Source organism: Phymastichus coffea, unplaced genomic scaffold (genome assembly GCF_024137745.1).
Source record: "Phymastichus coffea isolate CEN01 unplaced genomic scaffold, Cenicafe_Pcof_1.1 PCOF00101, whole genome shotgun sequence".
Classification (NCBI taxonomy): domain Eukaryota; kingdom Metazoa; phylum Arthropoda; class Insecta; order Hymenoptera; family Eulophidae; genus Phymastichus; species Phymastichus coffea.
Window position 1 is genome coordinate 296,346 of NW_026706912.1, and position 144,179 is coordinate 440,524.

Consider the following 144,179-nt stretch of genomic DNA (forward strand, 5'->3'; position numbering starts at 1 on the left):
ATAAAATAATAAAAATTTTACATAGAAAAATAACTTATCGCTTATAGACCATTTAAGAAATCCTTAAATGGTTTAATAATATTTGAATAATAATTAATTTACGTTTTTGGCCAAATCTTATAACGTAAATATAAAATCGGCTTATTAAAAATTATCAATTCTAAAAATTTTGTCAGTAAGTACAGAATTAATGCTTTCGATGAATATACTTTTTATTTTTTATTTTTTTGAAGGAAATGTTAATGGGGAACGCTTTTTACAATTTTTACAAAATTAACTTGTTAAATTAGTAGAAAAATATGATCTTGCTACAAGATTGAGAATATGCATGCAGTTATATGGAGCTCTTACATATTTCCACAAGAATGTCAGAGTTTACCTGAACAACAGATTCAATGGTAGGTGGATTGATCGTAGTGGACCATTTGCATAACCACCACGATACCCAACTTGTTTTCTGACTTTTACTTATGAAGATATTAAAAAAATGTCATTTATGAACAACCACTGATGAATCGAGAAAACATGATGAATAGGATCAGAATAATTTGTCAAAATAGATATTTTACTGTGGATAGTGGAACATTTTCATTATTGTTCGAATTATTATTCGAATACTAAATTTAGAATAATTTTGTAATATTTGTGATGAATCAATAAATCGAAAAAATAATTAAAATTCTTATAATTTATTGTTTACTTTATGATATCTATATAGTCAAGGGAGTATACTGACCCCATACACGATATTCTACTTTAACGTAAAATTTCTCTCTTTTTCCGAATCTGATATGAAAATTAAGGATTTTAACATATTTAAAAAACAATGCAGATTTTAGATTGATTTCAAAATTCACTTTCAAGCTTAAACTCATCCCAACGTCATAAAAATACGTCCCTCACAAAGTTTAGCTACTTTTGTCTCTGAAATATTTTTCGCTAAACTTCATTATTTTCAGATCATTTGGATCAAATATACATAATGAAATTAACCTCTACGCAATCGTGAAAGTTAATCAAATACCACTAATAATACGTCGTTTGAATGTAAAATTTTCCGCTTTTTCCGAATCCGGGGTCAAAAATACGTATTTCTGTTTAAAAAAACCAATATGACCTTCAATTGACTTAGAAAATGAATTTTAAGGTGTTTTTGCAGTTCACACACGTGAGAGCAAGATGGAAAAAGAGGTAAAGTAACGCGAAACTTTGGAAGGGGAACTAATCGATTTATTGAGTTAAACGGTTAAAATTGGACGGTACAATCAATTACACTGAGAGAATTATGCATTCGGAGAAGTACGTATTACAACATTTGGAACTGTTCTGTTCTGTTGGTATTCGTTGGCTCTGGTGTCGACTCACAGTATAGCGAGTCTGTGTCCCATACGGCCATCAACTGACTTGATGCGTTTGCGCGCATGATTCAAATTGGCATTTTATTTGGGTAGAACAAAGCGAAAGAAAAGAAAAGGCAAGTAAGTAAGTAAATAAATAAGTAAGTATTAAATATGTTGAGGAATGGTGAGAATAGATGAATTGATCATAGTAGAAGTAAATGTTATTAAATAGAACTGGACTGACTGCTTTGTTGATGGTGGCGTGGTCCGAAAGGTGGGGGCACTGTGGATCATCCCTACCACCGGGCCTGAGCTGTTAGCTGGCGCTAGAGGCAAGGAGAGCCGGAGAGGTGCACGAGAGGGAGCTTCGGAGACAGAACGATTTGTCCAAACAATATCAAATAATAGTTATAATAAATATAGCAGCGCAATAACAATAAAAAAAATTAGACTAGATCGTTACAAAAACATAACATGTTATAATTTTTTTCTTTTTCCATACTTTGCGATAAGGTCAACTAAAATAAATTCTGCCACAGTTACAACCGACATTAATTTACCTGATGTTTTGACTGTGTTAGAAATTCTGGAGGATTTGATTCACTAATATTCTCAAGCTCAGTTAGAGATTATTAATAATCAAAATTAATTTTTATAATCTGCCGCATTTGGCAACAGACTTTTAGTTTAAACTATTAAGTCACTAGACTAAAACCGAATCCAAAATATATCTAATTTTGAAATATATTTCACCACGTTTGCGTTCATTTCAGACATTACAGAATATAAAATATAAAAAATGAGATTGTAAATATTTTGTTATGAATAAGTAATTAAAAATGCTGAGCTCTGATAAAACTTGATTATATAAAGTTGTTTAAAATAAATAAAAAAATATGAATTTTTTATATCATAGAAACTGAAAAAGTTGTGCTACAATAAAAATATATTTTGACAAATATATATATCTGCTTATAGTTGAATATGGCTACGGAATGAAAAAATTTTCAATCATCGTATGCTAACCATGCACGACTATTCTTGAAAAGGATATATTTGTATCAAAACGTAATATGATCCTTAACACTCACTTCGATCACTGTCATCATTATATTATCCCGTGCTGTAAACAAGTTCTCTTTAAAAATAACAGGGCTTTTCTCGCTCAAGATACATAAAAAGCTAATTGCAAAGGCTTCAGTTTCGTAACTTTTCGACCATGGCGCTGTCCGAACTATCGCAAAATTAAAAAATGATATTTCTCCCTCTCAAGCGTCAGGTAAACGTTTGGTTGATTTCTTGCTAACAGTGTTTATTTAAATTACTTACTATTACGATTGTATTTCATTTTTTCATAGTTTATTAAATTTCTTCTTTTATTGAGTACAGTCGCGCAGAGTAATTCATAGTTATTTCTTTATTAGTATCAATATAGTCTTCATGGTTCATATTAACTAACGAGTGTATTTATGAGTGATTTTTTCTCGCCATAACTTCTATATACTCTGGTAATTATCTTCCAATATTTCTTGACTTTCCACAATTGTTCCTATTTCATTTTTCACTTCCTTCATAAGCCATTGCATGAAGTCTTCTTTGACATCTGTAGATTTAATGTGACTATGAAAAACATTTGTTAATTTGTTATAAAAGCTAATTGGCTACTGTTGTTTGAATTTAAATTTTCCTGATGTTCTATTGGGAATAAATAAAAATTGATATTAATAACGACTATCAGTTAAGTTGTAAACTATAAGCCAAGACTAGAAGGTACCGTACGAATACAACGGCATTTTAAGTAGAGCAAGTCAATATGCGTTATTTTATTCAAGAATAAAAAAATTCATATTCAAATGTATAAAAATTTGGAACATCAAACAATAAAGTTCAACAGATATGCACTTCCATCTTTGATATTAATAAACTAGGAAATGTGTAAAATTTGTTAATTTCTCTTGATCTGTTGATATACTCATCGCTGCTTAAAAGCTTTAGATTTAATGGTATATAACTCATTTTTATACACTTATTTGACACAATTGATATAATGTACTATAGCCTAACTCGCATATCAAATCTGTTTTTTGAAGGATATATATCTTTATACAGGAACATGATCATTTTTATAAACACAAATATTTTTTAATTTACAGCAGTAATGATTAATTTTTTATATACGAAGCAAATGGCTGATCTCTGCTCAGTCTATGAGTTTTAAATGTATATTTGTAAGATATTTATCGATTGAACATGCCTAACGAGATATAGGGATCAGTGATAAATTAACGAAAGATAGTAAAACTGATTAATAATTCAATAATTTGATTATCATTAATGATAACATATCAAAAATTGATAATCTCTATCTATTGAATATGTTATCTATCTTACGTTTGAATGTTATTTTTACAGAAATAAACGTGTGTAATCACTAGCAAAAATCACGCGCAATGTTTCTGCGCTATCACTTTCGTGATGAGGTACTTGAGTAATTTATAAATAATAGTTTTTTATCAACGTACATAAGAGTAAGCCATATAACTGTACAGTTTATACAATAGAACAAGTATTTAATTACCTAAAAGTATAAAATAGTTAATTATGTAAAGGACTATGTTTTTAGCGCGGAATTGTGTATACTCTTATATATTCTTATACAGGGTGTCCCATTTTAAAGGAACCACCCCGAAATTTTCTACGGTTGGGGTTCTACAAAAAATTTGATCAGACAAAAGTTGTTTGGGACAATGAGGGACGGTCAACCCCCTTTCTTATCCCACTGGGGTAAGTGTGAAGTTAATAATAATAATAGTAATAATAATAATAATAATAATAATTGGCGACAGCTCACTCGATCCTTCTATACGGCGCGAAAATATGGGCAGAGTCCCTGAAGACAAAGAAATACTGTAAGTCGATGATGATGGTACAGAAACAGGGCGCACTGCGAATCGCTTGCTCCTACCGGACAGTCTCTGCGCAGGCTGTTTTGGTGGTGGCTGACGTAATACCCGTGGATCTTCTGGCCTTTGAACGCAAAAGGATCTACGGGAGCAGCGCGGACATAGGACGAAAGAATGCGACAATCGCTGAGCGCGACAGGACAATTGACATTTGGTAAGGCCGATTGACAGAGGAACGAGGTGGTAACTGGACGAGATGATTGATACGGGACTTGAGGCTGTGGCTCGGAAGGAAATTTGGTGATGTAAATTTCTACGTCACCCAGCTCTTGACGGGCCACGGGTACTTCCGACGGTACCTTTACAATATGAACAGACTACGAACACCCGACTGTAAGTACTGTGGACACAAACGAGACGACGCGGAACACACGTTTTTCGCGTGTGACCGCTGGACAAGACTCAGACAGGAACTGGAAGAAACGGTCGGCAGCATCACCCCCGATAACATCGTGGCTCTGATGTTGCGTGAACCCGAATGGTGGCGCTTAGTCGCTATCTATACGGAAACTATACTGAGACGTAAGAACGCGGACGGCTGCTTGACAGATGACTGAGCAGACGAAGTGACGTGACGTAACGAGATACGGAGGAACGACACGAACGGACGAACACAGACAGAACCTCCAGTCAGAACTAATATTAATATAGGCCCTAGCTGGGGGGAAGGACACCAAGGAGATAGCGGTTTAGTAGCTAGGCCTATTTTTTTTCGGGGAGTCCCACATAACCCCTCAGTCAGAAAGACTAAGGGGAATCCGCAAAAAGGATTCCGCAACTCTTTGTAAAAAAAACAATAATAATAATAATAATAATAATAATAATAATGATAATAATAACCCAATACCCAAGATAAATAAAAGTTCTATTATCAAGGTCATTTTTTATTTAATCATTACGTGTGTTCGTGCCACAATCTAATCAATGTATGCAATCTAACCAATGTATGCAAAGAGGGAGAATCCAGTCTATCTAGGCAAGGTGAGAATGCTGAGTCGATCAAGATAAGACGTTGGCTACCCAGCCAATGAAGGCAAGGTATTAATTACCCAGCCAATTAAGGCAAGGTGGAAATGCCAAGCCAATGAAGACAAGACGATGACTACAGATAAAGTTATGATGAAGGTTGTAACACAAACATTTATCTCATAAAATGTTCAAAAATGCCGCCGTTCAAATTTATACAGTGTTGAATTCTACGTTCGAAGTTTTCAACTGTGGACAACAAAACGTTACGCGGGATAGCTCTACAAGCTTGTATGATGCGTTGCATCATATCTTGCCGTGTTGTTGGTTGCTGTGCATAAACAACACTTTTCGAATAGCCCCATAAAATGAAATCTGGACTTGTTAGATCTGGTGATCTTGGACACCACTCAGTAATGTCACTACCAATGCTTATTCGTCGTTTTCGATATCGTTGGTTCAAGAAGTGACGAACTATTAGAGAGCATTACAATTATTGATAATACGGTGCACCGTCCTGTTGAAGCCATAATTGTCGTCTTCTTTCCAAGTCCACATCTTCCAATAATTCTGGTAATTCATTTGGCAGGAAATTAAAATATGCTGCGCCATTGACATTCCCATCGAAAAAATAAGGTCCTATCAGATAACCATTTATTATACCGCACCAAACTACGAGGCTCCATCTATGCTGATTATTAACATGACGTACCCAATGAGGGTTTTGGATAGACCAATAATGACTATTATGGCGATTGAGTTTCCCATTACTATGAAATGTAGCTTCGTCCGAAAACATTACGTATCTGAAAAATTCAGGATCTTCACGAATCCTTGCTTGTGCCCAATTGTAGAATTCGAGTCTGCAGCGGAGATCATCTGGCATCAAAGCTTGAGTCAAAGTTATGTGATACGGATGAAATCTATGAAGCCGCAAAATTTTACCGGTTGTTGTTCCTGGGATTCCAGTACATCTCTGAATTTCACGCAAATGAAATTTGATATGATGATCCAAATAAACCATTGCCAAAACAACGAGAATTCGTGGATCATCGTTGTTCTGTTTCATAATACGACGACGTTTTCGGCGTATTCGTGGTCGACGTCTCTCTCTTCGTTCAATGATTCGGATTCTTAAGTGGATTGGTCACCGAAGTCTCCCTGCGCAATGTTGACGGTCAAAGCTGATATCGTGCTGCAGCAAGATATTACCGTCTAGTTATTGGGTTGGGGGAGCAAGATATCATCAGCAAGTTATTGGGTTATTACAATTAAACTTACCCTTGCCCGATCATCCCTGTGCATAGATGAAGAAAATAATAAATTTGACCTCTACATGACCTTAGGGGGGGCGGTTAACCGCACCCCACACATAATACCTTATCTGAACGTAGAATTTCTTGCTCTTTCCGAATCCGGGATCAAAATTATAGGTTTCTATTCAAAAAATGACTTAGACCTTCAAATGGCCTTGAAAATAAATCTCAAGGTCAAATCTGATTTCTGTGAAAGGTGTCCCTCATTGTCCCAAACAACTTTTCTCTGAACAATTTTTTTGTAGAACGCCAACCGTAGAAAATTTCGAGGTGGTACTTTTAAAATGGGACACCCTGTATATTCTTGCATTTTCGAATCAAAATTTACGTTCCATGCGTACGGGTACGCTCAGTTGAAATACGTTTGGAAGATGACTCATATACGAGTATAATGTTTCCCCTCTCCAACCTCCTCTAGCGTAATAGACATTATTACAGAGAAGAAGGTCCTCACGCGTATGAGACCCTCTTACCATTGAGCGTCCTCTGTATGGAAAAACCCGAATACGGCCATCCACAGTAGAAAAAACTAAAATCTAATAAATAGTAATTCTCTCATCTCAAATAAGTTACCATATAAGAATTACTTGGAAAAGTAACCTAATCTATCCTGATTAATCTATATTTATTACTGCAAAATATCTCTACGTAAAACCAACAAAGCTTTGTAGGTAAAAATAGAATCGGGTTACTATTTAGTAGGGTTGTAATAATTTTCTCAAGAGTAACCGACAATTAATAGGCTCATTCTCTTACGTCAATGAAAAATTATTATATATAAATTATAACGATAAATCAAATAGTTAAAACCGGAGTCATCCGTAAAATTATTGATGAGGTGGATATGATAGGCGTGAACGTTTCCACTAAATAATAAACTGGACGTGTATATTAATCGCGCGTGAAACTAAAGTTGAAATAAGGATCAGCGGCAGATAAAATTGAGTGACAGACGCTTAATTTTAACATACTTTATTAGTAAATGAAACATCTGTATATCTTAGTCTGCCCGGTCACGTCACTCTTGCGAGAATATCAACTTAAGAAAATGGTGAAGTACAGTGTAAAATGACCACAAAATGTGTTACTAGCAATCTGCTCAATAACCTCCCTTTTTGAACTTGACGAATGCAGCTGACCGTAATGCCTGACACGAGGGCTAAAAAACTGCTTGACCGCATACGCGTGAATATAATGCCCGAACATATAAGAAACAAGAGAGAGAGAGAGAGAGAGAGAGAGAGAGAGAGAGAGAGAGAGAGAGCGTGAAAGAGAGAAATATAGCATCGGCTGTCTGCGCCTTGGCAATCGTTTTTAGCTGTTGTCTCATCTGCTAGCGTTTGCCAATGATACTGCTGTTGTTGTTCTGCTGTTGACCATTGCTGTTACCGCTTGAACAGCCATATGTTCCGGCAACATGGATCCTTGTCAGATAATATGTCGTGGACAAATATGCTTCATGGTTTAGTTCAGAGCCTATGGGTTTCTCGTTCGTAAGCGTAATGCAATACATAGGCGCTACAAACGTAATAGGTGTATTGCGCTTTTAGATGTGTTTCTTTAGTTTAGCAATGAGACTGAAGAGCGTATGGAAAGCAAGCGTCATTTCACTTGAGACGATTGAGAACGTAATGGGCGCCATATTAACTATGAGTTACAATGATTGTGCTTATAAGTCTATTAATTACAATAACGTTCGTGCGATATCTTATTTCTTTTCATAAGTCGGTGGAGTAGACAGAATCCATCAGGGATTGATCGTAAAAGTTCTCCTTGTGATAAATACTAACTTGGTGGCCGTGTCTAATTTCTTTTTCTCCCTGAGTATCTCCCTGCTATCTAAAAATAAAAACATCTGATAGCCCTTAAAAAGTATAGCACACCATAGATCTCATCAAACTAGCAATCCAATGGCGCTGCTCTGCCTCGTGTTAAAAATATTTAAGAAGTTAGTCCAGACCAGATCATAGAGTATCTTCACAAGAACGATTTCCTTAACCTTCTCTAGATTAATTTCAGGAAACATCATAGTACACAAACAGCGCTGATTAAGCTAACTAATGACATTTACTTGGCCGTTGACACTAAGAAAATGACGTCACTGTTATTACATAGACCGATAAAGAACCTAGAAAACATATCCATTGTCCCTAAGTTTTCGATGAGCTGATTCCGAATTTGGCTTCAGAATCGACTCATTACTCTAGATTTTTGAGATATACAAGAGGAAATCTAAAAGTGCAAAAAATATACTTGTTATCACTTTTCAAGGTTATGTAACATAGTGAATACATTTTTTTCAAAAACTAAATGTATCACCTAAAAGTAGAAGTCTTATTCTTCAAAATCTTTCTTTCTAATTTAAAAAATATACATTTTTCTTCAAGTTATTGTTAATTGAAAATTATTATCTCAGTTGATTTCTTACAACATGATCTCATTGAACAAATGATTAGGAAGTACATCATACTATGATTCTGTTTATGAGGATGCTGAACGCATATAAACCGTTAATCTTTGACGAAGGCTGTTCATTGGTTGTCTTTTCTGACCTCAAAGTATACAAATTTTATCTATGCTAAGGTTCTTAGTTAATAGACCTCATAAGCTGTAGTATCTAATAAGCGATTAAGGTACGGATTATTCGTACATATAATAACAAAGTAACCACGCATGCCATATTTCAAGAACACTAAGGGCTGCTAACCTAATTCCTCAAGTAGCGGAACCCTGAAGTCTTAACTCCAATAATGCTAAGGATTGTGTGCCTTCAACCCCAGATAGGTGAAACCCAATAACGCTAAGGGCTGTGAGTCTTAAACCATAGATAGGTTTACCCTAATAATATTGAGGGATGTGAATCTTAAATCCCAGACAGGTTAATCTTCATAACACTGAAGGCTGTGACCCTTAAACCCCAGGCAGATTAATCCCTATAATTATAATGGCTGCGGCCTTTGAATCCTAGATTTTTAAAGATCAACTCTTTAATCTAAGTACATATAACCAATTAATAAAATAACGGTCATAATAATTCAATAACCTAATAACCCAATGAATCCTTAAGCCAACCCGATATCAAGCGTTCGGTTAACCTTGAGCATTAACTCCCAAGAGCCCATTTAATCCTGCGTCAGTTCGAGTAAGATTTAATTGAAGATCTTCTTTGTGATTTCTAATTTTTTGCATGTTGGGTTGATAAATAACTGTTATTGAAATGAATACTTTCCGTGTTAGAGATCGTGCTTGACCGTTGGACTAACGGATAAGTTTCCTTTCTGAAGTTTTATTTCGTTCTACACCAGTTGGAGCTGCAACGTGAGAAAGAACTGTCACCTTCTTATTAATGTATGATATCCGTATTAGAGATTGTGCTTGCGCGGTGGACTAACGCATAAATTTAGAAAAAAATATTAAGGATTCCATGTATAAATAAAATAGAGAGTTTTAGTTCTGTTTGTGGAAAGCTTGATGTTTCTCGGTGTCGACAAAAAATAAATGATAACATCAAAAAATTGTTTGTTGCTTGTTATAAGACACCAATAAAAAATTTTGAAAAACCATGGGCTCCTAAATTTGTATGTGATGTTTGTTGGAGAGCTTTAAATAACTGGCCAAGTATTAAGAATGAAGTAGTTTTTACACAAATAGTTTGACACGAGCCTGTAAATTGTATTGATGACTGTTACTTTTGTAAATGTTATCTGACAGGTTTTAACCATATCGATAGTCTCTGTGGTATATCCTAAAGTCTAAAGTGTAATGTCAGCCCAGTATGGAAAAATCAAAAGACTTGAAAATTCTGGTCCAGAAACTGAAAGACTTCAAACAGTAAAATCTGAGCAAGAAAGTGATAATGATGAAATAGAAGAAAATACTTATTTGAATGATAGCAAGTCTAAACTTTTTAATTAAAACGATTTAGATGACTTAATTCATGATTTAAATCTACCTAAAGACACAGCAGAGTAGCTTGCTTTACAATTTAGTGAGGGAAATCTTGTAGTATCTAGGACAAAAATGACTTTTTATAGAAATAGAGATGAGAAGTTTCAAAAGTGATCCATATGTATAACACAGAAGAAGATTATAAACCAGAAAACTAATGACTATTTAGATTTCTCATTACAATGTTTCATAATCGAAATAAATATGCGGTTATCCTTGTTCGAATGCTCATAAAAGATGATCCCGTCGATTACCTTCCCGAAATTATTGAAGCATATAGCGAAGAAATAGATGACAGATTGTTTTACTAAGGCATAAAACAGAAAGAAAAACATTATCAAGGTAGATGGGAAGAAAAAATAATGGCAGATTTATTGTTGGGTTTTACAAGGACATAATTTATTAACTAAAGATCAGCGCAAATTTCTTAAACAATTATATTTAAAGGAAAATGAAAACACAGTCGTAAGAAGACAAAAGCAAGGCTAAAAAATACTATGAGATTTCGGAACAGATAGATGAAAAATATCGTATTTTTAAGTTAATTGTAGATTATAGATTCAAGGTTCATCTATCTGGGATTAAAGAGTTGTAGACCTGAGCGTTATTGGAGTTAACCTATTTGGAGTTTAACACTCGCAACCCTTAGCGTTATTGGGGTTAACCTGTATGGGGTTTAAGACTCACAGTCCTTAGTGTTATGGGATTTGAGATTTCAGAGCTAAGCTGTTTGAGGATTTGAAGTTATCAATTCTTAATGTTTTTCGAGTGTGGTATGCATAGTTACTTTGTCATTATACGAGAAGTATTCAAAAAGTAAGGTGACTTTTCAAATTTCACGGGCAACGTACTTTCGATTATTGATTTTTTTGTTTTGTTATGTTGGTACACTCTTCCCGAACATCTTTACCAAGTATAGCATTTTTTGCTTGGTTGTGAGAGGCGTAAAGGTTATAAGTGTTTTGCGTGCTCGGCGATTTCTTGCCATCGAAAAATATGGATCAAAGGATTTGCATCAAATTTTGTGTAAAAAATAAAATAAAGTGCTCCGAAACACTTGAAATGTTGACGGTGGCATACAGTGAAACTGTTCTGAATAAAAAAAATGTTTACAAGTGGTACAAACTCTTCCAAGATAGCCGGGAAGATGCCAATGACGAGCCTCGCTCTGAACGCCCAAGCACGTTAACAACTGATGAAAACGTTCAAGCAGTGAAGAAAATTGTTCTGGAAAATCGTCGAATCACTATCAGAGAAGTTGCTGAGGATGTTAGTATATAGCTTGGCTCGTGCCATGAAATTTTTTCTAACGTTTTGGGCATGAGACGTGTGTCAGCGAAGTTTGTTCCGAAATTGCTAAATTTTGACCAAAAGAACCGTCGTATGAGCATCGCTCAAGAACTGTTGAATGACGTCAACGACGACCCAGATTTACTCAAAAGGGTCATAATTGGTGACGAATCATGGGTATATGGTTATGATATATAAACCAAAGTCCAATCGTCCCAATGAAAGAGCCCAGATGAGCCAAGACCGAAAAAAGCACGCCAAGTTCGATCAAATGTCAAAGTTTTGCTCACTGTTTTCTTCGATTACCATGGCGTGGTGTATCAGGAATTCTTACCATATGGACGTACGGTCAATAAACAGTATTATCTTGAAGTTATGCGCCGTTTGCGAGAAGCAATACGAAGAAAACGCCCAGAATTGTGGAAAAACAATTCATGGCTTTTGCATCACGATAATGCCTCTGCTCACTCATCTTTGCTTGTGAGAGATTTTTTGGCCAAAAACAACACCACAATCATGCCTCAGCCACCATATTCACCGGATTTGGCCCCATGTGACTTTTTCTTGTTCCCAAAACTAAAGAGACCTATGAAAGGACGGAGATTTGCAACGATTGGGTTATTAATTGCGAAAAACCGTTGGCATAAGTGTATTGTATCTGAGGGGGATTACTTTGAAGGGGACAACATAAATATTGATAAATAAATAAATATTTTTTCTTAAAAATACAAAGTCACCTTACTTTTTGAACACACCTCGTATATATATATATATATATATATATATATATATATATATATATATATATGAATAATCCATACTCAATATTACAGCTTATAAGGTACAATAACTGAAAATCTTGTATACTTTGAGGTTAGATAGGACGATTAATGGACGGCCTTCGCCAAAGATTGATGATTTATACGCGTTCAACATCCTCATAAATAGATTCATAGTATGGTGTACTGCCTAATCATTTGTTCAATGAGATCATGGTGTAAAAAATTGGTTAGGATAGCAATTTTCAATTAGCGATAACTTGAAGAAAAATGAATATTTTTGAAATCAGTGAGAAATATTTTGAAGGATAAGACTTCTACTTTTAGGTAATACATTCAGTTTTTGAAAAAAAAATTTTTCGCTATGCTACTGTGACAGCGGGCCATATTATCAAAATTTTCAAAATTTCAAAGGAATAATTTTTCCTAGTATTAAGACCAACGGCAGAGTTGAAACCATTTCCCATGAGCTGGGGGAACGGACTCAAGTGTCGCAGAAAAATTCTCCTTGATAATCTCCAAACGGCAATAAAGTCTATAGTCCAAATATATGTAAGCGTGCATTCCTTTTTTTATTACGCTCTTCCGCCCCTCGCGCCCTCGCACTTACATACGAAGTGCATACAGCCTCCGAACACGTGGGCACCGAGATGCCGATAAGAGAAGGGCCATAAAATCGCGTCTGCATCCTGTTCACATCATGACTAACGAATTTTTCCCTTTCCAACTAGAAATTAGGCATTAGAAATTATGTAATAATTTTTTTTTTAATTTGAATATTTTTACTTCAATAATATATCAGAAATAATTTTAGCCTCTCGAAACCTCTTATCGAGTTTTCGCTTTGGAGCTTAGTTTTAAGCAGAAAATAAGAAAATACAAAAAAATACGTTAATTTTAACGAATATAATGTTACTGAAAAAACTTTTATTATAAGAAATTAATCTACACAGCGTAACGTGCGAGATAATAAGCGTCGCTCTATTTTTATAAATTTTATTATTACATAATTATTGATAACTGTATTTTGTGGCGAATTGAATTATAATGTTGATTGTTAATATAAGTAGTGTATAAGCTATGTATTGGTCGATTATGTTTTCTCCGACTTCAGTTAATTAACAATTACGAAATTTTAAACTAATCTTGTCTGCGAATGATACTTGAAGAGCAATCTCACGAGCTAAGGCCTGTACCCTTGCGTCCGCGCTCCCGATTTTCTCCACGCCCCCGCTTCAATCAGGGCCCGAAAATCCAGCGAGGAAAATCAGAAGAAACAAACGGACCAATTAACACATCACTGCTTGCTCCACTCCTCCCGAAACCGAGAGGCTGAGAGTGAGACTCATCAACCATCATTCAACCATCTGATATAAAAAGGGCTGCATAAGACCCAAAGGGCAGTCGTCGTCGTAGTTGTTGTTGTCGGAGTTAGAGTTATTGCAGTTCAAGTTGTAAGAGAAATATTGAAGTGTAAGAAAAATATTGAATACCAGTGCTGAAGGAAACATAGGAATCAACACCAAGAAGTCAGATCCCAAACAAGAGTCAAGCAGCCAAGCAGACAAGAAGCGAATCAAAAAGCCAAGCAGCCAAGAAGTCCAAAAAGTGAAACGAATAAAATCGACTAATACAGAATTAGGAGCCGTAAGTTAAAAAGTGACAAGTTTCAATAAAAGAGTAAGCAAATAAAATTTTTAATTTTTTAGTAACCTATCTATCTCTCCTCTCTCTTATAAATAGCTCGCAATCCAAAAATTCTTCCCTTTACCGTATTTGGAGACTACTTTTGATAGGCTCCAAATACAATTTATTAGAAAAAACGGGTTCTACTATTGATAGGACTCAGGATACTTCGCGCTCTCGGATTACAACTATCGATTGGAATCCAAGAGCAGAAGTATAGGTTTAGTGACACTGTCCCCCTCGGTATTATTAATTTTCGATTAGTGATCCCGCTAGCTTATGCGAGAAATCGCAGGCTAGCCACAATAGAACCCTGAGAGTACGCCAAGCCTCAGGTGCACCTGAGACGTGTCGTTGCTACGACGTCACACTACATAACCTTCAAAAGTGCTTAAAAGTGTGTTTCTCACACTTTGAAGTTAGAATATTTTGGAAATCTAGGGTGATGGTTCAATTCTGAAGCCAGATTTGGAATCAGCGCATCGAAAACTTTCTGGAACATAGGGTTTGCTTTCTGGGATTTTCCATTTTTTAAATTTTGTTGGCCTGTCCAAATTATTATACAAGCTTTATTTTATGAGGTTTTTGAGGGCGGCATTCCTGTGGATTATATCATACTTGTAGAGTTGTACACCAAAAGGCACCAATAAGAATCGTGACTAAAATTAGTTGGAGACCGACCTGGGAATATCACAGTGCTGTGTTCTTGCCGTAAGCTTGGAGTAAAGATGGCACCCAAAAAAAGAGAGACTGAACAGCAAGCTTCTTTATTTCTATACTGCTTCGTCAGATGATCAAGCTTCCGACGGATACATACTTACTCTTCTCTGACCACTATTCTTTTGCTCGGATATACTACTGTTTCCACTTAGAAACAATCGCACCACACGATAATAATTAGATGGAGAGAGCAAGCGAACAAAAACCAAGGATAAGTTGAGCGAAAACACAGGCATTGTATTACCGGTCAAAGTTATGTTAATTGTCTTTTCATCGAGTGCTGCCCTTTCCTTCTACTTCACGTATGCTTACCTATTCTGAGTGCTTCCGAATTTTTCGTCAATTCTTTCTCTCACAGCCGCGCTTACTGTGCTCTATCGCAGTCGCTCTTTGATATATGCGTATGTATGCTTTGTGCTAGGTACTTAAATGATCCTTCTGATTTAGTAGCTGAATGGTTAGGTTTTCCTTACCTATAACACAGTTTCCTCTCAATATCATTTTTCGAACAATCTAATGTCATGTTTCCGTATATCAAATACGTGTAGCATCTTGTAGCTATTTTCTTTTCTCGTACACAAATGTTAGTCCATCCTACAGTGACCTCGTCCGGTTTTAGTAATTTTCGGGTGGTCATAGCTCTTGGCACATTTACGACTGCTATTCTTGTTTTCTTTGGTCCTGTTCTGAAATTTTTCACCCCCAGCTGCTCTAGTATAATATCTTCAAGGACTGTGATGATGGCTTGCTGCACTTTGTCTTTCATAATTTCGGCTTCGAGATATCTAATCTTAAGTGTGACCATTGGCACTAGAGCCTTTACAGGTAGTTGATTATCAACTATCGTTAATAGAGCACTGCAAACTTCCTTCAGTTTGGAGCTTTTCATCAGCTCGGGTAACAGATTTCAATTTCTGGTTTCTTGCATCTTCTCCGTCTTTTGTCTCAATAGTTTCAGTATTTCAGCGTAGCTTATGTCACTGTCATTGTCTTCTTTATGAAAATCGGTTTTGCTTTCGTCTTTAGAAGGTTTATTTATCCTGATGGCGTTCCCACCAGTGTTAATTCACGACATATCGATTGTCTTTTTGCGCCCCCTTCTCGTTTCCGGGCTACTTTGCAATACTTGATGTTTTGACAGAGCTTGGATTATTTATCTATCTATCCATCTATCTCATTTTATAACGTTAGAATCGACATGCTAGGCCAGATTTGTGTTATGGATTTCTGATTATTTTTCTGTCGAAGGATAAATAAGTCCTACGCTAATAAAACTTAGATATGTTCTCTGTTTCATGTGGCCACTTTTACTCGTTTTTCACATTTTATCTCTTTATTTTTTCATCAAACGGTATCTTTGCTTACTTAGTGCAAGTGTGCACTGTACATTTTTTCATGATTGTACTTTTGCACATCATTTCCAACTCGTTCTTGGAACTACATCTTGGCACACCAGCCGGCGTGTAATTACCGAGGCAACGATAAGATGCAGTTTTACGAGAAAGAATCTTGCACTGAAGGAGTCAGTGGAAGTGCGTTATTAAATATACAGGCACTCGAATTATCTATCTAGAATAATATAGCGCAATAATATATAACGCATCATCTACAATTCTTTTCTCACTAATTTTTTTGCTCTCTCTCTCTCTCTCTCAATTATATAATTTCTCTTTAATTCATTGTAAAAGTCAATCTTCTTTTTATTAGTAATATTTGTAATAAAAAAATATTCTTCACAAATTAAAAGTTTGACTGCCGATGTGAAATAGGATAAATTTTGTTGCAATATGGAATTTTATAATGTTCAAGTGATTTCCAGCCTTAAATTATAGTTTACATCTTATCTATCATTAAACAGTATTATTCCGTGTTTTTAGTATCTAATGATATTAGGGAGTTTAATTCAAAGCCATAAAATTAATTACCTGCTTTTATTTCATCAAGTAAGAAGCCAGAAATTTTTAGTCCTTCCAGAACTGTTGGAAGAAGCTCAGCAATGTAACCTGTTAGAAGAACAGCGGCTGCTATGCGCTCTTCAGTTTCCTGTCGCGTTTTTAGCGCTTTTCCGCATTGTCTCACTCTTCGGTTCTACAATTTTAATAAACTAATAAGTACATAAGTAAATAAATATTTCAATCGATTGGTTCGATGAAACAACAAGTTTAATATAAGTAAATTTATCTCACCTTTTCATCTCGAAGACGTCTGTCCTGTTCTTCGAGTCGCTCTTCCTCAGCTTTGTCTGATACCCGAAGATCCAGGAATTTTTTTTGTTGCTCTCGCAATAAAGCCATTTCTTCTTCTTCGAGTACTTCAATCAAAGCTTGTTCAATGGTTTTACCGACCAAAACCTCAAGAATAGGTTGCACTTCCACATCGTAGTCAAACAACTAATGGGATATAATGATTTTCAGCTTCAATAAATATCCACACTTCAATCCTTTTTTTGTATTTTTATCTTACCATTAACACAGGTCTGCATGGTTTCGTTATAGAATAGCTGAAAATCATTTCCATAGTAATTTTTAATGTAGAAATTGAATATCAACTCACAATTGCTCCATCACATCAAATTTTTGAGTAATTCTAACCTAAAAGTGTAACAAACGCGGTTTTTCAATTTACTTAAGCACCAATAAGTTCGTGAATTTTTATTTTTGAAATCTAATAAAATCAACAAAAAGGACCACTTTTATAGCTTTCTATTTAACTATTTACATTTAAGTTTTGAATTTTTCTAACCGCAATTATGGCTGATTGAAAAAAATTTGCAGGTTTCGTAATAATCAATGTATTGTAAAAAGAAAAAATAATAGGATCTGAAATTCGTTTTTACATTGTAATTTCTGATGAACGAAGAATTATATAGAATGATCAGTGATCATAGTTAGGGCATTGACAAATTTTGTTTCCTATCATTTTTTTCGTTCATATATCGGTTAATGCGAAAACTGCAATTTTTTTTTCAATCGATAACGCCAGTAAGAAAAATTCAAATCATAAATGTACGAGGTGTGTTCAAAAAGTAAGGTGACTTTTCAAATTTCACGGGCAACGTACTTTCGATTATCGATTTTTTGTTTTGTTATGTTGGTACACTCTTCCCGAACATCTGTACCAAGTTCCAAGTATATAGCATTTTTTGTTTGGTTGTGAGAGGCGTAAAGGTTATAAGTGTTTTGCGTGCTCGGCGATTTCTTGCCATCGAAAAATATGGATCAAAGGATTTGCATCAAATTTTGTGTAAAAAATAAAATAAAGTGCTCCGAAACACTTGAAATGTTGACGGTGGCATACGGTGAAACTGTTCTGAGTAAAGAAATGTTTACAAGTGGTACAAACTCTTCCAAGATAGCCGGGAAGATGCCGATGACGAGCCTCGCTCTGGACGCCCAAGCACGTTAACAACTGATGAAAACGTTCAAGCAGTGAAGAAAATTGTTCTGGAAAATCGTCGAATCACTATCAGAGAAGTTGCTGAGGATGTTAGTATATCGCTTGGCTCGTGCCATGAAATTTTTTCTAACGTTTTGGGCATGAGACGTGTGTCAGCAAAGTTTGTTCCGAAATTGCTAAATTTTGACCAAAAGAATCGTCGCATCATGAGCATCGCTCAAGAACTGTTGAATGACGTCAACGACGACCCAGATTTACTCAAAAGGGTCATAACTGGTGACGAATCATGGGTATATGGTTATGATATCGAAACCAAAGTCCAATCGTCCCAATGGAAGAGCCCAGATGAGCCAAGACCGAAAAAAGCACGCCAAGTTCGATCAAATGTCAAAGTTTTGCTCACTGTTTTCTTCGATTACCATGGCGTGGTGCATCAGGAGTTCTTACCATATGGACGTACGGTCAATAAACAGTATTATCTTGAAGTTATGCGCCGTTTGCGAGAAGCAATACGAAGAAAACGCCCAGAATTGTGGAAAAACAATTCATGGCTTTTGCATCACGATAATGCCTCTGCTCACTCATCTTTGCTTGTGAGAGATTTTTTGGCCAAAAACAACACCACAATCATGCCTCAGCCACCATATTCACCGGATTTGGCCCCATGTTACTTTTTATTGTTCCTAAAACTAAAGAGACCTATGAAAGGACGGAGATTTGCAACGATTGAAGAGATAAAGACTGCATCACTGGAAGAGCTCAAGGCTATACCGAAAAGTGCTTATGAGAAGTGCTTTGAGGATTGGAAAAACCGTTGGCATAAGTGTATTGTATCTAAGGGGGATTACTTTGAAGGGGCAACATAAATATTGATAAATAAATAAATATTTTTTCTTAAAAATACAAAGTCACCTTACTTTTTGAACACACCTCGTAAATACTTAAACGAAAAGTATAGTATTACATATTTTGGTAGTTTTATCATATTTGCAAATTATTAAAAATTTGTGGATTTATTAGTGCTCAAATAAAGTAAAACACTAGGATTTTCGCACCTTTCAGTTCGGATGACTTAAAACCTGACTTAATGGAGGAAGTCTGAGTCCAAATTTCATTTCTTATTGAAAATTTACTTCAGAAATAACTATCAATATTTCTATAAAAATTATAACCACATATTTTGCAGATCTGTGTAATTATTTTGATTATTATTTCAATTATTAATCATTACTCTATATAAAAATAGTTACATAAAAATAACTTTTTTAGGAAATTTTTTCATATTTTTATTTTTATTTTTATTCTTCATTTTTATTCGTAACTTACATCTCCGGGTTCTATTTGCGTGGTTGCATCTATTCCTTTTTTTGATTGACAAAAAGGTAGAGTCGCTGGTCTATCCAAAAAATAATCCGTCTGTGATCCGATTTCGATTTCATCAGGTTTTCTAAATAACTAAAATAAAATGATATAGATTCAAAAAGAAATATTTTATATTACGGCATTAAATACTAATAAACGATTATAAAGAGACAATAAAGGACCTCAATAAATGCAATATTAATGTTGATTGAATAAATATATTTCGTATTCACATGAGACATACTCTGTAAATCGATATATTTCAAGGTCAGCATGATTTCCTCAATATCATAAAATTTAACGCATTTTTGAATAACTAAAGCCTTATATGTATGTGTTACCGTGGCAGACTTCCATGCAAAATTTATTTTTATGTTTAATATTTAATTTTATTTTCAGATTTTACTTGTTAACCTCACATTCTAATCTTGAGAAATTTCTAATGACTGTTATAATTTAGAATTTTGCAATCCTATTTATGGTGTTTCAAAACATATTTAAAAAATTTTTGATTCAGAGAAAGGAATATTTTTTATGAATTCGAACAAAATGTAACATTTTTTAAAACAAAAAAGACAATTCAAACTTTTTATTATAAACTTAATTTACGAATATTGTTAAATAAAATATTAATTTCTGAATATTTCCATCTATGAAAAACGCAGAAGTAGCGGTTTTAAACCAGGATAATAGGAAAATAACATATATTAAACATACGATTTATAACGTAATCTTGATGTATATAATATGCAATTATTTCAATACGGTTTAATTAGTGAAACTAGAATTTTCATATTATTTTTTATAAACAATAAATTAATGTGGATTCTCCAAACAGCCTTCTATCTAATAATATACCTCTTCGAGGAGAAATTCCGTTTGTACTGGTTCGTGCTTTCTGTTCATTATTTGCGGTGGTGTACTAATACGCACCAGTGTGGTTTTTGTTTTCTGAACCTGACATCGCTTTTGTATTAACTGACGTTTCCGAGCTTCAGCCTGTCTTGATGTTTGATATCGATCACCGTTGACCTACAATTATCAACATAAATTTCATATTGATCATTAATGAACAGTATTTAGTTTTATCGATATTTTACACAATTTTTTTATACTTTTTCGCCAGTATTAAGTGGATACCATTAGTAAATAAAATCTACTGTAGAAACTGAATAAAAAATACGTACAAGTGGTGTGGATACCGCAAATATACTATCACGAGCGATTCGACGATCAAACATAAGATTTCCAAATGGAGAAGGTTGATCCCTGTTAGAATAATATAAGATTAATAACAGTTGCATAATTCATAAATTAATAAATTTAAAATTCCAATGATTTTTTATTTTATTTGGAACTGAAATAACATTTTAATACTTCTAGATTTACCAAATTTTCAAAATCAAAAAGCAAATGAGGAAAGATAAATGACCCTGAAACAATGGCTGCCCCTATCAAGGTTCACGGTTGGGACCTGTGGCATGAATACCGGAGGCGTAACCTGCGCGACACTACACAATGACTTTCGGCATTAAAATTTTAAACTAATTATATTCTATAAATACATATAATTTAAGAATGGTTCTCATTGCGTTTATTTTAGTAATTTTTATAATAAAATCGAAAAAAAATTATATTTTTTTTATTTAATTTATTTCATTTTGCTAGCGAACCTTCAGAGTGAGCAAAAACTTATTTTCTTTCACAATTTTTTACAAATGAAAGTATCTACTCTTTATCTCCCAAGATAAAAAATATCGATGTATAAAAGAAGAGAGGTAAGTGAAAAATTGAGCTAAAGGAACTCAGCGGGAAATCAACGAAAATCGACCGACAAAAATATAGAAAAACTGCACGTGGTTAACAAAGATAGCAAAAATTATTTATAACTCCACGCAATTTCATTTTTATTGATAATAAAATTATCAAAATTGATCACTGCAAGATCATCGATAATTGTATCTGCGTGGAGTTTTAATAGTTTTTAGAGAAATAAATCTTTTCAATCGTTAGCAAAAATCACACGCAGTTTTTCTCTCCAAACAAAATATTGTTATAACCATCCGTTAAAGAATAAATATTATTTCTTACTACAGTCACATATGTATGCACCTGAAAGATCAGTCGGTAACATAAATCTGTACACTTTTATTATTGTAAGGCACACTTTCAAACTGATAAGAGTTGTATTAATAGGAATGGGTTATTTTCTGAAATAACCGTCAATGTCAACTATTAATTAGAAGTGAATATTTTATGACACGTAAATATTGGAGTAGTTAAAATGATTGGTTATTGAAAAAATAAGCCATTCCTATCACTACAGCTTTTACACTGGTAGGATAAAAGATCTCAGCGAAAAATCAACAAAAATGAAATTGGAAAAATAAAGAAAAATTGCGCATGATTGGTAAAGAACGCAGAATTCATTGATAATTTTGCGCAAATAAGATTTCGTTAATAACAAAAATTCCGAAAGTTGAACACCTGCAGGATTTGCTGGACAGGTGGTTAGACTTGGCTAATTACTATACTGATGTTCAGTAATCTCTACTTTATTTTCACTATAATCTATGTGTGTAGCGGTCTCGACTCGAGCTCTGGATGGCAAGGCGTTCAGAGGTTAAATAGCGGCGGCGTCGCTACCGCTCCCTCAATTCTCTCGCGAATCTCTATCTCGCTCTGAAGTGCGCACATGCGTATGACGTTTAGTCGGGCAGGGTATCTACACACCCCTAGATCAATAGAAATTGAATTTGCGTAGTGTTTTTGAGCGGTTTTTATAAAAATGAACCCGTTGAATCGTTAGCAAAAATACCGCGCAATTTTTCTATCCAATCAAAATATCATTATAATTATCCGTTATGAAGAAATAAATATTTAAGATGACTTATTTAAGAACTTATTACTTAAGAAGACGTGTAGGCTCAAAAAGTAATACCTTTTGAAAAAGACTATACCTATAAGCAAGGGGTATTTTTCAAATATACAGCAATGTCAACTACTTTAACATAGACAATACCTTTCTAAGAATGCTAGTGTAAGAGCTGAGATGATAGGAATAGCTTATTTTTCCAATAACCATATTTGGAATAAAAAAATCCACTTCTAATTAATAGATTATAACGGGGATTTAGCCCGGTTTACCCCGTAAATAAAAAAAAAACAATAAATGAGGAATGTCCGAGCGAAGTCCGAAGCCTCCTGGATTGTCCGTCTTCTCTGGTCCGGTGCTCGACACACCGGTAATAGGACAGCTGGATCCGCACAGATTTGTAGTGTTGGCCAAAGAACGCAAAAGTCGAAGATTCAAGAGCGGGCGTCGGCACGAAAAAGCGGAATGTTCGAAGAAGGCGACGGGATACGATTAAATAAAATAAACTTACGGTGAACAGTATTTTTAATCGATAAAAGTTAACAAAAGCGGTCGGAAGGAGGGAGAGAGCACGCTGAGAGGGTGAATAGAGAGAGAGAGTAAACCAACAAGCCGGTACTTACAATGACGGTGCTCGTCCTCTAGGCACGCAAACGAGTCACACGGTTTGCGTTAACGCGCACGTACGAATTGTAGGGCACCACGTACACTATACGGCTCGGTTTCTTCTAACAAAGTCCTGCTCTACCAGCTACGACCCACGTGCGTAGATCCTCTACAGGGCCAGGCGACGTCGCAATTCTTCTCTGGATGAAAGCACACGCTCTAAGATCGAAGAAAAAGGGAAGCGTCAGGTCACAACTAAGATCCGAACAAGGAAAGTCGTCGAGACAAAGAACTCTGTCCGCTCGCTCGCGAGTCCACACAACAACAACTCTCTAGCGTGCCGGCGACTCGACTCTCGATTTCGTTCTAATGAGTCAATCAGTGCGCGCGGTCACTCGCTAAGGCACGACTATGTTTCTCTCTCTCTCTCCGCGCCCCGCTGTCGCGCACGGAGGTATCCCTGCGTACTCGCATTCTCTCTCACCTCACTTACCTTATATCCAAACAGAAGGGTAATTACATATGCAGATATAAATAATAAATGATTATAAACATAATAAATTCATAAATACATAGGATAAGTTCGGAGGAATATGTTACATTTACATATCGTTACTAGGGAGAGAGAGATATAACGAGTTTGCAATTTCACTCGTTATAAGATGACATTGACGGTTATTTCAAAAAGTAACCTATTCCTATTAATACAGCTCTTATAATTTTGATAGTGTGCGTTACATTAATAAAAGTGTTGAGATCTATAGTATGTTACCGACTGGTCTTTCAAGTGCATATATATATATATATGACTGTAGTGAATAAGAATATTTATTCTTTAACGGATGGTTAGATTATGATCCAATCAAAATATTATAATAATATTTTGATTGGATAGAAAAACTGCGTGTGACTTTTGCTATGATTGAATAGAATTATTTCTCTAAAAAGTTTATTAAAACTCCACGCAGATACAGTTATCGATGATCTGTAAGTTATCAACTTTGATAATTTTTTTATCAATGAAAATGAAATTGCGTGGAGTTATAAATAATTTTTGCTATCTTTCTTAACCACGCGAAGTTTTTCTATAATATTTTTCGGTCGATTTTCGTTGGTTTCCCGCTAAGTTCCTTTATCTAAAAAATCAAGATACATATTAACATTTTCTTCGATATCAATTTACACATTCTAGCTTTACTCATAGATGACGTCTGTTAGATCTGAAGGTCACCTTAACATCTAGATATTGTCTACGGTGTACACATAAAAAGTCATTCCAATTTTATGTGTAAATGCGTATTGTGACAGTCCTATCTATGAACTCCTATATTTTCTTATTCTCGCTGTATTACGGCAACCCGCTAAATTCGCAAATCTACGCCGATTAATTAGTATATAGAACGGCGCCACGTCACGTATTATATTGTATTAGAGCAAGAATTAAATTTCATGACCATGTAAGGAGCGTGACGTCACAAAATGAATTTATCAAAAGTGCAATGAAAAAAAGTGAAGTGAAAAAACGGCTCCATTTGGCGAAGAAAAAAGTGCTCTTCCACCATGACAACGCACCGGCTCACACCTCCGCCGTCGCCATGGCCAAATTGGTCGAATTAGGCTACGAACTGCTGCCCCATCCACCGTATTCTCCAGATTTAGCCCCGTGCGACTTCTTTTTGTTTCCAAACTTGAAAAAGTCACTCGCCGGGCAGAATTTTGAGTCGAATGAGGAGGTAATCGCTGCCACGGAAGCCTACTTTTCAGACCTCGAGGAAACGTATTTTTCAGACGGGTTAAAGAAGTTGGAGCATCGTTGGGCCAAGTGTATCGAACTAAAAGAAGACTATGTTGAAAAATAAAACGCCACTTTTCCAAAATTTTCGTTTTTCTTTTGTAAGCTAAGTACTTATCGGACCACCCTCGTATTTATCAATAATCTAAAAACAAGCATTTTACTAATAACACAAATTAAATGGCCATAGCCGACTTTCTATAGTGATTTTGGCCTCTGGCCGTTTGCAAAAAGTAATTACGGGATTTTTTTTTGATGGTTTAAAACTTCTTTACACCAATTGTCAATCCTTAAGATACATTAAAACCGGGGCAAATGCAAAAAAAACCGTTTTTCTGCACTTTCTTTGCGTGTTGGTCTATATCTCACAGGGAAAGCAATATTTTTTGACATACTTTTTTTTATTTCACTCAAGAGGACTTTTCTTAACTGCTATAGGTATTTTTTGAATTTTCCTAAAGAGAAAACGATTTTTCTTTGACTTGAAGAAATTTATTTTGAGCGAAAAAATCTGAAAACAATATATATTACACACTAATACATATTTCAGTTAACGTACTTCTGTATTTTTCTTAAACAGAATTTTTCGAAGGGGTAACCATCCTTTTACCACCTATTAGTACTAAATTTGGATCTTTTTAGGACGTAATAGCATACTTCAATAGTTTTTTGAAAAATGAGACACGTGTTTTCTTATCTGCGGATTGACGAATTTAAGGGATGAAACAGACCCTCAAAGTTACGAGTATCAAGGAATAGTTATTTTAAATAGAAAAACTTATGTTAATTACTTCACAAAATTTTATCTATTTTCAAGCATAAATAAAAAATTATTTTATAAAAATTTTATTTAAAAAATGAGTTTAAAAAGTTAATTTTGAAAAAAAAATCTTAAAAAAATATGTGATTCAAACATATACAGAGTGTCCCATTTTAAACGAACCACCCCGAAATTTTCTACGGTTGGCATTCTATAAAAAAATTGTTCAGACAAAATTTGTTTGGGACAATGACGGAAACCTTTGACAGAAATCGGATTTGACCTTGAGATTTATATTCAAAGTCTTTTGAAGGTCAAAGTAATTTTTTGAATAGAAACCTATAATTTTGATCCCGGATACGGAAAGAGCGAGAAATTCTACGTTTAGATAAGGTATTATGTGTGGGGTGTGGTTACCCCCCCCCCCCCCCCTCGCGTAGGTCATGTAGGGGTCAAATTTATTATTTTCTTCATCTATACACAGGGATGATTGGACAAGGGTAAGATTAATTGTAATAACCCAATAACTTGCTGGTAATATTTTGCCCTTCCCAACCCAATAACTAGACGGTAATATCTTGCTGTAGCTCGATATCGTCTTAACCGTCAAAATTACCCAGGGAGGTTTCGGTACCCAAATCAAGCGAGAATCCAAATCATTGAACGAAGAGAGAGACGTCTACCACAAACTTGGTTATTTGGTTATTGGGGTTATTGGGGTTGGTTTATTGGGTTATTTGAGTTTTTGGGTTATTAAAATTAATCTTACCCTTGTCCAATCATCCCTGTGTATAGATGAAGAAAATAATAAATTTGACCCCTACATGACCTACGCGAGGGGGGCGGTAACCGTATCCCACACATAATACCTTATCTGAACGTAGAATTTTTCGCTATTTCCGTATCCTGGATCAAAATTATAGGTTTCTATTCAAAAAATGACTTTGACTCAAAAGACCTTGAATATAAATCTCAAGGTCAAATCCGATTTCTGTCAAAGGTTTCCGTCATTGTCCCAAACAACTTTTGTCTGAACAATTTTTTTGTAGAATGCCAACCATGGAAAATTTCGGGGTGGTTCCTTTAAAATGGGATACACTATATATCTCATTGTCAGCTGACATGTATTTGCATTAAAAAAATATTGTCAAGAGATAAATTCAATCCGCTGATATCATAAAAGAAAAAAATACCACTAGTTTCATTTTAATTTGTACTATCAGAAAAATGCTTTTTTAGAATTTATACCCTCTCTAAAAATAGAGAAAAAAAAGATTTTCGTAGGGTAGATTAGCAATTCAAATTAACGTATTACTGCGCATGCGCGGCGGAAAATCTATCTTCCAACAGAAAAATATGCGATTTAAAAAAATATATATATGAATGCCTTCTTCTTAATTTGTACCATCTAAAAAATACATAAATATAATTTGTACTCCTGTAGAATTTGAATTATACAGCGTTTTTCATAGAAACACAGTAAAATGCAAAAAATTAATAAAAGTTGTGAACTTGGTAGAAAAATGGTGAATTTTCTTAAAAAATTTTAAGTAAATAGCTTTATGTCTATTTGGACTATTCAAAATTATCTAAATTTTCTTTTCTGTACCCCTCCAAATTCCAAATCCAAAATTATATTGAAGTTATAAGAGCTGCATTAATACCTATTAATACAGCTGTATTAATTAATAGGAATGGGTTATTTCAGAAAATAACCCATTCCTATTAATATATAAAATCGCGCAGAGTTATAAATAACTTTTGCTATCTTTGTTAACCACGCGCAGTTTTTCTGTAATTCCTTTATTAAATTTGTATTAATTAGTAGAAATGGGGTACTTCAGAAAATAACCCATTCCTATTAATGAGAGCAGTATTAATAGGAATGGGTTATTTTCTGAAATAACCCATTCTTTGATAGGAATGGGTTATTTTCCGAAATAACCCATTCCTATTAATACAGCTCATATAACTTCAATATAATTTTGGATTTGGAATTTGGGTTGGGGGGGGGGGGGGTACAGAAAAGAAAACTTAGATAATTTTTAATAGTCCAAATAGACATAAAGCTATTTACTTAAAATTTTTTAAGAAAATTCACCATTTTTCTGCCAGGTTTACAAATTTTATTAATTTCTTGCATTTTACTGTGTTTCTATGAAAAACGCTGTATAATTCAAATTCTACAGGGGTACAAATTATATTTTTAGATTTCGTAGATGGTACAAATTAAGAAGAAGACATTCATAATCTAATACATTAAAATTTCACGATTTTTCCGCCGAGAAAAGAGATTTTCCGCAGCGCGGAAGACACGAAATTAGAATCGTCGAATTAGACTACGAATTAATTTTTTTCTTAACATTTTCGAGGGGTTCAAATACCAAAATAACTATTTTTCAAATGGTACTGATTGAGGCAAGGCTGGTGGTGTATTTTGTTGTAGGAAATAAATATTTTTCCTATCAGAGCTTCCTACTTTATCATCCGAGTAATCAGCTGTTTTTGGATGTAGGAGTTTAAGAACACACGTTAACTTAGGACTTTGTATATTAACATGTCTAATTAAATTTTAGAGTGTAAAAATTACAATAAAACTATTTTAAGTGGGTAAAATTTAAGGTAAAGCTAGAAATATATTTTTTTCTTAAGAAATAAAAGATTTTCATGTAAAATTTATAACGGGGTTTCTACTCAGCTTCGCCTGGACAGGAACAGTTATATAATATATAAGTCGCGGGAAATAAATTAGGTTGCTCTACAGAGCAGCACGGTGCTCCTGCACCGGGTGTCCTGGGTCCAGCAGCTCAGTTGCCTCCTTTTCGGTCAGAAAGCTTGGCCCGCGGAGAGTGTCGTAGGCTACGCGTGAAGATGCGCGACGGCCAAAGAGAGAGATTCGCGCGTGTACAGTCGCATACACAATTGCAATTCAAGGAACAGGGAGTCGGCGGACAATAAGCACTCGAATATAATTAAAAGTAGAGGCGTATAAATTTTAATTAGCAACAAAGGAATACATAGTATCGAAACGCGTCGATATAAACAATGTTAATCGCAACGCAACAACTCGCAATAGTTTGACGGTGAAGCGAACGGAACTGCACACGCGCTACGCGGTTAAGGTCGCGCAAGCACTCGCTCTGTTGTGAGCTGTGCACAATGGCGGCAGCGAACCGGCGCGCACCGTTCGAACGAGGAAGCGACAGCGCTTAACCTCGTCGAAGCAAGTAACAGCGAAATCGCCTCGCAGGAGCCGGGTGTTCGCGAACGGCAAACCGCACTTATTCGTTTCAGGTACGACGAATATATAGAAGCGACAGCACGTTCGCGGAGAGAGAGAAATTGCCGGTACCAACCGTGGCCGCGGCGCAACGTGTACAAAGAAAAGGCGAGCGTAAATGCGCGGCTTAGTTAACGCAAAAAGGGAGAGAGCGGTATAGAGAGAGAAGCCAGGTACTAGAACTGGTACTTACAGTATAGCCGCTTGTACGCCTACTCTAACCCGCAAACCGAGGGCACACGACAGCGGGCTCGCTTCTGCTGCGTACTCGCTTCCGCTGGTCGGCTGACTCGCAATAGCGCCTCTCTTCTTTTTTATGCAGCGTACATAGGCGCGTGCAAGGCTGGACGTACGCGGTAGGCCTCGGCTCGCCAGAAGGAAGTCGAAGAATGCTCCTGACGACTCGCGCGAGGAACGTTAACTCGTCGATCGTCGAAAACGGACTATATCAATTTTCGAAACTCTCTCTCTCTCCTCGCAAGGAAGCATCTCTCCGCGAGGTCCGCGCCGCGAGTCGATATCGATTATCGTACGCAAGTCGCGTCGCTTACCAGTTCGCTGACGTCCGTAATGCTGTAACTATTCAAACAATATGGTAATTTATAATGATTATTAAATATATTAGTTACTGGCTTCTTGGGGAGAGAGAGACATAACGAATATACAAACGATTCGTTATAAATTTATCAGTATTACAGTCGCACAAAAAACGTACTGTGACGGTAAACGTCAAATTAGCGCTAATAATATGACCTAATTGCTGCCTGCGGGGGCAGCACCTACCGGGGGGGGGGGGGCGAAATGCATAACGAAGGAATTCGGCGCGCTAGCAGACGGAACGCGCGCGATTGAAACCGAAAGAGTGAAGCTTTGACCATCATTGTATTCGTCCGCTTTTCTTTCCGCTATCGCCGATCTTCATGCCGTCAACTCCAACGCGATAAGAGAACTTACAGATCAGTGCCAACTAGCTGTGACCGCTGTTGCCAAGGCGCCGCACATCTGCAGAAGGGAGAGACCCGAGCCGACGAAGGAGAGTGTGTGAGGTTTCGCCAGATCAGCGATATTTGAGAGTGCCAGATAGCCGTGACAGCTGCCACCGAGGTGCCAGACATCCAACAGCTCGAGACCAGGACGAGAGAGAGAGTGTGTGAGGTTTCGCCATCGAGGGCGAAACCGTGTGCGCGCGAATTCGCGACCGGCAAAAATAAACAGAACAGTTTTCTCGCTGTGCGACTCGTCTGTGTCACCTTCGTACGCCTGCGATATTAAGGTAAGCTGGCCAGCTTAATCTCGCGATCGCGGTTGCATATCTAATAATTTATTTCTGAAATCCGAAGCGTGCATGTAGCGGCTCCAATAACAAAGAGCGGCGAGCGTTCCGACATACGTGTTGTCGATGAGCGAGCGTCAATGTAAACAAACGCGCGGGCCGACCTTATGTAGCATTTAAGTGATAATAAAAGGTTCTGTTCGTGTTACTAACAAGTGTTTTTCGACTCGCTTACTACTTTTTGCTTCCACTCACTTTTTCCTAGATTAGATGACTTATTGGTTGACTGACGCCTGTTTCCGCATGCTCTCCGGACTACATTTTGAGCATAGATTAATACGTTCGCCCTTTCAACAAAGTCGCGCGAATAAAAATATAATTAAACGGTGATACCCCGTTACAGTACAAATTCTAAAAAAGCATTTTTCTGATGGTATAAATTAAAATGAAACTAGTGGTATTTTTTTCTTTTAAGATATCAATCATTTTTCTGCTAGGAGTATGAGTTTTCCGCAATATCGTTTTTTTCGCTTTTTTGTAATATTTTGGGGGGGGGGGGGGGGGGGGTACAAAAAATGAATTTTCGGGTAGTACAAATTAAGACGAAGCTAATGGTATATATATTTTTTTAAATCAATCATTTTTCTGCCAGGGTCGTTTCGATGTAGAAAACTCTAATAGGAAAAATATTTATTTCCTAAAAAAAAAATAAAAAAAAATCAATTGCCTTTAATGAATAAATAATTTCATATTCTATCAGTCTATATGTATTTATTTAAATAATATATAATGTGACGGTAAACGTCACATTAGCGCTGATTATTTAGCCTAATTGCTGTCTATGAGAGCAGCACCTGCCGGGGGGACGAAAATCGTAACTAGGGAATTCGGCACGCGAGCAGACGGAATGCGCGCGATAGAATTCGAACCAGTGAAGCTTAGACCATCATTGTGTCCGCCCGCTTTCGCTATTACCGCCGCCGATTCACGTGCCCTTGACGACTACACGCCAGATCAGCGATATTTGAGAGTGCCAGATAGCCGTGACAGCTGCCACCGAGGTGCCAGACATCCAACAGCTCGAGACCAGGACGAGAGAGAGAGTGTGTGAGGTTTCGCCATCGAGGGCGAAACCAGTGTGTGCGCGCATTCGCGACCCGCGAGCAAAACAATATAAAAACTGTTCCGTGCTGTGCGATTTGTCGCCGTGTTCCCCGATCGCCTGCAATTATAAGGTAAGCTGGCCAGCTTAATTTCGCGATCGCGATAGCGTGATTAATAATCAATTTCTAATATTCGATGCGTGCATGTAACGGCTCTAATAACAAAGAGCAGCGAGCGTACCGGCAAAGCGTGTTGTCGATGAGCGAGCGTCAACGTAAACAAACGCGCGGGCCGACCTTCTGTAGATTATAAGGAATAATAAAAGATCTAGTTCATTTTACTAACAAGTGTTTTCTTTTAATTCTCTTATATCTCATAGCTTCCACTCACTTTCCTTCGATAAGACGACTTACTGGTTGACTGGTGACTATCTTTACATGCTCTCCGATTCGCGTACTGAGCATAATTAACTGCGCGCGTCCTTTTAGAGTATTTACGCGCATAAAATAATTAAACGGTTTTACCCCGTTACATGGCGCCCAACGTTAAAGAACCTACGGTGTTTTTGATAGTGCAAAACACCGGTTCTCAGTAGTAAACTCGCGCCCAGTCAACCAGCGACCCAGGTGGCAATCAAGTGTTGTTGTGCACACTTGATACCGAAGGCCACGTTTGTAAACAAAGGCTGTTAGCTAGCTTGCGAAGGCCCGCCGCGGCGAAAAATTGTGAATAATAGCTGTAAACGCGTGCGAGTGCGACCGAAAGATTCTTGAACGTAAACACCAACGAATTTTGAAAGTTGCCGCAAATAATATTATACCCGTTGGCCCGGGGAAAACTAACACCGGCAATTTTCAAACAAAATTAATTCAACTGAATAATTTTATTTGATATAATATTGTCTTAACGTAAATGTTTTTTTTTAATATTATTAACTGCGGCTATTGGTGATTACGCGCAACGCTCGTTACAATATTTTAGATACTAACTCACACAGCCGTACTAACAAACAGTTAGTGCGTCTGATAGGCAGGATCATTTTATTGCGTACTAACGAGCGAAGAATCTTTCGGCAAATAATTCGTAAAACGCCGTTGATCAAGCCCAGTGTTGGCTAATAAAATTTTATTATTTTTTCATTCGGCGTACGAATTATAATACAACACTCGCACCCGTGTAACATAACTGTAAATCTTACAAAGAAGGCAAACGCAAGCGAACAAACAGCAATTATGGACCGCACTCAGACAGAAATAGAAAATTGGGTATGGACGCTCCAGGAGGAGGAAATCGAAGAATACCTCGACCAACTGGAGCTCAAAACTAGCGGGAGCAAGCTCTCGAGAGCTGCACGACTGCACAACTAGCTACTCGGCGACTATTTCGCAGCAGATTTCGCGGAAGCCGACCACCAACACAGCAGTCCAGCCAAAAGAGCCGCCCTACGCTCGGAGCTAATTGTGTCCCTATGCCAGGAACACAAAGCATCCGAGCAGGAAGGAGAACACCCGCTAGCCCAACTATTACAGCGTGCGGACGTAATATCGTGAGTTCAAAAAACCGCGATAAACATCGCGAATGCCCTGGACAGTGGAGAAAACACAAATAGTAAGAAGGAAATTACTATAACGGCTGACGATGGCAGCCAGCTTAAACTCCCGCCGGCATTCGCGGTGATGATTCAAGACCTCATCTTCCAGTCCAGAGAACATGAGAGAAAATGGGAGGTACAAGACTCACGAAATTCAAATGCGTCTAACCTAACCCAAATTGTAGAACAAATCGTCAGGACCAACATCAAGGTGCAGGAACAAATCGACAACCTGTCAACCAGGATGAAGGACCTAGAAAATGCCGTACACAGAGATATGCGGCAAGACGAGTCAAACAATTCCAGTAAGGAACCACAACGAGAAAACACGCGTAGGAGCGTCGTATTCCAAGATACATTCACGTGCCACTACGACGCCAGGCTACCCCAGAGCACTCCAGCCGGACCCGGACTGAGGCCCACGGGGGCCGCCGGCAGGACCCCCCGCCGGACGCCCCCTTTCGGAGAGGGTGGACAGCATTAACTCGGTGGAGTTAATGCTGAAGTGAACAACCACCCGCCGAGCATGTGGTCATCCCAACAGACGTCAAACCCGTTGTCGACAACAAGGGACGTCGGCCGCATCGTCCGGGGATGGAAACTCAGGTTCTCCGGAGAAGGCAACGCGAGCATCGACACCTTCTTATCAAGGTTAGACAACTCGAGGAGCAGCGCTGGACTTACGGAAGACGAGATGTTCACAGCTGTCTCCGAGCTACTCGCCGGTCCTGCCCTCGTATGGTTCGAAGCAATGCGGAACGAATGGTTCTTCTACGCGGATTTTGAGGCAGACGCCAGAGCATGGTTTGGGACCAGCAGGCAACAACAGCAGCGTCTAACCAAAGAGGTCCAAGGCCGATACCAGGGCCCAGACGAACCCGCGAATGTATACATCGCGAACATGATGGGCCTAATGAGTCGGCTAAACCCCAGAATGACGCACGAGAGCCAGCTGGACCTGCTACATGCCAACCTCCTGCCGGAAATCCAAAGCCAAATACGGAGATCAGAAGTGGACTCCGTACGGACCCTAAACGACCTGGCCACGACGGCCCAGAACAACTTGCATCAGCGGAGGATGGAGCGGACGATACCGGACCCTCAGTCGACTTTGTATCCTGAGTTGGCGTATCACCCCCGCACCGACGCGAGCAAGGGTCGTAAAGGGAAAGTGGCATCAATGTCCGGTGACAAACTGGAAGTCAGCGATAGATTGGACCGCATGGAAAAGGTACTCGAGAAGGTGACGCACCAGGTCGTCTACACACCGACGCCCCCGGGGGCGACACCTAATCCGAGTCTGGAATCCGTCGATGGCGAGAAAAAGGTTCTGCCCATCGACGTGTTTAACCAGTTGCTGTTGTCCATCAAGGAAATGACGGCGGAAATGAAGAATAACCGCGTCGACAAAAGCTTGACTTCCGAGGACCGAACTAAAAGGCCGGAGACTCCCCGCAAACGAGGAAGAGAGTTCTCAGGGCCGATCAAATGTGCCGAGTGCGGCCTACTGGGTTACTATAGGAAGTTCTGTTCCCAGTGCAATAAGGGAAACGAGCAAAGGAGTGGATAGGTGGGGTTGATCCCACTCCTCAATCCAGTAACCCAAACCCCGTCAAAGAGATCTCGCAGCCTCCGCCAACACAGCCCACGCCGTTAGTAGCGAGCGTGTTGGGCGTCGAGAACGAGAACTCCCTTGCTGACGCCAAAGATAAACGTGGCGGTAGAGTGCACTTGGAGAAGAAGGGTTACGACGCTAGTAAAGCCAGAGACCCTAGACCAGCCGAGGCGGTGACGTATGGATCGCACACGCCCTCGAGGGCACGGGCAAAGGCGGATAAATCGTCGAAGAATAACCCCAAGGAAACTCCGATCGTTCGAACCAAAGGGGCTCGGACGACAAGTAACGTCACTCGACCACGCAAGAGCACAATGGTTAGCGTTATGATGAGTAAAGAGCAAAGCTGTGGAGCCGTCGAAGCTGTTTCCTGATATTCCCCGGAACAGGAGACGCGTTGGTGGCTACCGGTGAAGGTAGGGGACTTCCAAATACGAGCCCTCTATGATCCGGGAGCTTCCACCACAGCCACGGGTAGTAATGCTCTACAAATAGCGTCTGTGCTGGGCGTCAGATTGGACACCACCCACGCGGGAACAGCAGGATTACCAGACGGTCGTAAGTTAACGATCGTCGGTCACGCCATGCTACCATTCACCGTGGGAGGGTTGACGATGCCGACGAGAGTAGCCATCCTCCCTACCCTCCTCGAAGAATGTATTTTAGGAGTGAACTTCATCAGGTTGTTCAGAGCGATACTTGATACAGACGATAACATGTTGCTGTTCAAGGGATCGCAGGCCAAAATGGAGCTAGAAGTAGCTAGCTTGGAGGCTGGTCCGAGATTAGCCACAATCGGACTAGCCGAGGTTACGGCTACACAACAGACCATGCTGCAGAAGACCATCGACGAGGCCCTATCTCGAGCCCCGACAGGCTTGGGATGTGCGGCATGCATCGAGCACGAGATTCAGGTCGGTGATACGAAGCCAATTAAACAGCGTTACTATCCGGTATCGCACAAGGTCGAGCAGGAAATGCATAGACTGGTAAGGGAAATGTTAACCCAAGGGGTAATCGAACCAGCTGACAGTGGCTGGTCGAGCCCAGTGGTTATGATACGCAAGAAGGACGGTTCGTACAGATTTTGTATCGACTTCAGAAAGGTCAACAAAGACACCGAGCCGAATGCGTATCCCTTGCCGTTTATGCAAGATATATTAAGGCGTTTGCGGAACGCACGCTATATATCGACGCTCGACCTCAGTAGCGCGTATCACCAGATCCCACTCAAAATCGAATCTCGGCCGATTACGGCCTTTACCGTACCCGGACTGGGACATTACCAGTTCGTACGAATGCCGTTCGGTCTCTCGTACGCCGGTGCCACCTTCCAGCGGTTGATCGATAGTGTGATCGGCCCCGAATTAGGCGAATTCGCCTTCGCCTATTTGGACGATATCATAGTGGTATCGTCCAGTTTCGAGGATCACCTACGGCATTTAAAAACCGTATTGGACAGGGTGTGCGAAGCTGGCCTCTCGATTAATCGAGAGAAAAGCGTCTTCTGCAAGTCTGAAGCCAAATACCTGGGCCTGTTGATCAACCGCGAGGGGATCAGGCCAGATCCTGAAAAGGTGCGCTCTATCATGGAGTACCCACGACCAGGAAACGTGCGACAGCTGCGCACCTTCCTGGGGGTTGCTTCATGGTACCGCAGATTCTTGACTGACTTCACCACACACGCTCAACCGTTAACGAGGTTAACAGGAAAAAAGAGCGAATATGTGTGGGGAGAGGAACAGGAACAAGCCTTCGCCAAAATTAAGGCACTCATGATGTCCGCACCATGCCTGGGATTACCGGAACCCGATGGGCAGTACGTGCTGGAGACAGATGCTAGCGCTACCGGAATCGGGGCCGTCCTGATACAAAAAGCAGGAGACGGCGACCGAATCATAGAGTACGCTAGCCAGAGTCCTTAATCCGGCTGAGCAAAACTACTCAGCTACGGAGCGCGAGTGCTTGGCGGTCGTGTGGGCCATCCAAAAATTTCGCCCATACATAGAAGCGTACCCGTTCAGGGTGGTAACTGATCACAATAGCCTGAAATAGCTATACAACCTTAAGAATCCAATTGGACGTCTCGCCCGATGGGCCTTACAACTTTAAGGCCATACTTTCGAGATCGAATTCCGAAAGGGGGCAGACAATGTGTTGCCCGACGCCTTATCACGCGCTTTCGAGCCCACGAAGGCAGAGGTTGGCGCAATGGACCAGCCGAAGCCAAGGGACAGCGCCTGGTACACGGATCAATTCCGACGCGTCGAGAGCCAACCAGAACAATACCCGAATTGGAAGGTTGTCGGCCGGCTGATGTATCACCGAAAGACGAATTACGATCATCAAGGAGGAGACGGATATGGCGACGGATATGGCGACGAATGGAAACTCGTCGTGCCCCCGGAAGAACGCAAAGCGGTTTTGTTCGAAAATCATGACCTAGAGACGGCAGGACACTTAGGACGCGAGAAGACCTTTGCCCGCGTCACTCAGTCCTATTACTGGCCGGGAATGTACACGGATGTGAAGGGATACGTCCGGAAGTGCCAGGTCTACCAACAGTGCAAGGTCGAACAGCGACCGCTGCGCGGGCTCATGCAGGACCGAACATGGTCTATGCCTTGGCAAGTGGTCGCGGGCGACATCGCCGGACCCTTTCCGAAGAGCCCACGAGGGCACGAATACGTCCTGGTATTCATCGACATATTCACACGATGGGTCGAATGTATACCCATACGTAGTGCTAACGGCAAGACGATAGTGAAGGAGCTTCGGGAACGAATAATCTTACGTTTCGGCACGCCAAAGATCTTCTTGTCCGACAACGGCACCGAGTTCCGTAATCAGTTGGTGGACGGGTACCTGAGAGATCAGGGGATAAAACGGACCTTCACCCCAACCTATACCCCGCAGGCTAACCCTACGGAAAGGGTCAACCGCACCTTGAAGACGTTGATAACGTCGTATCTGCAGGGAAATCATAGGGAATGGGACCGAGCGCTACCCGAACTCATGTTCGCGTTGAATACGGCCGTCCATAGTTCCACCGGGGTTAGTCCGGCCATGCTCAATTACGGCAGACAACCGGGAGCCCCGAATACTCTCCGGAAACGAATGGACGAGCTCGCCGCACAAGAGGAGAGTTTGCTTCGAATCGGGCAATGGAACGAGCACATGCAGAATCGCCGTTCCGCCATTCAGCAAGCTCACGAGAGCGCCTTGGATAAGTCCCTGAGGCAGTCCAAGTACTACAACGCCAAACACAGGGACCATAGGTTTAAAGAAGGTGATTGAGTGTGGAAAAAGAATCGCATACTGTCCTGCGCGGGGCAGGGCATTTCCGCGAAACTAGCACCCAAATTCATAGGCCCCTTTATCGTCACGAAGGTACTCGGTGCCAACTCATATCGCCTCGCCAACCAACAGGTGGAGGTCACGGAGCTAATACACGCTAAGAACCTCAAACCCTATTATGGACGAGGGGACGATACACCGGAAAATGGGACCCGAACACGAGATGACGACGAGACCTCTGCCACCGAGGGAACCGAGGCGATAAGCGTCCCGCCCAATGCGAGCGACACATCGATACACGAAAACGGGAGCGCCGACACTTCAGATAATACGCTCCGAAATGACGACGCGACAATTCCGAAATCACCTCGCCGTACTCGCCGTAATCCCCCCAGCCGAGTCCCACTAAATGTCCCTCCTACTAACCCGATGAAGCGCCCACGAGGAAGACCTCGTAAGTCCGCGCGAACTACACACACTACACAACACCGACAGATTACTCGAGCCCCTCCTCCCATCATCGGAAAGAGGAAGAGGGGCAGACAACAGAAAGCGACAACCGTGGATGCATGAAACACGGCGAATGAAGGACCTGGGAGACCGACGCCAAGGACCCCACCTTCGACTCCGGCGACGAAGGCCCTGGGCAGCCGAACAGGCGCCCACCTTCGATATCCAAAATTATTTCAGGATACTAACTCGCTGGACATTTACAGGATGCAGATTACGCTCGAACAATTCGAGCAAGCGGCAGCCGCACTCATCGGCTTGGACTTAGGTCCCGCCGTCGACGGCACCCGGCATCGCGCGCAACGACGCCGCGCCACCGTCGAGACCACCAGCGGGATCCATCCCCATGAAGGCCCCGACGACATCCGTGGGCACCCAGACAGAAGAGGGTGCCCCCGACGCGACCTGGCGCCCCAGGTTCCATAGCCAGACGCCCCCGTCTGGCAAACGGACCTGGGGGGAGATAGTTGAGGGGTTGAGGGAAGTCGAGCAAGGCTGGACAACCCTCAACGCCCTCCAACGGGCTGTGTACGCCGAATACGATGCGTACACAGCCGCGGGGCACCACCCAGAAGACCTAGATCATTGGGATAAAGTGGTGTCCCGCCGTCGTCAGTTCGCGTCGGCGCTTAGGGAAGTCCAGCAGCGCCACCGCCAGGCCATCGAGGGCCCGGCGAGTAGCGATCACAGGAGCCTCCCTCAGCCTCCGTTCGCCGGAGCCAGGACAAAGGCTCCGGAAGACAGGTCGGGGATCGCGTCGCACCAGGGCCCGCAAGCGTGCGGGGTAAACCTGGTGGTAAATGTGGACGGGAGCCAGGGCGGTCAAGCAACGGGGCCCATCCACATCAATGTTGTTTTAGGCCCCGCGGGTGCGGACCCCACGGTTGAAAGACCGCTGTGGTCCGCCCCGAACCGTAGAAACGGGTTGCCTCTGACTCCCAGAGAGCGAGGTCTCCCACGGGGCACCCTTTCCCGCGCTCAGTGGGAAGGGTGCAACGTGTGCCACTACCCCGGGGTGACCCGCACGGACCGCTGCCCACGCGTACGACAACACGCCGACCTGGTCCAAGAGAGGCTGGGGTGGGAGGCGCGCGGCCGCCCTCCGCTAGATGACCAGGGCCAGGAGATACCCGGAAGACCAGTCAGGTGATCCCCCCCTGCCCCCGTGGGCAGGGGCACCGTCATGTCATCCGGTAAATAAATTGTTAATTGACACCACATGGATTATAATCCTTTATTATCCTTCCTCTTCTCCTCCTCGGAAAGGGCAGCGCTAATGGAATTATCGTCGAGGACCCTGTAGGTCCAGACTGGAAGGGGGCTGTGACGGTAAACGTCACATTAGCGCTGATTATTTAGCCTAATTGCTGTCTATGAGGGCAGATCCTGCCGGGGGGACGAAATTCGTAACTAGGGAATTCGGCACGCGAGCAGACGGAATGCGCGCGATAGAATTCGAACCAGTGAAGCTTAGACCATCATTGTGTCCACCCGCTTTCGCTATTACCGCCGCCGATTCACGTGCCCTTGACGACTACACGCCAGATCAGCGATATTTGAGAGTGCCAGATAGCCGTGACAGCTGCCACCGAGGTGCCAGACATCCAACAGCTCGAGACCAGGACGAGAGAGAGAGTGTGTGAGGTTTCGCCATCGAGGGCGAAACCAGTGTGTGCGCGCATTCGCGACCCGCGAGCAAAACAATATAAAAACTGTTCCGTGCTGTGCGATTTGTCGCCGTGTTCCCCGATCGCCTGCAATTATAAGGTAAGCTGGCCAGCTTAATTTCGCGATCGCGATAGCGTGATTAATAATCAATTTCTAATATTCGATGCGTGCATGTAACGGCTCTAATAACAAAGAGCAGCGAGCGTACCGGCAAAGCGTGTTGTCGATGAGCGAGCGTCAACGTAAACAAACGCGCGGGCAGACCTTCTGTAGATTATAAGGAATAATAAAAGATCTAGTTCATTTTACTAACAAGTGTTTTCTTTTAATTCTCTTATATCTCATAGCTTCCACTCACTTTCCTTCGATAAGACGACTTACTGATTGACTGGCGACTATCTTTACATGCTCTCCGATTTGCGTACTGAGCATAATTAACTGCGCGCATCCTTTTAGAGTATTTACGCGCATAAAATAATTAAACGGTTTTACCCCGTTACAATAAATATAAAGTTAATTAAATAATTAATTAAATATAAATTATATTTAATGACTTATTTACTTAATATAACGTAATATAAAGTAATATAAGTAAAGTAATATAAGTAATATAAATGGACTATTGTTTTGTATAATCTGAAACAACATTGAATGAAACATTTGCTCTGTGCGTTTGATCGGGCGTGAGAATGACGTATATTCAACAATATATGGTAAAAAATAGGTTATAATAATTTACTTGAAAATAACTTATTAAGAGTATTATGGTGTAGGTCCGATAAAAAAACATTTTTAATGCGGCCGCTTCGTAAATATGGGCCGGTCTCAAGCCCGATCAAACGCAGAGAGCATATGTTTAATTTCAATATTATATCAGATTGTATAAAAAAAAGTTCATTTACATTATTTATTTAATCAATTAATTTATATATTATTTAAATAAATACATATAGACTGATAGAATATGAAATGATTTATTCATTAAAGGCAATTGCAGCAAGCAACGTTGGAACCGCACGAGTAGCGGACGTTCGAGCGGCCGAGCGGCTAGCGGGCGGTTCGTTTCATTTTAGTGCTGTCTTAATCCTAATAGTGGGCACTTGATTTTCTGAACGGTTTCCTATGTAAAAAATGACAAGGAACACTATGGTGCAAAAATAAAAAAGAAAATATCGTTTTTTGAAATCGTCGAGTTTTTGAAAAAATTGTTTATAACAATGACATAAATAAATGATTTGATGTTTTACTATTTACATTTTGAAAGAGAAACTCTTTCCGCGTCTTTTAAAAAAAGAATCATGTCCATATCTTTATTAGTCTCCGAGAAATCGAATTAATAAAAAAAAGTCCAATATTTTTTCAACAGTTGATAAGTTGGCCCCTTATCAATATTTTCATCTAAAACTCTGCACAGATGTCGACCTCTGTATAAATAACAAGTCTACCAAATTTGAACAAAATTGGTAATTTGATGTTTTAAACTATTTGAAATAGCCAAGAATTGCCCATTTTTTTTCTCTATCTTCAGAGAGGGTACAAAATCCAAAAAAGCATTTTTTTGATGGTACTAATTAAAATGAAACTAGTGGTATTTTTTTCTTTTAAGATATCCATCATTTTTCTGCCAGGAGTATGAGTTTTCCGAAATATGATTTATTCGCTTTTTTTAAAATTTGGGGGGGAGGGGGGTACAAATTCCAAAAAAGCAATTTTCGGGTTGTACAAATTAAGACAAAGCTAATGGTATACTTTATATTTAAATCAATCATGTTTCTGCCAGGGTCGTTTCGATAGATAACCACCTCTCGTATATTTTATCACGTGTTAGTAGAAGATAGGGATTTTTTTTCGAAATAATAGCATACTTTAACAGTTTTATTTATTTTGGCATACCGAAAATGTTTCGTACAATTTGTCAATCTTACACAAGTATTGATGGGGAGTACTAACTGCGGTTTACAGCCAAATTCAAGAGAAAAATATCGATAATATTCTTAAATACTATTATATTACGCAAAATCGCTGCAGAAAACATGATTTTCAACGAGAACTTTTATTTTAATAATGATCATTCAAGGGTTATTATTTATAATAATAAATAAAATTAAAATAATATCCGAAAATATATGTATCATGAAACTATTTTAAATAGAATTGATAAGTTATTCTCATATACTTTTTGTTAAACCAACATTCTAAAAAATTTTAAAAATAGGCTCATATTGACGTTGGAATTATGGTTGCAGTAGTAACATTTTTTTATTGTTATTATAATTTGTCATTCGAATAAATGCAAATACGTTGTAACGGGATATTTCATTCGGGGCGCGAATGGGAATCTTACCCGTTAAGGAAAAACTGTCCCCAGCGTCGCGAAGCTATCCGCCACCTCAATTCAGCTCGTTCAAACGGCGTCGATCTTCAGATCTTCCGCCCCAGAGCCCGTGAAAACTCGCGCGTGCAGGACACGTGTGGAGATCCGGGTTGCCCAGTGACTCAAGGTCGGGCAGGTTCTGTCGTGGGCGTCAAGAGGGAACAGCCAGTGGGGATTTGGAAGAAAGAACTCTCAGTCGGTTGTCGGAAGAATCAATATCTTTATTTACGTCTGTCGCTTCAATCTTACAATCGTAACACCGTGGCCGAGAGGTTTTGTCGAGTGTCCCGCGCACGCGGCGAGAGAGAGAAAGAAGACGCACTATCTAATCGCACTTTCCGTCCGCACGCATTTACATTTAAAGTCGGGGACTTACGCTGCGAGGACAAGTCGCTGAAGATCGAGTAGCTCTGGCGGTGTGTACGGATCGCGTTGGCTCCTGTCACTTCTCGGTGAGGGACCTCTCAGTCGGGGCCTTCGCTGCCCGAATCGGCAGTTGCCCGCGACCCTCGACTGTTGCCTCAGATCGCTCTGGGCAACTGATAGTGGGCAGCGAACGACCTTTGTCTGAGAGATGATTTCTTGGCGACCTCTGGGCCACTGGGTCTTCGTATGCTATCGGCCAGGTTGCCCCTCGAACTTCACTGACTTGATCACTTGACACTTGCGTTCTCCCTATCCGCAGGTCCGGACTTGTCTAACTCTACCCATTCCCTCCTCCGTTGTCGCGCGCACGCCGGCTGGCGGCCTGATCGCTCTCTTTCCCCTTCCTATTATTCCTAATGTCCCGCGGTACGCGCACCTGACTCGCGCTAGTCGGCGCCCTAATCTCTCTTCTCTCTCTCGCTCCTTCGCTCGTTCGTCTCGCGGGCGCTTCTCCTCCTCGGGTTTGTTTCTGCGGGCCGGCTTTTACGTAGCTCCACGCGATAGGGGCGCTTAGGTTACACCTTTAACGAGTGATACTCGTTACAACGTACACTAAAATTAATGGTTAAATTTTAAATGCATCAAATAACGTGAGTTAGGAAGAAAAGCTGACTGATAAATAGAGAACGAAACGCACAATATAAATTTTATGACATCGTTGTCACGCCTGCAAATAAATTGTGAGATGCTTGTTATTCTGACTATTATTGTTACTCATTTGTTTTTCACGTGAATTTGATATTGTTCGTATTCCTAAATATTTCGTTACTCATTGCCAATTTATATTTAGACTTGCCGAATGAATGATAGTTGATTCAACATGATCAAATAAAAACATTTTTTTCGTTTTCTTCCTGTTGTAATTTATTTTATATTATAAAAAAAATTAACTCCATCTTTGCAATTATTAAGGTAAGATAATTATAGTTTTTAAAGATTTTCAATATATTGTTTCTTTGAAGAAAAAGTTTTATTCTGATGAACATTTTTATGGATTGTTTTTCATTACACGTGAACCGGCAGTAAATTTTTTGTGGGATTCATCTACTCGTATGTACAAGTATGTGCGTATAATTCCACTTATGTCACATGATGATTTAAAATGATGAAAAAGTGTCAAATTTTTGTACAGATTAAACTATAACATTGCTGTCACGCTTCCGTTTATTTTCTAATCGTAAAAATTGAAAAAAATAGTCTATTTCTAATTGCGATTAAAAAAACTGAAAGAAAATTCTGACGCAGTTTTCAATTTTTATATTAAAAAGTACATCTAAAAACTGATATTATGCATAAAATTTTGTTTTACACTTACGTTTACCTTTGATCCAAGATCTAAGTATGTATTCACGCGGAGTTCGCTACAAACACCTGTTTTATTATGCTGGAAGGAAAAAATATGACTTCGCATGGAAATAATTTTATAATTCACCGTAAAAATACGTTGAAAATATGTATTGCAATGAATCAAACCCAACCTATGCAGAAATTTTGGCAGTTTTTTCTTTCGTTTTAGATCAGTGTGAATCGCTGTGTCATTTCTACTTGACGTATTCTTACAATTTTTATTAATTCAGACTATAACTCGTTAAGTTAAAATTGGAAAACATCAAAGAAAAAGAAAAAAAAACCTTTTATTGGAAATTTTTATGGTATATTTTGTTATTTGCAACGGTAGTCGATTCAATTAATCGATCCGTTCGCGATTCTGTTACTCGCGCGTTAGTTCGAACAATTAAGAGAGAGAGAGGGGGCGCGCGTGCATTTGAATTAGGCAGTTACGCCTCAGCTGTTTTCGCGACAATAGCACCGAATTAGTTTGCCCTGTGTTTCGCCGAATATAAAGTTTTGTTGGGACTATTTTACTTGCGAGAGTGCAACGGTATTACCGCGGCAAAAAAGCAGCAGCAGCAGATTTATAAGAGGAGCATCGGCAGTTGAGTCTTCGTCATCAACAATTACGGCTGATCACCGTAATTGCACCGCAGGGTAGCTGCACCTCCCATTATTATTGCGTGACAAAATACATCTGGAAGTATTTTGTCAACCGCGATATCGATTTTTTTTGTATTCGCGCCGAGCGTTAGTTTTGCGGTAATTTTCGAATTTTCTCTCTCTCTCTCACCGAATAATAATAGTTCATTGTAAATCCTATTCGCGTGCGTTAGTCTTTCGGCCTATAAAAGACTAGTTTTTTATTAATTAAAATTTAGTTAATTTTATTCGCCGATTGCGTCATTTCATTTCCTATTAGCTTAAGCGATTTATAAAGGCTTAGGTTTTAATCCGATTTTATCTAGGGGATTAAGCAGATTAGGCATAAAGCCACTCACACCTAAAATACATCGAGTGTCACAAGTCATGTGACTTAAGGTGAGTTCAACTCCGTTGGATAGAATACACTTAAGCGAAATCATCTAACGTAAAGGCGAATACATGTATACGTGTTTAACGGAGCGGCTGTTAGCTTTGCATCGTGGGAGTTTGTGATTAAATAAATTTTCCATTTTGATAGATAACCTCCCCGGCGCCCAACTAATATTAAAATTCGTTTCGTGCGAATAGGATTGTGCGTCGAAGGTAATCGACGCACAAGAGAGAGAGACGATTGCGCGAGAGCTTAGGAAGGTTTAAGCGGGTGGTAGCGCGAGATCGTGAGCGGTACGCCCTCTGCTGGGAAAAAAACCGAATATACTTCGACCTTTTTGCTTATAAATTGTTAAGTTGATTGTAAAAAGGGCCGAAGGCGATAATTATTAGTAAGTCGAAGTGATTTGAGATCGTTTTGAATAATCAGTGTTAACCTATTTGAGCCACAGACTGGTGGATAAAAGGTTGTTGGAAGCACCTGAACAACAATAAAAGCAGAGAGCGCGACCCAAGCGTGCAGTCCAGAAAATATTAGCCAGGCGGAGAAAGCAAACAGCAGGCTCCGACCTTAGGTAGGATATTTTTATAATATGTATTACTAAATAGTTTGCGGAGACTGCACGCGCTCATAATCTCGCGAGTTTGTGCCTTATAAAAAGGAGGCATTAAGGGTAGTTGCACTAAATAGTGCATACCCCGCTCATACCTTGGGTTGGGTAATAGGAAGCGGTAGTGCTCGATTAGGTCGATAATTTTAAACCTCGACCGCATCCTACATCCGTACGGAGGCAAGATGGCTCTGTTGTCAGCTCAAATCGACAATTGGACATTAGAGCTAACCTCCGCACAGCGCGAACGCTACTTGGCGGATCTAGAGCTGCGCAAGGATGGAAGTGTCATCTAGCAAGCGGCTTGGCTTGGTAGATGGTTGCTAGGAGAGTACACCGTCACAGATTTTGAAGAGACCACGCGCAGTAAAGAGGTGGTGCAGTAAAAAGACGCACCCTACAAGCGTGGCTCGATAGAGTCTGTAACGAGATGGAAAACCTCAGCGCAGATGAGAACAGCGACCATCCCCTGAGGCTCATCAACAGGGAAGGAATATCCTTGACAGATATGTCAAGGACATTCGTCAGCCCAGATGAGGACTCTGAGGGTGTAGCCAGCCGCCAAGAAGAGGATGAGCTCATCCAGAAGGCCCTCCGCACCCAGGAGCAGGAGGAGGGGGAGAGAAGAAGATGGAGCAATCCGGATCTCAGGTTACAGGAATCCTGCACCCGGAAGGAGCCTGAGGAAGAGTTATCCTTGAGCGAAGCCTTCCGGGAAATAGAGTACCAGAAGAAGGAAGTCGACCGCAACCGCAAGCTAGTAGGTCTATAACGAAAGCTCGTTCGTTAACTATTATTTAAAAGGTGGGCAAGTGAGGCGCACTCGCTTATAGTAATTGAGGTGGGAAGGGGGAAGAGGCAAAGAAATGAAGTAGTTAATAACTTTATACACATAAAACACATTCTCATTTAAACAAATATAATTTCAATCAATTCAAGGCCACATTACACTTTAATTTCGCAATTACCGCACATTAACACCGCATAATGATAAGCCGCATTACACACACTTTAATCGAATAAACACACGACGTTCTTAACAACTATTACAAAAAAAAACAAATTAACTAACTTATCGCATCTACTAATCTATAGAAAACACAACGCGACTCGCCTGGTAGATGACCGCCTTGACAACAAACCGACTTAAGCTATTTAGCTAAAAAAGAAAGTCACCTGGCGAGGGATCGCCTGGACGACTTCTCTTTGCGCGATTTATTGCCCGACCGTCATTAGGGCAGGTAGCCGGCGTGTGCACGCCTCGCTACCCACCTAATATTAAACTTACGCGCAGTGCCGTCGATGAACAGAGAGATAAAGAGAGAGAGAGAGAAAATAAATTGCAAACTTGAATTCTAGTTTTGTGCAGTAGCTGTGTCCTACGCACGGTGTAGCAGGTCGTCGCTGGGCAACTCCTGCCGGTTTCCTGGGTAGCGTCCCGGGCAGTTACAGGACCGAGTCGTCTTCTCTCGGTTTCTTCTCGGCCCTCTGTCCTCGGCTGAACTTCTGTCACCACTGACCGTCCACCGTCTTACTTCGATCGACTCAGAAAACCTTCTCAGTCTTCCCTCGACTTACTCTACCGTCTGTATCGTTCGTTTTTCCTCGCGACCTACAGCTTCTTCGTCGATCTTTTCTCTCCCCACTTGACCTACTCATTAGACGGCACGCGACCAATGCGCTGGTTCGAAACGCGCGCCTGCCTCATATTGCGTAGGGCACGCACGCTCCCGACTATTTCTCTCTCTCTCAAACATCTCTATACTCTCTTTGTCGTCAGCCTAGTCGCTTCAGGCCTGCTCGGCCCCGCTCGGCAATCTCCGTCAGCTGAAACAGAGACCATGCATTAGACGCATTCTTAAATGCGCCAACGCTGGTCACCGTGCCTTGCCGAGAGAGAGGGGAACTTGGGAAAATTCCGACGAGAACAAGCGCAACGCTTGCTCTCGTCACAGGTCGAATCCGAGAAACCCTTCAGACTCTGCAGAGAATACAGGTGTGTGCGGAGCGCGAGACACAGGACATGCACCAATGAATACGAGAGCTAGGAGACGGAATGCATGAAATGGCCAAAGGCTGTTGCAGGAAGCACAGAACCGATTCCAGGGTGAGGACGAATTAGTGCGAGACTACGTGTCCAACCTGGTGGCTCTTGTCAATAGACTGGAACCACCAATGCCCTTGGAGAGGTTATTAGACCTACTCCATGCAAACCTCCTTCCAAACATCCAAATTCAGCTGCGTCGGAGCGAGTTGACGTCGATACGCGAATTTAACACGAAGGCGACCGAAGTACAAAACACCTTATCTTACGATCGTCGTCCACGTGTATTCGCAGACTTCAACTCGACGATCTTCCCTCAGCACGCCACCAGCCGAGCAAAAGAACAGCTGGTAGTAAATCCCAAACCGCTGCAATGGCCAGCGAAGGGAAGATACGTGCGAAGAAGGAGGGAGACCCGCAGTGCCGACAGGGCGTGGAGAACCCTGCCAGAGTGCCTACCGAACAAGCGACGGTATCGGCTACGCAAGCTTCCACTTCTGATTAGAAGATGGAAGAGCGCCTGGAGGGCATTGGGCGGATTTTACGCAAATTGGCCAAAGATGGCAAGATAGCCCTCCAGAACAACGTAACAGCCAATGGCGTGGGGGAAGGAAAAATTCTCCTTTTCGCAGGTCTCCTGGCGAGTGGCGAGAAGGACAGAGGAGGAAGATCGACTTCACCAAGCTTCTCCAGTGTTCCGCTTGTGGAAAACTGGGATTTAGTCGTAAATTCTGCCCAGACTGTAACAAGGGAAGGAGAGCGAAGAGAAGAGGTCATCTTCGCGCCTCCAGTTACTTCGACCTCTCACTACGGGTCGTCGATGGGAAACAGCAAGTTGTCGACGACCCAGGGATCCAAACAGGTCCTAGTAGGGCATCAAGAGAGCCCAGGATCTAGCGGTACATTGGAGCAGGAGGCGATCGAGCCCGATGCCAGCCATCAGCAGAATAGGGGAGTGGTCATCCTGGAAGGATCAGGTGGCCATATACAGGTTGTGGAGGAGGACTCGATTGATGTGAGGATCGAGTAACCCGAAGACCTGAAAGGTTCAGGCCTCTCCACACAAAAAGCTCCTCTGCCGAAGGAATCCACGAGTAGAAACAAGCATATCGTCGTCGCAGCAGCGGAAGGAAAAAAGCCGCTGAAAAACACGACGAAAGGAGGAAAAGATGCGACTCGTGGATATAACCCAGAGGATGAGAGCAGGTGGTGGTTGAGGGTAAACATAGGTTATTTTAAAATTAGAGCACTCTATGATATCGGCGCTAAAGCCACGGTCATGGGTGAACTAGGGCTGAGATTGGCATCGGAGATGGTACTCGGATTGAATGTGACCAGGGCGGGCGATGCAAGCTCGCTGATCGGCGCCCATGCCCCATAATTGGTCACGTGATGTTCCCCTTTAAGGTAGGAGGAATCACGAAGGAAATCAGAGTCGCCATTACGCCACTGCTCACGGATGACTGCTATGTAGGCGCGAACTTTATAAGAGAATTCCGCGCAGATTTGGATCCCGATGAGGATGAATTATGGCTTAAGAACGCCCAGGTAAAAGTACCAATGGAAGTGGCTGGAATTGATGGTACGGCATTTCTCGCACCGGTAGGACTGTGGAAGGCCACGGAAACATAGCTGGAGGAAATAGAAGACATCGTTAGAAGATTGATTCCTGACGGAGGTCAGGCTTTAGGCTGTGCCGTGGGGGGTTGAGCACGAAATAGACGTTGGAAGTGCTCGACCTATCAAACAGAAGTACTACCTAGTTTCTGATAGAGTGCGAGAGGAAATGCACGCGCTGGTCAAAGATATGCTGAAAAAAGATGTAATGAACCAGCGACCAGCGGATGGTCAAGTCCAATAGTAATGGTGAAGAAGGCTGATGGAAAATATAGGTTTTGCATGAATTACCAAAAGGTAAATGCGATTACCAAACCAGATGCCTACCCTTTACCATATATAAACGACATCCTGAGACGGATAAGGGATGCAAAGTTCATATCTACGCTAGACTTGAGCAGTGCGTACCATCAGATTCCCCTAAAGGAAGAAACGCGTCCAATATCAGCGTTTACAGTACCTGGATTAGGGCACTTTCAATTCAAGAGAATGCCCTTCGGCCTGTCATACGTAGGAGCTACCTTCCAGAGGTTGATGGACAAGGTGATAGGCCCGGATATGGATCCATTCGCTTTTGCTTACCTCGACGACGTAATTGTGGTTTCGTCGTCCTTTGAGGAACATAAGCGGCACCTAGAAATGGTATTAAAGAGAATTCTAGGAGCGAGCTTAACCATCAATAAAGCCAAAAGTCACTTCTACAAGATGGAAGCATTTGGAAGTTCTTGTGAACCAGGACGGCGTAAGACCAGATCCAGAGAAAATACGACCGATATTGGAATATCCAACACCCCGGACTGTCAAACAGGTGAAGCGATTCATGGGAATGACCTCGTGGTATAGACGTTTTATACCCGACTTTGCCATGATCACTGAACCTATAAACCGCTTGACAAAGAAGAATGTACGTTTCTCTTGGGAGGAGGAGCAAGAGCGAGCTTTCACGAGGTTGCAGGAGGCGATGACTTCCGCCCCAATACTGCAATCTCCCGATCCTAACGGTCAATTTATACTGCAAACTGATGCCAGTGACAGTGGGATCGGGGCAGTCCTCACGCAAGATGTCGATGGAGAAGAGCGTGTGATAGAATACGCCAGCCGATCACTCAACAGCGTTGAGAGAAATTATACGGTCTCCGAAAAAGAGTGCTTGGCTATTGGAAAGTTCCGGCCATACTTTGAAGAGTATGGGCTATTGGAAAGTTCCGGCCATACTTTGAAGGGCATCACTTCATGGTCATCACTAATCATAGTTGACTGAAATGGCTCCACAATATGAGAAATCCCATGGGAAGACTAGCGCGATGGGCGCTAACATTGCAAGGTAATGTCTTCGATATTGAATATTGACGGGGGGATCTCTATGTGGTACGAGATGCATTGTCTAGGGTCTATGAGGAGGGGGGGAATTGAAGTGAGTGCCATAAATAGTCGGACGGAGACCACTGACGCCTGGTATTTGCAACAATACCAGGAAGTATGCCAAGACCCACACTCTCACCCTACTTGGAAGGTAGTGGGAGGGAGGCTGTATCATTATCAGCCTGATGAGGATGGTGATGGGTCCATCGACAACGATGAAGCGTGGAAGCTTGCGGCTCCTAGGGAGAAAAGGTACCAGGTGCTCCAGGAGATCCATGATGCTCCTACGGCAGAACATCAAGGACGAGAGCGTACGTTCTCCAGGGCTAACCGCTTGTACTACTGGCATAAGATGTATGATCAGGTCAGGAAGTACGTAAAGAGTTGTCCGGTATGTCAGCAGTGCAAGGTGGAACAAAGAGCACCTTGCGGACTGATGGGTCGTAGACAAGTGTCACGACCCTAGCAGGTGATGGCCGGTGATATCACTGGTCCGTTTCCTAAAAGCTCTCGAGATTTTGAGTACATCTTAGTCTTTGTAGACTTCTTTACTCGCTGGGTAGAGTGCGTTGCGATACGCAAAGCCAATGGGAGGACAATCGCAAGGGAATGCCACGAGAGGATTGTCACTAGGCTTGGCACGCCAGAGGTATTCTTGTCGGATAATGGAACCGAATTCAAGAATCAGGAAGTCGATTCATACCTCCAGATGAACGGTATCTAGCGCGCCTTGACTCCCGTGTATCATCCCCAAGCGATTCCCACAGAGCGAGTAAACAGGACTCTCAAAACCAAGATCACGTCTTACGTAAGCCGTGATCATAGGAGCTGGGACGAACACCTGTCAGAGTTCAACTTCGCGTTGAACTCGGCGATTCATAGCGCCACTGGATATAGTCCTGCGATGCTCATGTTTGGGCGTCAGCCGGTATCTCCTTTGACGTTCAGAAGAACCCAAGATCACCAGGCCCTTGAGTGTTCGAAGGGTCAAGCTGTAGTAGATTGGGCTGAACATATGGAGAAGCTCCCTAATTTATGGGAGAGGGACAACTCCAACTCAAAGGAGGAAGCTACGCGTCAGGCGACCTATTATGACTGGAAGAGACGGCATCCCGAGTTTAAGGTCGGAGATTGGGTTTAGAAGAGAAACAGGATTCTCTCTTCGGCTGCCTAAGCCATTTCAGCCAAATTGGCGCTGAAATATGTCGGTTTGTACGTGATTGAAGAGGTTTGTGATTCCAACACGTACAGACTAGGCAATCAGCTGGAGATCCTGCCCGAGCTCTTCTAGGCCAAAGATCTTAAGCCGTACTACGGTCCGGGTGATGAAGAGGAAAGCGAGGAGGTTATCGATCCTCGCGAGCCGCAAAAAGAACAGCTGTCGGAGGCAAACGAATCCGCGAACGCGTGCGAAGATCCGGGGGGGGGGGGGGGATTTATCGATCGAGTGGATCGAACTTGCAGCTCCCACGGCCGTAGATAATGATCCCACTGAGAGGTCGGATTTGCCGCTATCTGCCCTAACTAAGAGAGGTCGAGGTCGACCTCGAAAGGTCCCAGAGATAGTCACCGCTCAAGTAAGAGGCAATAACTCTCCCTTAAAGAATCTAGAGGGAGAGGTATGCCTCGAAAGACCGTGCACGTCGTGCAAAGGACGGTAGGGCCGATAAGCCCGAACGGTAACCGACGAGAACCAGGACGTTCCCGCAAGGAATAGCGAGAGAGCGCATAACTCGCTGAGATGCGGCGTTTAATAGGGTTTTTCTTTGCTCAGAGAGTTTCATCCGAGATTTTTTGTTTTGGATGTTTCAGATGAACCGGAGAATCGTCGTAGAAGAGGTGACCGTCGAGGTGGTCACGCAGATGTTATTAGATCTGCAGCTGGTCCCTGAGGCGACGTAGTTGATAGAAGATCTGCGGAGCTTCGCCAGGGTCCAGTTGGAGGGGAGCGCCACAACGCTTCGGTGGCGAACGTTCTCCGGGACGCATTGTGGATCGCCCCGAAGAAGGCTTCCAGGGACGCTTCGACTCAGACAGAAGACCAGGACAATATCGAGCGTCCCATTCCACCGTGGACCAGGGAGTGCAGATCCTCAAGCCCGGCGTACCCCAGACGTTGGACAGTGCGAGCCAGTGCCCAGGACCCAGGGAAACATGTGGGACATCGCACTGGGTCTACAACCGACCCCGTATCCCGGAGCAGCCCACTCTCCTCCTCGACTTCAGACACGTACGTCTGGGGATTAACGAGGTGGAGAGTGCCTGGCGGTTCACAAAGGATCTCCAGTCTCAGGTGCTCCTGTACCTGAGACGCTTCATGAACCGTCAGGGCGCAGAAGAACTGCTCGGGGAGTGGGTAGAGATGGCTCAGCGCCAGAGGACCTACGGAGAGACCCTGCTGTGGGTGGATAATGGACAGAAGTTCCCCGCAGCGCTCCTGGCGCCGGGTCAGGAGAAGAGAGCCCCGGGAACTACTGGTACTGGACCGATGCTCACGGTCCATGTGGACGGGCGTGTGGCTCCTGATACCACAATCGTGGTCAGGTCGCAGGATGGACGTACGACCGCCACGGTGGGAGACGTCAGTATCACCGCCTCTCTGGGAGTCAGCGCCTAGCAGTCTCCTTGGTCTGCTGAGCAGACCACTCAAGATCGGGATTCTGCTCAATCCCGATGGCAGCTGAGGTGCTGCTACATATGCGGGGAGCCCGGTGTTCTTGCTCCTCCTCCCAAAAGAAACGTACATTCTTTTTTGTCAGGCGGTTTATAGGTTCTGCGATCATGGCAAAGTCGGATATAAAACGTCTATACCACGAGGTCATTCCCATAAATCGCTTCACTTGTTTGACAGTCCGAGGTGTTGGATATTCTAATGCGGTGACCAACTCCCAGCGGTATCCGAAGAAGGCTACACACTGACGCTACCCGAAACATCGAGCGCCAGGTGTAGCCAAAAGATGATGTAGGCCCTGGAGGGCTAATAAAGTAGCTATAATAAATAAGGGCATTTCGATTTATTTGGTTCCTTTCCTTCTTTTCTTTTCAGGTTCTTGATAGCGGCGAATCGCGGGTATTTGTCCTGCCCGGGTCGTTAGGACTTGGAGGGGGCTGCAACGGTAGTCGATTCAATTAATCGATCCGTTCGCGATTCTGTTACTCGCGCGTTAGTTCGAACAATTAAGAGAGAGAGGGGGCGCGCGAGCATTTGAATTAGGCAGTTACGCCTCAACTGTTTTCGCCGAATTAGTTTGCACTGTGTTTCGCCGAATATAAAGTTTTGTTGGGACTATTTTACGTGCGAGAGTGCAACGGTATTACCGCGGCAAAAAAGCAGCAGTAGTGCAGGAGCAGCGAATTGTAGTTGAAAGGAGAGTGAGACAGCGCCGCAGATTTAGAAGAGAAGCATCGGCAGTTGATTCTTCGTCATCAACAATTACGGCTGATCATCGTAATTGCACCGCTGGGTATGTGTACCTCCCATTATTATTGCGTGACAAAATACATCTGGAAGTATTTTGTCAACCGCGATATCGATTTTTTTGTATTCGCGCCGAGTGTTAGTTTCGCGGTAATTTTCGAATCTTCTCTCTCTCTCTCTCTTTCACCGAATAATAATAGTTCATTGTAAATCCTATTCGCGTGCGTTAGTCTTTCGGCCCATAAAAGACTGCAGTTTTTTATTAATTAAAATTTAATTAATTTTATTCGCCGATTGCGTCATTTCATTTCCTATTAGCTTAAGCGATTTATAAAGGCTTAGGTTTTAATCCGATTTCATCTAGGGGATTAAGCAGATTAGGCATAAAGCCACTCACATCTAAAATACATCGAGTGTCACAAGTCAAGTGACTTAAGGTGAGTTCAACTCCATTGGAAAGACGACACTTAAACGAAATCATCTAACGTAAAGGCGAATACACGTATTCGTGTTTAACGGAGCGGTGGTTAGCTCTGCATCGTGGGAGTTTGTGCTTAAATAAATTTTCCATTTTGATAGATAACCTCTCCCGTTACATATTAAAAAATTAATCATTAATATTTTACGTTACCAATTTTCTCGTATTCTATTTCGGTTACTCTTCAAGAAAGCTCACCATCAAAGTATTTGATAGAGTTTTTTAATACCTTTTTCAATTACGCAAACACGGCCATAATATTTTTTGTAGCCTTAAAAATTTTTGTAACAATCATCATGAAAGTTATAACGGGATTTTGACCCAGCGCTGGTCACTCGTTATATAAATTACGAGGGGATTAAAACAGCTCGGTGTGGGCCTCGTAATAGGCTGCGCAAAGCCTAACCCAGCAGCAACAGGGACGTCGTGGTGCAGCGTCTGTTACCTTGGCCCGCGGAGAGCGGCGTGTAGTCCTATGGGCGCATTGGAGCGATCACGAAATTCAGGCGCGAAAGCCGGACGGAACGGGATTGCTTACGATAGGTAAAAAGGAAGCGCAAAAGAAGAAAACAGATATACGAATAACATCGAGTTTACTACGGAGAATAATACAAAATTAATACGCAGCGTAAGCGGGACAGAGAGCGGCGAAAAGCTAGCGAGAGAGACACGTATTCGAGATGGTACTTACAATAATGTCTCGGCGTTAGCCCTGCAGGCGATATCCTCAGCCTCGCACGTGGCTCGCGATGACGCGCAGCGTGCAGCTCGGGTGCAGTCAAGAGGCGGGCGGCCTTAAAGGCTCACACGCGTGGTCGCAGGAACTAGCCCACCAAAGGCACTAGGGGCAATCTCGGCACCGATACCTTACACCGAGTGGACACTCGCGTATTCGCAGGCAACCGAAATGTCAGTCACAAAAGGTAGTCGCGAAAAGTCGGACAGGAAAGGATCGCAAGCACGTGTATATCCGCTCGTCACACGTCCACGTGCTTCGAAGTCGCCGGTACAAGAGAGAGTCCTTATCGCGGGGCTTTTTCCTGCCCCACTCTCCTACTCGCGCCTCCCGAATTCTCTCTCTCTCTAGCTCGCCCTCTATTAGCGCTCTCTCTGATTTACCTTTGGCTGCCATACATGTGAAATAGTTATGTGACAAATATATATATATATATAAATAATTATAATTATGTGTGGGGAGAGAGAGACATAACGAGGGTCGGGCCGCTCGTTATATGCCCCTTCCCCAGAGCCGGGTAGCAGGTCGTACCAGGTCGAAAAACCTGTCTCTATCCACCAAGTAAGGAGAATTAATTGATAAAGAAGAATCAAGACATCGTAGTGGTAAAAAAATATGTTTTATTTATTTATTTCTTTCGACATCTTATACACTAGAAGCTCTGAGTGGGATGTAGCTTGCCGCGACTCTCTCTACTCGCGCGGATCGCAAATCTAATAATAACGCGTGTTAAAAGAAAACGAGAAGAGAAAAGAAAAAAAAACGTGGGCGTCAATGCCTGATTCTTGAGGGGACCTTCAAGAGCGAGGTCGCGAGGATGGTCGTAGCGTTTAGATCCGGGTCTGGTGTCTGGTCACGCCTCGTCTGTTACCGCCGTCCGCGGGGGCGGCCTACGGCTCTTCCTTGTCTCGGAGGAAGGCTTCCCTGCTTGACGCGTTTCGGCCGAGCTATAGGAATACGGCCGCTATCCACCGCTCCTCCAGAGCTCGTGCCTCGACCAATTCGGGCAGTCGGAGGTTCGAGGTACTCCCGTGAGGCCGCAAGTGGAGCAAGCCCGCTTGCCGAAGAGGTCGGGACGGGGGCCGGCCCAGCGATTACATGGCTCCTCTCCTGCGGCTCCTTGCAGGGCAAAGAAGCCTGGCGTGCGACGCGTTCGGTCATTTAGGATGGCCTGGCTGGACGCCCGATGGGAGTGGGACGTCGGTGGGTCGTCCAAGGCTGCGAGCTGCCGTTTCACCGTTTCGAGGTGCTCTTGGGCTCGGCGTTATTCCTCTCGTAAGCGTTGTCGCGTCTCCTCGCGCTGTTTGCGAGTCTCACGTTCCTTCCGCCATTCGGCGATCGCCTCCTGAGTGTAGGCCTTGAGCTCTATGGCCTCCTGCAGCCTGGTCGCGTAGGCTCCTGCGATAGCGAGACCGCGGGACCATGACGGTCGATGAAGGCGAGTCCGTCTCGGTAGGTCTTCTCCTCCTCCTTTTCCGCGGCTAGCCGCGCCTTTCTGCAGGCGGTAAAATGAGCCTGGAGGACCTTCCACTCCTCTTCGAGGGTAGGTGGCTCTTTCGTCGCAGGGGCCGGGTCTATCTGGGTCTTGAGGCTCGTAGCGACGTCGCGTTCCTCGGGGCCGTAGCCGCGCTGCCGCAGGATGGCCTCCAAGCGCTCTGCGGCCGCCAGGGCGGAACAGGGAGACGCGTTGGCGTGCTTCGGGCTGCGGTCCGGTGAATCCTCGCCTTTACGGCCTGCATTATCCTCTGGCCGTCTCGGCCTGCGTAGCATCCTATGGGGGAAATCTAAGGTAGTCTCCGCGGAACTTGCGCCGCTGTCATCATCTGACGAGGCCCGCGACTCGTTGGCGGGGTCATCCCCTACTGCATTGGAGTAGGCCAGGGCTGGAGCTGGAGAAGCTTCCCTGCGTGTCGACGGCGCAGCGTTTCGGCGCGATGCAATAACTACAGCCGCCGTGAGTGCTTCATGCAGCACTTCTTCCATCCACTTGGCGAGGGGAGCTATTACGGCGTTGGTCAGCATCCTCTATAGGGCGAAGCTTACGTAATGTTAGGCGAAAAAAAAACGAACTCAATTGTTGCATCAAGCGATAGCACCTACTAGGGAAGCAGGAAGCTTTGAGGCAGTAACAGAGTTTTATTAGCATAGAAGGTGAGATAAGCAGAAAGAAAATGAGGAAACAGACAAAGTCGTAGGGTGTTAGTTCCTGGAACGCAAGCGCCGAGGGGATACGTCGACAGGAGCATGCATTTTCTGCTTGCGAGGACGACCTCTTCTCCTTGGGGCGGTCGGTATTTTGCCTCGCGCAAGGTCCTGTCGTGGGCTTGCTGAGGCCTCTGGCCCTATAACTTTTGTGACCGAAACGTCGTCGTTCGAGGCATCGCGCTCGTCGCTTTCTTGCGTGCGATCGGGTGAGAAAATTCCTTTCAACGACATCGTCTCGTCGTTTTCGTTTCCTTCAAGGAGAGGACTGTCTGCTGCATCATCGGGGCACTGGGCTCACCGACGTTATATTTGACGTCGCGATGCTTAGCGTTATAGTACATCTCCTGTCTATCTTGGGCTTCCCGCGAGTGTTACAGAGCAACGGCTCGGAAGTCGTCAAGCTTGTTAATTCGAGCGTGCCAGTCGGTGACCGCGACCGTGTCGAGGTTCCGAGCCACGGCGCGTTCTTCCTCTCGTTTCTTCGAGTTTGGCAGCTCGGGATGACGTTCGTAATTTAGAAAGGCGGGGCTCGTGCGCACCGCTTCATGTATTGCCGTGTTTTAGGCAAACGCGACCTCTGTTATATGCGCATCCCACGTCGAGTGCTTTTCCTCGATAAACGCTCGAATCATGGTTTTGAGCGTGCGATTTACGCGTTCGGTCGGGTTGCTCTTAGGCGAGTACGGGGCGCATGTCGCGTGTATCACTCCGAACGAGTCCAAAAAGTCGTCGACAACTTTATTCTTGAACGGAGTACCGTTGTCAGACAAGAACTTTTTAGGGATCCCGAAACGCAGAAACACACGTTCTTTCAGTTGGCATCGGATGATTTTCCCAGTAATCTTACGGAGAGGGACACATTCGATCCAACGAGTAAAGAGATCGAGAAAGACAAGCAAGTGCTCGTAGCCCTGCGCGGATCGCGGGAAAGGGCCCATGGTATCGCCGGACACAATTTCCCACGGTCGCGTGACGAGATGTCGTCCCGTCAATCCTGCTTGAGTGACTTGTAAGGCTTTGACCTGCTGGCAGATTTGGCAATTCTTAACATAGTGTCCTACGTCGTGATGGATTTTCGGCCAATAATAGCGGAGGCTCGCGCGCTTGTGGGTTTTGTAGCGGTCAAGATGCCCTGCCGTCGGCTCTTCGTGGGATTCGGATAAGACTCGTGCCCGGTCTTCCTTTGGGATAACGAGCTTCCAAGCATCGTCATCGGTTCCGAAGAGGTCGTCGACGATGGGGTTAGGCTTATAAATATATAACCGGCCGCCTAAAACTTTCCAATAGGGGTTATCCGTGGGCCGCTTGAGGACCTCCTGCATCCTCTTGCGGTACCACGGGTCGTTTATGCTTTCGTCGAGTGTCAACGAAGCGGTAGCCGCGAGCTCATCTTCGTCGGCCTCAAACATGCGTGAAAACGCGTCAGGCACGACGTTGTCCTTACCCCTGCGATGTATAATATCGAAATCGTACGATTGCAACGCGAGGGACCAGCGACCAAGCTTACCGTTTGGGTGTTTCAGATTAGTGAGCCATTTAAGGCTCTGGTGGTCGGTTACAACTGTAAAGTGATACCCCTCCACGTAGGGTCGGAACTTTTCGGTCGACCATACGACAGCGAGGCACTCACGCTCGGTAACCGACAAGCGGCGTTCGCAAGCCGTCAGGGCGCGGCTCGCGAAGCACAGAACCCGATCTTCGCTGTCGATACGCTGTAGCAGAACGCTTCCAAGGCCAGTATCGCTCGCGTCACATTCGATGATGAACGGCGCAGTAAAATGGGGCCTGGCTAGGACAGGGGCCGTTGCCAAAAGGGCTTTGACTTGCTCGAAAGCCTGCCGTTGCGCCTCCTGCCATTCAAATCTGGCGTCCTTGCGGGTGAGCGCGTTAAGCGGCTCACAAATCGTAGCGTAATCGTTCAGAAATTTTCGATACCACAAGGCCATGCCCAAGAATCTGCGGAAAGCACGAAGATTTTTCGGGGCTGAGACTTGAGTATCGGTGCGACTCGTTCTGGATCGGGGCGCGTACCATCGCGGTTTACCAACACGCCGAGATAACACACCTCGGTCATGCAAATCCTAGACTTCTGGCGATTGATCGTAAGGCCAGCATCACGTATTCTTTTTAGAATATGCGTGAGCCACTGGACGTGCTCTGAGAACGTTTCAGTAGCGATGATCACGTCGTCAAGGTACGCGAAGACATAAGGCTCCATCTCGGGGGAGATGAGCCTGTCGGCCAACATCTGAAATGTTGCCGGGGCACCAGCCAATCCGAAGGGCATCCGAACAAATTCGAATAGCCCGAGTCCTGGGACGGTGAAAGCAGTTACCGGGATGGCCCTCTCCGAAAGAGGGACCTACCAAAATCCACTCGCGAGGTCAATTGCGCTCACGAATTTGGCGTGCTGGAGCTTTCGCAGTATCGCGTCCATAAAGGGCAGCGGATATGCGTTCACGCGAGTAACGCTATTCACCTTCCGGTAGTCCACACAAAATCGGTATTCGCCGTCGGGTTTCCGAATCATCACCACCGGGCTAGACCACTCGCTGCGGGACTTACGAATAATTCCCATCTGCAGCATTTTATGTACTTGCACGTGCATTTCCTCTTCGATCTTATGCGACACCGGATAGTATTTCTGTTTAATTGGGCGCGCGCTGCCAATGTCGATGTCGTGCTCGATCCATCCGGTACAGCCGAGCTGCTCGCAGGAAGGTTCGGGCAGGAGGTCATCTATCACTCAATCGATTTCTTGTCGCTGCTCCTTCGAGATCTCTTCGATACCCAAGGCCGCCAGCGACATCGCCTCCTCCGCACGAAGTGAGGAGACAGTGGTCGAGACTTCCTGATCGTAACCTTTAATCCTTATCGTGTTGGTCTCGGGATCCAAACACGCGGAAAATGCTCGAACGAAGTCGCTTCCGAGGGTGCAATCAGCATCAGCCTCGCTCAAAATGAGTACGTCGATCGAATGGGTAACACCACCTATCGTAAAGGGTAACTGTACATTACCGATGATAGGGAAATAATGACCATCGACTGCTTTCGCGCCGGGCCCGACATATATGTTGACGCGCTTGTTCATCGCGGCAGCAATCTGAAGGGCAATGGGGCTCAGAACGGTGCGCGAGGCTCCAGTGTCGTACAGAGCCCTGCAAGTAAATGGACCGATGCTAAGCGTCAGACACAATCTGGGGTACTTCTCTACCAACGCGCTCGTCGCAAAACTATCGGAACGCGTTGGCGCTTCTCCCGCGGGGGCATCTGCAGCGAAGGTCCGGGTCGCCATCGGAACGGTAGGGACCTCATCTACGCGTTCCTCTCCACGTTTTTTGGTGCCTCGATTTTTGAGCACTCGGAACAGGTGGCTTTGGTGTACCCAGGCCAGCTGCAGTCCCAACAGAGCAGTCTCTCAGCATCGGGGCCGGGGGGCTTGCTCTTGTTTTTGTCCAACTTGGGAGTGATGACTTGGGCTCGACCGTTTCTTGCCGGGCGGCCGCGGCCGCTTACCCCGCTCCGTCTTCCCTCGCGTTGACGCGGGTAGGCCGGAGGTTTGCCATCTTTCGGGGAGCCGACGGTGGTCGATTCCTGTACTGCGTCCTTAAGGGGGACGGGAAGCCCTTTCTTAGCCGCCGCAAGTTGCTGACACTTTTTATCGAAAAACTTTTGGAAAGATTTTTCGAAGTCGGCCTCAGAGTAGGAAGACTTTTCTACGACAGACGCGATGCTCGTTTCAATTATGCAAACACGGCCATAATATTTTTTGTAGCCTTAAAAATTTTTGTAATAATCATCATGAAAGTTATAACGGGATTTTGACCCAGCGCGGGTCACTCGTTATATAAATTACGAGGGGATTAAAACAGCTCGGTGTGGGCCTCGTAATAGGCTGCGCAAAGCCTAACTCAGCAGCAACAGGGACGTCGTGGTGCAGCGTCTGTTACCTTGGCCCGCGGCGAGCGTCGTGTAGTCCTATGGGCGCTTTGGAGCGATCACGAAATTCAGGCGCGAAAGCCGGACGGAACGGGATTGCTTACGATAGGTAAAAAGGAAGCGCAAAAGAAGAAAACAGATATACGAATAACATCGAGTTTACTACGGAGAATAATACAAAATTAATACGCAGCGTAAGCGGGAGAGAGAGCGGTGAAAAGCTAGCGAGAGAGACACGTATTCGAGATGGTACTTACAATAATGTCTCGGCGTTAGCCCTGCAGGCGATATCCTCAGCCTCGCACGTGGCTCGCGATGACGCGCAGTGTGCAGCTCGGGTGCAGTCAAGAGGCGGCGGCCTTAAAGGCTCGCACGCGTGGTCGCAGGAACTAGCCCACCAAAGGCACTAGGGGCAATCTCGGCACCGATACCTTACACCGATGGGTCGATGCCTGAGTGGTAGAGCGTGGCATCGACCCATACCTTGATGAGGTAAATGACCTTGAGATTAGGCTCAAGGTCATACCTCACTCATGATCTGAGTGCATGTTTGGACGTAAAATTTTCCGCTCTTTCGATTAGCAGTGTCGAAAATAGGGGTTTCCATTAAAAAAAAAAAGTTGACCTCCAAATGACCTTGACGTTGAGATTGAAGGTCAGATCCAAGGTCACTATCGAATTCCTCGTCGAAATTTAGTCCTAAAACAACCTTGAGCTTCGCAAAAGCTTTGTTACCTGGAAAGTTATTTCCTTGATTCCTTACTTTTTGGACACCCTGTATATGTTTAGGTAACCTATATTTTTTTCAGATTTTTTTAACAAATGAAACTTTTTAAACTAATTTTTTTTATCATTTTTTATAAATTATTTTTTTGTTTATGTTTGCGATTGCGGACGTCTTTTCTTTTTTTATGAGTTTTATGTATTTCAGAATTTTAAGATTTTGTTTATAAAGTAGGACAAATAGGCGATAAGTTGAGTGTCTCTCTTAAAGAAAACATCAAACAAGATGAGAACCGTGTGCCCAAAATTTTCCAGAATCCGAGTTGGAAAGAGAAATCGAAGGCCGCTAAGAAACCCTATATAAAAAAAAACAGGTCGATACGCTCACACGTGTGTTCGCCCTATTTGCAAGTCTTGTTGTCGCATTTTTACTTCAAAAACTCACTTTCTAAGTCTTTAAAATTTTAATATTAAAATAAAAAAATGGAAATGAATATTACAATACTCTGAATATTTTTATATCATTTTATAGGTCGGAACTATGTCGTTTGATTACCTTTTTCCGACTTTTTTATTCTAAGTTTAGTAAGCTAGGAAAATAGAAAAATACGAGCGTAATTTTTTAGTTTTATTTCATTTATATGCGATTTACGCTTAATATGATTATTCAACTTTTAAGTAATTGAAGTTATCTTTATGTTTAAATGTATAAAGTTAGTGAGGATATTATTCATTCTTCCTAAACTTTTGCGCTAATTATTTAATAATGATTTATATGTTCATATAATTTAGTATATTCACTGTTATCCTCATATTTCTTTCTCTAAAATTTCTATTGTAGAAATTAAGTTTCTAAATTAGTAACAGTAAACACTACGATATCAATGTTAATCAGTTTCAACAAAGAATATGGTAGAAAGTTCATATTAATTAAGAATTCTTTTTTCCTTATACGAAAGCTCACGAAAGCTTTGAAGAGCCCTTCTGCATTAGTGGCACTACTACATTTGATTCACACTTTACCAAAGTTAAAATCACGCGCGCCAAAACTTTCTCCACAATACACACGCTCATCCCGGTTTACATGCACGGGCGCAGACCTAAAAGAGTGTACCTATGAAGTCGATAATCGACGTCACATGCTTGAAAATAGATACAATTTTGTGAACTAATTGACATATCCTAGTATTATTTGTAATATGGATTTTCCAACCAGTTTGGTTATAATATAATATAAAGTTTTTCCATTTAAAATAACTATTCCTTCGCACCTGTTATTTTGAGGGGCTGTTCCATCCCTTAAAATCGTTAATCCGCAGGTAAAAAAACACGTGTCTCATTTTTTAAAAAGCTATTAAAGTATGCTATTATTTCGGAAAAAGATCTCAATTTATTACTGATACATGGTAAAATATTTGAAGGGTGTTTACTCTCTTGATAAATTCTATTTAGAAAAAATACAGCAATGCGTCAACTGACATATGTATTGGAGTGTAACATATATTTTTTCAAATTTTTTCGCTCAAAATTATCTTCTTAAGGGAGTTATGTACCCGGAAGAATTAACGAACAGAAAAATTCCAAACTTCAGAGAGCGTCAGTTAGTGATAAATTATTCACGTGAATCAATTTTCGTGGGTCACCGTTTGTTTTTACAGGAGATATTCCGATTTTTATTTTACATTGCTACGAACAAATTAACACATGGTCTAATGGAGAATCACGGAGTTGAACATAAATTATTATCGTTGATATCTTTTCAATTGACGAACAGATTATAATGAAATTAAATCGTCTTATAGATAACATATTCGGAAATACTTTTCAACTTTAAAAACATACAAAGGTTGGCTCTAGCAGTAATAAAAAAATAATAAAATTAGTAAACAGCTGTCTTTTGTGTCTATGGTTACACATGTGGCAACGACGCATACGTAGGCTATGTGCGCCAAATTTGATATGAATGAGTTCTACCTGTTCAATAGTTCGTACTGACTGATGATTAGAATTTATTTGACAAATTAAGTTTTATTAAATAAAGTGTAATATATAACGCTGTAATGTCTCCTTTCCAACAGAGTTGAACTCACCTTAAGTCACCTGATTTGTGACCCTTGCTTACTCTTAGGTGTACGGAGACTAATGTTTCTTTCCAATATTCCCTAGATGAAATCGGTTTAAAAAATAACCGGTGACGGATCCATTAAACTAAAGGGAAACGAAAAAATATAATGCGGCGAATAAAATCAAGACGTTTATAACAAAAGAAGAACAGTCTTTGTTGGGCCGAAAGACTTGCGCACACGTATAGGATTTACAATTATACGGGGAGACAGAGAAAGAGAGAATTCAAAATTCTGCCACGAAATCTAACGCTGGGCGCGAATGCCATAACGGTCGTGTATTATGAAATACTTTCGCAAGTATTTTCTCGCGTGGAAAAAGGGAGGTGCACCTATCCTGCAGTGCCATTACGGTGATCAGCCGTAATTGTTGTTGGCAAATAACTATTGTTCCCGAGTGATGCTGCAACGGAGCTGCCTTTCGCTCTCAGATCGGTTGTTGCTCTTCCGATTCCTCACTGCTTCTGGCTTAGCTGCTTTTTTCTCGCACTTCGTTATCACTCGCGCACGTCCCAAAACCAATAAATTTTCAATTATCTTTCTTCGGCAAACGGCAAGATACAAGATGAAAATTTTGGCGGTTTTCCGTACAACAGCTGAGGCTTAACTGAAAATTAAATTCTCGCGCGTCCTCTCTCTCTCTCTCTCTTAATCCTTCGCTCTAGAATCGCGAGTGCTATCGAATCGCGAACGTATCGATTGGTCGAATCATCTACCGTTGCAAAATATAAATATAAAAATATAAAAATATAAAAAAGGAAATAAAATAGACAGGAATAAATATAGTTATATAATGTAAAAGTGAATAGACGTACGATTACACACGAAAAATATGTTAAATGAGATGAAAATACAAATAGAGACGAAAATGTGAGGTGAAATATGAAGTGGCGTACAAGTTTCGCTATAAGATAGAGTGAGATGAAATAGGGTAATAGTAATATAAAGTAGAGGTAAAAATAAAATAGAAATAAGATTAGAAGATAACAATAAAAAGATCTAAAATAAGATAAAAAAAAGTAAAATAAGATAGGAATAAAAGTAGCGTGATGGCATCAAGGGTGGAATAAGCTAGGGATTTGGACACATGGTTTCGAGTGATCTTGTCATTTTAAAAACCATAGATCGATGGGAGTGTTTATGTAGGAGGTCGTACGCTCGGATGAGAATGCAATAGGATCGACTTTATATGGTATTTTAACATAATCAGTTGTCACCGGAGTAGGTATTAATTTCTTACGAATAGCTCTATTGATCCAGACCTGGACCTCGCGGTTCAAGATTAAATTGCGAGTCCAGTGCTTGAAACTCGAAACCTGATCGGGAGAGAAAGTGGTCACATTTAGGGCATTCAGCATTCTTTGAGTGAGAATAGTAAAGTACTGGTTCCGTGCGGGGAGCTTTATATTCAAATACTGATGGTAGCAAACGATTGGAGCGGCAAACAGCATTATCGCATAGAATGGACAAGTTTTTGACCAAGTAATGTGGAGATTTCCTCGATACAACAGCATAGGCCAATATAATAAGAGTCCTGTGTCGGCTAGTGATGAGCGACAACCAGCCTAAAGCCTATGGTGGATAATATGAGTGTTTAGGTGGTTTGTGGGAATATAAGAGATCCAGCCCACAAAGTATACACAGGCATTCTGGGCTATTTGTAACTTGACTATACGCTGTTTATTCAGCTGGTTATAGACTGCTGAGAGGTAATTGAAATAGGGAAAAATCAACTGCTCGACCAGTTGTTTTCTGAGCCCAACAGAGAGGGAATTTCGGTAGAAGCGAAGCGAGGCAAGCGACACGTATACCCTTCGCACCACTAGCCTGACGTGTTCTTTCCAATTTAGTGTAAGGCATCAGTATAACCCTCATGTTTCGGGCACTGGAGACATATTCAAGTGTAATATTATTTATTTTGAGGATGCTATTTAACCCATTAACGCTCACAGGACGGTTTTTCGAGACCTGAGTTTATACTATTCTCATGTCATGAATTCTCGTGGAAAAAATTCAGGAACCATTGTTTCTTATGTTTTCGAGTGTCTTCTTTCCAATGATGCTGGTTGAAATTGTCGCTGAAAAACTTTTACGGTCCAAAAAACAAAAATAAATAAAAAAAAACATGATTTCCTGATTTCATTTTTTTTAAATCGACTTTTCGTTCCCTAAGTATTTTTTTTAATGCCTAAAACCCTTATAGATTGCGGCCTTGAGGTTTTAACTACAAGTTAGTATGGTTCACCGGATATGAAAATTTTTCGTATAAACAAAATGGCGGCCGAAGTGAAAATTTTTTATCTAAAACTTTACAAATTTTTTTCTCTTTGTTTGTTTTTAAGACATTTCTATTCTCAGAAAAACTTTCGTAAAGTGCATGGTTTTTGAGAAAAAATTTCAAGTTTCAAACCGCAAGAAACCTTGATGTATTCTTGTATTTATATGATGCCAGTTAATGATTTCACGTATTATATATCAATAGCTTTTGGGAATACTTCTGAATAATAAAATTATTAAATTTGTCAATCACCTTTTTGTTTTGTGTTACACAATTTTTGTGCAACATACAAATTACTGTCTTATTTGTTAACCGTATGTAAAGGACCATCCCAGCGGACTTGCGCTCTCAATGCTTGTAAATACCGGTATATAGTGTATCGTATATTTTCTTGATTTTCAAAAAATTTGAATACCTAAGAAATATGCCTAGAAAAAGGAAAAGTGATCCTATTTGTGAGCCTTATCCTACGAAAAAACGCGCTATTGAATCAACGATAGTAACGCGTACGAAGAAAAAAAGAATAGAAGCCATAGAAAAGGACGATGTTGATGCTGTTTACATTCCGAATCCTGATGATTCTGAAGACTCGGATTTTCTCGAATCTGATGGATGTGATGAGTTTGAAGATGATAACTTTTCTGAGGCTAGTAACAGTGATTCGGAAGTTGACGGTTTTATGCATTATGAATCTTACGAAAAAGTATTGAGTAATTATTCTACAACACAGAAAAAGTTGGAGAATAATTATTAGTATAGATGGGAACCGGAGGAACACCCTTTCAACAAAACTTTGTTCAACGAAATACTGCTCTCTGAAAAAGATAAAACTAAATTGTCATCTTACTCGTTTATTGAACTGTTCGAGCTATTTTTTCATCAGAATTTAAAAAGTACATTATATCTTCTACTCTTGCTAACGGTTATAACCTCACTGAGGATAAATTGAACATATTCATTGGCATAATTATACACACCATTTACAATAGAAGGCTATCTCAAAGAGACTATTGATCTACTAATCCTATGTTGAAATCAGAAGTGGTAATATCAGCAATGTCGAGACATGAATTTGAAAAAATAAAATCGTCTATAAAATACTCAATGCCTGAAGATCAGGACGATAATGACAAAGTGTGGCGAGTAAGAAAGATGCTAAATATTTTTAGAAAAAACATCAGACAATTTGGATTTTTTTGACAGCTCTTTCTATCGATGAAATGATGGTGAAATATTTTGGAAGAAATTCCCTGAAACAGTTTATAAAATCTAAGCCTATTAGATTTGGGATAAAAATGTGGGCTTTATGCACTGCAGATGGCTACTTATTTGATTGCGATATATACTGCGGAAAGAAATTGAATGCATCCGATTTCTTGCCGAATTGTGCTCAGGGGAGTAGGGTCGTTCTTTTAATGCTACAATAATTACTTATCAGTACTCCACCTAGAAAGATATCTCTTTACCATATTTATTTTGATAACCTCTTCACAAGTCCAGATTTACTAGTTCATATGAAAAAAATTGGTCTTAGAGCAACTGGAATAGTTAGAAGTGACAGAGTTGCAGAAAAAAATAATATAGATAAAAAAAGCTCCTAAAGGTACTTATGTTTTGAAACATGAAAAAGGCAGTAAAATGAATTTCATAACAGTTGTTGATTCAAAGTCTGTATCAATTCTTTCTACACCTGCGGGTGTCACTCCACCAAAAACTTGTGAAACAAAGAAAAATTGTAATGAAGGAAAATGTGCAGTTAGAAGTAACAAGATTTGTGAGGACTGCAATTTATGTTTCTGTGTCCAATGTTTCAATAAAACTCATTTGTCATAATGGCTGATGATAAAAAAATTACATAAAAAATTTTAAAAAATAAAAAAAAATTACAAAATAAAAAAAAAAACAAAAAAAAAAACGAGATTCGCGATAACGTCTACCTCCTCGTGGTGAGAATTGGGCAACATTTAGATAATATAAATGGCTGAAGACGTTTTCATTTTTGGTAAACAAAATATTTGTTTAGCAAACTTTAACATTTTTTTTCTCGAAAAGTATACTCTTTAGGAACATTTTTCTGAGAATAGAAATGTCTTAAAAACAAACAAAGAACGCTCTCAAATTCTTTCGAATTTTCCGATATAATTTTTGAATTTTCAATTCAAAGACTTCCGAAATCCCAAAATTTTCTGGGATGATTCTGAAACAATTTAAAAGTATTTTATAACTAATTTTAAGACATTTTTGTTCTTTGAAAATTTTTATGAAAATCTATAGTATTCGAGAAAAAAATTTGTAAATTTTTAGATAAAAAATTTTCACTTCGGCCGCCATTTTTTTATACGAAAAATTTTTATATCCGGAGAACCGTACTAACTTGTAGTTAAAATCTCGAGGCCGCGATCTATAGAGGTTTTAGGCATTAAAAAAAATGCTTAGGGAACGAAAAGTTGATTTAGAAAAAAAATGAAATCAGAAAATCATGTTTTTAACACATGATTGAAAGGCGGAGGCTTGCAGCAGTCGAAGTCGCTTTCTGACAATATGAGTATTTTCACGCATGTGAACGATCATGCCAGAGACGACCAGTATCCTCCAATGAACCACGGAACTCCATGGGCAAGTCGAGAATCAAGAGTTCAGATCTGTCCTTGAGACTCACCAGGGACTTTAAGCTCTTTACCTCATCCGCAATATGGTCGACCTTGGCGAGTACAGAAGCCTGGCCAGCTCTAATCTCGTTTCGGAAGTTGGAGAACTCGCTACTGACGAAGTTAGAGAACCAAGCTGGGGGCAGACCACCCATGTCGGAGGAGGCAATGTCCAGCGAGGAAGCCCGATCAGCAAGAGGAACAGACACAGCCGGGAATGACACCAGTAAACCGCCAGGAACTGAGAAAGCGTTTGAGCGCTTTAATTTGGTCACCTTGGAAAGCGGCAACCGCTCAGGTGAAGCCGTCTCTCACAGTTTATAGCTCTTATGAGCAAAGGTGCGTTGACAAAAGTGAGAGAGGTTTTAGTGAGAGGGGATATTAAATTTCCGTCACTAGATTTGAAGGGATTTGAGGAGAGGGTAGACGCTGAAAAACAAGCACCGCAGATAAAAAATTCAAAGCCAACTTCGGCTGGGGTGAGGTTGACACAGTGCTAATGGAAAAGCTCAGTATAACGGACACACTGTACCAATCTGCTGTTTCGTCGACTCAAAATGCCACCACACTCAGGACATACAGTTTCCGCGATCCTTTCCCCTTCTAATACTCTTCGATCACCTGCTCCTTGACTTCTTACGTCGAGAGAGCAATTAATAGGGAAACAGCTACGTCGAACAGCTTCACCCAGATACGAAGCCGGCTGAGCCATCGAGCGAAGATTCAGTGTCTCCCCCATATGTGTGACCTTGCCACGAACACGGCGCACTTCGGGCACTAGCACACACTCTCGGTCACGTATGCTGCGACATCCCTTCACCCGAATATTCGCCTCGTTACAATACATTTGTATTTTTTATATGTGTAATTTTTATTCAAGTGAAGCAGTTTATGATAACGATTGTATATACTACAAATGAAGAGATTGCTTTGTTGCCTAGAAATTACAAGGATATATATAGAAATTGATTTTGATTATTTTATTCAATTAGTGATTGACTTTTTTTCAAATCAAATTTTAAAATATATTATTTATTAAGTCCATATCTTCAAATAGAAATGATTATAAATTGTAATTTTCTAAATAAATAATTAACCAATTTATGAATTCATATTGATAAAATTATTTACTGTGATATTTAAATACTAGAAGGTGCGGTTATTCTATTTTTTTCGAATATCAAAGAATAATCTAGAGAGGATGGAAAATTCAGAAAATGAGAAATATTCATCTAAGATAAAGCTCGATGATATCTATGGATCCTAGATATGCTTTAGATATTGAAAATAAATTCTTTTAATGTATTATGGGAATATTCAAAAATATCACAGGTCCACAAAATTTAATGAATTTTTAGTTACAAAAACTAGAGCGTACTTTCCCGAAGCATTTTGGGGTGCTGAATCCGAATCTGGCCACAGAATTGCTCCATCACTTCTGGTTTTCGAGATATTCTAACCTAAAAGTGTGAAAAAAGCGGTTTTTGTCTATTTTTGAGGTTATGTAGCATCTTGAAAAAATTTTTCAGCCAAAAACCGTTCAGACCTTTTTAAAGTATAGGTCTCCATCTTTCAAATCGTGTTGAGTTTGTTCAGATATCTTTTTTTTGCTAAGATATCGCATTATAAAGTTTCATAGTTTTCAAAAAGCCTACAAACCATATGCTTGTATAATATAACAAAGAATCCGAATTCATTGTGTTGTGAGATGTAATTATTATTATAACAAAAGCTATTTTATTCGCTACTCCTAGATTTAGGTAAATTTGACTGCTTGTGGATTAAAAGAGGTGGGATTAGTAGGAGTGGGATGAGTTTGGGGTGTGTAGGATTTAGTCTGTAGGGTTTAGGGTTATTGGATTTAGGGTTGCTAAGTTTGGATTGTCAGGTTTGAGGTTATTGAATTGAAGTTTAATTATTTGGAATTCGTGAATTCGGATTCTCTGTTATACTAAATAAGCATATGGTTTGTAGGCTATTTGAAAACTATGAAACTTTATAATACGATATCTCAGTAAAAGAAAAGATATCTGAACAAACTCAACACGATTTGAAAAGTAGAGACCTATACTTTAAAATGGTCTGAACGGTTTTTGACTGAAAAACTTTTTCACGATGCTACATAACCTCAAAAATGGACAAAAACCACTTTTTTCACACTTTTAGGTTAGAATATCTCGAAAACTAGACGTGATGGAGCAATACTGCGGCGAAATTCGGATTCAGCACACCAAAATGCTTTGGAAAAGTATACTCTAGTTTTTGTAACTTTACCCTTCTCGGCCTGTGTATTTAATGTATATTCAAGAATACTAATATAAGAATTTTACCAAATGAAATTGAATTTTCAAATTTTCTGTTAAATATCGAAAATGGTTGCTACGAAATTCTTATAATATCAAATTGTATGTCAACGAGAGAGAGAGAAAGATGTTAGGATAGGAAAAAAGTAGAGTACTCAATAAAAATTATGCAATTACACAGGTCGACAAAAAATTTTACCAAGAACCCGAGTATAGTTTTCCGAAGGTTTTTTGCGCGCTGAATCCGAATCCGAGGTCAGAATTACTCTGGTGGCTCCGGTTTTCGAAATATCCTAACCTTAAAGTGCAAAAAACGCGATTTTTGCCTATATTTGAGGTTATGTAGCAAAGAAAAGAAATTTTTTTTCAAAAAACTGTATACATCAAATTAAAGTATGAGTTTTCTTCTTTCAAATGCCGTTGAGTATGCTCGGATATCTTTTTTTTTCACGAAGTTACACAAATTTGAAAATTTCAAATTTTATGAATTTAAAAAGCACCACACCATTCAGCCCAAGCTATCTAACAAGTAACCATATTAAAGAGCCACTCACCAATTTAAACCAAACTTGGAAATATGACAAAACACTAAAAAATATTGTGAGCATCGTGCTTCTATTTACAAAATGCTCTCTTACGGGTAGAAATCACCCCTGCCAACCCCTAAACAGGCTCACCCATATAACCCTGGGTAGAGCAAGTTTAATTAACTGCTTTTTGATAAAAAAACTCATTTTCTAATCACAGGTATGCGTACTAATCTCGACCTAGATAAGCCTCATCCCCAAATACCTGCTGAACCCTTTAAAACCAGCCCTCCCAACCGCGTACAAAAAATAAGCTGCGTATGTCTATCTGTGATTAATTCCTTCATCGAATTTCACATGATTAAAATAGCTTACCCAGGGTTCTATGGTTAGCCTGCCCAAGGGTTTTTAAGGGTTGTACATGTATACATGTGTACATGTCTATTTGTGATTAAAAAATTAATTTTTTCATCAAAAAGGATTTAATTAAACTTGGTGTAACTAGGGTTACGTATATAAGCCTGCAAGGGGTAGATAGGGGTGGCTTTTAACCCTTTTCGGCATACATTTTTCTATTGACTATTCTGGCTTAAAATTTCTTACTCGGGGGTTTTCGGGGTCGCTGAATACGAATCTACAGTCAGAATTTTCATTTTTGAAAATCCAAGATGGCAGATTCAAGATGGTGGATGAAAATCATAGAATCAGCATATTTTTGGTTGGAAATTAGTACTCGGGGGTTTTCGAGGTCGCTGAGTTCGAATATACTACCAAAATTTCGTTTTTTCAAATCCAAGATGGCGAACGCCAGATAGCGAATTCAAAATGGTGGAGGATATTTTTTTGAAATCAATACTTCGCTCGAAAAATAGTAACTTGAAGGGTTTCCAAAACCCCCGAGAATGAGTTTTTTTTACCGAAAAGCAGTTGATTAATCTTGCTCTACCCAGGGTCATGTGGGTGTGCCTGCTTAGGGGTTGGTAGGGGTGGTTTTAAAGGGTTCAGCAGGTATTTGGGGATGAGGCTTATCTAGGTCGAGATTAGTACGCATACCTGTGATTAGAAAATGAGTTTTTTTATCAAAAAGCAGTTAATTAAACTTGCTCTACCCAGGGTTATATGGGTGAGCCTGTTTAGGGGTTGGCAGGGGTGGTTTCTACCCGTAAGAGAGCATTTTGTAAATAGAAGCACGATGCTCACAATATTTTTTAGTGTTTTGTCATATTTCCAAGTTTGGTTTAAATTGGTGAGTGGCTCTTTAATATGGTTACTTGTTAGATAGCTTGGGCTGAATGGTGTGGTGCTTTTTAAATTCATAAAATTTGAAATTTTCAAATTTGTGTAACTTCGTGAAAAAAAAAGATATCCGAGCATACTCAACGGCATTTGAAAGAAGAAAACTCATACTTTAATTTGATGTATACAGTTTTTTGAAAAAAACTTTCTTTTCTTTGCTACATAACCTCAAATATAGGCAAAAATCGCGTTTTTTGCACTTTAAGGTTAGGATATCTCGAAAACCGGAGCCACCAGAGTAATTCTGACCTCGGATTCGGATTCAGCGCGCAAAAAACCTTCGGAAAACTATACTCGGGTTCTTGGTAAAATATTTTTGTCAAATTCTGTCGACCTGTGTTATATAAGTATATTCATATATGCTAAGGAACGAGGTAACTAAAGGGAAAGTGTGAATGAAAAAAAAGCAAGGAACAAGATACTTACATTTGGCGCGAATGATTGGAGACGCAAAGATTAACCAACGCGGATGCAGGCCTCAAGGCGTAACGCGGTTGAGAATGCAAACGGCTCTGAGTAACGAGCTGCTGGCGAAACCGCGCCTGTGCATGAGGATCGTAGAGATCCGCGTTCGAGTCTGAAGCATGAGTGATTGCCTCAGGCAGATGTAAATCCATCAGATGCGCCATCTCAGGTGACGGGGAAAGAAACTCGCCACTTTTCACTGTGCTGATAAAGGGTCGAGGATGATGTGCGCAGCTTGTCTTGGCTACCAACTGGCGCTGAACGTTGCGAAGCTTGGCGCTCAGTAGCTTGTTGAATTTCTCCGTCGATAGATGCAGTTGCTGACTCGTGCTTGTAGCATGTTGCTTACCTCGATCGTGTAAATTACTCTGACTCTTATTCTGCTCGTGACTGCAAGCCCACAGCCGGTTAAGGAAGTTGTGTTCCAACTTTTCGCCTGAGCGACTTAGCTCCCGGACATTTGGCTCCGTCTCAACCGCGAACAGACCGACATTGATCGCAGTAATCCTTGAGTCAGATGAGCCCCTCTCCTCGTCCTCGTCTGCGTTTCTGTGTCCGCGCCGATCAATTCTGATTTTGATTCGGTCATTGATATAAGGAGGCGGCAGATTCAAGTCGGAAACGTCTGTCTACAGGATGGAGAAGGCTATAGTATTACAGAATTACCGGAAAAAAAGCCTCGGGACCAAGACTATTGCTGATATCATGACTATGGCTAACCTTGCCAGGCCAGTCGTTACCGCCTACGAGAAATTGATATCTTGCGACGATTCTCATTGATAATGGCCCAGAATTCATAGCTGTGGTTTATAGTTATCCTACGGTGAACCTTCATGTTGGACCGATTCTCGGGATCGATCTCCCTGCATTTTTAATATAGTATGACTGTCCTTGTTATAGGTCTAAAGGTCCTCGCCTGCAGCCAGCTTACGCCACTCGTCTCGAAAACTCCTAAGAAGATTGAGTATTTAGTACGTTGATAATATTATTCCGATGAAATACAATCAAGCTCTCCACTTTCCTTAACTTTTCTTTCTTTTACAAAATATTTTATCACAAATTCGAAGTTGTTTTCTTAATTCGCATTATCTTCTACCTCGATTAAATCATTTAAATTTTAAGAACCTCAAATTTGTCAAAGCAATAACAACTCCTCAATAACAACTCCTACTTGTGCTCACTTTACAATTGTTCCAATGTGTTTCCGGCAAGCTTACGCATACAGAAAAAGTTATATACCTTGAGAAGAAATATTTTTATATTCTGAGTTATCCATGATATGTATATATAAATGTACTTCCTCATCTGTTCTTACAAAGAAACACCTCTAACCTGAACTTACCGACTTCAATATTGTTTTGATATTATTATAGATCATAGAAAAACAAGAAGACGTGTTTTTTTCATTTCCAGGAAAACTATTTGAGGGGGTAAAATTGTTCCTCAAAAATAAATTTGGCAATGCATTTCAAATTCTGATTGATATTTTACAAATTTCATTTCACTTTTTATGTAAATGCGGAGTTAGTGCATGAAGTTTCGATCATAAGGGATGCAATCCTTATTTTTTCTATTTAAAATCATACCTTTTTCATACTTATTTTTACGAAATCAAATTCAAAATTACCCCAAAAAATGAGCGATGTTTTGTACAGAAAAGTTAAATTATGTAGGAAAATATTAATTCAGATAAGAAACCTAATTTTGATGATAATGTTAATTATAAGTGAACAAATTATAGGATTCGCAACTATAATCCATGTATACGAGTATACAGTGGCAGCCAATTAGCCAATGGCTTTCGCTTACCTAAAACGGAATTATTCAAAACTTAGAAGTTTTATATGTAGGTCAACAATGAATGTACAGAGACCAGTGGCAGTGCATTTGAAAGCTCTTGAAATCGTTATTTTACTAAATAAGTTGTTTTTAATATTAGTCTTAAACATATGTAAATTTGTTTATCAATTATATTAACTGTGTATAATAAATAGTTCTAACATAATAATAATATCATTATTAATAAATAACATTGAAATAATGATTGTGTTTTGGAAAACTATTGTTCTATGGTGACTATATAGATATAAAAACTTTATCAACAATACAATGTTGCTTTTATGTATATTAAATGTGACAAAGGGTCAATGCCACTTGAAACAATAAATTTATACAAATATTAAATATTTGTCATTGATCATAGTACCATTCATATGTAATATAATTACACCAGCATGCAAAAAAAGTGGTCTGTTCAAGAAACCACACCTATCTATCCTTACGTATTTTGACGCGCTAAATCCGAATCCGAGATTGGTTTTGCCCAAACACCCCTCAAAACTTTTTTTAAATGGCGAAAAACCGTGAAAAATCGAGGAAAATTGTGAAACTTTGCATTTAAGAGCAATTTTAGTTACAATATATTTTTTGTGAGTATCTTATATATGATTTATCTCAATTTTAGACGTCTAAAATAAGATCTAGTGAGTATTAACTTTTATATCCCTACAATATTGAAAAATGTCAAAATCTTGTAAAACCGCTTAAAAAATAATAATATTGTGAGAAAGGAAAAAACATTTGTCTGCAAATAGAACACGAATTTGAAAACCATCAAACATACCTTCTTTTAATTCAGCGTCACTTATTGCGGAAAACTTTTCTCCTAAATACTTGAAACAATCCCCATCTTTATTGAGAGCTTTTACATACTGTTTCACAAGACCAAGTTTGATATGAAGTAGAGGAAGCAGATACTTTGATAGATCAATCAATGGTGGGCGTATAATGTTCTTCGACCCTGGTTTAAAATCTGCCGTAGTTAACCATATTTTTTAAACATAGTGACTCTGCCTGTCTCTGCTATCACACAAATATAAGAAGCAGGGATTTTTTAGTAAAACCTGATTATTGTATTAATATTATGGTTGCAATTTTCAAATCGTCACAAACTTTTCATTGATATTCAGAGTATTTAATTTTTTGCAATACTATCTCTAAATTTTCATAAGTTTCCTTTAGTTTAGTTGAGTGAGCTATAAGAATAAATGCAAACTTATTTCCGTTCTGAAGTAAAACAGCTTTGAGACTTCGTTTCGATGAATCAATAAAAGTAAAAAATGGACTGTGTTCATGGTAGATAATGGATTAGCCATGAACCTAATCAAATGCAGCGCACTAAGTTGGACCACGAGATTTGATCCTAAGGAAGTCAATACCTTAAGTGGTACGAGTATAACGGCACATACCATTCCAACCATAGGTACAGCGAGACTAACCATAAATGGAAAGGTTGCAAGATTTCACATAGTATAGAATAATTTTCCTATTGAGGAGGACGGAATGTTAGGCAGAGACTACCTAATGGATACCAACGCTGTAATTTCGTATCATCATAGTAGCCTAATGATGAATAACGACGTAATTAATGCGGTACCATTTTTACGGAATAATATGCCTATCCACCGATTACAAGACGATCTAATACAAACTATGAGTATCAATGTTTGTGAAGACGATGTATCGGATGCTGATACTGCAGCGGATATAGATAAAAAAATAGAACTTGCTTCTGAAGAAAATGGGAGCAGTGAAACTAGAAATAGTGAGAAAGGACTGCCGGTCGGTATAGTAAGATACACCTTAGCGCCGAGGACCCAACAAGTTATACAGATTAACTTGGTAAAGAGTACACTCTTGGAAGGGTATCTACCTAGGATAGACGTGGGTGATAATAAAGTCTTTCTTGGGAAGGGCGTAGTTATCAATGACCATGAGAGCTGTGAAATTATGGCTATAAACACCCATGACGAGGGAGAAACAACGATAGAAGTGGATCCGAAGGAAATTATTCTATTTGACTACTATAAATTTTCCAGCGACATCAACTGGGACCGGAAAAGTAGCATCCACGGATCTGCACAAGCTATTGATAAATTTAAGAAATGACGTAATAAGTTGTTGCAATTGATAAGGACAGGATATCTTTGCCTGAGCGAATTCCAAAGTGTGAAAAGCTTGTTAAAATTTTTAAAAGTAAAAAAGCTTGTTAAAATTACTTTCCGGAGGACCTCTTCCGTGTACTAACTTGATAGAACACGAAATTATTATTATTATTATTATTAACCAGAGTGACATACATTAATAACATACATCCATCTTACATAGTATGTAATCCAGCAGAGGAATTTCTTCCTGTTCGCTGGTCCGGCATAAAAATACATAATATAAACAAAAACTAACTTAAAACTAAAAATTTGGATACAATGTAATACTATTTATTTTATTTTATTTTATTCTGCTTACGCTACATTAGCTTTGAGCTGACGTAACAAGCAGAAATTGCACATATATAATTTTTGTCACTAAATTACCAGTCTTTATTTGACATTTGTTTGGCTGTTTTGTAGTATCCTGTAGTCGCATTTTTATTTTTTCAATATATGACACGTTCAAAATTGTTTCTTGCTGGACATGTTAGTCTAATTGCACAAGTTTCTCTATAGTGTGGAAAAATTTCTTTATGTTGAATGATAGTAGTACATTGGCATGATGATGTGAAAACAATATCATCAACAAGAACTATATCTAGATATTTTGGTTCTAATTGTAATGATAAAGTGAAATTCTTGAATGTTTGTATTACTTGTGTTCCTCTATCGAAATACAATAACGCTTTGTTGTTTTCAAGGTAGTTGATCTCCCCGTACGTCATCCTGATACAGTTTTATTGCTGTATAGGTTTTCCCGGAGCTGATGGTGATTTATGTGTCAATGCTATAATTTTATTTGTTTCAGATATTTTGTCTATTTCGTCAAATATTTGTTCAATAGGCATATTTTTATCTGGATTTGGTTTTGACTCTTGTTGCGTGGCTTTGGAAAATTTAATTAGTTTTTGGGACGCAGAAAATCGCGTTTCTAATATTATTTAGTTAAGAAAAGATTTTGCTTATTTTTGTATTTTGTTCAGTTCTACCATGGTTTTAATCTGCATTTTTTTATAGTTGAATTGTGTTATTCTCCTATGTGATCTTTTATAGTATAAACTGCATAATTTGTTAGCACAAATATATATTCGTACATCTAACAGTAGATTGTTGTGGTATTCGGTTTCCTCGTGAACTTCCGATGTAGAATTCGAATTACCAATAAAGTTAAGTAATTGTCCGGATTTATTTTTGCAATTTATTTTGTTGTGCATATCTGATGTTTCATTATCCATTTTCGTAGGTCTTTTTTTCTGGTAAAGGTTTTGATAATAATTTTAAGGTTATTTGGTAATTTATTAAAAAGCATAATTGCTCTTATGTAGCTATTTTTTATGCTGACTGTACGGGATCTTTTCGGATATTGTAATGTAGCAAATCTATTTCTTTTACCGCTTTGAGTATATTCTTTGCTAAATGTATCATAATGGAATAATAAGCATTCTAGTGAAAAACATTTGTCAAGATTTAGAGGGTATTTGTCTAAAACAAAATAATTTTTGTGTATAATTTTTAGTATTCTATTTTGGAGATTTTGGATAACCTTAATTCTACCTGAATAGGCTCCTCCCCATGCAATAATTCCATATGACATAATACTGTGAAAAAGTGCATAATAAATAATGTTCAGTGTTTCCTTATTCATTATTTGGGATAATTGATATAGAAGATATGTTAAATACTTCGTTTTTTTATAAATATTTTGAAGGTGTAGGTCCCATTTCATATTACTATCAAATGTGACGCCTAGGTATTTAATGTTTTCTACTCGATGAATTAAATTGCCATTAATTTCTATTTTTAGATTCTTTGATGTACTGTTACAGTTTTATACCGGGTGTCCACAACCACCCGTCCACCCCTTTTATTTCTTTAGCAACACGTTTTTAGGAAATATGATATATACGAAAGTTTTAGCAAATCAATCAAGGATTTTAGCGGTGTCCTTTAGTTTGACCTTGAAGTTGATTTTTAAGGTCATTTCAAGGTCAAATTTCGTTTTTTAAATAGGAACCCCTATTTTTTATACTGGATTCTGAAAGAACACGAAATTTTGAGTAAAAAGTGTTTCCAGTATTTTTTTTATTAGACGCATATTTAGCGAGAAAAAAATTCAGAAAGAATCTTGCCATTGGTTTATTTTTATTTTTATTTTATTTTTATAATTTATTTTATAAAAAATTTTTATTTTTATAACAAATCAAATAAATAAACTGTAATCTGAATAAACATAATAAACTAGCTTTTTTATGAAAACATAAATAATGTCCATTCTTGTTTCCCTAAATAAACTTTTTTTTTATTGGGTTATTTATTTTAGTGTTCGAAATGCGCTCCGCCTTGCAAAATGCATGCCTGCACTCTAGCTTCAAAATTATCAACAGCTCTTCTAATTTCTGCTACTTCAAGCGAGCGGATTGCTTCTGTGATTCTGCGAATCATGTTAGCCCGCGTAGTTGGACGCTCACGGTAAACTAAATCTTTTACTCTTCCCCATAAATAATAATCTAATACTGAAAGGTCCGGGGATCGAGGTGGATAATTGACAGGACCGTACTTTCCAATCCACTTATTCGGAAATAAACGATTCAAAGCTCTTCGAATGATAAGCGCAGTGTGCGAAGGACATGCATCTTGCTGGAACCACATGTCACGACGTATCTCAAGATTAACATTTTCTAATAAAGGGGCTAATTCTCTTTCTACAAGATGGAGATATCTAAAGCTATTAAGGTTTCCTTCGAAAAAAATTGGGCCTATGATTTGGTTATCGATAATGCTGCACCATACATTAACTTTCCAAACCCGTTGGTGGTCTTCCATTCTCAGCCAGTGCGGATTTTGCGCTGCCCAATAACGAAAATTCTGCGTAATAACTTCACCATCACTTTTGAAAGTACATTCATCCGAAAAGAGTACGATTCGATGAAAATTTTCTCTTTGGCCACTCGCCCAGTTGCAGAATGCAAGACGTTGTTCAATATCAACATTATTCAGATCTTGATGTAATTCCATTTTGTAGGGATGAAATTTATTGCTCCGAAGAATAACACTGATAGTGGATTTGCTTATACCAGAATCACGTTCCCGGCGCCTTACAGAATCATTTGGCTCAATGATTGCTGATGCGACGATATCCACAGACCGTTCATCTCTAATTCGTCGGCGAATTTTCCTTCCCTTATTGTGATGAGGTTGGACAAGTCCTTCATTCTTGATTCTTCTAGATAGACGCGAAAATACTTTACGAGAATGAGGAAATCTGTTGGGGTAACGCTCTTGCCACAACCTTTCAGCAGCAAGGAATGACCCAGCTTCAAATAAAACTTGCAACATGTCGTGCGCTTCTTCTTTGGAATACACCATAGGTACCTATTTGAAAAGAAAATAAATCTAATTTGTCATTTAGTAAGAGAAACGCAATAAAATGGTTCAAATTCTTTCCGAGTTAAAACTTACCTCTGAAAATGATGAATTTATAATTTATTTCTTTAATGATAGATAATTTCCAACGTCGGGTTTAATTACGAAATCACCTCTGACAAAGTAAACTTAATTTTGCATAGTATTCGTACCGAACATTGCATTTTGACTACTCGAATTTAAAAAGAAAATTTTCATTTTCTTTTATTTATAATTACTACTAGGTGGTACATTTTTACAATAAAGATTTTTAAACAAAAGTTTCATACCTAGATATTTTTTTATGTGGAATCGATGTAAAATCAAAATCCACGATAAAAAAGTACTACACCATTTAAAAAAAACTGACTTCCTGTCCCAGTAGGCTACTTTCGGCCGGAAGTGAATGTTAAAAGCATCACCAATCTATAGGCACAATGCACTTACTAGCACAAGACTTCGAATTTTACTATTCGCTGAATAGGTATTCTACCTAGATTTTAGAAGAATTAGACGGATGGTATGGACACCGGTATCACTGAATTTTTTTCTCGCTAAATATGCGTCTAATAAAAAAAATACTAAAAACACTTTTTACTCAAAATTTCGTGTTCTTTCAGAATCCAGTATAAAAAATAGGGGTTCCTATTTAAAAAACGAAATTTGACCTTGAAATGACCTTGAAAATCAACTTCAAGGTCAAACTAAAGGACACCGCTAAAATCCTTGATTGATTTGCTAAAACTTTCGTATATATCATATTTCCTAAAAACGTGTTGCTAAAGAAATAAAAGGGGTGGACGGGTGATTGTGGACACCCGGTATATGCTGTTTTATCTATGTTCAATGATAGTTTATTTAATTCTAGCCAGGGTTCTACTATTTTGAGGTATTTATTCATTTTAATTTCAGTTTCTTTCCAATTCTTCCCATTTGCTATGATTGCTGTGTCATCTGCGAAAGAGACGATTGAGTCTTCTGATATTGCACACAATAAATCGTTAATATACATTAGAAATAGTAATGGCCCTAGAATTGTTCCTTGTGGAACACCTATTTTTATTTTTAATTTGCTGCTGGTTGTATTGTTTACTTTGACACATTGTTTACGGATGTCTAAGTAACTTTTGATGAGATTGTAGGCACTGCCTCTTAGGCCATAGTTGTACAATTTTCTTAATAAAATCTTGTGGTCAACAGTGTCAAAGGCTTTGACCAAATCTAGAAAATTAATTGCTATGGGTTCACTAGAGTCAAGTTGTTTATGTATAATATTTGATATGAAGTTTAAGGCATGATCGTGCTTCTGTTTTTACGGAAACCAAACTGGTACGTGGAAATTAAGTTACAGCTGTCTATGAAATGTGATAGTCTATTGTATATTATTTTTTCAAATATCTTTGCTATATTCGAGATGAAAGATATTGATCTGTAATTGTTTATTAAAAATTTTTCTTTAGATTTGTGTAGAGGTATGATTTCAGCTTCTTTCAAGACATCTGGCCATATCTCTTTAACAATGCATTTATTTATGATGTCGGCTATAGGTATTGAAATACATTCCTGTAATGTTTTTATTACTCTTGTATTTATACCGTCAACTCCTCCATTTTTATTGTGAATTTTGTTTATTATTTGTTTGATTTCTAGTCCTTTGGTAAGATTTAGAAATATGCATTTCGGGTTCATATCTGGCAAGTTAATAGCTTGGTTTTGAGGTGTAATTATATTTACTAAGATTTGTTCCTATATTAGAGAAAACTTCATTCATTTTATTTGCAATTACTTCAAGATCGGTTATTTTAATATTGCTATCCATTATGTAATCAACGTTGTTGCCTTTTTTCACATTTCTACCAATTTTATTGTCAATGATTGTCCATAATTTTTTTGGATTTTGTTGTGCCTCTTGTATAATATTTTTATCATATATTTCTTTCGCATTTTTGATTAAGGTATTAAGAGTCTTGATATAAGTTTTATAATTTTTTTTTTTCAATGTCTGTGTGATCATTTTTCCAGATTTTATATAGTTTTTCCTTGGTTTTGCATGAAGTTAATATACCTTTAGTAATCCAACTTTTTCTTGGTATTGAATTTTCATAGTTTTTGTTATCTGGTTGTTTTTTTTCTGCATTATCTATCCAGTGTTTTATTTTAAGTATTAAGTTGTCAGTTGCTTGATTTGGATCTTCTATTTCGTGTATTGAATTCCAGTTTATTTCTTTTGCATTACTTTGGAATGTCGATAATTAATTTGCTTGGATGGAAGGTTTTTGGTTTTAGTTATCGTGCCAAAAGTCATGATTAACGGATAATGATCATTGAATGGAAAGTTGAGATTAATTGTTTTATAATCGATATTATCAAGTTTTATGAAAAAATTGTCAATGTATGTACCTTTGTAATTATTATCTAGTGATGGCCTTGTTATTCTGAAGCCTGGGTGGTATCCATTTTCCATTAATAACTGTAAAAATTCTTGATCCCATAAGTCCTGATTTATTGTATTGTTACGTCTCAAGACGTATCTTTACTCATTTACATTCTTTAAAAGTGCAATCCCGAATTTCGTAAAATCAAAACTATATACACGTCCACCAGAAAACGATACGGCAGCAAAACACAAAGACCATACTCAGCATTACACAACACACAATGAACTTAAAAAGAAAATTACTCAACTACACAAGAAACATCAGCGATTTATTGAGCACAAATTTATGTATATAAGATGAACCACCCGAAAGGTGATCAGCAATTATCGTTACTCCGTACACGTCAGTTCGACAATTGACGAATAAACTCTACATATCGACGCTACAGTCGCGTGCAAGCCTGTTCGACAATTTGGCTAATTATTAAACTATTACCTGTCAAACTACATTATTTGATCTCAATAAATACGCGATCCATTAAAAGTGAGAACGTGCAAATTCATTATTGAACCTATCCAAATACCGAGATCTACGATACTGAAAGTACTCTAGAAACTGTAAGTACAACATAATAAATAAATACATTCATTCTTATTCATACATCGTATATTATTCATTACTTGTGAGCCTCAATCAGCCACTAGTCAACATATTGGAACGTCTCATTCATTAGCTATTCGTAGTTGATGCACGAGACGTAACAGTATCACAATTAAAATCACCTATGAGTATGGCATTGTTTTTCCTGAAATGCTGTGTTATATATTGTTTAATCGAGAGTATGAAGTCTGGTTTATGTAAGTCATGCGATCTATAAATTGATGCTAGGGTAATCACTTTCCCATTTTATAGTTTAGTATTTTTAGATTATTTATTTGTATTATTTCTGTAGTTTCCACTATGTCATTCCTGATGTAAATTACTACTCCGTCTGATTTGTTAATATGACTATGATTATAATACATATTGTATCTTTCTATGTTGTAAAGTTAATAATGCTGAAGATTCCACGTTTTTGAGCAGATTATGGCGCTTGGTTTCTTATGAAAATTGTTAAGTAAAGTTAATAGTTTGTTATAATTTGCATTAAGGCTCCTGATATTTACGCTAATAATGATTGCAAGTTCCATTTGTATATATTTTCCAAGTTCACCGATTTCATTAACAATTTTTTCGTTATTTATAATAATGGTATCATTCATATTATCCATTATTTTTCTTGATGTCGTTTTGTGTTATTGTTACCATGGGGGCTGGGTGTTAACACGGAGGGTAATGACGCTAATGATATGGTGCTCGATAACAAAGAACGCTCGTTAATTACCGATTTCTGTGTTGCCAGTTGCTCTACTTTATCAAAGTAGCGTTGATGCGTTGGCATTATCGGATAATTTGTCATTTCGATGTATTTATTAATTTTTGTTTTTAAGATTTCGCAGTATTGACTATCAATTGCACTGTGATTAATAGCAAATTTGATTTTGGATTTGGTGTTATGATGTGTGCAATTAGGACATGATAGTGTTCCATTATTGCATTTATTAGCACTGTGATTGCCACTGCATTTATAACATGTGGCTTCGTTCTTGCATTTATAGCCGCTGTGTCCAAATCCAGCATGTATAATCTATATATGATCATATATAATCAAATATATAATCTATTATAAACTACGTGTGCATAGTTATAATAATAGTTGTGCATAAAATAGTAATCAGGTATCAACATGAAATTACTATGATATTAGCAGCAACAACAGCATTGCAGTAGCAGTAAGTAGCAGCAAGTAGCAGCAGCTTCGAGAGCAAGGCAGCACAGCTGATTGATCCGAGAAGCATCTTTCATCTTCGCTTTAACAATTACGGCTTAGTTTTGGTTTTCATTAGTTATTAATTTTAATTAGTTTTAATTTTAATTAGAGCATTAGTTTTCGCGGCAATTACGCGCGCATTAATGTTGAAGTATGCTTGACTGTATAACGTATCAAATATTAATTCAAATAATGTTATAAGGGCCATGACTTTGCACTTATTAAAATACAAGACGCAAATATAAATTTTGAAATAAATGATGAAGATATGCTTGGATAAGAGCAAAGTGATATCGATGATGAATATAATTTTGATGAAATTAGACACTATGTAAACACGAGATATTTATGTCCACCAGAAGCTATGCACAGACTATTAGTATCCATGACATATTTCACATGTAATAAAATAAACTCAAAGGCACGAGAATATTTATATTCAGACATACTCATACATTATACTTTTGATAAGATGTTAAAAAAAAACATTATAAAAGAAAAAAACTAATAAACCTATACTTAGCCGAATGTACTTTGTAAATGTAAAAGATCGAGAAAGATATTTTATTAGTCTATTACTTTAACACGTTAAAGGAGCAAGATCCTTTCAAGAATTACGTACAGTTGATAATATTCTTTATGATACATTTTATGAAGTAGCTAAAGCTGAAAATTTGGTAAAAGAAGACAAGGAATAGGATCGGTGTTTACAAGAAGCTTCTAGAGTGAAATTTCCTTATGGACTATGGGAATTAGTTGCATTCATTTGTGTTTTCCACAATCTAATCAACGCTCGAGAATTATACGTCAAATACAAAACTCATTTATATCATCCAAGATACGAAAAAAAGCGTAAGAGAAAACATGGCATTGGTATCAATTGATAAGATTTTATATGTTAACGGATATTGTTTAAACGATTTTAATTTACTTGATGTTAAATTATACATAAATGACAATATTACTGAAGAGAGTTTCAATAATGATAGTAATGTATTAAATAAATTACAAGATAAAATAAATTTTCTGAAAAAAAGAACAAAAAAAAATATTTTATAAAACATTAGAATGCTTAAAACGTAATGTGAATAGAAAATGTATATTCTTTAATGGACCAGGAGGAAGTGCAAAGAGTTAACTATTGAATGTTCTCATTGATTATTTACAATTCCACAATATCTAATATGTTTGCATCACATGGACAGGAATTGCTGAAAATTTATTGAAGAATGGAAAAACAGTGCACACAATATTCGAATTGCCTCTCTTCAATATTACAAGATTTAGAACATGTAACATTAAGCATAATTCGAAGGATAGAAAATTATTGAAGTATTTGCAAGTAATAATCTAGGATAAAATATCAATGAAAATCTTCTAAATACGCATTTGAAGTAGTGAACCGTCTCCTTCAAGATTTGATCGAAAGCAAAAAACCATTTGGTAGTAAAACAATAATTGTTTCAGGTAATTTTCGGCAAATATTACCAGTCATTTGACATGGTAGTCGTACAGTTATTATTGAAAACTCTGTTAAATTTAGTTATCTATAGAAAAATTAGTTAACTATGACACTTACTGAAAATTTAAAAGTTACCCAAGATGATAATGATTTTAATGAATGGCTTTGACATGCCGGAGAAGCGAAAAATCTAAATTCATATGAGGAAGAAAATAAATTAATAGAAATTCCCAATTACATGATCGCAGAGGGAAAAATATAATAAAAATAGTATTCAGGAATAGAATAATAATTGATAATTTAGACTTAGACGACAAAGTAATTTTGGCACCTACAATGATGTGATCAATATTATTAATGGCATTTTAGATATAATAGAGAGCGATTGTCATGAATATTTAAATTTAGATACAGCCGAAGATGACAACGGAGAAAATTAAAATATCATGTTACCAACTAAATTTCTACATTCATTAACACCAAATGGATTACCAACACATAGGTTGGACTGAAAGTTGGTGCTGCTATAACACTGTTAAGAAATTTGAATTTGAATGAAAGACTTTGCAACGGAACACCATTGATAATAAACAATCTGTGCACCATCTGTCTACTATCGAAGCACAAATTACATGTGGAAAAAATATCGGAAAAATGGTTCTTATTCTTAGAATATTTCTATTATCCTCTAAAGATGATATAACATTCAATATTCGATCTAATAATAATTCATTAGCTTTTGCTTCTTTGAATGCAAACTTATTTGATTTTATGCCTCATCGCTCTGGACCGTTTTGTTTTAAAATACAAGGTCAAGTTTACTATCAAATCAATACAACATTGTACCCAAATGAAGGAGACAATCCATCGTATGGACAACTTTTTATAGTTGATCAATTAGAAGCATTAGATTACCGATTGCATAACAATTTAAGATTTCATTCTGACCTCCTACAGACTTTAGATACTGTGATACACGAAAAAAATGTTTTTGCTCAGTCATACGAAATGATGCGATTAAAAATAGAAAGACAACAACTATAATCATTTCGAACCTGAATGAATTTCAATTATTATTTACTTTGAAACCAGGTCTAGATAGAAGACGATATAACTTTCAGCGAGTAAATGAAGTTGCTGCTGTATTTTTAACTACAGCAGATGGAGAAATTTCGGAATCATACCTAACGATTAGAAATAAACATACAAAAAATTTACAATATGTTAGCTCAATGGATCCAAACGTTGAATCTTGGATATATCCTCTATCTTACCCTTACGATATTCAAGGACGGCACAAAAATTTAATGTGCGTAAACGATAATAAACGCATTTCTTAAATGGCTTATTATAAACATCGGACGGCCATAAAATTAAACGAATTTAATCTTTTTATTATAGGTGGTGATTATTTTAACAATATATTATAATTAGTCACGTTAAAGTTGAAAAAGATAGAATCCAATATTGTAAAATTTTTCTTACAATGACATGCAATACAAATTGGCCTGAAATCCAAGAAAATCTTTTACCTGGTCAACAAGCTTGTGACAGACCCGATATTGTAGGCCGAGTATTTCATTTAAAAAAAGAGCGATTACTTGATTTAATTGTAAAAAAAAATTTTTCGGTGTAGTTGCTGCTCATGTTCATGTAGTCGAGTTTCAAAAACGAGGTTTACCACATATTCACTTACTGATAACATTAGCTAATGGTTATAAGTGAACTACTCCGGACATTGTTGATAAATTTATATTTTCTGAATTTCCCATTAAAATAAATAATCCACGTTTGTATGCATGTGTACTGAAACATATGATACATGGCCCATACTCGTATAGTGATAGGTGTATGGAAAATGCTAAATATTCTAAAAATTTTCGGAAGTAAATAAAGATGTGCCTACCTTCTTGACCGCAGACATCATGCTTTACAACAGTAAAAAATTGTATTAAAATTATTATTATTTTTGTTTAAATTTTGTTAAAATTATTATTATCAACAAAATTCTTATTATTAACAAAAGTTTGTTAAAATTATTATTATCATATGTTTATTGATATTTATCATGATGTTAAATGTTGAAAAAAATAAATCATGTCTTATATACAAAATTTGCACCTAATTTATTCTATTATATTAGAATATATTTTGTTATGAAATCTTTGTTATGAAGAGATATATCTTTGTTATGAAGAAAATTGCTATGAAGAGATCTCCGTGGGTATTTTTTAGCTACATATCAGGCAACCTTTTTTTCCGTATACAGATACCGTGTTAATTTGCAAGTAAATATCACTAGTAATTTTGCAATAAATTAATATAAAACTGAATTTTGCAATATATTAATATAATATTGAATATAAAACAATGATACTATCACCCTAAGAAAGGGAAGCAAGAATTTAACATCTTGATAACTGATTTTTAACAGAGTTATCAATAAATAAAAAATGTATAATTTATTTAAACCTTTAAATTACGTTGCAAGGTAACGATCCAACTGTACATACATATAAAATTAATGAAAACGATAGTTATCCGATTGTTGATTTTATAATAGCAAAAAGGATAATTTGCGAATTCCTTATTTAATTATTATTATTCAAATTATTATTATTCAAGCAGTTAAATTGGTGATTTTGATTTGGAATAATGTTCCGTGTATCATAAATAATTTTTTGGTGTAAAAAATTCGAATAATTTTATTGTAAATTTTGTGCTATTCATTTATTTAACTTTAATCATTTATAACTTTGAGAAGCAATTTTCGTTAAGCGATTTATATTAAAAAATTCGAAATTTTCAACTTAATTTTTTAAATCACCAACTTTTAATTTCGCGTGTGCGATTTCACGACAAAGCTTCTTTTAAGTTTGTACAAATGTCAAAAATAGCGTTGTAAGAGCTACCAAGCATAAAAAGGAGCCTTTTTTGCAAGTATTCGCTCGTCACCACGGCAAGAAAGGACTTCAAATTCTACCTTGCTTAGCAGCGCGAGCACTGTTTGGATATAAAGACTCAGCATTTTCCTGAGATCTGATTTCATTATTCAGTGATTAGCCGTGCTATTCTCCTCTCCTATTTAATAGTCTAAGAGCTCAATTCATAAGACCTTCTCTCTTATGAGGAAAAAGTAGCCTTAGACTATCTCCTCTCTTGATAAAATAAATACCGCCTAGAGATTCGACTGAGTATTTGTTGCGACGCTGTCGGGCCTTTTCCCGATTAGATGTAACAATACTTAGCTGCATTTCAAATGGCCCGTCGAAGTAGCGAACTGCGTAGATCGATGTTAGCTGTTCGATGATTGATTCAATAGTGATTTTGAAATACACCGACAATTGTTATTTAGGTCATATTCGGTATCCAATACCGTATATCAACTTTTTGCTTGCTCTCGGAAACGTAATTTGCAAATACGAGGTCTGTTCAAAAAGTATCGCGAATTTTGAATTTCCGTGGGCTACGTAAATTTGATTTTTAATTTTTTTGTAGCGTTATTTTGGTACTTATGTCCCTTACTTATGCTAACAAGGTCGACCATTTTAAATGTTTAGTTAATTTTTCACAGCTGTTTTGCTTGGATGTGTTTTGGCTCGTCTTGGTATTTTTGTCTATTTTAAAAAATGGATCAAAGAATCTGTATCAAATTTTGTGTGAAAAACAAAATAGAGTGCCCAGACGCATTTCGAATGTTGACTGTGGCATATGGTAAAGCTATCTTAGACCAAAGCAACGTTTATTGGTGGTACGAAATGTTCTCAGAGGGTCGAGAAAATGTGAACGACGAATAACATGCCGGGCGCCCGAGCACGTCAACAACAGACGAAAACATTGATAAAGTGAAGAAAATAGTATTGGCCAATCGTCGAATCACCGTTAGAGAAGCTTCTGAGGATCTAAACATATTGATTGGCTCATGCTATTCGATTTCAACCAATGATTTGGGTATGAGTCGGGTCGCTGCGAAATTCGTGCCAAAACTGCTCAATTTCGACCAAAAACAGCATCGCGTTAACATTGCTCAGGAGATTGGACTCGGTCCGTGACGATCCAAATGTGCTCCAGAGGATTATAACTGGTGATCAATCATGGGGTTTATGGTTATGATGTGGAAACCAAAGCTCAATCACCCCAATGGAAGCTGCCGCATGAGCCAAGACCGAACAAAGCGCGCCAAGTTTGGTCGAATGTGAAGGTTTTGCTCACAGTTTTCTTCGATTATAGGGGCGTGGTGTACACAGGATAGTACGATCAATAAGGAATATTACCTGGAAGTTATGCGCAATTTGTCAGAAACGTCCGGATTTGCGGAAGAACAAAAACTGACTTTTGCATCATGATAACGCCCCTGCTCACACATCGTTACTTGTACGTGAATATTTGGCCAAAAACAAAACAGTGATGTTGCTGGTGACAGCCACCGTATTTCCCAGACCTGGCTCCCTGTGACATTTTCCTGTTCCCAAAACTGAAGAGGCCTATGAAAGAGCAACGCTACGCCACGATTGAGGAGATAAAGATGACATCGAAGGAGGAGCTGAACAAGATCACAAAAAAAGATTTTTTTCAGTGCTTCCAGGATTGGAAAAAATGTTGGTACAAGTGCATTACATCCGAGGGGGATTACTTTGAAGAAGATAAAATAAATATTCATGAATAAATAAATAATTTTTGAAAACATACAAAATTCGCGATACTTTTTGAACAGACCTCGTATATCTTAAAGTTCGAACTTTATTATAACGTAGCATAAGTCAAAATGTTACAGTAAAGAAAAGTAAAAATGTTTTTTTTCTAAAAAAAATATGAAAAAATTCTGTTGCATTCTACTCAAATTAACAAATATTTTCTTTCAGTTAAATATGTTTCTATCTCTTGAATTTGCCGAGATATTTCAATTTTTTTTAAATGGTTAATTTCTAGCAAAAACTCAATTGCGCGCGTTGTTAATTCGGAAATGAATTTACAATGAGAGTTTTAGATAGTGCTTGGAAAAAAACTAAAATATGACATATCTTAAATTTTGTAACGATTTTGTTTTCATAATACAGGCCGAAATGAAAGATGGGCAAAGAAGTCTTGTATTTTCAAATTTGAATTATCCTTAGAAAAAGTTAGAGTAGGGCATCCATTGCACTTGAACTCTTTTCAAGAGCTTTCAAATGCATTGCCGTTGGTCTCTGTACGTTCATTGTTGACCTACATATAAAACTTCTAAGTTTTGAACAATTTTGTTCTGGGTGCGCAAAATTAATTGATCGACATCGCATATTAAAAATAAAAAATAAAAATATCACTTAATTTTTTGGACTAATTCGGATTTTTTTTTCATAAAAATAAGTATGAAAAAGGTATAATTTTTAATGAAAAACATAAGGGTTGTAACCCTCGCGGGCGGAACTACATGTGATATTTGTATTTTTATAACAATACTTGGTGCAATCCATAGCAAATTATTAATCAGAACCTGTAGAATAATGTAAAACGTTTTTTGAGAGATAGGTCGTTTATTCATTTTAAGGCTGCTTCAAAAAATAATCTCGAACGGATCAACTTCGTTATTATAATGAACTGGCGATAATATTTTTTCAATTTTTTTTTCGGCTCACTTAAAATTTTTTTTTCATAAACGTAGACACAAAAATGGTAGAATTGTCAATAAAAAATAAGGGTTGCATACCTTATGGTCAAAACTACATGCACTAGTTCCACATTAACATGCGAAGTGAAATGAAATTCATTTCATTGTAAAATATCAACTAGAATTTGAAATGCATTGCCAAATTCATTTTTGAGGGCTAATTTCACCCCCTCAAATTGTTTTCCCGGCGATAAAAAACACGTCTTACTTATTTTTTCTGATTTATGATAATATTAAAAAATATTGAAATTGGTGTGATCGGATTGGGGGGGGGGGGCTTATTCGTTAGCAATAAAAATTCTTAACTGCGAGTTGAGAGTAAGAGTTGGCATATTGCTTCGATTATACAGTCATTGACTTTTGTATTGATTAGTCATGTAATAAGAAGTGGCGTGATAAAATAAAATAACTTATTGAATGTTACAAAAGATAACGAAAGACAGCACGGTTTTAATTGTTCAATCCTTTTATAATATTTTCAATAGATATTTGTCAAAGTTGTAAAATCAATGTGGTGGCTAAAGTATCATTAGAATGACTCGGTATTCGTAATTCAACTCTACGACCAAAAAATTTTGAAAATAATCTGTCAATGTACGCGTTGTAATTGTGATTAGAAATTGTAATTTATCTACGAATAATGATATAATTTGAGAACTAATGAAATGAGGTCATAAAAAACAAATCTTCAGGAAAAAGGTAAAATTATATCAACTTACGTGGATTAAAGACAACTTATATTTGCATTACCATAGCAGTCAGCCAAAAATGATTGAGTCGAACCAGCAGTCAACAAGCGATGTTTGCGAACTGAACTATATCGATGGTGACACTTGGAGAATATAGAATGTGTACGAACTGTATGTAGCCCTTGCCCGCCCTCTTAGCTCGATATGTGTGTAAGTATAAGTGTGCATAACGTACAGTCGAAAGCATCAATAACTCAATACCTTTGACTATGGCAGCTTGAGTTGCGCATACCTCTCTCTCTCTCTCTCTCCCTCCCTCTCTCTCACTCCCTCCCTCTCTATCTTTCTCTCTCTCTCTCCCTTTCTCTTGCATATAAAAAGCATTTCACATCCCTTAGCTATGACTAGTTCGTTATAAATCTGTTTTCTGACGCACACTTTTATACAATATCACTACAAACAAATACTATCTAACTTCTATTCTACTCTTTTTCATCGTTATTATTTATAATATTATTTTATGAATAAATAAAATTTTTTTGTAAAAATACAATATTTATCATTTTATGACAAAAATTTTTCTTTTTTCTATGACATTATTATTTTGTTTTATATTTTCATTAATTTACTATTTACTTGCAACTATTTACAGAAATATACATAATTACTTTTACGTAAGCTGGTTACATTCAATCATCTTGTGTATGCTAACAAAGCTTAAATATTAACAATTATAGTCTAGATATTCTTATTACAAAATCAAGATAATAATAAGTTATTATTTTTGAATACATAAAAAGAAATAAGTAGATTTAAATTATTTTTAATCCATTCATTGTTTTTTTTGATAAATATTGTATGCTAGCATATGTATTTTTCACTTAACTATAATATTTACAAAAAAGTTTTGCTATATAATTCTTATTTGTTACCCACGAAGATTCTTTTTACCTAAGGCTAGAGTATTTTTATTTCTTGTTTTACTCGAGAATTATTTGAAATTTGTCAATAACACATTATAATATTCAATAAAAACATGAAGTAGTTTGATTTTTTCAATATTCTTTGTACAAGCATGTTTTGTATATTTTGTAAGTTTATAATGTGTTTTATCTTGAACTATTGAGCCTTCATGCCTCAGGTGGTATGATGCCCTTATTTTTCTTTTTTTTTGAATGTAAATGCTAATTATTAATATTGATGGAAGGTGTTGAATTAATTAGACTTACGTAATGGGAAAAAGCCTTGACTGGCATAAAAAACCCACGAATTTATTACTTAAAAATTACACTGAATCGACACTAACTCGCAACACGATGACTGAATACAAAGTTTGAAATTTGACAAAGAAATGAAACAAAGAATGATGTCGCTTGCACGCGCGCATACACACAGCACTGCACACTAATAAAAATAATGGTGCGGTTGAGAGAAATCTCAGACACCCAAGTTTTTATCGAGAGAAAGGCGTACTTAAAACACCTGATAAAAAAAACTTTGAGAAATGAGTAGCAATGAATGCCGTGAACAAAGGGCTTCTCAAACGCTGGACGGCGAGTGAGTGTGTTGCACCACATGGTGCAATATCTTGATTGTCACTAATAATTCACCTTTGATTTTCTTGAATTAATTGATAATCGCATGAGGGTGCGAAATACGTTGTGTTGCGCCTTCACTTAAAACTTGGGGCGCGAAAGTAAAAAAAAAATTGTTGATTTGCTTGTGTGCGTGCGCATGCACTCAGCGACATCTGCTGTGCCTCTCTATGAGTCGTTTAGCTGAGCGCGGCATTCCGCTTCCAGCAACTTGAGAAGTACGTTGCCTCGAGTATAATAAATAAATAAAAAACCTCTCCTTTGTTTTAGTTTATAAATAAATATCTTTGAATTTAATACATAACTATTATGTTTGCCAGTTTTATTAAAACACCTTTTCTAACAGGTTATAGGCCCTGCCACGCTTCCACTGCGCAGCATAAAAAAAAAAAAAAAAATTTTCGAGGTATGTTAATCACTTTATAACAAAACAGAAAAACCTGGAATGTTCGCTTGAGCCGTAGGAGCTCGTGACAATAAAAAGGAAAAATAATAATAATGTTCTTTTTGCATAGTAGGCTCTATTGATCAAGCAAAGTAGAAAAATAGTTTTTAGAGTGAATCGAGTAGCGAGAGTAATAAAAGTGATTAAAATCATAGTGCAGTGTTAATTTAGATTTCTTTTGTAAGTAGAATAATCCGATATACAGTGTAAAGGTTACTGGAATTTTATTAAAGATAGAGTTAGGTCAATTGAATTTGAGTTGTTATAGAAGTAACAAATATGTATTAGCGAGTACACAGAAAAGTGCGGTTTTTCTGTCGCATTCTTTTTGAGAAATGATGTGATAAAAAAAGTAGATAGAGTCATGATTTAGTTAGTCAGCATTAGAGAAGTGAGCATCATGGGTGTTCGGTGAGTGACACGTCGTTATTCGAGAGTTATAATTAAAATAAGTGTCGGTGTCATGGGCGACATTTGAATGAAGTATTCGACGCCACGACACCCGGCTAAACATGTGCCGACAAGAAAACGCGTGATAAAGGAACTACTCCGCGCACGCCCCAGAGCGAGAGAGATAGAGATAGAGTGCGCGCGAAACTGATAGAGAGAGGGAGAGAGAACGTAAAAATTAGAGAGCGCGCGCTGCTAAGGTGTGTTCACAACCTAAAGTCTGTACGCATAGAGTGACTTAACAGACACAAGGCAGTGACCCGGTATGGGAATGCCTGCGCGCTAGAGCATGCGCATCACAAAAACAAGAGCATGCTTAACATTACTTTATATAATTTGAATAATATATGAATACAATAATTACATATAACAATTATACTTATATATATATTTATATACAAGGTGTCAAATAAGTAACGGAACAAGGCTGTAGCTTTTTAGGTACAGATTATTAGACCAAGGTCAAGGTCATTCCTTTAGTAACTTTCAACGCGGAATCCGATGGTGACCTGGGATTTGACCTTGAGATTGACCTTCAAGGTTATTTCAAGGTCAACTTTGTCTTTTTAAATGGGAACCCCTATTTTTGACAACGGCAATCGAAAGAGCGGAAAATTTTACGTCCAAAACGGTATTTTAAAATTTTTTTTCATGGCCTTGAGAAGGTCGATTTAAGGTCAAATGCTTGAAAAACTGCCTAAAAGCGTTTTTTTAATTTTTAAGATATCGAAAAATGACCTCTACAAAATTTGTTCAGAACAGAGTGGGCCACCCAATGCACCAAAAACCTTTGACCTTTAACCTCATTTTGAAGGTTATTTCAAGGTCGAAGTGTTTTTTGTAATGGAAACCCCTCTTTTTGACCCCGGATTATCACATAGCGCGAAATCCGACGTTTGGATAAGGTATTATTTTGAGTTTCGATTGATCCACGACGTTCATCGCTAAGGTCATGTGAAATTTAGATCCAATATTATTCGCGAAACATTTACAAAATGTTTCGGGCGAAATTTATTAAATTCTACTGAGAGCATGTTACAGTGACCTTATCTTTGACCTTTGATTGTTTGAATAATAAAGTAACGGGTTATCCAAACCGAAAGTCAAGTTGTTTTAAATGAGGAGCAAGCAGAGACATAGGTACAGTTTTTTTGCCGGATAAGTTTTTTCCACTCACTGCGTTTTGAATGTTTCTTTCTGATTTCGCGCTATATGTGAATCCGGGGTCAAAAATAGGGGTTTCCATTACAAAAAAACACTTCGACCTTGAAATGACCTTCAAAATGAGGTTAAAGGTCAAAGGTTTTTGGTGCATTGGGTGGCCCACTCTGTTCTGAACAAATTTTGTAGAGGTCATTTTTCGATATCTTAAAAATTAAAAAAACGCTTTTAGGTAGTTTTTCAAGCATTTGACCTTAAATCGACCTTCTCAAGGCCATGAAAAAAAATTTAAAAATACCGTTTTGGACGTAAAATTTTCCGCTCTTTCGATTGCCGTTGTCAAAAATAGGGATTCCCATTTAAAAAAACAAAGTTGACCTTGAAATAACCTTGAAGGTCAATCTCAAGGTCAAATCCAAGGTCACCATCGGATTCCGCGTTGAAAGTTACTAAAGGTTACTACCTTGAAAGTTACTACCTTGACCTTGGTCTAATAATCTGTACCTAAAAAGCTACAGCCTTGTTCCGTTACTTATTTGACACCTTGTATATACATGCATATATTTAAAATGTAAGTAAAATTAATTCCAATTTTGAGAGCCAACCCGTTGTAAAAATAAATCAAACACTCATATTAGGTTACACACGTATGTTTCGTTGGCAGATATCCAACCTCATCAGATCTTTATTAACAATAAATGAAAAAATGGTTACAAAAACAAATATATATAAAAAAATTTTTTTAAAATCAAACTAACAAACATTTACCTCAATTTATCAATCACAATCCAATTAACAAAAATTAAAGTATCAAAATCATCTTCTAACTTTCTCTCACACAAATATTTAAATTTCAACTCCGACAACAACTATGAAATAATGCAAACCGACCGGTGTCTGTTACCTTTTATATCAAAACAAATCACAAATATATACACACTTAAATGTATCCCCTCTCATACTACTGTGGGCAAAAAGTAAGGTGAATTTTCAATTTAAACTTCGCGGGCTTAACATTTCGGGCTAGTTCTTTTTTTCTTGAGTTGGTAGGACTGCGAATGACATCTGGGACAAATTTCATGTCAATGTCATCATCAGTAATATATTTACGCTTGTGTTTACCAAACGACCAAGAGTGCATGTTTCGATTTTTACAATGTCTGATTTAATTGAGCAAAGAAGTGCCATCAAATTTTGTTTGCGGAATGAATTTTCGGCTGCGGAAACGTTGAGGATGTTGCGGAAGGCCTTTGGTGATTCTACCATGTCGCAGAAAAATGTTTATAAGTGGTACAAAGACTTCAAAGAGGGTCGAGAACGTGTTGATGACTTGGAGCGCTCCGGACGACCATCGACGTCAACAGATGACCAACACGTCAATAAAGTGAAGGAATTAGTGCTCGAAAATCGTCGGTTGACTGTTAGAGACCTTACTGATATGATCGGAATATCAGAAGGATCTGTGAAAACAATTTTGAAAGACCATTTGGGCCTACGAAAAGTCAAATCTCGTTTGGTACCGAAAACGCTCAATTTCTTGCAAAAAAGTCGCCGCGTTGATGTGTGTGAAACAATGCTTTCTGACTATCAGGACAAGCTCAAATGCATGATTACGGGAGATGAGACTTGGATTTATGCTTACGACCCTGAAACAACCGACCAATCAAGCGAATATCGTGCTAAAGGCGAGGCCAGACCGAAAAGAGCACGTCAAAGTCGTTCAAAAATCAAGGTCATGATGACAGTTTTCTTCGATTTTCGTAGTGTGGTGCACTATGAATTCCTTCCACCCGGCCAAACTGTTAATAAGGAATATTATTTGAGCGTTATGCGTCGTTTGCGTGAAGCAATTCGTCTAAAAAGACCAGAATTATGGGCCAACAACTCTTGGTTTGTGCATCACGATAATGCAACATCTCACATTGCACTCGTTCTTCGTGACCATTTCGCCAAAAATTCGACGCATATCGTTCCGCAACCACCGTATTCGCCTGATTTGGCTCCGTGTGACTTCTGGCTATTCCCAAAACTCAAGAGACCACTCCGGGGAACGCGTTTCGAGTCGATTGAGGAGATAAGAGCTGAATCGAAGAAGGCGCTGATGGCTATACCGGAAAGGGACTATTTGGCATGTTTCGAGGATTGGAAAAAACGTTGGCATAAGTGTATTTTATCGGGAGGGGATTACTTCGAAGGGGATGACATTGATGTAGAAGAATAAATAAAGATTTTTCATTTTACAAACAAATTCACCTTACTTTTTGCCCACAGTAGTATGTCGAGAAGAACCGGTACAGTCAGCATCACTGCACATCAAAACAACATTCAAAAACATTCAATCAAGTCAATCAGATAAAATATCAAACAAACTCTTATATTGCTTACTTAGCAACTTACTATCTTCTTGTCTGTTTATAGTGTTGTCAGATAAATTAATGTATATCATTTCCGAAATCAGTCTCTTATAATAATTCGACTTTCTATCTAAAATTATTGTGTTATCCCAATCAAACGCATGCGAAGGATAATTTTTCAAATGCATCGGAATAGGAAGAGATTTTTCTATAGGTGTTTTACTATGTTCATCTATACGTTTTTTTAAACTTCTTTTAGTTTGACCAATATACACAGAAGGGCAACTGTCACAACAAAATTTATATACTATATTTGTCTCATTCCATTTATCCGTTGCATCTTTGCCCAGTTTTATTATACTATCCAGCTTATGATTAATTAATGGTATACAGTGAATATTAAATTTTTTCAAACTAGAGTTACATAAGTGAAAAAATTTTTTATGAAAAGGTAACGGTAAAAATATTGATTTAATGTTCGTATTTTTTCTATTCTCATGAGTAGTAACACTATTACGGAAAATATGTTTACGAATACGATCAGATACACATGCATCAACAAATTTGTCAGGATGATCATTATCTCTTAAAATGCCCTTAACAATTTCAATATTTCTATCATGAAAAGTTGAATCAGACAATAATAAAGCTCTGTCAATTAAATTGTATACGATATTTCTTTTTTGCTGAGTTGTGTGGTTCGCATAAAAGTTTAAAATTCTGCCTGAACAAGTCGGTTTTTGGTACCAATTAGTAACAATTTTATTATTTTTAATTATTAAAAAAATGTCTAAAAAAGCTATACTATTATTAAATTGGATTTCATGTGTGAAATTTAAATGACTATTATAATTATTAAAAATATCTAACACCAATTGTAATTCTTCCTTTTTTATAAATAAAATTGTATCATCTACGTATCTAAAATAAAAAAGTGGAGAACAGTTATATTTTTCACGCAAAACCCTCAAACAATCAGTCTCTAAATCATCCATTACTAAATCTGCAAACAACGGCGATATCGGAGAACCCATAGGAGTACCAAAAATCTGTTTATAAATTAAACCATCAAACTGGAAAAAAGTATTATCAAACAAAAATTTTACCGTATCGACTATTTCAACAAACGGTATTTTAGAAACAGAGTGAATTTTATTAAATCGTCTATCAAGACTCTCAATGACCAAATTACACGGAATGTTTGTAAATAAAGAGCTGACATCTAAAGAAATTAGCATATCATCCGACGGTATTATTATGTCCTGCAGTTTTTCTATAAGTTGAAAACTATTATCTATATGTGAATGTGGACGTAAGTTGCATTTTTTTATTTCTTTGTCTAAAACCGTGGACAAAAAATGAACCGGGCTATTAATAGTTGAAATAATTGGTCTAAGTGGATATCCAGTTTTGTGAATTTTAGGAAGGCCATAAGCTTTTGAGAGTACTGTGCTGGTTTGCGTGAGAGCGTATTTATTATACTTAAATTGTAAATAACCTTTTTCATTAAATTCGCGAAGAATCTTGTAGACATTAGATTGTAATGATCTTAAAATATTCTTGGTAGTTATAATTTTATACGTACTCAGATCATTCAACAATTCATTCATTTTTGATTTATAATCATCAACCTCTAAACAAACCGTTAAATTACCCTTATCAGCTCGTGTAAAAAATATATTGCTATTATATTCAGTCATGATGTCGCCGTCAAGCGGTGCGGAACCACAACCGCCCGACGCATCACTACAAAAACAATACAAGTGTCATCCGAATACAAAAGTAGGTGCAGTTGTGTGTTTAGTGTGTGATAACTTTTATCATACAAGTGAAATTGTGGAAAAAATAAATGCAGGAAATGCAATTAAGTTGATAAATAGTTCATTCATAATATGCCAGGAACATCCAAATTTTGCACTAACCTCAAACTTACCATATGGTAACTTGAGTGAACAAGCAAGCGCTTTCATAGCACAATTTAAACTTGTAAGTAGAGAGGAAATAAAACAAGAAATACTAAATGAACTCGTGCATGAGAAACAAATAATGAATGAAAACGATGAACATATGGATTTAACACAAGTAAGTGAATTAGATGAAATACAACAACTAAAAGCTGAAAATAATTTATTGAAAGAACTCTACAAAGAAACAAAGGAAAAAAATGAATTACTAAATGAACTACTCATCAAAGAAAAGCAAAATAGGAATGAGTTATTAACAAAAGAAAAGAAAAATAAACCAAATAACATATTTAAAAATTCATATGCAGAAACATTGTGTTTACCAAAGCCTAAGCCAAAAAAGGTACCAAGACTTATTATCAAACGAACTAATAAAAATGATACCACTAATTTAGAAAAAACCGTAGCTCATTATCTGATCAAAGATAAAACAATACAAACAAAAAAAATTAAAACAGTAAATAACGATACTGTCATAATTAACTGCATGAATGAAGAAAGTATTAACACTATAGAAAAAACATTACACAAAAAAATACACACGTTTGCTAAAATTGAAAAAGAGCAAATTAGGAAACCAACAGTTAAAGTTACTGGCATCAGCAAATCTTTCACTCAAAATATGCGAGACATTAAGTCAGATATAAACCAAAGAAATTTCCACAATTATGATGACACTCATACACAAATGAGAAATTGCAAACTACGACAGTTATAATGGAGGTATCAGCTAATTTGTACAAACACATTAGAGAGAATAAAAGCAGACTTTTTGTTGGTTGCCAAAACTGCAAAGTCTATGACATTATAAATACAAGCCCTTGTTATAACTTTAAAAATAATTTAATAATTATAAAAAAAACAATATTTAATTTAAAAATATTGTTTTCGGGTTTATTTTTGGGAGGTTGAGCGTTGCATTTTGCGGTTGTATTATATTATTGCTAAGTTCCGTTCCGATTTCACAAAAAAATGTGTTCATTTTGTTTGCAATTTCTTCTGGATTGGTGATTCTATTATTTTTGTCCATGATGTAATCAATAGTTTTGTTATTCTGAGTATTTCTCCCTAGTTTGTTGTTGACAACTGACCATAATTTCTTAGGATCATGTTGCACCATTTCTATTTTTTTATCGTAATTTTCTTTTGCTATTGTAATTATCTTATCTAAAATTTTGATAAAATTTTTATAGTTATTTTTTTTTGTATCGCATTTGTAACACGTGGCTTCATTTTTACATCTGCTTCCACTATGTCCAAACCTAGCACAGTTATAACAAGGGCTTGTATTTATAATGTCATAGACTTTGCAGTTTTGGCAACAAACAAAAAGTCTGCTTTTATTCTCTCTAATGTGTTTGTACAAATTAGCTGATACCTCCATTATAACTGTCGTAGTTTGCAATTTCTCATTTGTGTATGAGTGTATTACTTTACCTTTGTCATCATAATTGTGGAAATTTCTTTGGTTTATATCTGACTTAATGTCTCGCATATTTTGAGTGAAAGATTTGCTGATGCCAGTAACTTTAACTGTTGGTTTCTTAATTTGCTCTTTTTCAATTTTAGCAAACGTGTGTATTTTTTTGTGTAATGTTTTTTCTATAGTGTTAATACTTTCTTCATTCATGCAGTTAATTATGACAGTATCGTTATTTACTGTTTTAATTTTTTTTGTTTGTATTGTTTTATCTTTGATCAGATAATGAGCAACGGTTTTTTCTAAATTAGTGGTATCATTTTTATTAGTTCGTTTGATAATAAGTCTTGGTACCTTTTTTGGCTTAGGCTTTGGTAAACACAATGTTTCTGCATATGAATTTTTAAATATGTTATTTGATTTATTTTTCTTTTCTTTTGTTAATAACTCATTCCTATTTTGCTTTTCTTTGATGAGTAATTCATTTAGTAATTCATTTTTTTCCTTTGTTTCTTTGTAGATTTCTTTCAATAAGTTATTTTCAGCTTTTAGTTGTTGTATTTCATCTAATTCACTTACTTGTGTTAAATCCATATGTTCATCGTTTTCATTCATTATTTGTTTCTCATGCACGAGTTCATTTAGTATTTCTTGTTTTATTTCCTCTCTACTTACAAGTTTAAATTGTGCTATGAAAGCGCTTGCTTGTTCACTCAAGTTACCATATGGTAAGTTTGAGGTTAGTGCAAAATTTGGATGTTCCTGGCATATTATGAATGAACTATTTATCAACTTAATTGCATTTCCTGCATTTATTTTTTCCACAATTTCACTTGTATGATAAAAGTTATCACACACTAAACACACAACTGCACCTACTTTTGTATTCGGATGACACTTGTATTGTTTTTGTAGTGATGCGTCGGGCGGTTGTGGTTCCGCACCGCTTGACGGCGACATCATGACTGAATATAATAGCAATATATTTTTTACACGAGCTGATAAGGGTAATTTAACGGTTTGTTTAGAGGTTGATGATTATAAATCAAAAATGAATGAATTGTTGAATGATCTGAGTACGTATAAAATTATAACTACCAAGAATATTTTAAGATCATTACAATCTAATGTCTACAAGATTCTTCGCGAATTTAATGAAAAAGGTTATTTACAATTTAAGTATAATAAATACGCTCTCACGCAAACCAGCACAGTACTCTCAAAAGCTTATGGCCTTCCTAAAATTCACAAAACTGGATATCCACTTAGACCAATTATTTCAACTATTAATAGCCCGGTTCATTTTTTGTCCACGGTTTTAGACAAAGAAATAAAAAAATGCAACTTACGTCCACATTCACATATAGATAATAGTTTTCAACTTATAGAAAAACTGCAGGACATAATAATACCGTCGGATGATATGCTAATTTCTTTAGATGTCAGCTCTTTATTTACAAACATTCCGTGTAATTTGGTCATTGAGAGTCTTGATAGACGATTTAATAAAATTCACTCTGTTTCTAAAATACCGTTTGTTGAAATAGTCGATACGGTAAAATTTTTGTTTGATAATACTTTTTTCCAGTTTGATGGTTTAATTTATAAACAGATTTTTGGTACTCCTATGGGTTCTCCGATATCGCCGTTGTTTGCAGATTTAGTAATGGATGATTTAGAGACTGATTGTTTGAGGGTTTTGCGTGAAAAATATAACTGTTCTCCACTTTTTTATTTTAGATACGTAGATGATACAATTTTATTTATAAAAAAGGAAGAATTACAATTGGTGTTAGATATTTTTAATAATTATAATAGTCATTTAAATTTCACACATGAAATCCAATTTAATAATAGTATAGCTTTTTTAGACATTTTTTTAATAATTAAAAATAATAAAATTGTTACTAATTGGTACCAAAAACCGACTTGTTCAGGCAGAATTTTAAACTTTTATGCGAACCACACAACTCAGCAAAAAAGAAATATCGTATACAATTTAATTGACAGAGCTTTATTATTGTCTGATTCAACTTTTCATGATAGAAATATTGAAATTGTTAAGGGCATTTTAAGAGATAATGATCATCCTGACAAATTTGTTGATGCATGTGTATCTGATCGTATTCGTAAACATATTTTCCGTAATAGTGTTACTACTCATGAGAATAGAAAAAATACGAACATTAAATCAATATTTTTACCGTTACCTTTTCATAAAAAATTTTTTCACTTATGTAACTCTAGTTTGAAAAAATTTAATATTCACTGTATACCATTAATTAATCATAAGCTGGATAGTATAATAAAACTGGGCAAAGATGCAACGGATAAATGGAATGAGACAAATATAGTATATAAATTTTGTTGTGACAGTTGCCCTTCTGTGTATATTGGTCAAACTAAAAGAAGTTTAAAAAAACGTATAGATGAACATAGTAAAACACCTATAGAAAAATCTCTTCCTATTCCGATGCATTTGAAAAATTATCCTTCGCATGCGTTTGATTGGGATAACACAATAATTTTAGATAGAAAGTCGAATTATTATAAGAGACTGATTTCGGAAATGATATACATTAATTTATCTGACAACACTATAAACAGACAAGAAGATAGTAAGTTGCTAAGTAAGCAATATAAGAGTTTGTTTGATATTTTATCTGATTGACTTGATTGAATGTTTTTGAATGTTGTTTTGATGTGCAGTGATGCTGACTGTACCGGTTCTTCTCGACATATGAGAGGGGATACATTTAAGTGTGTATATATTTGTGATTTGTTTTGATATAAAAGGTAACAGACACCGGTCGGTTTGCATTATTTCATAGTTGTTGTCGGAGTTGAAATTTGAATATTTGTGTGAGAGAAAGTTAGAAGATGATTTTGATACTTTAATTTTTGTTAATTGGATTGTGATTGATTAATTGAGGTAAATGTTTGTTAGTTTGATTTTTAAAAATTTTTTTTATATATATTTGTTTTTGTAACCATTTTTTCATTTATTGTTAATAAAGATCTGATGAGATTGGATATCTGCCAACGAAACATACGTGTGTAACCTAATATGAGTGTTTGATTTATTTTTACAACGGGTTGGCTCTCAAAATTGGAATTAATTTCATTCATCACATTGACTACTTCCCGATCAACTTAGGTGCTTACAGTGAAGAACAAGGAGAGAGATTCCATCAAGACATCAAAGAGATGGAAAGACGGTATCAAGGATGATGGAATGTCAATATGATGGCAGATTTCTGTTGGAACTTAAAAAGAGAAACAGAGAAAAGGGGCGCCAAACGCAAAAGAAAACCACTCTTGAGATCGTTTCTTAATAAACGAGTGCGGTATAGCAAAGGAAAATAAATTAGAAAGATGTTTTATGAGAGTATGGATCGAGAAACATGTAAATATATCTTTTACTTTGTTTGGAATGCATTCTCTAAATTTCACATTGATTCGACTTTAAACGAGGGCCAGTGGGATCAAACAGACCCCGGAATCAGATTCAGGGACCTCGAAAACATGTGAAGATACCTTGTTCACTTTGAATGTGATGCATTTTATCATTTTGACCTTGACCTGACCTTGACCCTGACCTGACCGGGTTAAACTGACCTCGGATTCGAATTCAGCGACCTCAAAAACATGTAAATATACTGGTATATTTTATTTGCAATGCATTCTCTGAATTTGACCTTCATTTGACCTTGAACGAGACCTAACCTGGTCAAGCGAACCCCGGAATCAGATTCAGCGACCTCGAAAACGTAAAGGTATCATGGTCTTGTCTTTCGTACAGGCCACTTTTTTTTTCCCGTGGGGCTGTGTTATCCGCAAAAGAGTTATTAGATGTGATAGACCCTAATGTTAGAGCCAAAAGAATTTTTGATATAGACGAGTTAGATAAAAGAAATAGATTAGTTAGAGATATTATCATTAACCATTTAGATGAAAACTATCACAAATTAATCCTAAATATAAATGATCCTAGAGAGATAATTACAAAAATTAGAGAGCATAGAAGAATAGAGGCTAACACGGACGACGCAAAAGTGAGGGAAGAGCTGTACAGTATCAAAATAAATAAGAAAGACAAAATTTCTGTGTTCCTAGATAGGTTTGACTCAATCATAAGAGAATATGAGTTATGTGATACAGCTATTCCTCTCACTGATGCTGAGAAAACGTCCGCCTTTATGAAGGCCGTAAAGGATACATACCCACGAATTAGAGAAATGGAGATTATGACTAAAAATAGCAAAAATAGAGGAATGACCTTAGAGGGAATGAAAAACTTTGTTCGACAGTTAGAGGCTGACATTAGAGGAACCAACGCAAGCGGAGCTTCAGGAGTGTCTGCAAGCGTGGCAAGAGCTGGGTCGGTCGGTGCTGGCTCCGGTGGGACCAACAAGTGTTTTAGATGTGATAAACATAATGTGGATCACGTATCTAACACTTGCCCACTGGTCCAGTTCGGGCTGTGGTTCTGCTACGTTTGCAGGGATTTCGTCCACCACACGGGCAGGGCGTGTCCGCGCCAGAACCAAGCAAGTGGATCTAGAGGGAACGGGTATGATATTGGTGATAAAAATATAAATAATAAAGGATTAAAAGGAAGAGGGTCACATAGAGGTTCTAGAGGAAACTTTAATAGAGAAATTAATAAAAGAAGTAGAGGTAATAACAATAATTTTAGAGGGCAGAATAGGGGTAGAGTGGGAAAACGGGGAGCGAGTAGATATTTCTATCCCAGCGGAGACAAAAACAAAAAAAAGTTGGTAAATGCATCAGTCACCCAAACTGAAGGTAAGAGCACAATTAATAATCAATGTAATAAAATAACCTTTCTATTAGATTTTGGAGCGACAGAGGATATTACCAACAAAGTATTCGTCCTACAAAATTTTAAAAGAAGTTCAGGAACTTACATTAGAAGCGCAAATAAAAATAGGTCGGCCGATATAGAGATAGACGGTAGAGGCGATCTATATATAAGAGATTTAAATAACAAAGACCACGTCATTAGATTAACCAATGTTATAGCTGCCCCAAACATATCTGAAAATTTAATGTCACTTAGGAAATTTGCTGATGCCGGCTTCGGTATTTACTTAGATGACAAAACCTTAAAAATCTTTGATAAAAACGATGATTCTATATTCTTAACCGGTTATTATGCAAAACCAAATTGGCTGATTGAATTAGAAGATACAAATAAAACTGAGAATCCAGATAACCAAACGTACAGTAAATACGTCTGCAGAGCGCGAATGATTATTCTAGACGACCTCACCAATCAACAGTCAGACGTGGAAATAGAAAAAGATAAAGAAATCATGAATTTAGAAATTGGGAGGGAGCCAGATTCGAGCGAATTAATACCTAAGTTCAGCCAATATAGAGATTTTGAGAATTATACATTAGACGACCTGAAAAATGATAAACCGATGGATGATTTATTTACATCATTCGAATTAGAGAAAAGATACTTAGAAGAGTTAGATGAAGGGATGTTATGGCATGTTCAACCTGGACATCCTTCCTATGATTATCTGTTAAAATTACAAAAGATAAATAAAGAACTTAGCAATGTGAAATTTAATGAGAATATTAGAAACTGTGTAGTATGCATAATGTCCAAAATGAGTAAACAGCCTTTTAAAGAAATAAGAACCAGAGCTGATCATCCACTTCAACTAACTCACTTCGATATAATAGGTCCATTTAAAACAATTACACATCCTGGTTGAATGAGATATATAATAGTTTTCGTAGATGATTTCTCGAAATTTGGCAAAACGTATGCCATAGTAAACAAATCTGAAGCAGGAGAATGCTTAGAAAATTATTTAAATACCATGAGAAATCTTATTGAAAAGAATCATAGAGCTTGCTATATAAGAGCTGATAATGCCAGAGAATTCACAGGAGGTAAATTTTAAGAGGTCATGAAAATAGAGAAACTAGAGTCGAACTTTTCGAATCCGTACACACCACCTCATAATGGTACTGCTGAACATTTCAACAGAACCATACTAGAAAAATTAAGATCTCTTATGATAGATTTGGGTTTACCTAAATCGTTATGGAATATAGCTTTGGAAGTAGCCGTAGACGTGTACAATAGAACCCCAAACTCGTCCATAGACTTTAAAACACCTCTAAATATGATATCCTCTAATAAAAAAAGCCATCTAGAGAAAAGAGAAAATTAGACGCTTTGGATGCATAGCATATGCAAAGAAACCATTGTCAGAAACTAAATTATCAGAAAAGGCTATAAAGGCAATTTTAGTGGGACAAACGAGTAATGGATATGTCTTATGGCATCCACAATCTGGAAAATTAATTCTAACCAAACACGTTAAATTTAGAGAAAAGCTAACTTACAAAAACATTGATAAAAATGACGAAATAACCAAAGAATATAATAAATATTCGAGTTCTACTTCCGAAGAATACCAGAATGATACACTAGAGACAACTATAGATGTATTCGATACAGATAGTTCTGAAAAACTAGATAAATTAACCGAATTAGAGCCTACAGAAAACAATACAAAGAAATTTAAAATTAGTAAAAGAAAATCAGAAAATAATAAAGAAACAGAGAGCCAATCTAGAGTACAACCTAAGCGCGTTAGTAAAATAAAACGAGATTATGAAGCGATGGCTGAAGGAAAGGCTAACTTGGTAGATAATAGTTTCGCATTCTTGACCTAATGTAACGAAATTGAAGTGTTAGGAGAAGACGAAAAAGGTTTTTGTTTAATGGCCACCTTAAATGCAGATCCAACTAATTATAGAGAGGCAATGGAAACTGAGGATAAATTAAGCTGGTTGAAGGCAATAGACGATGAATTAGAGTCCATGCGAGAAAACAATGTCTGGAGTATAGTAAATAGACCTACGGTAACTTTAAAAGGAAATTGAGCTAATATTATAGATATCAGATGGGTACTTAAAAGAAAAGTAGATTCGGATGGAAAAATAACTTTTAAAGCTAGACTAGTAGTTAGAGGATTTAAAGACACTAATGAATATGAACTTAGAGACACTTATGCACCCGTGTCGAGACTAGCTATAATTCGAGCTGCGTTTGCTATAATTAATAAATTAGATCTCAAAGTTTATCAATTAGACGTGAAAACCGCTTTTCTAAACGGTGAACTAGATGAAGAAATATATATTGAAATACCTGATGGAGTGAAAGTAGATGAACAATCGAAAGTAAATAAAGTTTGTAAACTGCATAAAGCAATATACGGTCTAAAAATAAGCCCTAAGAAATGGAATCAAAGGTTTTCAGTAGAGGTAGAAAAATTAGGTTTACAAAGGGATATTAATGAACCATGTCTGTTTACCTAAGGAAAAATGGCAATATGGTACTATTGATCTTATATATAGACGATATATTATTAGCAGGTAATGATTTAGAGAAAATAAATGCAATTAAAAATCACTTAAGTTCAGTATTCAAAAAGAAAAGAATTAGGAGAACCCAAAGAATACTTAAGTATTTAAATAACTAGAGATAGAAAAATCAAAGAAATATCACTAAGTTAAAATAAATACATAGAAAAGATTTTAGAGAGATTCAATATGAATGAGAGTAAACCACAAAATACTCCTATGATAACCAGACAAGTTAAAACCAGAAATAACAAAAATTTAGAGAAACCGGAAAAATCTAGAAAACAGGAATTTCCTTATAGAGAAGCAATTGGCTGTTTAATGTATCTTGCAAATGTCACAAGACCTGACATTTCATTTGCTGTGAATTTACTAGCCAGAAAACAATCTAATCCTACCGTTGAAGATTGGATAGATGTTAAAAGAGTCTTAAGGTATCTTAGAGGAACTTCTAGTCTGGGTTTAACGTATAGAGGCAATGTCGAAAACTTGGAAATATTTACAGACGCGAGTTTTAGAGACAATTTAGACTCATTCTCAACGAGTGGAATGATTGCTCGCTTATTTGGAGATTCTGTTATGTGGAGGAGCCACAAACAAAGTGTAGTAAACCCTTCGACTTGTCATGCAGAATATTATGCGATGAGCGAAGCTTGTCAAGAAATGATTTCTTTAGATATAGCACTTAGAGATATATTAGGAAAAACAATGTATCCTATAATTATTAGATGTGATAACAAATCCTCTATTAGCTGCACACAAAAAGAAGGTAATCATAAACTAAAGAACTTCGATGAACAATTTGATGATATCGTTATTAATTTAGAGAATAGAGAGAAAACAGGAGTTAAAAATAAATTATCTAAAGTGCATGGAGATTATATTAAGCAATGCGTTACTGAGGGAAAAGTTAAATTAATATGGGTATCCTCAAAGGAAAACTTAGCAGACATATTTACAAAGCCTCTTCCTTTTGACTCATTCAGAATACTTAGAGATAATATACTTAATATATAAATTGTGTATGCAATTTTTTTGTTTGAATTGATTTGCAGAAACAGGTACCAGTGAGCAAAAGTGATTGACTCATGTTTTCGAGTCATGCGTACTCTTACAAGGGAGAGAGTGTTGATTTGCTTGTGTGCGTGCGCATGCACTCAGCGACATCTGCTATGCCTTTCTATGAGCCGTTTAGCTGAGCGCGGCATTCCGCTTCCAGCAACTTGAGAAGTACGTTGCCTCGAGTATAATAAATAAATAAAAAACCTCTCCTTTGTTTTAGTTTATAAATAAATATCTTTGAATTTAATACATAACTATTGTGTTTGCCAGTTTTATTAAAACACCTTTTCTAACAAAAATGAAAGATATTTTAAGAACGCGATACTAAGCACGTGCTCACGACTGAAAGCCGGAACAATCTTAGTAGACACTGACTAGCAACCGCGTGGCGAGCAAGCAATTAGCCGCGTCCAGCATGTGTTGCCACTACGAGGCGCCCTAATCACTCTCTAAGACACATACTTATAAACTAACGAATTATCGTGTGACGACGGAACATACTCCCGGCTCACGCTGCGGAATACAGATATTTGATAACCAATGAAGCAGATTGTGAAGCAATACAAAGTAACTTGGAACAATAGCACTCAGCACATAGCCTTAGCCTCTCTCTGAGCTCCATCCGGGAGCATCGCGTCACAGAAGCTACCCTCTCGGCGTGACTTCTGAGCTTCTGGCTGTGAAATTTCCGATTTCACCATTCTCGGACCAGGTTTATTAGTTGCACTCTCAGACACGACATGGCTCGACTCATTTAGGGCAAATCACAGCGTACACATCTGAGGCAATCATCACGTCTTCAGAAGAGATTTTGAGGCTCTGACCAAGCGCATCTAATTTAACCATAAACAATTATGAACAAAATAACGCGCTTATAAAGAAACTAGTATTAATTAACAGCGCTCTTTGGAAAAGCTTGACTAAGTGTCGACTAGACAAGTTTTCAAACGGGGCAGTTTCTTTTGGAGGGACTGTCTGGTTGATTACATACAGTCTTAAACCTAATTCTATCACAGATAGAATGCACCGAGAACCTTATCCTATGAACAAATTCTTAAACTTATACAGATTTTATAATAGGAAGCACATATAAGCGTGTGATATTCCGCTTGAGCACGCCTTTCGCAGTCTTGACTGAAGCTACTCTCACTACGCCATCGCTACCAGGATGCACCTCGATGATTACACCCAGTGGCCATCGTCCGCTTGAGACGTTGTCTTCATTGAGCAGTATCACCATACCTGGAGCTAACTCGGAATCATCCTTGGTCCATTTCTGGCGAACTTGGAGTTCATGAAGGTATTCTCTGCGCCATTTCTCCCAGAAGTTCTGTCTAGCCTTGGTCAAAAACTGATAGGTAGACAACCGATTTTCTGGAATTGACGAAAATGATTATTCAGGCAATATGTTAAAAGGGCGACCTATCAATACATGAGCGGGGGTTAAAACCAGAGGGTCGTTGGGATCGGCCGAAAGAGCGTATAATGACCGCGAATTCAGTATCGCTTCAATTTTGATAAGAAGAGTGTTAAATTGCTCATATGTGAGCTGCTTATCAATAATGCAATCAACGAACATGCTACCACTGAACCTGGTCTCTCACGGATTGGATATTGGATACCGATTAGCTTCGAAAGTTTTCAGTTGTTGAGGCTCCTTTTTTAACCAACACAGAACAATTGAGGAATCAGAGTATAAAATCACCTGGTGAACAAAAGTCTGCAGTTGAGATCGGACCTGGACGTACAAATCTTTGAGGACTGATGCAGCGCATAATTCTAACCGAGGAATAGTTAATTCGCTTAAAGGAACTACTCTAGACTTGCTGCAAATAAGCCTAACCAGAACGTTTTCCTGAGCGTCGATGGACTTCGCAAATAGACAGGCACCGTACTTAAGAAGAGAAGCGTCACAGAAACCGTGTATTTCGATGTGCACTGCGCCTGGAAGAACTATTTTTCGATCGAAATTAATGTTTTCTATCAGGGACAACTCGCTAAATAAAGCTCGCCATTTTGTCAGAGTCTGTTGAGAGATGGACTCGTCCCAGTCAACCTTTGATTTCCAGCACTCTTGAATCAGGAATTTCGCGAACATTGTTATGGGTCCTAATAGCCCAAGTGGGTCGAAGATTTTTGAAATAGCTGAGAGAAGAGTTCTTTTAGTTACCTTAAGTTGAGGATCAATTTGAGTGATGTAATATTGAAACATATCAGCCTTAGACTCCCAAACTACTCCTAATGTTTTTTGCAAGGGCGCCTCATTAACCAAATGGTCAATATCGAAGACTTCCTTGTTAATGTAAGTTAATGCTTCGAGATCATTTGATGCTCATTTTTGAATGAGGAAACCGTCTCGTTGAAGAACAGCAGTCATCTCCTCGCGAATTGCGCTGATTTCATCTAATGTATCTGCTCCTGCCAAGAAATCATCTACATAGAAATTCTTGAGTAGAAGCTTGCTCGCTCTAGGAAAACTCAACGCTTCATCTATCGCAATTTGTTGAAGAGTCCGAATTGCTAAATAGGGAGCTGCTGCTAAACCAAAAGTAACGACAGTTAAATGAAAAACACAAATCCTACCCTGATGATACCAAAAGAATTTTTGGTATTTGCGATCGTCTGGATGAACCCACACTTGACGATACATCTTTTAAATGTCCCCTGTGATGACGTAAGAGTGTGCACGAAACCGAAGCAATTGCTGAAATATAGTGTCCTGAATAGTGGGGCCTACCATAAGGATGTCATTTAAGGATACGCCAGTCGATGTTTTAGCCGATGCGTCGTACACCGGCCGAACCTTTATCGTTTCACTAGACTCCTTGATCACTGCATGATGGGGAAGGTAATAACCGTCATTGACATCATCCTCGTACAGAACTGCGTGACCTAACGAAATCATTTCGTTCATAACCTTGAAGTACTCCTTCTCTAACGACGAGTTTGCCAAAATAATTTCACACACTCAATTTCGTTGATAAACCATTTATTACAAACGCACTACCTCGAGTGCCGACGAGAGTACAAACCACTTATTACTAATAACATGCAGACTTACTCTAAACGAGATGACCGGCACGTTAGCGCCATGTCACCTCGTTAACCGGCTCAAACGACAACTTATATTAAACACTGCCGAAAATTACGCCGGCTCGGAGAAGCCTGGCGTAGCAACGCGAACCGTGAAAATCGCCGAGGAAAAGGAGAGATATAAAGAGAGAGAGGAATAGATGACCTGACCGATATCGGCGGACGTCGCTGTCGCTGGCAGTCCAGAAGGTGCCCCACCGGCGGCTTGGCTGGAAGACCTTTGGCTGCTGTGTGCCGGTGATTTGGCAGAAGAACCTGTCGGGTACTGTCTTGATGATGGCTTTTTGCAGGAAAACCTACTGACTGCTGCGTCGCTGGCAGAGAGAATCCACCCGGCCAATCTGGCGAGAACTGCCGACTACTTGCCAAACAAAGGGGACAGGCTTCACAGCGATGGTCACCAATGCGGCCGATTACTGTCGCGTGCGTGAGCGTCACTGTCGCTAGTGCATGAGAGCCGGCTACTCACGCCTTCTCCCACCACTCGCCTCCTAATCGGCGGCACGCGGCAATGCCGGTCGCGACAAATGCCGCGCGCCAAGCCCAACCACTAGACTATAGCTTCTCTCTCTCTCTCTCGCACTCTCAATGTTCGATCGCGTCGTCGCGTCCCTGGCCTCGTCCTCCGCTCTCGTGCGTTGCTGAAAATAAAAAAAAGGGCAGGCATCAGGCACGTGATAATAACGTGCGTTTGATGCCAGCCGCGTGCCTTCGCCCGAGAGAGAGAGAGAGAGAGAACAGGCATACACGGTGTAGGCTATGACCAGCCTACACCGTCACAAACTTCATTACTCTCAATACTCCCACTTGAAAGTTGCATAAACAATTGTCATTACTTATTCTAAATAACATTAAGGATGAAAGCCGATCAATTTGTTTAAAAATTCAAAAGTCTTTACCGGCAGTGCCTTGGTTAAGATATCAGCCTCTTGGCTTGCTGAACATATATATTCAACTGTCAATGAGTTATTATTGTAATATTGTTTGATGAATTTATATTTAACATCAATGTGTTACGTACGGTAATGATATCTTTCATCCTTAATTAACTGAATAGTGCTTTGATTATCGACGAACAGTACAGGCGGTTCTAAGGCTATTAAAAATACATTTGATAAAATACTTTGTCCAAATAATTTCTTAAATCGCATCACAAGCCGCCAAGAATTCTGATTCGGTAGTAGATATAGCAATCGAGTTTTGTTTGTGTGATCTCCATTATAACAGAGTCACCTAATTTCAATAGAATACCTTAGATAGATTTCCTGGTGATTTGATCGCTTGCATAGTCTGCATCGCTATAAGCTACAATTTTTGAACAATTATTGTTAATTTTATAAATTAAACCATAAGTTAATGTATCTTTGATGTATTTTATCACACGCTTTATCGCATTCCAATGTACTTTTGTCGGATTTTCCGCGTGTCGACTGAGCACTCCCACTGCAAGGGCGATGTCAAGGCGAGTTATATTTGCGAGAAATATTAAGCAGCCGATAGCTTCTTTATAAGGAACATTAACGGTACTATTCTTCTTCTCTTTTTCAAAAATTGAAGCAACAGTATTCGGATCGATCGGTATATTGATGCAGTTTGATTTTTCCAAACAAAACTTTTTAATAATTTTTTCGGTAAAAGATCTTTGATGTATATGTATAGAGCCATCAATTAAACGATCAATTTCCATTCCTAAGAATGTTTTCATATCATTAGTAGTAATTTCAAAATAGCTATTAATGAATTTTAATAAGGCAAATATTTTATCTTTATTTTTACATGCTACGGTTCCATCGTCAACATAAAGAATAACAATAATGTTTTCACTTGAATTTCTGGTCGTAAAAACACATGGATCTGCGTCATTTGCATATAAATTAAATTTCTTTAAACACTCAGCAAATTTGATGTTTCAACAACGAGCTGATTGCTTAAAGCCGTACAGACTTTTTTGTAATAGACAGACTCTACCTGAGCCGTCGTCAAAACCTTCGGGCTGTTTCATAAAAATTGTTTCTTTGAGTTCGCCATTCAAAAACGCTGTTTTCTCATCGAATTGAATTACATGCATGCTTTGCGCGGTTGAAATAGCAAGAAAAATTCTAATTGAATTATAGCGAGCCACAGGGCTAAAGACGTTTTTGTAATCGATGCCCTGTCTTTGCAAGAAATCCTTAATAATTAGTCTTGCTCGCAATTTATTTTTGTTTGTTATCAAGTCCTGTTTTTCTTTGAATGCCTATTTGTTCGATAGTATTTTTGCATTTGGAGGTGTTTCGACTAAACTCCAAGTTTTGTTTTTTGCTAAATCCTGCATTTAATTTTTCATTGCTAAAAACCAAGCATTTAATTTTTCACATTCTATAGCTTGTTTGTAGCTTTTTGGTTCGCCATTGTATGTAAGAAATATTTCGTCAATATTTTCGAAATCAAAGATAAAATTATTTATAGTATTGCCGCGATCAGGCGGTTGAATATTGTTACGATTACGTAGATTGTAACGAGGTATATTAGTTCCCACTGCTTGGGGCTCATCATTGTCTCCGATGTTTACATTTGCATGTATAATGTTTTGATTCTCGTTGACCTCATTTTCTACATTAAAATTATTTTGTATATTGTTTACATTCTCATGTATAATATATTTGCACCATTTTCGATAACATCAAGATTTTTACTTTCAAGGTATTTGTTCTGAACTTTGCAATAAAAATGCCTAATTTAGATTTTACATCCCACTTTTTTCTTTTAGATTTATCAATGTATACTTTAAACTGTATACTTTAAACGTAACCGAAAACTTCAAAATACGTGATTGGAAGTTTACGTCTATGCTAAATTTCGAACGGAGTTTTGTCAAGCATTGTTTTGCGACTTCTATTGAGTACATAAGCAGCTGTGTTTACAGCTTCAACCCATAGTTTTTTAGGAAGTTTTTTCGCGTGAAGCATCGTACGTGCTGTTTCAACTAGCGTACGGTTTTCGCGCTCGACCTTGCCGTTTTGTTGTGGAGTGTATGCTACAGTTCGTTGATGTCTGGTACCATTTTTGAATAAGATATTACTTAAATCTTTGTTTACAAATTCTAGTCCATTATCTGTTCTTAAAATATCAATTTCTTTTTGTTGGTTTCTTTTTCAAAACGTTGCAAATAATTTATAAAGCAATCTTTAACTTCAGTCTTATTTATTAAAAAGTATATAATTTCATATTTTGAAAAATCATCTTTGAACAGTAAATAATATGTTGAATTGCCAATGGATTTTTCTTCCATTGGACCACAAAGATCTGAGTGTATCAATTCACCTACACGCTTTGTTTGATTTTCACTACTTGGAAAAGGATTTCGATGCATTTTTCCAAACGTACACGGATCACAAAATGGAGTCGTTTCTTTTACTTCAATGTTATTGTTTTTAAGGAACTTTTTAACATGCGCAAAATCTTGATGTGCTAAACGCTCATGACATAATTGTAGGGAATTTTTGTCAGAAGTTACGTCTTCTTTACTTTTTGCTACAAGAGAACTTTCAAATCCGCGAACTTTAATTTTCATGATAAAAATATTTTCATTTTCAGCTTTTTCACCTATAATTATAGCTTTGTTGTCACGGTAGAGAGTACATATAGTTTTGTTCGAAGAGCAAGTCATTCCCGTCACGAGAGTGGACTCTAAAAAGTTAAATTTCAAACGTGGAATATACAGTACATAAGCTAAGTGTTCTTCGACTCATTCGCATCTATTATATGTTAAGACATCAATTCGACCTGTGCCTACCACATAAACAATATTTCCGTCACCTAAACATATCGATTTTCTGTCAGCTGATTCGAACGTTTTGTACTCTTTAAACCATTCGCGCTTACTTGACATGTGTTGTGATGCTCCGGAGTCGAATAGCCAGTCTGTGGTGCAGCTCCTATTGTGGCCTGTTTCCTTTCCGAAACCAGCAGCTACGTTGTTTATGTCCTATTTTCTCGCAAGTTCAACAGCCGCCTCTTCTCTTGAAATGATGTGTCGCTCTGTTAGTATTTGCAGTTTTGTTGTCTTCATTTGTTTCTTAGCCTTTCCCTTTATTTTAAAATTTCCTGGAATTATTATTCTTGTTTGCCATCAGTGCAGTGCTCTTGGAATTAGTTTGAATACCCAGACGAGCCTCTTCCATGATGAGACGAGAAGTCAAATTTGCAACGGTTTTTTGGTCAGTTGCTGCTGAATCCCAAGCCGATATGAAATGATTGTTTGTTGTGGGCAAAGTCATGATGATCTTAGTGATCAGCATGTTGTCAGAAATGTTCTCTTTTACTTCTTTCAAAGAACAACATAAATTCTCAATTTTCGAAATATGTTTAGTGATGTTATCTTTTGGATTTTTCTGGAAGCTGAACCACTTTTGTTGTAATACATGTATGTTCGTGTCGTTCTTGCTTTCATACACCGAAAGCAGCTTGCCCCTCATTTCTTTTACGGTGGTACCATTCAAAATCAAAGTTATTGGCTGCTTCTCCATTGAAGTTACAATATGTTTCTGCGTCAAAGTGTCTTTTTTTAAGAAATTTCTTAGTTGCTTCTCAGATTCCGTGATTTGTGCTACCGTAACGTATGCTCCAAGAACAGCAGGTTTCGTCGCATTTCCATTCACTACGTCAAAAGCTTGGTGTGATGTTAAAATCACGCGAATTTGAAATTTCCATGTGCTGAAATGTTCAGCATTTCTCAGTTTTACCAATTTGACTATTTCATTTTCCATTTTTACCACTTTGCATTTTTGCACTTAGGCTGACGGATAAAAATATAGTTCACTTTCAAAATCGACGAAAAAAAAAAATTATTATTTCAAACAAAACTAAAAACCTCAGAATGTCTGTGATCCGGGCCCATAACCAGATGTAAACGGTTAAGCACGGAAGTTAGATTGCATAGATTTATTGCTAGAGGTTTTAGTATTACATGGGCGTCCGGCCACAGTGAGCGTCACATTTGGAGTTAGTCCGCGGTGATGTTACGCGCCGCAACATAAAAACGCCAAGTGTCCGCAAGATGTCTCTCATGCGCTCTCTTATGCAACTTCATTACTCTCAATATCAACCATATCAAATTACACTACGTTCTTTGCTTGATGATTGAACTCTCTAGTTGTTTTTAAAATATACTTACTCTATCGCAAGCCATCGAGGATTGTTATCCTTGTACTCGTAGCTTTGACTTTGAGTAGTGCATTTTTGAAGGTTTCAGTAGCGATTATGGATGTTCATGTTACAACACCTCAATCAATACAAGTAAGCTATTTTACAATTATTATTTTGATTATATATTATTTTGCGTCAACTTCCCGTTTGCTTACAGAAATTTAATTGGCAAATGTATCTTAGAGTTCGAACTTAATTAATTATAACGTATAATTCATTAAACGTAACAATGTGTATGTATATAAAAACACTCCCTACTTTATAAGAGGCATACTATACAGGGTGTCCCATTTTAAAGGAACCACCCCGAAATTTTCGACGGTTGGCGTTGTACAAAAAAATTGTTCAGACAACAGTTGTTTGGGACAATGGGGACAACCTTTCTGTGAAATCCGATTTGACCTCGAGTTATATTTTCAAGGTCATTTGAAGGTCAAAGTCATTTTTTGAATAGGAACCCATATTTTTGATCCCGGATTCGGAAAGAGCGGAAAATTCTACGTTTAGATAACGTATTATGTGTGGGGTGCGGTTAACCTCACCCTCGCCTAAGGTCATGTAGGGGTCAAATTTATGATTTTCTTAATCTATGCACAGGGATGATCGGGCAAGGGTAAGGTTAATTGTAATAACCCAATAACTCCAATACCCAATAAATCGATAACCCCAATAACTCGATAACCCCAATAACCCGATAACCCCAATAATTCAATAACCCCAATATCCCAAAAAAATTGTAGGGTCAAACAACAGTGACCTTGAGCTTAAACTTCAGGTTGATTTTCAAAGTCGACTTCATGTATTCAAAGCCTTCATGAGAAGTGTCATTTTCCATTTTGTGGGATAACATGTTATTTCCATTCTTTTTTCTAGTGTGATTCCGGACAAGCCTACAAAGTTCGAACTAAATTGTTTAATAACACTTTTTTAGTATTGTTTATGACAATAGTGATTCGCGAACAGTCCTTCTCAGGATAGTTCAAGTGTAATTTTCTTAGTCTACTTAAAAGGAGGGAATGTGTCGGATTATTCGAGAAACGAAATTGTTGATATTCTGTTGTCTCTCGGGGCATGTCAAGGCCGATATCGTGCTGCGGCGAGGTATTACCGCCAAAATTACCCAGGGAGGCTTCACTACCCGAACCACGTGAGAATCCGAATCATCGAGCAAAGAGAGAGACGTCGACCACGAATACGCCGAAATCGTCGTCGTATTATGAAACAGAACAACGATGATCCACGAATTCTCGTTGTTTTGGCAATGGTTTATTTGGATCATCATATCAAATTTCATTTGCGTGAAATTCAGAGACGTAGTGGAATCCCAGGAACAACAACCGGTAAAATTTTGCGGCTTCATAGATTTCATCCGTATCACATAACTTTGACTCAAGCTTTGATGCCAGATGATCTCCGCTGCAGACTCGAATTCTACAATTGGGCACAAGCAAGTTCGTGAAGATCCTGAATTTTTCAGATACGTAATGTTTTCGGACGAAGCTACATTTCATAGTAATGGGAAACTCAATCGCCATAATAGTCATTATTGGTCTATCCAGAACCGTCATTGGGTACGTCATATTGATAATCAGCATAGATGGAGCCTCGTAGTTTGGTGCGGTACAATAAATGGTTATCTGATAGGACCTTATTTTTTCGATGGGAATGTCAACGGCGCAGCATATCTTGATTTCCTGCAAAATGAATTACCAGAATTACTGGAAGATGTGGACTTGGAAACCAGAAGACGATTATGGCTTCAACAGGATGGTGCACCGTGTCATCGCTCACTAATGGTTCGTCACTTCTTGAACCAACGATACCGAAGACGATGGATAGGCATTGGTAGTGACAATACTGAGTAGTGTCCAAGATCACCAGATCTGACAAGTCCAGATTTCTTTTTATGGGGCTATTTGAAAAATGTTGTTTATGCACAGCAACCAACAACACGGCAAGATATGATGCAACGCATCATACAAGCTTGCAGAGCTATTCCGCGTCACGTTTTGATGTCCACAGTTGAAAATTTTGAACGTAGAATTCAACACTGCATAAATTTTAACGGAGGTATTTTTGAACATCTTATGAGATAAATGTTTGTGTTACAATCTTGACCATAACTCTATCTGTAGTCAACGTCTTGTCTTGATCGGCTGAGCATTCCCACCTTGCCTTCATTGGCTGGGTAATCCATACCTTGTCTTCACTGGTTGGGTAATCAATACCTTGCCTTCACAGGCTGGGTAATCAATACCTTACCTTTATTGGCTGGGTAATCAATACCTTGCCTTCATTGGCTGGGTAATCAGTACCTTGCCTTCATTGGCTGGGTAATCCATACCTTGCCTTCACTGGTTGGGTAATCAATACCTTGCCTTCATAGGCTGGGTAATCAATACCTTACCTTTATTGGCTGGGTAATCAATACCTTGCCTTCATTGGCTGGATAATCAATACCTTACCTTCACTAGCTAGGTAATCAATACCTTATTTACCTCACCCTTGCCCCGGTGGGATGGGGGGGGGGCGGTGAACCGCTTCCCCAACATAATACTTTATCTAAACGTAGAATTTCCCGCTCTTTTCGAATCCGGGATAAAAAATGGGGGTCCTTATTCAAAATATCTCTTGGTTATTGGGTTATTGGGGTTATTGAGTTATTGGGTATTGGAGTTATTGGGTTATTACAATTAACCTTACCCTTGCCCGATCATCCCTGTGCATAGATGAAGAAAATCATAAATTTGACCCCTACATGACCTTAGGCGAGAGGGGGGGGGGGTAACCGTACCCTACACATAATACGTTATCTAAACGTAGAATTTTCTGCTCTTTCGGAATCCGGGATCAAAAATATGAGTTCCTATTCAAAAAATGACTTTGACCTTCAAGTGACCTTTAAAATAAATCTCAAGGTCAAATCGGATTTCACAGAAAGGTTGCCCCCATTGTCCCAAACAACTGTTATCTGAACAATTTTTTTGTACAACGCCAACCGTCGAAAATTTTGGGGTGGTTCCTTTAAAATGGGACACCCTGTATATGAGCCGTTTATTTTGAATGTGACCTAACTCCGTTTTTCAATTTTCTGCCACTTACAATGGTTACATGTACAACTTCATGTTATTTATCAGTGACGCACTTCAGATTGCTTATATTCAGAGAAAATACGATACATTTTTTATCTTATACGTATATTTTTAAATTCATTCTAACGCAAAACTTTCAATATCTCGATTTGAAGATGAATGGAGTTAGGCCACTTTCAAAATAAGCGGCTCATATGGTATGCCTCTCATTGTTAGTAGAGAGTATTTTTTTTTTAAAGTTATGGCTACTTTAATAATAAAGTGACAAAGGTGAAAGTCTATTTGAGTGACATATATGAGTTATATGTATGAGTTATGTGGAACTAGGAGGCCAACGATGCCGAGGAGCCTGCAACGATAACACAGGTATACAAAATTTTGTATCATGTGAATTATAGTATTTCTGAAGGATTTTGGTGCGCTGAATCCAAATCTGACCTCAGAATTATTCCATCACGTCAGGTTTTTAAGATATCCTAACCTAAAAGAGTAAAAAACACTATTTTTTGACATAATTGATGTTATATAGCATCGTAAATTATTTTAAACAATTTAAAGCACAAATCTTTCCATTTCAAATGCCGTTGAGTTTATCCAAATATCTTTTTTTTCGTCAAGATATCGCATTTTGAAATATTTATGAATTTCTCAAAATTCGAAAATCTATTAACCCTTTGAAGCACACATTTGTATATTAGCTTTTTTTCATGAAAAATTTTATTCGAAGATTTTTAGGGTCACAGATTTTATTCGAAGATTTTTAGGGTCTGTAACGGAATTTCGTTTTTCAAAATCCTAGATGGCGAATTTAAAATAGCGGAATGAAAAATTTTTCAAATCATAAATTGTGTTCTAGAAATAGTAAACTCGGCGTTCGGGTTTTTTAAGATAGCTAAATACGAATCTGCCATCAGAATTTCAATTTTTTTAAATCACGTTGGGGTAGTTGATTAACGTGAAGCCCCTTAAGTAATTAAGCAATGTAAGTTTAAAGCTACCTCATGGGGGGTCCATTTTTTAAAATCGCATTTGGACAAATTGCCTGAAAAATCATGGAGACTTCAGTGAGGAACAAGGAGAAAGGTTTCACCAAGATTTAAAAAAATGGAAATAAGGTACTGAGGTCGGTAGAACACAAATATGTTATCTGACTATTGTTGGAATTTGAAGCGTGATTTGAAGTGGATATAAAACACAAAAGAATGCCAGGGACTAGAAACTTTGAATCAACAAATAATTGATCTCCTAAATTATAAAAGATGAAGATACCACCCTTAACTCACGTTAATCAAGCATCCCGATCGTGAGAAGCAAGGGGCCTCACGTTAATCCTGCACCCCGATCATGAGAGGTAAGGACGTAGTTAAACATTGTATGTTTCAAGCCACCTCGTGGAGGCTTCAGGTGGGTTGAAACATACATAGGGATTGGTGCATGCGCGCGCGCGCTGCGTTCGTATCGTGAGTGTTGAGGGAGTGAGTGGTGCCTCTTGATGACCCCCCGGAGTCGTTCCTTGACTTAGTCGCGACCCCCCAGAGTGCCCACGCCCTAATAGTAAATAATAAAGTAATAAATTTTATTAAGCTATAATATGGCTAGGTGCGAGCTCTTGGAGAAGAGGTAGTGTCTCTAACTTGGTAAACTATATGCTGGCTAGGCGCGTACATCGTATAACGTGGATGCTGTCTAACTCAAGAAATCTAAATATATTTAAATAAGAGCTAATGAAGGGGATATTATAACTACGAGTATAATAGCAAACAGACATTTTTTAATTATACTTCCATTTTTTAATATAATTTAATATAAAAAAGCAATCGACATTACATTATAAATTTTGTTTTAAATAATTTTTAGTAAATGTAAGAAAGAGAATTATATAGTATGATTATAGTTCGTTTGTATTGAATTCCAACAATGTATATATTTCATTTCTTTTTATTGAAAAGCATTGTATACATTAATTACATGATATTTTATTAATTTTAAACTAATTTTTTAACATTACCACTTATGGGATTATATTGTAACAAGCGATCATGTAATATTAAGTAATAGGCAGCAGTACGAGGTGTGTTCAAAAAGTGAGGTGAATTTTGAAATTGGGCGGGCTACGTAGATTCGATCATCGATATTTTTTTTTATTATATTGGTATACATGTCCCTCACATATACTCACAGTTATAACCAGTTTATATGTTTACTTTTTTGCGAGATAGAAACGTTAGACGTGCTTCCTGTGCACAGCGATTTTCTACTGTCCAAAAAAAAAGATTCAAAGAGTTTGTATAAAATTTTATGTAAAAAATGGAATTAAGTGATCCTAAACACTTGAAGTGTTGACAGTGGCATACGGTGAGTCTACTTTGAGTCAAATAAATGTTTACAAGTGGTATAAGCTCTTTCAAGATGGCCGAGAAGACACCGACGACGAACCTCGCTCTGAACGCCCCAGCACTTCAATAACTGATGAAAGTGGTGAAGAAGTGAAACAAATAGAGTTAAAAAATCGTCGAATCACTATTAGAGAAGTAGCTGAATACGTCGGCATCTCTGTTGGCTCATGCCATGCAATTTATTCCGAAGTTTTGAGCATGAAACGTGTAGTAGTAAAATTTGTTTCGAAACTGCTTAATTTTGAACAAAAGGACCGTCGACGGAGCATTGCTCAAGAGCTGTTAAACAACGTCAATGATGATTCTGATATACTCAAAAGAGTCATAACTGGTGACGAATCATGGATTTATGGTTATGACGTCCAAACTAAAGCTCAATCGTCCAAATGGAAGAGTCAAGATCGAAAAAAGCACGTCAAGTTCGATCAAATGACAAGATTTTGCTCACTGTTTTCTTTGATTATCGTGGCGTAGTATATCAAGAGTTTTTATCACAAGTCATACGGTCAATAAAGAGTATTATCTTGAAGTTATGCGCCATTAGCGAGAAGCAATACAAAAAAAACATCCGGAACTGTGGGATAACATGGATTTTGCATCACTATAATGCACCTGCTCACTCATAGTTGTTTGTGTCGAACTTTTTGGCCAAAAACAAAACCACAATCATGCCTCAGGCACTATATTCACCGGATATGGTCTCCTGTGAACTTTTCCTGTTCCCAAAACTCAAGAAACCCATGAAAGGACGGAGGTTTGGAACGATTGAGGAGATAAAGAAAAAATCGCTGGAAGAACTCAAGGCTATACCAGAAAGTGCTTACCAGAAGTGCTTCGAGGATTGGAAAAAACGTTAGTACAAGTATATTATATCTGAAGGAGATTACTTTGAAGGGAACAACATAAATATTGAAGAATAAATAAACATTTTTTCATAAAAATAAAAATTCACACTATTTTTTGAACACACCTCGTATCTTTAGAAAGATCAGTCTGAGTTTCAAATTCTAGACGTACATCGATTGGCGTGCATTTTATTGTTTCATTTAGTTTGGAACAGTCTATAACTATTAGCGGTACTTTATTAATGAAATCATTTTTATTGAGTAACGGCTCGTTTTATTTACCATAGTAGGCGTTTTGAAAATTAATATACATCGTAGAGAATAGCATATTGAATTTGATTAATGTAAAAATTGAGATTTTCATATGGATAGCATTGTGAATTAAGAAATAGCTTCACATTACTCATGTCACAATGATCAAAATTACTAAAATTAACGTTCGCTGAACTTTTACGTGTAGTTTGAAAAACTAAAATAACAAAGCGAGGCTTTTCCACTTGATTAGATGTCTTAATACTCTAAATATGCTTTGATGTACGAGATAACTTTGAATACTCATACATTTCCCAAGTATGATAACTCATTACTTGCACGGTCTCTTCCAATCTGATCGATAGCTATCTCTCTCTCGCTTGACTCGACACATGCTCTCTCTCCCTCTCTCGTGTATCGTTATTATCTCTGTATGAGGAATTACGTTAAATATATGTTTATCGTGCATCTGTGAGTTGACTCTCTACCCTTTTACCTAGTCCCTCTGTGTCCATTTTAGTTGCGCGACGTCGTATTTCGTGCTTTTTCAGCTAACGCGACGTCTCCACACCGTCTGAGCCGCACAGCGAATGATGCAGACGCATTCCTAACGACGCATCTAGTGTGCATGAGATATATACTTATATCTCTTATGTCAACGTGGTGAACCGAGCTAATTCCCCGTTACAATACATCATCTCCTGAGTCAATATTATCATTTACAGATTTTTCATCTTGTATAATTTCCAAATTTTCGTAAATCATGAGCACAATAGATTTTTTTTTAAATTGATTTTGTAACAGAAGTAACATCCAGATATGACAGGCTTAATACATTATTCTTATTGAAACCTTTTATATAGCAAAGGCAAAAATAACAGTTGTCATAACTCTTCGTCTCACACCAAATTATTGGTTTGATAAAAGGTTATGTTCTTGTAGTTTTGGCATTCTTTTTACAAGTCGAAATAAGATTACATGAAACACAAATTAAATGCAATATCCATGGTTTATGTAGATTTGCAATTTGAAAATGAAAATAACTTTTATAAGCTTCTAGAGTCAATTTTCTGATACTACGGATTTGGTTTCCTACGGAACATTCTTCGCAGACGTAGCAAAACTTATCCAGAAAATTGACACAACTTATACTAGACGACATTATTTCTATTAATCAAATTAAACTATATCTGAAAACTTTAAATATTTTATTAAATTATTGAATAATAACAATAAAGTCTTGAATACATCAAGAAGATACAACCTGTTTAAATTTTCGCTAACAATAGAATAAAGCCCATTCCTGATTGCAAAAATTAAATATAAAATATCTAAATAGCACAGTAAAAATGGTAAAGTTACCCCCACTTAATGTGCATACTTCAATCTTTTAACCCATTTCTTCCCAAGGCGCCATTTTATAGTCGATTTGTTTTTGACCGAGGAAAACCTCAAAATAATCGAAAATGTATACTAGAAGTCACTTTTCTACTGTAAAATTTCCCGCTCTTTACGAATTTGCAGTCAGAATTAGGATATTTTTCACGGAAAATTACAAAATGGCGTCTTGAATGTTGATGAAAATTTAGTATTACATTAGAATTTTTCTTTTAGAAATTAGTTGCTGAAATTTATAGAATCAGGATGAAAATGTAGATTTACATTGAAAATGTTAGTTCTTTGATAAACCTAGGCATTACGAATTTTCCTGAAACATTTTTCCAAGATGGCGGCCAGAAACATGTTGACAAGCGGGGAAATCTATGATTTTCTAAATAAAAGCCGATTTAGAGAATGAATATATACTACCTATACTTTCGATGTCGCTGAATACAATGCTAGTGTCAATTTCAATTTTACAAAATGGCGGATCCAATATGGCGTCGGTAATACCAAAATGATGAGCACCAGTGAGTGGGTACTCAATTCCTATGTTTTCGATATCGCTGAATACAATGCTAATGTCCGTTTTCAATTTTACAAAATAGCGGATCTAATATGGCGTCGGTAGTACCAAAATCAGGTAATGTTGATTAAATTGCGAATCTAATTACTATATTTTTTTCTGGATTCTTTGTCCCTACAATTGGATAAATCCTTTGTCTTCTCGAGTATTGTAAAGTGTGTATTTTATAACGGTCTTTTTCAAGATAGTTAGAGCATATTCATATTTTCTTCGGCTGCCTCTCCAATAGTCCTTTTCAGGATAATTGACGAACTTTCCCATCTTGTGGACGATTGAAAAGTGCGTATTTCTCTAACGGTCTTTTTCAAGATAGTTGGAGCATATTCACTCTTTTCTTCGGCTGTCTCTCCAATAGTCCTTTTCAGGATAATTGGCGAGCTTTACTATTCACCGAGTATTTTTTCAAGATAAATATTTATCAGATTCGGACTCTAAAAGAAGTTTCATAAAACTAGCAAAATCATGCCGAAACGTAAGATGAGGAATGCCAGTGTTGATAGCAGTGTTGTAGAAAACAATGATCATAGTGATGAAGATGAAAATGATCATGAAGTTATGTGGGTACCCGATGATGATAATAGTGACGTAGAAGGTCTCGATAATGACGGAGAAGCTGATGGAACTTCTAGATTCACTGATGCAGTAGCCTTATCTTATGAAGAAGTGTATCAAAATTTTTCCGCGAACGAGAAAAAGTTAGAAGTCTCACATAAATACTAATGGATAGATCAAGAAAGACCATACGATGTTCAACTTAAATCAGAAATATATAATTTTGAAGCAATAAAACAAAATGTACTAGGAAAGGAACCTCGAGAATTATTTGAAATGTTTTTTTGTGATAGAATGAGAGATTACATTATTGAAGCGATAACTGAAAATGGATTTGAATTAGATCCAGATCATTTCAACAAATTTTTAGGTATTATCATTTTTTCCACTTCCAATATTCGTAAAAGCTATAGAGATTACTGGTCGACTGATGAAATGTGGCATTCCGATGTTGTTTCAGAAACGATGAATAGAAATTTGTTTGAAAAAATTAAGTCTAATTTGAAAATGACAAAATTTGGAAAGTTCGTGTAATTTTAAACATTTTCAGAGAAAATGTAAAACAGTTTGGATTTTTTTGCTCTTCTTTATCAATAGATGAAATGATGATTAAATTTTTCGGTCGCACGCTTCTAAAACAATTCATCAAAGACAAACCAATACGTTTTGGAATAAAATTATGGGCCCTTTGTACTTCTAATGGATTTGTTTTAGAAATAGATATCTATTGTGGAAAAAATGATTGTCAAAGTGACACGAAGTTCTCTAAATGCAGTTTAGGATCTCGGGCAGTGATAAATATGCTTCATGTTTTTCTAACATCGGTCGATAAGAATGATGTAGCTAAATATCATCTATATTTTGATAGATTTTTCACATCCCCTGATTTACTGGTACACTTGAAAAAACAAAACCTGCGTGCAACAGGTACGGTTAGAGATGATCGTGTTTTTACAAAGGAGATGTTTCCAAAAGTGTTGGATAAATCAAGTAAAAACTCGAAAACATTGATCAAAAATCCCGAACAGAAGACATTGATAGATAAACATAAACTAGATAAAAAGAAAGCTGTTAGAGGTTCTTATGTTGTAAGTCATGATAAAACCAGTGGTATAAATTACATTACGGTAATGGACTCGAAACCAGTGTCCATATTATCTACAGCCGTTGGCGTTACACCTACTATTCCAATGGAACGATTCGATAAAACAGCTAAACGTAAAGTACCAATTGAATTTCCTGGAGCATTCAAGACATACAATAAATTTATGGGAGGAGTTGATCTTCATGATCAATACTGCAGTGATCTAAAAACGAATATTAGTTCAAAGAAATGAACATGGGTTATTTTATGTAGATTGATCGAGTCTTCACTGACAAATGCTTTGATTTTGTACAATATGGTGAACAAAAAGAGAATGTCTAGTAAAGATTTTGCAAAAAGTGTTGCAAAGTCTTATTTAGAGCAACTGATTGAAAAGTTATCAAAGCATTTGAAACTCACAATACCTGATCGTAGACGAATGTGTATAAAGTGTACCATAAGAACAATATTTTATTGCTATGAGTGCAAAACTTATTTCTGTGATACTTGTTTCAGAGAGTATCATCATATCCACAATAAATCCACAAAATCTTCACAAAGAATATGCAAAGCTAGCAATGACTGCAAGAAACGTACGAATATTTATTGCGAACAATGTCAAGAGTATCTATGTGCAAATTGTTTTGACTCTTACCATCTTGAAAAAACAAGTACGCTTGATGAATAATTTCTTCCACTATTGCATCAATTATTTTGGAAAATACTAGAAAAAGTGCTAAAAATTCAAGACAAAATGTAGCACTTAGATTTGGGATTTTATCAACACAAACTGATTTTGGTATTACCGACGCCATATTGGATCCGCCATTTTGTAAAATTGAAATTGACACTAGCATTGTATTCAGCGACATCGAAAGTATAGGTAGTATATATTCATTCTCTAAATCGGCTTTTATTTAGAAAATCATAGATTTTCCCGCTTGTCAACATGTTGCTGGCCACCGTCTTGGAAAAATGTTCCAGGAAAATTCGTAATGCCTAGGTTTATCAAAGAACTAACATTTTCAATGTAAATCTACATTTTCATCCTGATTCTATAAATTTCAGCAACTAATTTCTGAAAGAAAAATTCTAATGTAATACTAAATTTTCATCAACATTTAAGACGCCATTTTGTAATTTTCCGTGAAAAATATCCTAATTCTGACTACAGATTCGTAAAGAGCGGGAAATTTTACAATAGAAAAGTGACTTCTAGTATACATTTTCGATTATTTTGAGGTTTTCCTCGGTCAAAAACAAATCGACTATAAAATGGCGCCTTGGGAAGAAATGGGTTAATGCATACATTGATCTGTTCAATGAATATAATTAAAAAATTGTACTCGGGAGTTTTTAGGGTCGCTGGTTAGAAATCTAAAGTCAGGATATTAAAACTTTCAAATTCAAAATGATAAATACGTCTTGATTCCCTTATAGTTTTTTTAAATGATAAAATTTGTAATAATGGAAAGAAGGAAAATAGTAAAAGCTGGAAATTCACTTAATATTAATTACATTTAGCAACGTTTCGTCAGCACATTTGCTGACCTCTTCAGGCTTTATTAACAGAAAAACAACAAATTATTAACAATGAAGTTGCAAATGTAATTTTAATGGCATATAATTATATATACATGTGTGTACCTGATTTCTCTCGTAGTCAAATTATTATAAGCTAAAACGAATAGCTCGTAGTCAGTCATGTTACAATACAGTAAGAAATCAAGTATTTCAATACATACAGGGTGATTCGAAAACATATGGAACTAATAATTCCATTCGATTCGTCTCGAAAAATTAATTTCGAATTGTGTTCTTAGTTTTTCGATTAAATAATTAGGTAAATAGATAATTAGCTTCGAAGATCGGCCAATCAGCGCACAGTTTTAGAAGAACGGGCGCTTGGTGGCGAGCGCGGAGCAGTGACGGGGGGGGGCAGCGCCGCGCACCGCCGCTGATTGCAAGCGGTGCTCAACCCAATCGTGCAACAAGGAGCTCCCATGTCTACATACTGATATACGTATTCATTGATTGAACGCGTATCAATAAAAAGAACAGTTCAATACCGATTGACTAATAACAATGATGTACGTGAAAGCTTTTGTGTTTATTTTGCGAAATAGGTTATTTAGTATTCGTGGTCGTCGAATTTAAACTCCCTGTCTTAATTAAGAATTATGTTCATTTAACGCTGAAAATCGCTGTGTTCGGCTACTACACCATTGCTTTTTTTGCGTTTGAGAAAATTGAGATCAATATAGGTAGAGGCGTACAGTGTGTTTCCAATTAGCTTGGTTATACGTTTTCTTAAGATTAAGAAATAAAATAATAATAAATAAATGCTGACAACCCTCTCCTGAAAATTTCCATGTGGGAAATTCACTCCTGATGTGTCATCACACTTGGAACAAAGTCTCAATTCGCGTGTGCGAGACGATTTACACTAGTCACACACAGGAAATCCATCCTAAAATTTCTCACGCGTGCGAATCGTATTACATCTGAATTTGCGACTATGGGTGAGACTCTAATAGAGCCTATAATAGAAGGAACTTTAAATCTCCGAGAAAAAACGCATTTTGGCAAGTAGACGGCTCGTAAATAAAAATGCTGTCGCTACGATGGCTTGCAGCAACTCGGCGTCTCGAATCAGGTAAGTGAAATTTGAATTTCAGTAATGATCATTAGTCATGAAATTATTTCCAGTACATAATAATTATAAAGAAAATATCGCAATGCTGAAGACTAGATCTACAATACATTGCGCATTTCTGAAATATTATTATCAATCTAACGAGCAAGCTACAATTACCAAAATTGTTAGGATTATTGTAGAAGCCATTAGAACTTTAAGTCGTAGTCTGGAAAGCGAAACGCTTTTCATAAAGTGCGTAAATGTGTGTACATCAATTTTTCTAAGTTGAATTAAGAATTATAAATAATAAAAAATTGAAAATTATAAAAGTCGTCGTCACTTTTCGGTGAAAAGAAATTCCAAAAACAAATTTCCATAATTTTTTTAAAAATCAATCTCTCGTTGCCCTGTTCAGCATGGTAACTTCATCGTTTAAAAAACCGACATACGAAAGAAGATCCGTAATGAATCAAAGGTGCCAGGCTGCTCGGAGAGAGTAGTGGATGTGGCGAAGGTGCGGATATTGAGAAGAATAAACGAAACGGGGGATGAGGCTGGGGGGCATGAGGACAGACGAACGCAGTGAGACCTAAGAAATTAGACGGACGAGTGGAGGGCAAGGTGTAATAAGACGGACCAGCGGAGGGCAGAGTATAAAAAGAGGGACGAGCGGAGGGCTGGGTGGAATAAGACGGACGAGCTGGGGGCTACGTCGAAATGTGATGGACGAGCTGAGGGCCGGTCGTAATAGAACGGACGAGCGGAGGGCTGCGTCATGAAGGGCAGACGAGCAGAGGGCTGCGTCGAATTTAGACAGACGGTGAGAGGTATTCGTCGAAATAAGACGGACGGGCGGAGGGCTACGTCGAAATTAGACGGACGGTGAAAGGGAGACATCGGAATAAGACGGACGAGCGGAGGGCTACGACGAAATTAGACGGACGGTGAAAGGGAGACATCGAAATAAGACGGACGGGCAGAGGGCAGCGTCATGAAAGGCAGACGACCAGAGGGCTACGTCATAAAGGGTAGACGAGCTGGGGGCTGGGCGGAATAGGGCGGAATAGGGCGGACGAGCGGAAGTCAAGGTGAAATGAGACGGACGAGCTGGGCGCTACGTCGAAATGTAACAGACGAGTTGGGGGCTACTTCGAAATGTGACGGACGAGCTGAGGGCGGGTCATAATAGAACGGACGAGCGGAGGGCTATGTCGGAAAGGGCAAACGAGCTGTGGGCTTGATGAAATAGGGCAGTCGAGCGGAGGGCAGAGTAAAATGAGAATGACGGGTGGGGGGCCGTGTGAAACAAGGCGAACGCGCGAAGGGCTGCGTCTAAAAAAGCTTGCGAGCCGAGGACTACGTCGAAATTAGACGGACGAGCAGACAGCTGGATTGACGACCCTTTTTTTTCTTTGAATTTCGATCAGTAGCTGAGGGTGGAGCATCTCTTTCCAGCGGCAATGATGGATCCGCCATGCTTGATGTCTAAAACATTTTTTTTTAAATTATTTTAAGGACTAACCAATGTTTCAAACTGAAAAATTTAAGAAAAGCGTGGCAAAGCTGAATTTAAAAAAAAATATAGCTTTGTGTTTGTATGTCCTTATTAGGTGTACAATTGATATTTTGAAACTTGTGACAAAGAAAAACAAAACTTATTTTGAGTATTTTGAGCTGAAAAAAGTCCTGAGTCGATATTTTTATTAGAATAATTTCTTCACAGCAATAAACAAAGGTCTCAATTTTCACTTCGAGACCGACGGAAACTCTTTGGCTGGTTCCGTATCAATGATTCCATTTTCATGAGAATTTGTAGAGAGACTCTCGATTGGTGTATTAGTCCTCAAAGGATTGGAGTTGATTGAAGCTGGCAATTGCATTCCTTCAGGTGGCAAGGATTCGTTGTCCAAAATGTTGATACGTGAAAGCGACTGTCTTCTATAAAACAACATAAAAAACGATCATTGCCTAATAAGTATTATCCTCGCCATAATCACTGAAACAACGTTCGAGATGCAGTCCATGGTCGTCAATGAGATGGTTAGACGTTAGTGTTTATGCGAGGAAATAAATGCATTTTTCGCGGTCTTTCGTGTTCAACTTCCTTGTAAAAAAAAATCGCTATTAGGCTGAACCAAAAAAAGGGAGATATATGTCGTAGATTCTACTTTTTCATAGTCTTCTATGAAATTTTTTTATCAATTTTATTTCTCAACAAAATTGTAATCTCAAAGTATTGATATAAAAACTACAAGCAACAGAAGTAAATTAAAATTTTTAAAAAAGCAGATTTTTTCATTAGTAAATTGTTTGTTAACACTTACAAATACGCACATTAATTTAGGAATTTTAATTTTCACAAGATAAAATTATTGAAACGCTTTTATGAATAATTCGGCGACGTCGGCTGAGGGCACAACGCATTTATTCATAAAGGCATTTTTAAGTTTTTTCTTATGAAAATTAAAGTTCAAAATTGATATCCGTATTCTTAAAGCGTCAACAATCAATATGTAATGAAAAAATGAAAAAAATTATCTTTTCTGGAAATTTAGAATACCTATTTGTAGTCTTACGTTTGTTCATTAGTACTTTTGAAGTTATAATTTTGTATAAAGAAACAAAACTACGAAATAAAGATTGTAAAAACTAAAATTTACGAAGAATATTTCCTACTTTTTTTTGTTCAAGCCATCAGTATTTCATCTTTCACGACCGAATCGAAAACGAGAAACCATGCGTAGAGACTATTGAGTAATCTTCACTCGACGTCCGGCGTATGCAACTCGAATATCGTTTAGTATTTCACTGATGCCTTACAAAGATCGACCATCATAATCAAAATCAGCGTTGCTGCGCTGCTCTGTTGCCAAAGAACACAACTGGGATACATTGCTCAATGAAGATATAATTTTTCTATGTCTTCTTCTCCCCATACTTAGTATAGGCGATTACGAAAGACCCGATGTGCTGATTTCACTTCTAACCGCGGTAGCAGATGGTAGAGAAGATGGTATATTAATAGAGCTTCTTGACTTTTTTTCTATAATTCTATTTAATATTTATAGGGTCGAAAAATAGTCGTGAGCTTACGGATATTAATATATTTATATTGTTTTTAAAAAAATTTTTTGGAGGTGACCGGATTCTCTCCCTACTAACTTTTATGAGTGTGGGAGGTGATGGAGGATCCAGAAAATTATTTTCTTTTTGAGCCATATCAGCACTAGACGCACTTGATGTTTCACTGATTGTAAAAAGAGAAAATAATTATAAAATAGAGGAATCATTTTCAGTTATGATTGAGATTATAGTTTGTGTGTATACGTGCGTGCACGCACATAACGAAATTTACAAAAAATTTAACTTTTCTGAAGAATGGAATTGAAATAAATGTTTTTAACGCTAGAGGTTCCGGACTTTTATGCCTTATTGCGTAAAAAAATACTCGTGAAAATTTGAAAAGTAACTGGCAACTTTTTTTCTGCGCTTTTAAATAAAAAATTGACACGGGCACGCCCTCCTATACAATTTTATTTTACAATCAAATTGCATACATGATCTGCGATAAGCTCAGTGCTGCTCTACGTTCGCGCCCCCTTTTATCTCTCTCTCAGACAAGGTACACACTCACACACACACACACACACACACACACACACACACACACACACACACACACACACACACACACACACACACACACACACACACACATACACACACACACACGCGCGCGCGCGCGCGCGCAAGTGGGAAACTCGAGCCACGGCCGTGTACATACGCAACCTTATCACGCAACGCTCCCGCCTACACTTCGGCTTGTGTCCAAAAGGTTGAGAGCTGATTTGTGCAGGCTGAACACTTTTTCGGGGACCACGAGTAGCCGAAGTTTTAACTCGAGAAGGGAACTTCCCGAGAGTGGAGTCTTTAGTTACTTAACGCCTCGCGCGCCCCATAAATGTCAGTTCCTCGTGGGACTCACCACTCTCCGGATGGCCTGGAACTAACGCTAGAGCACAGCCTCGCAGCTCCAAAGCCGCCCCCGTGGTCGAGTCCTGCACCTCCGGGCAACCGTGAGCTGTTCCTAGAGCTATTTCCCCTCGCAGCTCCTGTTGCCCCGAGCTCGATCACGCTGAGCTTGTGAACCTTGCAGCCGAATTAGGGCGACCACGTGCCAGTACAGAATACTTGCACCCCTGCTCATTTTCAATCTACACACATCGTCCTTATCCCGCACGACTCGGGCTCATGTTCGCTGACCCACACCGCTAGCCGCAACAGCACAAGGACCTTTGCGCCACCCAGGACGAGAGCAGCAACACCGCCGCCGGAGCAGCAGCGGCGAGCGTAGAAACAGTGCTCACCCTCTTGCTTACCTCCGCGATCGTGCCCGCGTTAATGCCCAAAATCCGGGCGTAACGCAATGTTATATTTTTTAAAAATTATTAGCGATTTTGCTCTTCTTGAGTCATTGGTGAGTGTCCCATCATCAAAAGCACCATCGTATTCTACATTAAAAAATACATGGAAATCATCTATCATAAGTTATGAAAATAGTGTTTAATGTTCATGAAATTCAGAATAAGCGCATACCTATCACTTACCAACAGCTAAAAAAGGGCAAAACCGGTGAACAGTTTTTAAAAAATAGGACTTTTTTCATTTAAAAAAGGAAAAAATGTAGTTACTAGTTACTTTTTTAATGTTCACGAGTATTTTCTGTCCCTATAAATGCTAAGCACTAAGGCGAAAAAAGTCCGGAAGCTCTAGCATTGAACATTTTTTTTCAATTCCATTATTCAAAGAAGTGCATTTTTTGACAATTTAGAGAGTCTTGGATGCGTGCTTTTTGTAATTCGTTCCGCGGGAGTGTTTGGGTGCGTGCTTTTTGCAATTCGTAAATTGTTACATATCCTCTTCGACCAGTGAGGGTCCAGCGGATTGCTTCTTTGCCTTTTTTGTTCCCACAGTTCTGTTAAGACATACACGAATATAATTTTGTATCTGGAGTACATCATCTGGTGTGACGACGCCATGAGAATTTTGAAAGGAGAGGAGTGCATCTATATTTTTTCCTTCTCTTCTCAACTAGTTTCTGAAAACGTTCACCCAAGGATCATTCGCAGATAACTTGCAGCCATATATTTTTTCTAATGCCCACACTGTCTTGTGCAAACCGATATTTCTTGGATCTTGGTTTATGTTATGTTGACTATACAAACTGAAAAAAAATGTAATATTCACATTACGAATAGGGAAGCTGAGACTAAAGCTTTAGAATTTTCGAAGATTAGAGAAAGAAAACTGTCTGACTTTTTTTATATGTTAAACTTGAAAGTATTCCACGTCAGCATGAATTTTTTCAGTGTTTTTTTCCGTTGAAATATTAATGGAAAAAAATGACAAAGTAAGTTGCTTATATACGGGCTCTTACGAAGAGCAAAATAAACAAAACGAATTGATAGAGTGTAAAATCTTTAATAATTGAGAGATCGTTTTCGAAAACGATGCCAAGAAAGAATAAATATTATGAAAACCGTCTACGAAGTTAGAATCGCGATTTCCGTTGAAAATCATTATTAAATAATTAAAACGCGAGTGGAAATTATTGGTTGTCCGGAAAGGTGCGCGGGGAGCATAGCGACGCGCGCGGCCAGAGCGGACCCCCGGTCCTGCCCATCCTGCGGAACACCATCGAATATACATTAATTTAATATTGAAATTGATGTTCTTTCAGTTGTTTGTTAAAATTTCGTCTCGAAAAATCATAGATTAAGGTAACAATTGTACCTATACATTCATGTTTTGCGTTACATCACAGCCATGTAATATAAAAAGTTTATATTTTTTAATAAAGATTCCGATGGGACCTTAAACCAGAAACGAAACGTTAATGAAGAATTTAAAGTTTTTATTTGAACATCAGGGTTAGCTCTCACGACTAAAAGAATATCAATTTAAACTCACAACGATGGAGAGTGGAACAAAATCAAGTTTAATTTGTGACAGGGCTGATAGCGATGTTCGCTAACTCTGTGTGCGGCACTCTCCTCGCACGGATGTAGCGGCCGAGCGTGGCTATGGTTAACATAGCATTCACGCGCTCGTGTCGTTGCAGGGCCTGGAGAGGGGAAAGCGCGGCTGGCGGAGAAGACGGCGCGGGAAGGAGCGAGAGTGCGAAGAACGTGAGAGAGAGCGAGAGAGAATGGGCGAGAACGCGGAACGCGCGGCTCGCGCCGCGAGAATTAAGAGAGCGGGAGAGATTGAGGACAGTGAGAGAGTGACCGTACGCTAATAAGGTCACGGCGTGAGATACGCTAGAGCACGCGCCAGGAGAAAGACACCCCAGGACGAGAGAAAGAGTTTTGTGGCGAGTCTCCGGCTGCTGTTCGAGCAGCCTTCCCCGGCAACCATCATCAGACGCCTGAGGAGCCGATTCCGGCCGCCAGCTGCAAACCAGCCGCCGCCCGTGATCCAACGATCTCCACTACCAGCAGGACTGCGATTTCGCCGTCGCCGGCTCTCCACCAGCGAGCCGCGGGATGGGTCACCCGGTGGGTTTGTTGCATCTCTATTCCGCGACTCTCTCTCACGTACCAGCTCTCGCCCGGTGCAGCGCCGCGAATTGAATTGTCGTGATTGTTAGTTGAGCGAATACTTGGCTGTGTTTCCGAGGATAAATCCCCCCTTCCCCCTTTGCAAATTTAATATTATTTTGAGGGTGCGAGTGTATGTCTGCGCGAGTGCAAGGGCATATGCGTGTATTCGGACACGGGAGATTGTACATTCGCTCACGCACTGCACTTTTGTGTGCGCGCGTGCGTGTGTGTGCCTACTTATGCGTGCGTGTGTGCGTGCGCGCGTGTGATAAGATTTTACTTACTTTTGCGTGGTCATGCGTACTGCAATGCTTATATCCAACAGCCACACTGGTTTTTCAATGAATCCTCTTACACCACCATGTGACACGAGGAATGATCCCAGACAAAGTGTATCTTGTATAGACACGTGAGAACTTGTGACAGCCTTTCTCAATAGCACTAACTGGCTTGCACTCATCAAGTCCAAATTTACATACTTGTCAAGATTGTTTGTTAGAGCAATTTTAAGTTTTAAAAGTTGGTCGAGATGTCTGTGAAAATATAAACCACTAAACCTTCCTTCGTTCTTTGACATGACGTTGATAAAAGTTGACTATACCACTTTTAGCCTACTAAAATTATTTCAACTACCGGTTTTACTGCGAAAGTTGTTATGACAGATGTTGAAAATATTTATCCGTTGCCACTGTTGATACCTGTTGCATTAGTTACGAATACATAGTTTTAAGTAACATCGTAGCAACGTTAGTAGTTCTGCTAATTATGGAACCTGTTTACGGTATCTGCGCCTGGGTGTCCGAAGCGTCTGTGGTTCTCGTGTAGCGCGGCTGCATCGCACATGCATCACAGCTGAACTCGTGATAAGCTGGCATATTTTCCCGGTTACCTGTGCCGCGTCTGGGACAGGATCAGCTGTGATGCATGTGCGATGCATCAGCACGTCATTATCAACATGTGTTCGACAACTGACCGCGGTGCGATATGTGCGGGGTCCGACCGTGCGACGCGCTCGCATTTCAAGTAGCGCTCTTTATCTCTCTATCGCACCACGGACCCTTAATGCGGAGGAAAATGGGAATGCTTCGCGCTTATAAGACGAGCATCGCTTTCCCGAGTTTCAGTTTCAGTTTCAAGTTCGTACGTCTTCCTTGACGGACCCGAACTTTATCATTGTTCTGTGCGCTGCGGTGACAGTTTTTGTGAACCAGAAAAGTGTTCGTCATGGTACCGGCGAGAATACCGACCGTCACCGCGACCAGCGACTCGTGGCTACTGGGCCACGGACAGGGAGACCTGCTGCCGTAGGTGAGGGTGCGACCAGCCCTCAGAAGTGCCTCCAACTACGCAGCTGTCCTCGTTCCCGAGACGTCGGGGCTACACCGTGCCTTATATCTCGGAGGCACTTTCTCTATCTCTCTCCCTCTCTCACGAGTCCTAAGGCAAGCGGTAAGTGGACCGGATGATCCACCGGATTACGCGCGCACATACGCGGAAAGTTGTAAGGACGAGAGCCCAAAGGCGAGCGACGCCTCTGCGCCGGACTTATTTCGATGTTTGCGTTCTATTTGGTTGTAATTTTTATCAATAAAGTTACCGCATTTAAAAGGCTTTTCCCCACTTGTGACTGGGGTTTTTATGCCAGCTAGGTGCGGTCTCTTCCCTAATCCGGGGGATAAAAAACTGCGACTCTTCTCTGTATATAGAACCTCTAAACAACATACACTTCCTTGATCCTACCTAGTACTCACTCACTCTCTCTCTCTTCTGCATATACTATTGAAGTTGTTCAGAACCAATATTGCAAGTTGGAAATAGTGTTACAAATTTTTATTTTAAACGATATACAACTCGATATACAAAAAACAAAGGAAGCTTGAGAATAAAGAAGAAGACCCTTATAAAACGATTTTTTTCTAAAAAAAGCCTAGAAAAGCTATTCATATTTTAATAACTAATACATATATTATGTGCCTAGTTGTTTTGCGAGTTGTAGCTACAAAACTGCAGAACGTGTGGCACAGAGAAAGAAAAGCGTCCAAATTAACGCGTGGAGTGATGTGCGTTTGCAATTAATCAATAATTATAATTGTTTTTTTTAAGTTATTACCTTTTTTCAAATGCATTTTTCTCGTAGCTTAACCGTATGGGTTTAAACAATTTTTATACCATCTTGTTCCCTGTACTTTTCTACAAATATGATTGACGTCTCTTGGCACTTAATAAACAACAAGCCTGAAATAAATAATAAACCGAAGCGCCCCATTCGCACCGACTCGCTGCGAGCGATGTGTCTGTGACACGCTGAGGTCAAGTTACTGATTACCTAATTATTGAATCGAAATTAACACAATTCTACAAGCAATTCTGAATTTATTTATCGAGACGAAACTAATGGAAAGCTTCGTTACATATGGTTTCAAATTATCATGTATCAATGAACAAAATATGAACGACACACGACAATAACATGCCTGTCGAAATAAAAGTTTAAAACCATCATCGTCGTTCGCCGACTGACGCTGAGGCGTTACTCCCGCAACCTCCAAGTTTACTTATGCGAGTTATTGTGAATGCTTTAATAATTTTCACGTTATACTATAACATTTTGGTACACAGTTAGGACTTTCCATATATGTCTATAGATGCATAAATCAATGGGTAATTTTTTATTCATGTTTTATTTTCACGAGACTATAACTTTACCACGTTATGTCATATTATTTTTTCGTTAATTAATTGGAAACGTGTGTAAAACCTTGACCAGTGAGTCAAATAATTTATAATTCATTTTCTTGCAAGAAATAAATTAATCATTACGGTCCTGTGAGTTATTCGCTGTCATGTTAATTTTTCCATCAAAATATTTTCATAAGCCAGTGAAATATCCTGATGTACGTCAACGGAAAAATAAATTGTGATTGTTATAAGTGATGCGGGCATATCACTGTACAATTGATATGAAGTAATTCAACTCTACATTTTTGGCCATATCCACTTTAGCCAACTTATTGTTTTATAGTGTCCGTTGCGGCCAGGCTTCATAGACATTTCATTACTACTCGCCTGCGTACCGCTAACGCGACACTTGATATGTGTAATGTTGACACGGTAAGGAACTTACAAACCAAAAAATTTCAAAATTAAAGAAAGAATTCGAAAATGACCACGGAGAGACGCATTTGTTTTTGTCTTCATTATTTTCTAACGAAAATCAAGTTATATGTCGACGATTACGGCGCGAGCGCGACTTCCATCGTGAGCAACAGAATGGCTGGTTAATTCACGATTGACGAGTACGTCGACATGGTGATTTATTTTGGTGAGGATGGGCCTGGGCTTGGAAGATCTCGACGAGTTGTTGAACTATGGTCGGCACACCACGGAAGGCCAGTTGACCCCCGAACCATCGACACCACAGTTCGGAGGTTAAGAAATACTGGTTGTGTGGCGGTGACGAATGCAGATGGAGGTCGTCCACGCGAGCTGCAAAATCAACTGCAAGAGCCGATCGTTGAAGTTTTCGAAGAGGACCCGACGAAGAGTTTGCGTGTAGCTGCCTCGTGAAGTCTCCGAAAATCTAGGAGTTATATGTACGTACAGTATGCCACAAAGAGTCATGCGGGATGATGGACAACACGCATATCACTACAGAGCCGTTCAGGAACTTCGTAAGTTATACATGAAAATACAGATTTCTTTTATTATTTTATGGCTGTTACTGCAGTTTTGCTTCCTTGAAGAGGAAGCATTGTAAAGGGTTTTGTCGAAAAATTTTTTTTTTCGCTCTAACTTTTTTATTTCGCAAGTTTTCGGGTCGATTTTTTTTTGTATTCGATAGATGTAATTGTTCTACACCGAAGTAGAACGATCATTTAAGATTGTAGTTGAACTGGAATTCGCGAGAAGCTTTTAAAATCGTTTTTTCAGGTTGTCCATTTTCATTTTTTTCCAAGTTCACAGCCTATAAAAATTTTTATTTCCACAATTTGACGTCTAATTTTGTTATTTCCTGTTGGGACTTTTTGTGTTGTAGTAAATTAAAACTTTTTTTTTCGGTTTGCTGACTATCTGATAGTTATTATAAGCTTACAAAACATTTGAAATGAGGTATATTTTTCGCTATTATTGTTGTATGTCTGTTAACCATTGGCATTTTTAGAATTTACAAGATATCTTGATGAAACTCGGTATGTTCATTTTGCAACTACAATTTTTGTAATATCCCCTAACAATGCAAGATCGAATCGTGAAATTAAGGGGAAACGCAAACTCGGCCTCGTGATTTTCCTGAAGAAGGGCGTGTCACTCGAAATCGCTAGTTGCCAGCTTTGGTCATAGCGATCTTAATCAAATTTTTAAATATTCAAAATATGAAATCGCAAAGTTTGTATATTTGAAAATTTCATGCAGTTTTACTATTTTTGATACGCCCATTAAATTTTGACACGAAATAGCGGCTATATCCTAAATAAAAAAAATCGTTGCTCTGCAGCGATACAAACTTCAATATCATTTTAAGAACTAATTTTTTTAGAATGTGTAATTTAGAAATAAACGAATCGAAATTTCTTGGAAAATTTTCCTGCAATTTCTCGAATCAAATCTTAAACTATGAGATGAGTTTTTTGCAGTAGTTTAAGCTTTTTTGACCAAATGGCAAATAGGCAAAGTAGCTATAGTCTCGAAATCAGCTCAGAAATCCGTGTTTTTTTCTTTCCCTTTGCTGTTATAAATTTGTCAATTATCCCAATAGATTGTTGGCAAATTGATCGACACGAAAGATCTCAAGCTTCATTGCATTTTATTACCATTCATTTTTCACGGAGATCACATTGACCATCATTTTCAAACCGATAGGAGTAACTTCGTCGTTTTGTTTTTCTAGTAATCTTTGATAACCATGAGTTAGAATGATTTTTATAAGAAATAAATGACAAAAAAGTAGGATTACTTATTTCGATTAAGTTATAAATAGAATAGTTTGTTTGATAACTTACTTAGTTTTGGTCTGTATCTTAATAAATTTAAAACAATTCGGCCGAAAAAAATTTGAAAAAAATCCATTTTTAATTGTTTGATAGAAAGTTT

At 38.3% G+C, this 144,179-nt stretch overlaps 1 protein-coding gene across 4 annotated transcripts; it reads right to left on the reverse strand.

Annotated features, from left to right (window-relative positions):
* Positions 1-2,709: 2,709 nt before the first annotated feature.
* Positions 2,710-93,752, reverse strand: LOC131670149 (radial spoke head protein 3 homolog B). 4 transcript variants are annotated; one of them, XM_058945534.1, is made up of 9 exons: positions 93,576-93,752; positions 74,798-75,028; positions 74,039-74,706; positions 20,954-21,035; positions 20,625-20,798; positions 19,731-19,859; positions 17,195-17,398; positions 16,934-17,096; positions 2,710-2,943 (listed from the first exon to the last, which is right to left on the reverse strand). In XM_058945534.1, the coding sequence occupies exons 2-9, from the start codon at positions 74,873-74,875 to the stop codon at positions 2,837-2,839; spliced, it is 1,605 nt and encodes a 534-aa protein (XP_058801517.1). In that variant the 5' UTR covers positions 74,876-75,028; positions 93,576-93,752; the 3' UTR covers positions 2,710-2,836. The 4 variants fall into 4 exon arrangements, 3 of the variants coding, with proteins under 3 accessions (XP_058801517.1, XP_058801518.1, XP_058801516.1); XM_058945535.1 differs by having other exon boundaries at positions 20,700-20,798; positions 93,545-93,752; XM_058945533.1 differs by having other exon boundaries at positions 93,545-93,752.
* Positions 93,753-144,179: the final 50,427 nt, after the last annotated feature.

Excerpts from the sequence above, each read along its gene's own strand:
- LOC131670149 (XM_058945534.1), bottom strand. The coding sequence starts at position 74,875 with ATGAATTCTGGGCCATTATCAATGAGAATCGTCGCAAGATATCAATTT. Across the intron at positions 74,707-74,797 it reads GTAACGACTGGCCTGGCAAG|ACAGACGTTTCCGACTTGAA; the intron begins GTTAGCCATAGT and ends TCCATCCTGTAG. Across the intron at positions 17,097-17,194 it reads GACGTCTTCGAGATGAAAAG|AACCGAAGAGTGAGACAATG; the intron begins GTGAGATAAATT and ends TTAAAATTGTAG.